This window comes from Macrobrachium rosenbergii, chromosome 16 (assembly GCF_040412425.1).
Source record: "Macrobrachium rosenbergii isolate ZJJX-2024 chromosome 16, ASM4041242v1, whole genome shotgun sequence".
Classification (NCBI taxonomy): domain Eukaryota; kingdom Metazoa; phylum Arthropoda; class Malacostraca; order Decapoda; family Palaemonidae; genus Macrobrachium; species Macrobrachium rosenbergii.
This window is the reverse complement of record NC_089756.1, coordinates 22247000-22370637: the sequence shown is the minus strand read 5'-3', so window position 1 is coordinate 22370637 and position 123638 is coordinate 22247000. Positions and strand designations below refer to the sequence as shown.

The 123638-nt window shown below is 37.0% G+C and overlaps 5 protein-coding genes and 1 long non-coding RNA gene across 8 annotated transcripts; 3 read left to right on the top strand and 3 right to left on the bottom strand.

Moving 5' to 3' along the window:
• Nucleotides 1-8335: 8335 nt before the first annotated feature.
• LOC136847177 (putative inorganic phosphate cotransporter) lies at nucleotides 8336-17356 on the bottom strand. The gene is made up of 8 exons (XM_067118602.1): nucleotides 17240-17356; nucleotides 14664-14897; nucleotides 12636-12723; nucleotides 11872-12098; nucleotides 11144-11293; nucleotides 10763-10895; nucleotides 9209-9450; nucleotides 8336-8536 (listed from the first exon to the last, which is right to left on the bottom strand). Exons 1-8 carry the CDS (start codon nucleotides 17255-17257, stop codon nucleotides 8411-8413), a joined length of 1218 nt encoding a protein of 405 aa, XP_066974703.1. The 5' UTR covers nucleotides 17258-17356; the 3' UTR covers nucleotides 8336-8410.
• Nucleotides 17357-29344: 11988 nt separating this feature from the next.
• Nucleotides 29345-46402, top strand: LOC136846904 (sialin-like). The gene is made up of 10 exons (XM_067118157.1): nucleotides 29345-29554; nucleotides 30834-30941; nucleotides 37254-37450; nucleotides 37627-37863; nucleotides 39348-39434; nucleotides 40257-40466; nucleotides 41246-41420; nucleotides 44152-44432; nucleotides 45397-45529; nucleotides 46289-46402. The coding sequence occupies exons 1-10, from the start codon at nucleotides 29509-29511 to the stop codon at nucleotides 46327-46329; spliced, it is 1515 nt and encodes a 504-aa protein (XP_066974258.1). The 5' UTR covers nucleotides 29345-29508; the 3' UTR covers nucleotides 46330-46402.
• Nucleotides 46403-48852: 2450 nt separating this feature from the next.
• On the bottom strand, nucleotides 48853-50775 carry LOC136847181 (uncharacterized). Its single transcript, XR_010855644.1, has 2 exons — nucleotides 49793-50775; nucleotides 48853-49101 (listed from the first exon to the last, which is right to left on the bottom strand). It is a non-coding gene; the product is annotated as an uncharacterized lncRNA (long non-coding RNA).
• A 910-nt stretch (nucleotides 50776-51685) lies between these two features.
• LOC136846903 (putative inorganic phosphate cotransporter) lies at nucleotides 51686-53265 on the bottom strand. The gene is made up of 3 exons (XM_067118156.1): nucleotides 53159-53265; nucleotides 52399-52625; nucleotides 51686-51841 (listed from the first exon to the last, which is right to left on the bottom strand). The coding sequence occupies exons 1-3, from the start codon at nucleotides 53226-53228 to the stop codon at nucleotides 51686-51688; spliced, it is 453 nt and encodes a 150-aa protein (XP_066974257.1). The 5' UTR covers nucleotides 53229-53265.
• Nucleotides 53266-56272: 3007 nt separating this feature from the next.
• On the top strand, nucleotides 56273-83984 carry LOC136847180 (uncharacterized transporter slc-17.2-like). Of its 3 annotated transcripts, none has more exons than XM_067118610.1 (5): nucleotides 56273-56360; nucleotides 65439-65765; nucleotides 81368-81561; nucleotides 82716-82949; nucleotides 83717-83984. In XM_067118610.1, exons 2-5 carry the CDS (start codon nucleotides 65690-65692, stop codon nucleotides 83822-83824), a joined length of 612 nt encoding a protein of 203 aa, XP_066974711.1. In that variant the 5' UTR covers nucleotides 56273-56360; nucleotides 65439-65689; the 3' UTR covers nucleotides 83825-83984. The 3 variants fall into 3 exon arrangements, with proteins under 3 accessions (XP_066974711.1, XP_066974713.1, XP_066974712.1); XM_067118612.1 differs by lacking the exon at nucleotides 56273-56360 and adding an exon at nucleotides 64550-64685; XM_067118611.1 differs by lacking the exon at nucleotides 56273-56360 and having other exon boundaries at nucleotides 64759-65765.
• Nucleotides 83985-84169: 185 nt separating this feature from the next.
• LOC136847179 (putative inorganic phosphate cotransporter) lies at nucleotides 84170-98528 on the top strand. The gene is made up of 5 exons (XM_067118609.1): nucleotides 84170-84530; nucleotides 85517-85666; nucleotides 85945-86077; nucleotides 96222-96463; nucleotides 97185-98528. Exons 1-5 carry the CDS (start codon nucleotides 84330-84332, stop codon nucleotides 97308-97310), a joined length of 852 nt encoding a protein of 283 aa, XP_066974710.1. The 5' UTR covers nucleotides 84170-84329; the 3' UTR covers nucleotides 97311-98528.
• The last annotated feature ends 25110 nt before the right edge of the window (nucleotides 98529-123638 follow it).

Below are 123638 nucleotides of genomic sequence, written 5' to 3'. Positions count from 1 at the left end.
AGACTGGGGAACTATTAATGAGAAAATCGCTTTAGTTGTCATCATTCTTGTGGCAAGTCCACAGACTCCAACACTGAAGCAAAATGATTTCATATACACGTTGCTAAACTTACCACACATACACATCACAATAAGACTGAATGCCTTGAACATGAGAAGTATAGGAAATTAAGTGTCCTAGGAATAATAGATCCCACATTTGTTTCAAGATACATAAAATATATATATATGTATATATATATATATATATATATATATATATATATATATATATATATATATATATATATATATAATATATATATATATATATATATATATATATATATATATATATATATATGTACATATACATATGTATATATTTAGCAGTTATATAAACTATTTTTATCAACTTGATTAATGTCTGTAGATTCCAGTGTCGACATTTACACGCAGTTTAAGTTGCATCTCCCATTTCAGACCGGCAACATGTGTCAGGGTTTGGAAATATCAGACGAATTTAATCAATTCGGTGCAACGCAGGTGTTTATGGCAATCAAGTTTCTAAAACAGAAAATAAACTCTTTCAGGGAAAAGGCGAGATGATGATTGCAAAGTAATCTGTTGACAACAGGTAATGCGTGGGGTCACATAGTTGCCAAATGTACAGTTTTTGGTAACTCCTTCGGGTGACTTGTCCTCCCACTGGGTTACTACGACTCACGTCCCAATTTTAATTGCATGATTGACATTCAGTTCGTCCTTACCAGCTCACCATGGTGGAGTTACTTTCGTAAGATTTATTTCTGGCCCTCTTTTTGCTTCCCATTGGTATCAACGTACTCTTTCAGCTGTATGCATACAAACGAATAGATGTGTCTCACATTTGCCCCTAAGATACCACATTTTTTCTATAATGTTTTAAACAAAACGGCGCACCATTTTTATTGCAACTGGCAAAAAAATTGCCAACAGACGACTGGGAAAATCTGACGTAACAGGAAACTCGCATATGGCTTTTTATATCGAGTGTGAAGTTATATTCAACATATAATTTCAAGATGATTTTGACATTAAAATCCCAATGGTAATTCCCTTAACATATGATGAACAGCATTGAATCCAATGTGTAATCTCTCAAATTTGGTCCTTTTACGAAGATCACTAAATATGCAACGATGAGACCTTACGTAAATGAGAACATTTACCTCCTTAAGGATCCTCAAAAGGTCACGACTCCTTTGTAGGCCTTAATAGAGTTACATTAAGGTTCGGAGGTACGTTACTGTCATTGGAGTATTGATCTACATACGGCGCAACGTAGAGAGAGAACAAAAATAGAGAAAATCTGCAGTTCGAAATTGGCAACCAGTTTTGACATAGGGACTAATTTTGGAGTTAGAACCACGCAGACAGACAGAAGGATGGGGTGGGAATGAGAGACAGAGCGGGAGAAGAGGGGACATAATGGGTTATTTAGCAAAAAGAAAAGAGAAAAATTCCAACCACACTCAGAAAAAAAAAAAAAAAAGAAACACTCAATTTTTGGCCCGATGGACTTTATAGGCTTAGATTCGAACGAGTTTGGCATTTCTGGAAGTGGGTACAATTTTTATTAGAAAAGATGCATGTATGCATGTCATTTAGTATTACAGTTTCTAATAAGTTTCTTACATTTATTTTTCTGGCTTTTGTTTGCATGCAGATGCCAGTTTACTCTAAGCAGTCAGTAGTACTGTAGTGACAAAAGTGAAGATTTCCATGTTTGCCATTTTGCGGCCAAATGTTGGCATCTTTGCACGGGAAGAACAGTTAAGCCTAATACGTACCCAGTGTATGATAATATAAGCATAATTAATTCAACGGATGCATGAGTAATTAGTTCTATTAGACTTATTTTACTGTAAGGAGGGGGATCAAACTCGAGAATGTTTAAGGCAGTAGGATCAAAGGTTTGTAATAATAAATCAGTAATAACTGAAGAGGCCACAGACACCAAGACAGCCAGCAGAGATGAAGTTAAGAAGCACCGTGATTTCTAGCGGACACAAAAGCCACGAGTAACTGCTGCAGGAGAGGAATGGTATGAATAACACCTACCCTCACAAACAAGATTTTGTGGCAATTTTTTATATATAACGAGGGCAATAATCTAATGATAGTAATGCAGGCAGCTATTTTAAATATTTGTCTTTTCTAGAAGACGAAGACATCAAATGGTCTTTAGAAAACTGACGTGAGTTTTCTTTTTAGAATACATTCTCAAATTCTCACAAGTTTTCGTAATTTACTTTTGATTCACCTATCGGGACAGGTTACAATTTCCGCATCCTTAATCAACGACCTATAACATTAGTAAATAAACAGGCAAATCTTATTAAGTTTAAAAGTGAAAACTGCACCTAACACTAATGCTTACTTAGATGCAGTTTCTAGTTATACGTCTGTCAATTAATACAAGATCTGAAAAACATACCAAGAAACAAAAGTATTTACTTCTCCAGTGGGGCTTCCTATGACCAGTTCAGCAATAACTCTGAGAAAAGCATGAACAATATGTGATTTTTTTTCACTTTATTTCATGGGCTTAAAGCTCTTATTAATTTTCTTGTTCTGTATTATTTCTTTTGCGCATGCCATCTTTAGATCATTTTTTTCATCGTACCATGATTATTTTAACGCACTTTGCTACTTGTTACTTCTTGTTGCCCTCTAAGTCATGATAATTGTGGGAAATCGTCTTGGGTGATCAAAGGACCAAGCTGCATGACAGATTCATTGTCACTTCAAAGCATTTTTCCAGTTGAGCCAATTTCCATGCCGACCTTAATCTGGGAAGTCGTGTAAGGGAAAACGACTGCTCTGAACTTCATAGATTCCAGGATGATTATCAGGATAAGGATTAAAGGAATATAATCAGCTAAAAGAGAAGGATTACGTACTAAGGGAGGTATTATGGATAGATGTTATCATTCAGGATAAGCCATACAATCCAGTGTGACATATTCTTCAGCGAGGACCTGTCAGTTAGCTTACTTTAAGCTTTCATCAGAAGCAGTAGATTGGTCGATAGTCTTACTGCTTCTGTGAACAACAAGGCCTTGGCAACAGCAACTGTAAATAATGACGCTGGTAATACTTCTAAGAGGATTTCCAGACTTGTTGAAAATGATTACTGAAGCTTTCCCTCTTTGTAGTCCGTTTCCTAAAGGTCTTCTTGAAGCTAGTGACCTGAAACCTCCTCTGGAGAGTGTTGTCATACGATCATATTGAGATTTGGAGAAAAATCATTTTCCGGCCCCTTACCACTGACAGCGGTAAGGGGCAGGTTTTTTAACGGGGGTTCTTACAATCAATGTCAGGGATAGAGCTATGGTTGCGGCAAAAGCATTTTACCAGTATTTCTTCGTGTAAGTCACTAGCTCTTGTATAATTAGGCCTCATGGTTTCAAATGCTTCCTAATCTGTCTTCACTTGGTGATTATCGAGTTGCCACGGCAGTTTTGGTCATGATGCCTCTATTTCAAGTAGGGCGCAAAAGGTGAAAGACCAACAACTAGCAACCCTTTGGAGGATCCTGCAAAATATGATGTTTCTACATTTTTCCCAGGACATGGACATTGAGGAAATTTTTTCACACGCGCGCCCGCTCACACACACACACATATATATAGTATATGTATATATATATATATATATATATATATATATATATATATATATATATATATATATATATACATACATACATATGTATATATATATATATATATATATATATATATATATATACATATGTCTAGCATATAGGTAAATTATATGCCTGAAAAGATGGCCTCATCCACATTTCTGGCTTTTTTATAAAAAGAAAATATAAATAAAAATATACTTCTTTTGTATAAACTATGTAAGCGAATAAACAAGAGTCTTCTTTAAACTTCCTAACGAATCTGATGTAAGTTTCTTGCAAGGGATATTAGATGATTACGTTTCTGTAATTAACTTCATTTATAATGTTAATACCCTTTTTCTTCATGTACGCAATTCAGGTCAGTCTATTATATGAAAATCCGCCATCAAGACTGACTTTTGTAGCCCTGGGAACCGACGAGAGTACCCTAGGCCAACTCACCATTCGCCCCTCCCCTGACACCATAGGTACCCAGCAATTTGTTCTGCTTTTATCAGGTGAAAAAGGAGTATCTTACGCAAACACAACTTATTCCAGGTTCTCCACAGGGGAAAAAGTGTGCGTACGTCAGAGGAGGAAACTATGAATATAACAAGGGTGATCGCGGGAATTCGTTGCTACCGGATCTGGAATTGGGACCTGAACACGAGAGGCCATGGGTGGCAGGCACCGTGAGGGGTTTCTGGATGCTTGGGTCCAGGGTTAGTGCCCAGTTTTTCATCTGTACAGAATCGTTTGGTTGGTGAGTGTAGTCCAGCTTTTGGAACGGCAGAGGGACTCGAAGTGCTGAAAAATGCTGTTCGGTTGTACCCTAATATTACTCAAGTCCACGTTAAAGCCTGTAGAATTATCTTGAATTATTAACTTATTTTTTTATATCTAGTTTCATAAGAAAATTTTTTCTAGCATATCATGGGTAAACAACATCCATGCTAGTAGAGTAATGAGTACTTTTAAAGGGTTTGCACACTCCCATATAAATGCACGCATTTAGTACCAGCTTTGATATTATAGTGTGATAACCGCTAAGACTAAAGTAGCCAGAAAATTAGGAAAAACTAACCAGTGCCCGTCTAAGAGACAGACAGACATACAGAGAGTGGTCATTTCCCACTGACAAGAAAGGAAACATGGCAATCAAACTTTGGAAAAGACTATACCGAGTCTTAATCCATGAATCGCGAAACAGCGGTCGCTAAGAGCCCTCCAAGTTATTATTAGTTTCTTTATAATGCTATATTTAACTAAAAGAAATAAACGCCTTGGGAACTGCGAAACTAATTCTTGAAAGAATTTGTACTCTCAAATGTCTGAATGACTGAGGACCTATCAGGACTTGTCAGGGTCTAAGATAACTTGACCAATAGGGAACCAGTCGTTTTGATATAAACTGAAGTCTTTTTTTTTTTATACATCTGTATAGTCGAATCGATAAGACCACAAATTCGTTTCCATAATAAAATTGGAAGATTAGAAATGTATTGCTCAATTATTTACGATATTTCTGATAAAACTGTGTAGGCTTATTTCAAATAAATAGGGGTGTATCTTCTCAATAATCCCGTATTTAGGCTATACACATTGACAATGTACTACTTTAACATACTATATTTCCAAAGCCTTCAATGAAGTTTGCGTGTGACCTGAGTAGACTGTCTGTTACAAGTTTGTCATTCGTGAACTTGTATTGTTATACTGTCGACATAAACCGGCATGTTTAAGATCTAAATAGGGAGGTGTAAGGGTTCTTTGTATATATAGGCATTCAGACGTATTACTATGGAAATATTTTGCACATTTCTCACAGTATGCCTACGATATCGGAAACTTTGATTTCTGCCAGTTGAGAGCTAGCTATGCATATTGCCACTTTTACCTAAAACCTCCGTTGGTGAGTGGACAGATGAAATGCAACCGACTAATAGCAGTCTAGTCCTATAGCAGTGAGCGTTTTCGTATCTTGGACAAAAAATCATGAGCGGGGCATCTTGATCTCGTAGGCTATAGTTTTTTACGATTACTTTTATTCCCGACGGTCATAAAGTAGCATTTGGCCTGAATAAACGCCAGATGCCAAGATTTTCTGTTATTCTAAATCCATCACTAGTGTAATCATTCAGCCTTAAAATCGTGAGTTAGCACTTGCACCGTAGCCTAAAATAGCTACATATAGGCCTACAACTTCTTTTGATTGGTATTCATTTAAGCGAGATTATTCAAGCTTCATCAAGCTACTCAAATCACTATTTTGCCCAAAAACATTATCAGTGACCGTGAAATTTATCAAGCCATTGCTAACAAAATTGTAAGTTCCCCCAAAAAAAAAGTTAAGAAACAAAAACATCCGTCCATTATTAGCCAACCAGGTTCTTTGGTCCTCGAACCCACTGTTTTTGGTTAGTTATGCTTTCGTTTACCATCGTTCATTCCAAATCGTCCTAGCCTATTTTCTCTAACTATTCTTAATCAGTTTTTTCCCCTCTCAACTGCTGTTCTTGCACACTTACAAATGAATTCTTGGTACACCTCGATAACGTTACCCAACACACAGTAACCACTAAGGTCCAGAGACGACTGCCGTCGCCGATGCGCCAGTCTGCCAGACTGGCCCCAGACTGCCACGCTCACTCAGAACACCGTACTGAATCTGAACAATTATTGTGTATAGGATACTTTTCTAAATTTTCTTTTGCCTTGATAATTACTGGAGCTTGCTCACTTTAAAGACAAGATATGCTATGTGTTATTTTGACATTTTTATATATCATTATTGTTACCAACTCGTCATAGTTTAAACTTATGATTCTCGAATGGCCGTACAAAGAACTGGTTTCCTGACAATTATTTTCTTATATATATATATATACGATATATATATATATATATATATATATATTATGTATATACTGTATATAATGTATATATACATGTGTAGTTCATATATACTTTATATAATATATATATATATATATATATATATATATATATATATATATATATATATATATATATGCAAATATTTTGGGAAATGAGAGAAAAAGTCAATCTGAGCAGAAATGTCTCAATAAACATTTTAAGGCTTCGTTTATTGGTGAGGAGAGTTTTTAAAATAACCGCTATCGTTAAACGTCAAGTAAGATGGCGCATACGGAATGTCGGAGTGAGTAGTCAGGTATTTTGGGGGAGGGCTGATGAAGCACGCTGAGGCAGCTGGATTGCTAGCCTTTTAATTACGATTTTTTCCTCGCAGGTTATTGAAAATGTACCATTACAGTTCCTTCAACTAGTAATTCACCCGTGAACAGAATTCGTATAATTATTTTAAAGACTAACTTTACGTATCAAGAAAGTAGTGTAAATGTTGCTCGGCAACATTTATTTGTGTCGGCGAATTCTAGCGCAAACTGTCCTGCCGCCTCGCACGGAATTGTTGAATCACGAATCAGGACTAGACCTACGCCTATGCTGAATGAGTGGCAGTGACAGTAATCATGATAAGGGAATGCAGGTAGGGAGGATACTGCACTTTGAATAATGTCAACTTTTTTACCTCCTTCGATTACAGTATAGGCTACCTTTGACAGGAAAGAATGAAGACGATTACTGTATGAACAGGCTACCTTTAACAGGAAAGAATGAAGACGGTTACCGTATGATCAGGCTACCTTTAACAGGAAAGAATGAAGACGATTACTGTATGAACAGGCTACCTTTAACAGGAAAGAATGAAGACGGTTACTGTATGAATAGGCTATCTTTGACAGGAAAGAATGAAGACTATTACTGTATGAACAGGCTACCTTTAACAGGTAAGAATGGGGACGATTACTGTACGAAAAGGCTACCTTTGACAGGAAAGAATGAAGAAACTGAATTTTCCATAATGTTTCCATTCTTTTTCATCTGGCAGAGACGAAAGCGTTTTCATAGGTGAGCTTTTTCCTTTGATTGGTGGGTGATGAATACTTCTGATGGAGAAGGAGATTTTGATAATACATTTGAATTTTGACCGGTGTGTAATGAGTAGTCACCTTTTGATGGAGGGGAGATTCCATTAGTCTTGCTTTTTTTTTTTATCGGAGTCCAGTGAATACCATTGACTGAGAGAGAGAAAGTTTCAAAGATGTGCGTAATTTTTCCTCTTTGTTTTGTATCTAAAGAATACATTTGATTTGGAGTTTTTTTTTTTTTTTACATCGGCCTAATCGCCGATTTCCTTTGTTAATATTAAACAGTGGAGTTCACAACCGTGTAATATAGAAATGGAAATTTTGCAAAACCCATAAATAAACATTATATCTGCATATTCCACATAACTGGAAGGGTAAGGCATTGTCTCCTTTTTTTTACTCTCAAAATGAATCAGGAATTTGACACTGTAATCTGGACACGTTCTCTTATCTTGGCGGAAAATTGAGACCGTTTAGAGTATCAAGCGAACTGATCAACTCCATCCCCCTCCCCACATCCGTGACTACTCCTACCCGTTTAATGATAACGGTTATTTTAAAAATTAACCTCACCGACAAACGAAGCCTTAAAATGCATACGTTCATAGAACATTTTCTGCTAAGAATGACTTTTCCTTTCATTTCCCAAAATATTTGCATAAACTCGTGTTACACACTATATACACATTAGGTGAGGTGTATGAACAACACGTAACTTTAGCATATAATTTATTTAAATATTATCTAAATATGAAAGTATTTTTGTTAACAAAAAATCCAAACATATCTATATCGTTTTGGGCTCATTCCATGGCTGCACTTTGTCCGTTCCAAACATCAAATATGCCGACCCTCCGATGAAGTAGGCCACCGCCGAGATTCCAAAAACAATCCTCCAGGCGCTCAGTGTTTGCTGAGAGAGAAACGCTGGTATTAGATTACATTAAATGCATAGTTCCATGGGATGGTAAAAAAACGATCGACTATAACTGGAATGTTTCGAGAGTAGCTCAGATTTTGAGTTAGCTTGCTTCAAAATATGCTAAAATGCCCAGGTTTCTTGAATGCGTTAACTAAAATTATCAGTAGTAGTTTACTTACGTCAAGTGAGCCATTTACCTTAAGAAACAGGTAAATAAAAGTCTAGCAGATTCATAGTACTTGTTCATTTATGAGTAATGCAAACAACCCTTACTCCAATGTTATGTTATTGAATAAGTTACCTATTCGTACCTGTGTGACAATCCTCTGATTTGCGTATTGTACAATCCATTGTCATTTTGGTATGGAATATACAATTCAGGCCAAAGGCCAAACTCTGGGACCCATGAAGCCATTCAGCGGTGAAAAAGAAATTGCAAGTGAAAAGGTCAAGGTGTAATAGAAGGAAAACCTTGCAGTCGTACTGTGAAACAGCTGTTAAGGGAGGATGGAAAATAAGATAGAAGAGTAAAAGGAACGAAAGGTGTTGCAGCTGGGGGCCTTAAGTAAAGCCTACAGTGAACACCATGAGGTTCACTGACAGCACTACCCCTCTACGGGACAGATGTCACCTGGAAAATCCATTTGCTAACGTTAGACTCACATTGCCAGTAGTAATCACTCCTACAACCAATGGAGCGACAATTCCAGTGATGGAGGCCACAGCGTTTGTTATTCCTGTCAACACCCCGGTGAAGTTAGGGGCGATGTCTTGTTCACTTACATAACCCCCGCTGTACTTGGCTCCGTTGAGACTCACTGCTAGACACAGGAGCACAATTGCTAATGTTGCATTACAGTCCACGAAGCACATGGCTACCAGGCATCCGCAAGATGGGTAAAGACCTGTGGACATACAAGAAAATTAGCTGGGACCTGCATTGAAGGATCTCATCCTTATATGTTAGTTATGATGGTGTCTGAAATTTGAAAAGTGCCTCTGCAGGTTGAGTATACACACATGACAACTTTGGAGTCAGCTGGTAATTGAAATCAGTGTTTCCCCGCAATAGACTGGCATCTCTGCTGATGTCTTCAGTCGAATTATAAGATCACACAGGACTGATCCAGATCTCGAAAACGTACTTTATAACTTATACTTCTGCTCGCTGCTAAAATTGATCTGTGAATTTACATGAAATAAGCTCGAAACTGAAGTTGTGGTTTTCTCACACTTGGGTAAATCCACTCATTTCTAATACTAAAAAAAACGGTTTATGGGATAAGCACAGATCCATAAAAATAAGTTAAAGTAACTGGTAACTGAATTTATGAGTCTTTTACTCTTATTTATTGTTGGCCTGCTGATAACTAATGAAAGGCACACAGAATAACTAATAGACATTGATAACTAGAAGGCATATCAAACGTATATTTATTTTTATAAATGAGACACTATAAAAGTTTTTAGAGAGCTGAATGTATTATAAATAAACACCACCAATGACTGTGCAACGACTGTTGATACTGAAATCCACAAGTTCATGGTGTATTAAGAAATATAAAAGCAAATGTAACTACATTGCAATCTTGGAGTGAATGCCAGTTTTGTGTAAACAGGTTAATAATTTCAAATGTCTAACTGCTGGTGACAGACTTAGCTAATCTATCTCAGCCTAATTCCTTCTGAAAGTTTCAGTGGACGCCTCATGTTAGTAAAAACAATCTTCACGTTCTAAAGACAAAGATTCTTGTGGAAAATAAAGTTTACAATTTTCTTTATCTAAAAACGTAATATAGAAATATATATATATACATATATATATATATAGAAATTATATATATATATATATATATATATATATATATATATATATATACATATATATATATACAAAATATTTTCAGTACCTTCCATTCATAAAATGAAATTAGGGTCACATCTAGAAGTCAAAATGCCAGTGGAACATTCCTTTCATAAAATGAAGCCAAAAGACCACGATACGAATCATTACCGAATGCAGGATGAAATTAATAAAAAAAAATCTTTCTATCATTCACATTAATGTAATGTCTGCAGAGAGAGCAAAAAGAAGGAAAACGACAAGGACATTTTCTGGACCATGTACTGAAAGTACAATGACCAAAGTGTGTTGCTCTGAGCAGGACAGTGGCAAAATAAAATACCTTTTATTTGTAACTGATGCAGGAAACTTACCTACTCCCGTAGCCAATTTCCTTGTCATTTTCATACTGAGCCATTTCTTTTCTGGTATCTTGTCTATGATGGCTCCAAACAAAGGGCTGGCTATAATTACACACACGTAAGGTAAAGCAGAAAGTACGCCGTTCTGAAAGTAATAAAAATAATTAGGTGAGAATAAGCATATTTAACACTAAACTATTATGTACTACGACAGGCAAAATACAGTTTTATGGTTGTCTTTAATAAACATTCTGACATGACCACAGGAGGATGATATAACTAAATTTTGTAGCTCATGCCTTTTAATAGATGAGTTATAGAAAGACTCGCTGGTCAAATAAATCATTACAAACTTGAGAGGTAGCAGAAAACAGTGTTTCCACATCAACTTACACTTGCCAAGTCGAAGTGTTGTATATTATTGAGGTAAGTAGGGATCTCAGTCAGGATGGTGAAGAATCCTATGCAGTCCCCAAAAGCAAAGATAATTAAGCACAAGAAGGGCATCGACGTGGCGATATCCTTCCACGGGACCTTCAGAGCCTGAATCGATTCAGAAGTGTGACAAAACAAATTAATAAATGCATGACCCTAGTTTCAACAGAAAGACAATTGGAACACTGGATCTGTAAAGAATATACTGTATATATTAATTCTTCATGACTCATATTTATATTCTTTTTAATTTTATCATCTACTTCTCTACAGATGAACATTGAATTGAGTGTTCCAAGAATATATCCTTAGGTTTTCTACTGTTTTTCCTTACAATTCGTTCAATCCCATTCAAAAGCACGTTCAACAAGCAAGACAGATCGTCACCAAAGAATTTCTCTCACTCTAAACACATTACTTTCAATGATACCTTTTTGTCATAAAATTTAAATGCTCCGTCATTATAGACATCTCTGTCTCTCTACTATAACACTCCATAGATTAAAAAATCAGAAATTCACAAACTTATCTTGATCATAGTATTTGTACTACACTCACACCAATGTTTCTACTGTCTCACTTTCTTTCATTTTTGCGTATGCTGATTATCTTTTCTACAAGAAGGGTGAGTTTTGTCAGCAAAATTCGATCAAAAAATACATTGTGTGGACCTCAAACACCATTACCTTGGACAACTTAACGGTGGGTGAATTAGACCTGATATAACTTAGTTCCTTGGAGGATATCCAAGGGTGCCTCTCAGGCTGGTCGCGAATAAGGACGAACCAGGCTACGCTCCAGAGTAGACCTACGACTCCGAACACGTAGAAAACGGACGGCCATCCGCCAAGGAAATCGGAGCCTGACATCACGCCCCCCAAGCCCATTGAAATGACCGTGCCCATATGGTTTCCTGCAGAGGATAGTAAGATATGGAAGGAAGGAAAAATCTATTTTGTTTCCTTCATGGGTAAATGGCATTATCTGGAGATTGAAAATAATGCCTTAGACTAATAAATTAGCACAAAATTTAGACATTAGACTGGTTCCTTGAGAGCAAAATGTTCGATCCTTGTACCCGTTTAAATAATGAAAATGAAGGAAATTAACAAAGAAAATGAGGCATTAAACTTCGACAAACAAATAAAAACAAACGAAAATAATGAACTGTTGGAGGACTGCTAACATGATGAAACAATTAGTAGAGTTTCATTGACATCAGTGAATATCACTAGATTAGCGAATCAATATTCACAGCTTTGGAACTTTCTCCTTTCATTTTCCTAACCTCTGTCTTTCAAACGGCAGAACTAGCTCTATCATGTGACTAAACCACACTCTTCTTCATGCACATCCTTTTTCTTTATCTTCTGGCTGGGCTAGGTAAGGTTATAGGGTTCTGCGCCATTGCCTTTTGTATTAGAAAATTCTCATGAGCTTAATGTCTTACCTACGAAAACTATAGAGCTGAAGCTGGCTTTGTCCTTCGGAGGTATCCAAGCTGCCATGAGAGTGAACATGGAAGGGTAGAGGGGTCCCTGCACAAATACGGATAATGTGATCAGTGTTTTATTTATTTAATAAAATAGAATAGGTAAGAAATGACAAAGAAGTCTTGGCATTATTTTGAAAGGTCTCATTCACCCACTCATCATAAACGTACACACACACACACGCATATATATATATATATATATATATATATATATATATAAATTATATATATATTACATAAATATATATATATATATATATTTATATATACAGCATGTATCAGTTGAAGCCACAGGAAATGTTTAAAAAGAAACGGCGGAGTGCCAAATACTTTCGTGTACTTGACACATTTTTGGGGCATGTGTTAATTACACAAAAATACTTAACAATATGTCAATTCCTTTTAAATATTCCTCGTGGCTTCCAGTGACACTCAAACCACGTTCATATTTGTGACTTTTTAACATATATATAATATATATATAGATATATATATATATATATATATATATATATATATATATATATATATATATATATATATATATATATATATATATATATATATATATATATATATTATCCACAGGAAAATGACAGGCAGAAGTTCAGTACCAAGCGCTTTCACGTTTATTAATGCATCGTCTGGGCAATAAAAATGAGTCACAGATACAAAAGAAGGTTACAGCAAACAAAAAAAACAAGAATACTCAGGTGGTCAGTTGTCAAAGGGTAATAAAAAGAAAGATAATCTAGGATAATCGGGGATCGAGCTGTCACAAACTGGAACCATAGACCAAACAACAAAGACATTACACAAGTTTAGGGCTTACAAAATCCAAAAACATGTATAACCTTGAATACCAGATGGTTTAATACACTGCCAGGTAAAAACAAAAGGTTAATCCACGGCAAATCCGGGATCACGCGGTCACAAACTAAATCCATATATATACTTAACCATAAAAGAAATGGAACCTTACCCATTCACATTGCAGAAACATGTATAAAAATGAATATTAATTTTGCATATATTTATCAACAACTTTTTAATTATGAAGGCATCAAGTTTAAACAAACCAAGACTTAAATTTAGAACACTTTCATTATTCGACTTGATAAAACAAGATTCAATGATATTCCTCTTAAGTGTGTCATTGCCCGGGAGTAAAGATCTTGCTTTACTCCAGTTAATAGGATGATCTAAATCTCTCATATGTACGAATAATGCATTCGACATTTGGCCAGTTCTCACAGAATATTGGTTTTGTTTGATTCGTTGTGAAAGTGATTTTCCAGTTTGTCCCTAATATATTTTATCACACTTTTTACAAGGAATTTCATAGATGCAGCCACAAACATCTTTAGGAGAATTTTTTACTACTAAACTCTTAACATTAAAATTGCTGAAAACAATATTTGTGTTGAAAAGCTTTAAAATTCTAGGAATTTGTAAAAACTTTTCATCATATGGTAATTTGAGAATATTATGCTTGCTGAATTCAAGTTTGTTATTAGTTAAATAAAATGTTTTCCTGGCTTTTTTCCATGCTACATGCACAAAGGTCCTTGGGTAATTAAGTTTCAAAGCAATATCATAAATAGTTTTGATCTCAGCATCAATGAACCGCGGGCTATAAACACGTAAAGCCCTTAAGAACATTCCAGAAAAGCCAGAGAATTTAACATTTTTATGGTGATTGGAATAATAATGAACAAACGAGGCAATGTTGGTTGATTTTCGAAAGACTGAAAAGGTGAAATTTCTATCATGTCTATGGACAGTTACAAGAAGAAAATTCAAATTACAATTTCTTTCTTCCTCTACGGTAAATTTTATAGAAGGGACTAAATTATTTAGCTTAACGAGAAATTCCTGGAGATTTTCCTGAACTGTAGAAGTGCGTCCATACGCAAGAGTAAAAACATACCCTAGAATATAGGCAATCATTTTCAGAAACACTAACTGGCAGACAAAACCCACCTGAAAAACCCCGGACACAATCCTGAGACCCACGAAGAGAGCGGTGGAGGTCCTGACACAGACGGGGGATAAGAGGCTTACGATGGACACAGATAAGACGCTGACCCCGAGCGTAACCCTTCCCCCTAGGTACTGGGAGACGATAATTCCCAAAAGGTTGCCCACCGTGTACCCGTAGAAGAAGCAGCCCAGGATCATCCCTTGGGTTGTTTCGTCCCAATCGAATTCTCCCATCTGGCAAAGTGAGAGAGGGTGGCCAGTCTTAGTCGGTTTTGGAAGAGTGTTCGTTCAGCAGGTTTTCGTGCCAAACGGGTATCAGTTAGAAGTCTGGGTAATACAAGATGTTTTGAAAAAGACGCCGCCGTGATCGTTTCCGGAAGAGGTGTCATTCAGTGGGTTTTTAAAGCAGTCAAAAAAAAAAAAAAAAAAAAGTGAAGTTTTAATACATTTAAAGAGAGCCTTTTCAGTATGTTTTAAAACTTACCCAGAAATGAATGAAAGTCAACATGTTAAACATTTTTCTGAAGGGGGCTAATGCTGATCAACTCGGGATAAATTTACTGATAAGTTTTATATGAATATTTGTAAATAGAAGACAGTACTTGATGCTCATTCTTCTTGTTATTGATTAAACATATCATATGCTAATGTTTCCTTCTCTCTAATTGCAGCAACTGTCTTCAAAAATCGAGTAAGAGGTTACAGTAAAATAAAGAGATAATTAATTGTGTTAATCTTCCCAACTTGAAATGTCAGCACTTCCTGAGAATTTTATCAACTACTTGTCAGCCCGGAAAGTAATTATAAGTTGAACATGCCATGAATGGAACACAAATGGTGATGACAATCTCAGCGATGCCTTTCGAAGACCACTATTGCAAATAAATTCAGGGAGGTCACGAAAAACTACGTAATCGTATTTTAAATGAAGACCTTCCTGACGGTATTTTCACCGGGAGTATCGGAACCTTTCATTAGACGAGGAGCGCAGCGAACGCAACGTCCGTTAGATCCGTGACGTCAGAGCTGTTCCAGTTTAATTCTGGCGACTATGGCTATGTTGATGTTGTTCTGTTCGCGTAGCTGACGGTGAGGGCGGAAAAGGACAGCAGGCCGAAGACGTGACGGAGACCCCAGCCTCCGTCCGCTGGAAACACGAGAGACAGAGAGAGAGAGAGAGAGAGAGAGACGGAAATATGCACAGGAAATTTATTCTGTGTATGATTTATTTACATTCGAAGGAAAGTGAAAATGGGCAAATAATAACGTTCATCAATCATATTTTATTTTTTGTTCTTCTATAAATGGGGATCATTGTTGGTTTTACTAATGCACAGCGAATTCATCTTCCATTCAGCAGTCTTATCGGAATGAGTCCACATTATATAATATATATAATATATATATATATATATATATATATATATATATATATGATATATATTCAATCAGTAAGCTACAAACGTCCTTTAATATCCAATTTGCTCTACCTCGGAAATAATATATTTTCATATGTTACCGAAGGGGAATTTTAGTTGATAATAAGTTGTGTGGGTTAAAGCTGTAGTCCGAGTTCTTGTCTTCGCTGGTTCGAGCCCACGAGACAACGAACTTATTATCAACTAAAAATTCCTCGGTAACATATATGAAAATATATTATTTCCGGAGTGTAGAGCGAATTGGATATTAAAGACGTTTTAGCAAATGATTGAATATGAATCACGGTGATGTAATAAAAAAAGTCATATATATATATATATATATATATATATATATATATATATATATATATATTATATATATATATATATATATATATATATATATATATATATATACAAGGTGCGGTAAAAGTAACGCCCTTTTTAATTTTATATCTTATAATGTATATTTTCTTTATTATTTCTTTAATTAATTTGCTAAATCTTCATTTTTTTCAGATATTTTATACAACCATGAGATTTAACAAAGCGAACAGAGAGCAAAGTAATTCAATTGTACTATCAAACAATAAAAAATGGTGCTGAAACCTAAGATTGTTATCATTGAATTTACATCCAATGGTGCAAAGCCAGAATATCAAAAGTTTGGTTAGAAAATTCTGAATCCACAGGAGTGTAAGTGATGCTCAAGAGCGGGTAGGCCAGTTGTTGCAACAAGCTTAGAAAAGTCCAATGAACCACAAGAATCGTTTGCTGCGTTCTCCTCAAAAAATCCAGTAGGCGTCTTCTGCAGAGTTAGCAGTTAGTATTTGTATTGAACATTAAAACTGAGCCAGCATTATATTAATTTTGTTATTATATTATATTAATCTATTAACCTGTGGCAATACATTCATGTTCGAAAAAATAAAGGATAATCAAAAGGCTTTAATTTTGTTCCACTTAAACAAAAGTATGCTACTTATGCTGCACTGTGTGTATATATATATATATATATATATATATATATATATATATATATATATATATATATTCTGCTATATCATATCTATATATATATATATATAATGTATAATATATCTGTATGGGTGTGTGTGTGTGTTATACAAATACAGTACACTAGGATATACTTACTAACGACGTCATCCACATCCAACCCGCCCGCCGATATTGCACCGGAGGAAACTGCCTCTCTGTATGGGCTCTTCTGTTCTTCCAGCACGTCCAGATCCAGTCCTAAAAAATTTCATTTTTTAAGTTAGGTCAAACTGTCAAGTTGTTTACAAAGTTTTTTTTTTTTTTCTGCGCTTGCATTCTGTCTTGTTATGTTTCAGTTTAACCTCGCAATGATACCTTTGTCTGTAACGTTCAAGTCGCGTGTTATCAATCTAATGACATTTTGCCATGGTTTTCGTTACAGTCAGCACGGATCTTTCTTTGTGCGTAATCCGGCAAACGAAGACAAACAAACAGGCAGACGAATTGACAAGCAAAGATAAAAAGATACAGACAAGCCGAAGCAAAAACACTATTCTCCGTAACTGAAGTAAAGATTTTGGTCAACATTCGTCTTAGAAAAACGCAGGTTTTTGTGGTCAGCAATATTATTTACGTGAGCCATACGTGTTTTTTTTTATAGATATTTGTATTTTTGAGAGATTGCTTGTAAATGATCTCAGCTCAAATGACTGTATCCAGTATATTTTCATAGTCAAAAACACTCTTTAATATGACCCTATATTCCAAAACCAAAGCCTCGACAGTAAGAATTGTAGCAACGAGTTCCTCTTCTAAGGCTTGAGTAGTTTACAAGCTAAATACCAGAGGCGAGGATTGGCTGTAGTTAGGGCTTTTAATCTTAAAAACGCTCTTGTCATCTGGGAAATTATGCCTTGTCACTTGATCATTTTTGCATTAAATTTTTCTCGCATTGGGAATTTAACCTAACCCAAATAGTGATGACGGTATATATACTATTGTGTGATATGATGACTCCAAAGCATTATTTGTTATAAATAGTGCCACCGCTAATCATCAGGGCCCTCTTGTCTGGTGATAATGATCTGCATGACAGGTCTCTTGAAAACTTTTTTTTTTTTTTCACAGTTCCAGAAGTCTACTGTTATATTTGGTAATTATTAGACTAGATTTTAGTCCTATCAAATGTTTCCAACATAACTCAGGTCGATGTTTTTATTATTGGTCTCTCTGGTCACTGAAGTGTCTTAATATATTGGTATATTTGCGGTACCAACACTGAAAAACACTTCTGCCTGAGTATCGTACCTCCTTCTATAATTAAGACGGTGATTGTACTGTTATCAAAAGAAAAAATCGCAGAAATTCAGACTCACTGCCGTTCGGTCAACATATTTAATGGGATTAGCAGAAATTTCAGTGTTAAGAGTTTACAAGACAAACACACAGAGGGACCCACCCCATCCCCACACACACACTAAAACAAGTTTGAAGGGTTAGTCAGTTGGTCCCTTTTGGCATAACGACTCTTGCAGGCGGACTCATCAAGACAAACAGATTGCGCAACAGGCGTTATGTTTGCAGAGTTAGTGTCATAATATTTCAAAGTTTCAGAAAGCCACTGAAAGTTTGAAATGAACTAATTTAGGTTTCCTTGTAGAAACCCAAAAAAGTTTGACTTATAAAATAAAACACACCAAAAAGATTCAAATATTTTTGTTGAATGAGCCCCATATTTTTCCTCTTCGGAATGGAGATCCGCCCGTGATGATTCTCAGAGGAGTCCATCTTTGGTAATGATTCTCTCGACTAGTTTCAGTAGAAGCGGTTGTTCATGAGCCTAGTCGTCGTCAGGGAAATCTTTATCGAAATCAGGTTCTTCGTCGTATGCTTGATAACTCTGTTATCCCACACTTATTGTTATCAACCTAATGTTTGTATCGGGAATAAATTTTATTGTTATCGGGTATTAACCTTGCAAATGAAAAAATCTACTGAACAAGATGTCCTTCAGAAGAAATAAATAACAAAAGAAGAACTGAGTAAAGGTGAATATAACAAAAACCGAACGGTTAAAACATCAAATAGCAGTCAAGTAAAAATATGAAGTAAATAACAAAAGCAACAAAATGTTTAAGCATACGTAAGGGAACTCCGAACATGACGTGATAAGGCAACAGCCGAGAGCTATGACCAACCCAAGGGCTGACACCAACAGCAAAAAACTACTATTCTTTTCATGTGTGTAAACTAGATAATTCTACAGATAACTTAGACTCTGTTTTTCTTAGTACATAAATCTTGATACGAAATTGCAGAGAAACATGATGTACTTGACATGCAATTGTTTTTGAGGTTGAGTACTGTAATATCCATAATGAATTATTATTATTATTATTATTATTATTATTATTATTATTTTTATTTGTTAATAAAATACTGCATTTAGCTAATTGATTTTATACTGAGTTTTCTCAATTCTTCTAATAATTCGCTTTCCTGCACATCAATATTAGTCAATAATTGTCCAATGTTCTATTTCTGATGGGATGAAACAGCGTATTTCTTACAGAAGAAATCTTTTATTTTAAAGCATTACGGCAGGTTACTGAACCTGGGATGTAATCTGAAGCCATCAATTTCTTAGTTACTGTCTTCATCTTTTTCTCTGCACCTTTCTCCTCCAAGTGACGTAGAGCATTCTTTGATGTTGTTGGGATGTCCTTGTTTTGGAGGGGTTAATGTTGCTGCTGTTAGCAGAAGAATTGAGTAAAGCCCAGTATAAAAATCAATTAAAGTTAGCTATTTTTATTCAACAAAATAATAATAATAATAATATACACACAATAATAATAATAATAATAATAATAACACAATAACACGTACTATTTAAAAGTAAAAGGCTCGCATCAGCTGCATTCAGTATATATAGCCCTTATCTTTCTGATAATTGTTGTGATCATAATTCTTTGAAGAAAAAAATAGTTGCAAACTTGGATAATTTTATTTAAAAAAGAATACAATGTTACAGTTATTGTAACACTGCATTCTTCTGAATAAATCTGCCCTAGTTCGCAACCATTTTTTCCTGAAGAATTACGTTCATAGGCAGTTGCTGGCAGAATGCAATAGCCCTGGAAAGCAATTAAAAGATAAGAGAAAATTCTATATCAATGGAATGCGGTTGATACAGCTATCACTTCAACACTACGTGCTTAAAAATTGTCTACTATACAAATAATAATAATAAAATAATAATAATAATAATAATAATAATAATAATAATAATAATAATAATAATAATAATAATATTAATAATATTAATTCATTATGGATATTACGAGTACCTGTCCTCAAAAACAGTTGCATGGCAAGTACATCATGTTTCTTTGCAATTTCGTATCAAGATTTATGCACTAAGAAAACAAGGAATTCGTCATCTGTAGAGTATCTGAGTTTTACAAGCACGGAAAAAATGGTTTTATGTGGTGGTGTCAACCAGCAGGTTGAGTCACAGCTGCTCTCAACTGTTGCCTTATCACCTCGTATTCGAGTTCCCTTACTTATGCGTAAACATTTTTGTTTTGGTATTTACTTCATAATTTTACTTTGACTGCTATTTGATGTAAGGTGTACGTTCAGTTTTTCGTTATATTCACTTTTACTCAGTTCCATCTTTGCTATTTGTTTCTTCTGAAGGACATCTTGTTTGCAGATTCTGTCAATTGCAAGGCTAACACCTCCAGTCTCGCTCTCAAAACGATAGCAATAAAATCTATTCCCGGTAAACATTAGGCCGATAGCACTTAGTGTAGGATAACAGAGTTATCAACACGATGAAGAACCTGATTTCGATAAAGTTTCCTGACGGCAACTGGGCCTAAATGACAATGAGCCATGTTCGGAAACCAGTTGAAGAGAATCATTACCAAATTCGACTCTCTGGAGAATCATCACGAGCGATCCATCATTTCCCAGGGAAAATATGGGGCCTATTTCAACAAAGGATTTTAGTCTTCTTGAATTTGTTTTATTTATGTCAACATTTTTTTGTTTTGGTGAACCTAAATTAGTTCAAACACATTTGTTTGTGAATCACTATGAAAATCTATATTTCAAACTTAGTGGTCTTCGGAGACATTAAATATTATGAAACTAATCAGGCAAACATAGCGCTCATTGCGCAATCTGTTTGTCTTGGTGAGTCCGTCTGCAAGAATCGTTATGCTAAAATCGACCAACTGACTAACCTTTCAAACTTGTTTTTGTGTGTGGGGATTGGGTGGGTCCTTCTGTGTGCGTGTGCGTGTGTTGTGTGGGTGGGAACTCTTAACACTGAAATTTCTGCGAATCCCATTAAATATGTTGACTGAAACACAGTGAGTATGACTTTCTGATTTTTTGTTTTGATAACAGCATGTCACCGTCTTAATAGAAGGCGTACTATAATTAGGCAAATAGTGTTTTTCAGTATTGGTACCTCAGTGACCAGAGAGACCAATAATAAGAACATCGACCTCAGTTATGGTAGAAACATTTGCAGGGACTAAAAGCTTGTCTAATAATTACCAAATATAACACAGTAGACTTCTGAACTGTGAAAAAATGGTTTCCGAGAGACCTGTCTTACAGATCATTATCACCAGAGACAAGAGGGTCCTGATGATTAGCAGTGGCACTATTTATAACAAATAATGCTTGAGTCATCATATCACACAGTAGTATATATACTGTCATCACTATTTGGATTAGAAAAATATAATGCAAAAACGATCAAGTTGACAAGACATAATTTCCCAGTTGACAAGAGCTGTGTTTAAGATTAATAAAGCCGCAACTATAGTATATCTTCACCTCTGGTATTTAGCATGTAAACTACTCAAGCCTTGGAAGAGTAACTCGATGCTATAATTATTACTGCCGAGGCTTTGGCGTTGGAATATAAGGTCATATTAGAGAGTATTTTTGCCTATGAAAATGTATTGAATACATTAATTTGAGCGAGATATTTTACAAGCAATCTCAAAAATCTAAACATATCTATAAAAAAGAAACACGTATGCATCACGTAACAATATTGCTGACCACAAAACCTGTGCTTTTCTAAGGCGATTTTTGACTAAAATCTTTACTAAGTTAGGGAGGTTGTGTTTTTGCTTCAGCTTGTCTGTATCTTTTTATCTTTGCTTGTCAATTCGTCTGCCTGTTTGTTTGTCTTCGTTTGCCGGATTACGCACAAAGAAAGATCCGTGATGACTGTAACGAAAACCATGGCTAAATGTCATTAGTTGATAACACGCGACTTGAGCGTTACAGACAAAGCGTACCATTATGAAACTAGTCTGATGGTCTGTGATGTCGATGACGTCACGTGAAAGTGCTCTAGTGTTCAGTTTGTTTCTTTAGTTACTAATGTGTTTGCAGGTTCAAGTATTATGTATTTTGGATTTGAGGTTATTTGCCTTGGTGTCATATCCAAAGTGAGGCTAATTCTATGTTTAAGTTTATTCGTTTGTTGTGAGAGAATTTTTTCATTTGGTTGTGTGTTCGGAGTTCGGATGCAACTTAGGTTTAGCGAATTTGTGATTGTTGTTGTCAAAATTCTTTGTTAACCGTCATTTTATAATTTATAGTATTGGATTAAATTCCTTTTTCCATTTAGAAGTGTCCTCCCTGCTTACCATCTCACAACCAATGATTTATGTCTTGTATATTATTTGTTGCACTAAACGAACATTGTGCTTTCCTATGGATTTCAGAAGGCCAAGCCGGCGAGCATTCGATCATTTTCGTTTTCCAGAGTCGAACATCCTTAAGACTCGCGCCGAGATACGTCGAGGTACAAAGTTGCCAGGTTTAGCGTGTTGAGTAGTGATGTTTAGCAATAATAACAAGGTAGGTGAGTATATTGTTGATTTTATTGATACGATCATCTATTACAAGTTATATTGCATTCATAGGTAGGATAGTTTATTCCATCCTGTTATTGTATTGTATAGACTTGTTAGTCCAGCATCGACATTCTACCAGTAGTCTAGCCTATCGTTGAGTTAGGACTAGCCTAGACTACGTTATAACATATTATTAGCCAAGCCTTGACTCACTTATCAAGTCTGGCCAATCATTTATTAGTTGGTTTATCGATTGGCCAGTAGGCCTAGGTACCGTAACATGCAACACGTTGCCCAGTCTGCCATCAAGTTAAGATAGCCGACAACGTGGCAGTTTATATTTATATGAAGTTCAGGATCTGTTGATCCATAGCATATGTCTCAAAGTAAGCTAGAACTTAGGGCTAGTTTAGTTGTGACTATCATTAGTTTGTTAGTCTTTTCTTGCTAAGACCTGTGCAACTAAAAACTGGTCCCAAATACGGTAAGCTCTTATTATTGTTAGTTATATTTAAGGACCTATTACAGTTCCTAACCCAGGCCTAGGCCTAAATATTCCTTTTCACTCAGGATAAAGTAACCTATGTTTTTATTTTACTCCTAGACTAACCTCCATTTGTTTTATGTTCTAGGTTGGGGCCTATGGTTATTGTCTTGTTTCATTTGTGAACTGTAATGGGGGATATTATTAATATATATATATTGAAATACTGATTATATGGTCACAACCATTTGATAATCATGGTGTCCAACTGTATGTAGCACGATACTTTGTGGTCAATTTCATCATTTCAGGAATGGTTGCTGATCTAGCTCTAGCCTATAGCCAGCCCTGAAGGTTATATAGATGTAAATTCTTGTGATATTTACTGATGCCATTATGCTGTCCAGCACGGTGAGGTATGTGAGAGTAACAATTTGTTGACCTGCTCCAGGTCCTTCACTAGTTAGTTACCTTTGGAAGTGTTACTGACACTTATTTGGGAAATAGTTTATTACTTTATTTTACTGTGGAGTTTTCGAATTTGCCAACTTTCCTCCACACATAACAAGACAGAATGCAAGCTCACAAATAAAAAAAAAAAAAACTTTGTAAACAACTTGACAGTTTGACCTAACTTAAAAAATGAAATTTTTTTACACTTGGATCTGGACGTGCTGGAAGAATAGTGAGCAATAGTGGCGGGCGGGTTGGATCTGCATGACGTCGTCAATAAGTAAATCTTAGTGTACTGTATTTGTATAAAACACATACACACACACACACACACATACACACATATATATATATATATATATATATATATATATATATATATAATTTTTTTAATTTATTTTATTTTTATTTATTTATTTTTTTATTTATTTATTTTTATTTATTTTATTTTCATTGATAAATATATATATATATATATATATATATATATATATATATATATATATATGTATATATATATATATAAATATATATATATAAATATATATATATATATATATATATATATATATATATATATATATATATATATATGTATATATGTATATATATATATATATATATATATATATATATATATATATATATATATATATATATATATATATATATATATATAGTTTCTACCCACGTAGCCAAGCCCAGCCTATCTGAGAAGAAACTAAAATCGTCATAGGCCTATGCTCGCCTGAGCCACCATTATGTGTTAACCTAGGCTTGCAGATTCCTTAATACCAGATACGAAAATGAAATATAAACCACTGGGTTTAAGATGTTCGACAGACTTTCAATTAAAGCTGGCGTACCCAGTCACCTGTCCCTTAAAGGAGGCACTGCACGCGACCAACGTCAAAATCAGGCCTAGTTGTTGCTACTGCCTATGGCTGCCCCTAAATAAATCACTAAATTCCCAATTCAGCCACATCGATTGCAAGAAAAATACTCAAATACGAACCTTTATCGGCACACTTCGACTAAAATCACTTGACAAGTAGCTCCTGCGGTATATCTTTGCCTGAACAGTACCACAGACTGATTACGTCTACAATGTTTTCTTTCTAATACAATGTCAAAGTGCCGTGTGAAGGGCTGCGTTCTGTATAGCATTGGTTTCTAAGATTAGCTATTAATTGCTCACAGTTCATCATTAAATATACTTTCATATAAATTATTGTTTACAACCCTTATAATATATTTCATATTTGTTCAGTGCAACCATATATAATAGGAATTGTTTAAAATTTTAGCTTACAGTCTAAAATTGTAAAGATCGTTAAAAGAAACGCAACTAGCCGCAAAGTTGTGTTGACTGCTCGAATACGGAGGCAGCAATGGAAAAAACGCACGCAAAATGTGCATTTCTTTCCATCTGCATGACCTCAGTGCATGCACGAACTTCCGTGGAATGTGTATGAACGCCAAAACTTCAAACTTCTTCGACCTATTTTAAACAGTACTTACAGAAATTTAATGATGCAATGATTTCTATACAAACTGCGCTTATTTTTTGTTACACGTGACTTAAGCAGGGACTAGGGATCCCAACAACACTGCTATTTATGCTATCACTCACTCCTTGTCTTTCATTGCAGTGTTACAATTTATATTCCCCCATTAGATATTACCTTGTTACTTCCTCATCTGTATTGTGCATACTAATTTAATATCTGTTCCTCTAGAAGCTTTCTAATTTCCTACTATCTGTTCCATAGCAAGTCTCTACTTTTCGGAATCTAAAAAAGACAGGTTTGTTACAACTGACTTGGATGATTTTCGAATTCATCAGATTTGCATGAGAAAAACTATAAAAAATTTTGCTTAAATCTTGGGACATTCGGAATATAGCAATCTTTTGACATTCGGAATATAGCAATCTTTTGACATTCGGAATATAGAAATCTTTTGACATTCGGAATATAGAAATCTTTTGACATTCGGAATATAGAAATCTTTTGACATTCGGAATATAGTAATCTTTTGATCTTCCTTGAGTAACGATAGTAAAAACAACGATCATTTATGTGTCCTAAAGTGTAGTGATGCAAAACGCAATGTTGGGCAGAAGACGTGGAACGCAACTAATAGAGCTAATTCAACATATTAAACTCTCTCCGTTTACATTTTTTTCTTATTTAATCGCAACAGCTTTCCATCTGCCATCACCGTTGTTAATGTGTCCATATCTACTACTGCTTAACGCCTAAGCTTCTGCTTGTAATGACTAATGCCGCTTCCCTTGAAATGTTTTAAAGGTTTCATTTTCAGTCCCTGTCGTTCTTTTGTACATACAAAATTCGTATTGTATACCTAAGATCTTGACTGTATATTCAAAACCATGCTGGATCTATCAGTTCCAAAAGTACTTTTATTCCTTTCTGCGTTTGCTTAATACAATGTCACAGCTGTTTTCGGAATTCCTTTCAAAAGTTGGGCATCAGCATTAGCAATATTTTCTCGATTTCTTTTCACACTTGATCAACTTTCCACGAAATCTACCATTCGGCCATTGTGGTTTCTTTTTCTTATCAGCTCCACACAACAGAAGTGCGCTCAGAGTCTGTTCTTACGTGGATACTTACATAGTCAAGAATGGCGTAACAACTTCGATAATAAAATAGGTTCCAAACCGTCGTTTTTCTGCTTTATTTTTTTTTTTGTATCACATGGATTCAAGTTTCGTTTATATGATTTAATTGTTTTATCAAAGTGCTTTGAAAATACAAGTTGGAAATATTATTTCTTAATTATTTGTGACTGAACACTAGATTCTTCATTATCAATGATAGACGCACGGGAGAAATAAAACCACTTGAAGACTTGGAAAGATGAGGATAATCTTCCAAGGATTTTTAAAAATTATTTTCATATGGATAAGTTAATTATTTTTCTGACATAGATCCTAATAAGAAGAAATCGAAATTCATACTCGCATAGATTTTTTAAAGATAAGATATGTATATCCGTAAACTAAGCGATATTTTAAACATTATTAAAATCTGAATTAGTACAAGCATCCGGTACAGTTTCTATACGTTTATCAAAAAACGGATAAAAACTAGATTTGGTATCCCAGCTATTTAGAGGGTAATAATAATAATAATAATAATAATAATAATAATAATAATAATAATAATAATAATAATAATAATAATAATACTTGAATTCATTTATAATCAACATTTAAGCTGTATAATGTGATGGGTTTAGTTTATTCTTGAAATTCGGTAACCATCTTAAGGGTCTACTTTACAATAGATGGAATCTGGTGTAAACCAACTAATTGTTAACAGCTAAATTCTAGATTTTAGTAAGGGCCCTACAAACATTACACAGAATTCTAGAGGGATCGCATTGTCGAGGTTGATACTACTAAAATTAATGAGTGGATTTTAACAAAGGCCACGTCGATAATTCTGCAGTGTGGCTTTGCGGTTTACCACCTCCCCACCTCACCCTCAGTAGAGAAAGATTTGTATTTTGATAACTCATTAATTTTAGCAGAGATGACGGTGGTATACCTCCCAGGAATCATCTTTTCAGCGACACCTATAGAAGAAATGTAAAAATGATCTTGATGATATGGGTAGGGTCATATGCGAAGTGTTAAGTTTTCTGTAAAGTAAAAATGTTTTTATCGGAAAGATTGCGGAGCAAACGCAACAATCAATCATGCTCTGTATAATCACTAAATTACTTTTTTATACATTGTTAGTTTTCAGGCCTCATTAGAACCCATCACCGGTTTTACGAGGATGTTAAAGTTTGTGAAATTTTAGTGTTTTTTTTTCGGGTTAGGTTTGTGTTTATGGAACAGTTTACATGGCAGTTTTCCTTTAATTTATTTATTCATGTGTCATTTGTTTTTTTTTTTTGTTTTTTTGAGGGAGAGTTATTCTCTGGTTGATCATCCTTCAGGCGTCGTCTACTTATATACTTACTTTGTAAATTAAATGTTTCACGAAACGTTGTTGTCAATACTTTCCAAAACTATTGAGATGGCTCTTTGTCTGTCCGTCCGCCAATTTTCTGTCCGCCCTCAGATCTCAAAAACTACAGTACTGAGGCTAGAGGGCTGCAGATTGGTTTGTTGATCATCCACCCTCCAATCATCAAACATACCAAACTGCAGCCCTCTAGTCTCAGTAGTTTTTGTCTTATTTAAGGTTAAGGTTGGCCATGGATCGTGCGTCTAGCAGCGCTTTCAGGAGGCGTCGCCGACGGACCTTCACTTGACCGCATCTGGGGAGCAACTGAGCGCTGCCTGGTCGTACCTGAGAGTTTCATATAGCATTATACGCTGTACATAAAACTCAGTTGCGCCGAAGAAACTTCGGCGTATTTTTCACTTGTTTGGAGTTGAAATTACTCATAGCTAAAACCATATCTCCAGTATCGAAGACCTTACTTTTTGCAACGCCAGTTTCAAGTCAAAACTCGCGCCTGCTGATGATAAGCAGCGCAGAATGTAAGAACCAATTCCAGTCGGCTTCTCCACAGTCAGTCGTTTCTCTCATAGAAGTAAATTCTTCTCTCAGGGTTACCCGATTCATCTACGAGAGAAAAGTTGAGCCTTAAAGCTTCCTGAACTCACTTACATCATGTCAGTAGTTCTTGTGGAGAGGATGAAACTGCCAGATAAAAGAGTCTTTGTTTACCAGAGAAAGTTCCAGGGCTTGACAATAATATCTCTTTAACTGGCCTTGGGGTATTTTCTCGCCTTAGAACTGCTTGAAGCTCATATTTTCGTTATACATTTTAAACTGAGATTTAACATATTTTCTGACTACTACACATTGTCGTTTTATGGTTTGTGTTTTCAGTGGCTTTATCATTTGCTTTCATTCATCCTTTTCAAATGCCGTGTCAATTCTGTTTGTATCACTATTCCAGTATTACATTTAACACCATTTTAATCACGTTCGTACCGTTCTGATAGCATTTTAGCACTAACAAGTTTTAATACTGATAAAGCTTTTTTTTTGGGTCTTAATCTGTGATTTTTATAGCCAGTTGGTCCTCCTGTCCTGCTTAATCATGCACCTATCTATATTTTTTAATCTATTAATTCATTAATTTATTTTTTGTCAAGGAAGCTTTTAAATAAATGACGTTCTGCATTGCCTTAGCATCGTTGATTGTCATCCAGATAAAGTTTGCACTTGGCCGTCGCACCACTGATATAAATATTGGAATGATATAAACACTGGAATGTATTTCAACTGCATTATTAGAACACGAGGAAAAAAATTTCTGGTAACCTTCGCCACACTCGAACAATCTAAAAAAATCGGAGTAAAATAGATAACAATAATTTTTTTCTCCCGAAATCGAGATACCGATTGCCACCATGCATATCACGGCGTAAGAGCGTTCAACTTCGCTATTATTTATACTGCTGTCGTTACCTGGATTCGAAGTGTGCGCAAGTTCTAGACGCGTGACAGCAAGTGCCACCGTCACCTGATAGACGAAGGCGAGAGGTATAGCCCAGTCAGCAGTTGCAGAACAAGTGCAAAGCAGTTACAGAGCAGTTGTCCATGAAGATGGAGAACTCCGGGGCTCTCGGAGGCCACTGTAATAAAGGTTAGTTGTTTGAATATCTTGATGGTATTGAAGTGAGACAACTCGCAAAGGTACAAAGCTCGGATTTAATAATAATAATAATAATAATGCTAGAAGTAGTGCAGCAACAGTAGTAGTAGTAGTGAAAACTTGGCATTAACATCTTGTGTATAATTTAAAACCATGGTTTGTGTATTTCAGAGAAAAGTCCAATTAATGATATTCAGTGGAGCGAGTAACTGTTAAAAGCTGATGTGGACTATATCCCCTTCGTTATGAGAGAGAGAGAGAGAGAGAGAAATGTCTTTACTGGGAGATTGAGTGAAGTTTCCAAATACATCTATCTGCCCAGACTCTAGAGTAACGGATCCCCATAAGAATGAAAACATAATTTAGTAAGAGAAGGAAGTATATCATTCAGTATCAAAATTACCAGAAGAGTACTTCACTGAAGAGGTGAATTTCCTAAAAGTTATGTTTTTGCATATGTCAGGCAATAAGCAAACACACTGCAAATACCTCCTTCTCTAGTCTATACTATTCGGGCCGTATTTGTTACGGTTGTTGATCGAAATGTGCCAAGATTTTTTGGAAAAGAAGCTGAAAGAACCTTAGAATACAAAGCAAGGTTCGCAGAATAAGGGAACGCCATGGACGGTATAAATGAGAGAGAGAGAGAGACTATCACGGATTTGCACAGAATGATACATACGATTACAAAGCTGATTAGTATGTTGTCGACAATCTGCGGTGAACATATTGCAAGCGGATCACTTGCCATTGTTGTAATAACTATCTTGGTCCTTTATATCATTATAATGAAAAGATGTTTTAAACGACATTATTATTAACTTTCCTCCACATAGTGTATAACATTTTGCTTGTGGTACCCAGTAGTATTTATATAAAGCGAATAAAATATCGTTATTAGCATCTGTTTAACTTAAAAAAAAGTCAATTATGGTTACAGAACTGCGTATCTTTATACAAATATACCTCGCAAATACGCAAGAACGGTTTTGTATTCTGCTAGAGATTGACTACTTCTTGTATGCCATTCTTTTTAGGAATGTAACCGGTAGTAGTAGTAATTGTAGTAGTAGTAGCAACAGTGATTGGGATTTGCCTTTGAAACGGATCCATCGAAGCCCTCAGGTTCAGGTTCATATTCAAGGCTGAGGCTTTGTCTTTATAATGGCACCTCAAAGAAAGCGACGAAGAGGCTTTCTGAACGTTTACATTTCGACTGGTACACTGGTATGGTAGTTATTAAAAATCTTCTTCTTTCCATTACAAAAAGGAGCCCAGTTCGACGACGAGGATGACGTTTCCAGCAGCAAGGATAGGGGTCGAGTCTCCTCAATTTCTACCGAAGTGACGAAACAAGGAGACATTCTCTCGATTCCCCGTAGGTCCACTTTTGAGCTGGCTTTTTGTGGTATTCTCGTCTTCAGATTTCAAACCAGTTAACTGTCGTATTAGTTGGTAAATGTGGTATCTCGCCGCTTTAGTAATGTTATAAGAATTTAATGACGATGATGATTACCTGCTTTTATCTTTAGTTTAGTACTGAGTCTGGCTGTTTGAGTAATTTTATTCACAGTTTGTAATGGAGACATGATGTGTTTCTAAAAATTTGACTAATCTTTATCTAAAGTCCATATAAACAAATGCACACACACACACACAAACACACACACACACACACACACACATATATATATATATATATATATATATATATATATATATATATATATATATATATATATATATATCTATATATTCATGATATTGCCTTGTAAAATGTATATCTTTCCACAGTTTTGATGTATTTACTCTTCTATTTATCATGTGTTATGTGTAATAATAATAATTGTTGAAATATCGTATGTAGTGCGATGTCAAAAGAGTTAATGATTTAGATAACTTAACAGCATAATTTAGAATTAATAATATCCAAGAGTTATCTGAATCCAACCCGACTAAGGCACAGTGGACTGCTTTAGTAGTGGCATGTAGGGTTAATGTGTCTAGTGGTATGATTCAGGCACAAAGCAGATGTATTGCAATCCAAGCATTGATGGACTCTGGTAAAATAGATGAAGAGTTAGGAGAGGCACAAGAATTGTTGAACACAGCTGAGGCAGAGTTTATGAATAAGAGCAAAAGAAAGAGAAAAGTGAAGCAGAGGTAGAGCTTAGACGCATAGAAGCAGAAGAAAGTTCGATTAAGCTGAAGATGCAGGCTGAAAGAGAGAAAATGCAGGAAGAAAGAGAGAGAGAGAAGACAGGGAGAAAAGAGAAAAGATACTAAAGAGAAGAGGAAAAGCAGCAGAAGAAGAAAGAGAAAGAGAAGATTATGAAAGATGAAATTAATAGAAGCTCACTCCAAGGTACCTGTAACACTGTCTAACCCTATCCAAGGTACTCGGGAGCCTGCATTTGGTGTAGTAAGGGTGCAGAAGTTAATTCCAAAGTTTACAGAAGAAGCTCCAGATGGGTTTTTTGATCACTGAAAAAGTGGCTTCAGGTATGGGTTGGCCATTAGATAAATGGTCTGTCTTGTTACAGAGTGTTCTCATTGGTAAAGGAAGAAGTGCCTATTTAGCCTTATCAGCTGATCAGTGTAAAGGGCACAAGGTACTCAAACACAATGTACTACAAGTTTACCAGATGACCCCTGAATATTGCAATGAAAGATTCAGATCTTTGAGAAAGGATGACAAGATGACTTTCTTGGATTATGCCCACAAAGTAAGATGTTTCAAACAATGGTTCGAGCCTGCTAAAGTTAAATCTATGGGCGAACTTGAGGAGTTAGTAGTCCTAGAGCAGTATCTTAGAGGAATTCCTGAACACATACGAGCCTATTTAAGAGAGAGAGAGAGAGAGAGGTTAAGAAGCTTGACAAAGCTGCTGCACTGAGTGAGGACTATATCATTTGTAGCAAAAGGAATTATAATGTCAAGTACCAGAACCAACAACACACAGGTTTTAGGTCTCATCCAAATTTCAGGAACATTACTACTCGTAATCGTTCTAGTGGCAATACCAGTGCAAAGCCAGGTAATACCCCTCAGCAATCTTATCTTAAATCCTCATCATCCAGTTTCTCAAGACAGATACTTCAAGTGTGGAAGAGCAGGACTCTACAGTCGAGATTGTTATCAGAATCAACAGCAGACCAAGACAGTTGGTCAAGTGGTTAAAGGTAACCAGGTGAAACCAACTACAAAGAACAGTGTGGAGAAGACTGAGACTAAACAAGCTGAGTTTTTAGCAACCAGTGGAAATGTAACCTCAAGCAGTGAGTGGCTGAGCAGCTCGGATGCTTTTAAGCCATATATCTATGAAGGTATGTTGACAACTCAAGGAGGGAGTGTGCAGGTACCAGACAAGGTATTACATGACACGGGGAGTAACCATAGTATGGTAGTTTGTGGTGCTCACCCACAGTTGGAGAAGAATCTCACTGGAGATTCAGTTATTTTGAAGGGTATAGGAGGAGAAGAGGTAATTCCTATATGCCGCTTGCATTTGTCCTGTGAATTGATAACAGGGAATGTTGATTTTGCCATAAAGGACTCACTAGCTGTTGAAGGTGTACATGTTTTACTAGGTAATGAAGTTGGTGGTGCACCATTTGTTCCTTGTCCTATAGTGACAGACAAACCGTTGAGGATTAGTCCTATGGTACATTTAGAGAAGGAAAATCCCCACCTGTTTCCAAGCTGTGTAACTACCAGGAGTATGAAGAGAACTACATCTGCAAGTGAAGAAACTGAGGATTCACAGGCACCAGAAGGATCAAGTGGAGGATCTTTGAGCTTAGAAGAGCTGTTCCAGGAAAGTGAAGTTTCCCCTAGTGTTAGCAATGAAGAGATTTCCCAAGAAGAAGAGGATCCTGTTGTTCTTGAAGAGATTCAGAGTAGTCAGCATTCCTGCAGGTAGTAGTGAAACTACAGTAGCAGAGATAGCAGATATTGAGAGTACAGCCCTTGAAGTTGGTCAAGTGACTAGAGAAAAGCTAATGGAACTGCAGAAGAAGGATACAACGTTAGCTGATTTCTTCTTCAGAGTTGTGGATCAAGAAGAGATGCAATAAACTCCTTCCTGTTATTATCTGAAGGAAGGATTACTAATGAGGAAGCATCGACCTGCAGATATACCAGGAAATTGCTGAATGGGGTGAATATCATAAAATTCTGATTCCATATCCATTGAAGAAGCAAGTGGTAGCAGTATCGCATGAGTCTGGACATACGGGAATTAGGAAGACTGTTGAGAAGATTATGAAGTATTTTTTTGTCCTGGACTTCACAAGGATGATAGCAGGTTCTGTCGAGAACGTCACACCTGCCAGATAGCTGGAAAACCGAATGAAACCATTCAGAAAGCTCCCCCTACAACCCATAGAAGTTAGAGGAGAACCCTTTAGGAAGGTGATTATAGTTGTGGTTGGGCCGCTTCCGAAAACAAAGAAAGGTAATGATTGATTGTTAACATTAATGTGTCCAGTGACAAGGTATCCTGAGGCAATTCCTGTAAGAAGTATAAGTGCAAAGGTAATTGCTGAGAACTTGGTGGAGTTTTTCTCCAAGTTTGGAGTACCAGGAATTATGCAAAGTGATAGAGGAAAGAACTTTACTTCAAAATTGTTCCAGGATGTGATGAACTTGTTAGGAGTGAAACAACAGTTATCAATTGCTCATCATCCAGAGACTCAAGGAGCCTTGGAAAGGTTCCACCAGACATTGAAACGTATGTTAACTAAGTATTGTTATGAATCAGGAAGAGAATGGGATGCTGGTTTACCCTTGATGTTTTTTGAAGTTAGGAATGCTTATCAACAAAAGTATGGGATGTTCACCAAATGAAATGATTTTTTGGTCGAGACATGAGAGGTCCATTGAAGATTCTTGCAGAGAACTGGGAAGAAAATCAAGAGGAAATCCAAGGAGAATAAGTGAAGAATTTGAGGAAAAGGTTAAGAGAAATTAGAAAATTCTCTTTAGAAAATCTAAAAATAATTCAAGAGAAAATGAAAAGAAGATATGATGCTAAAACTAAGCTAAGAAGTTTTAGTGTAGGACAGCAAGTTCAAGTGTTCTTACCAGTGAAAAGATTTCCCCTTACAAATAATTTTCCCGGGTCTGGTCACCAAAAATCCTATTGTCACGATGTGTACCAAGTGCCTGGTTATTACACAACTAATCACAAAACTCAAAATTTTACCTCACTTCAGTCAGATATCTGAACTCTCATAACAATAAAATTACAACTGAATACTCTAAAGGTAACAGTGATCCCTTAACAAACTTATTAATCACATGAAAAATCAAAATAAGTTTATCAAAACAAGTGTGAGGTATCAGCAATTAAACAAGAAATATACTAGAGTGAAAGGGCATCACTCCATCAAACAAGTTTAACTGTTTCCCTGGTCTTAATTGACTTCACTAAAGCTAAAGGAACAAAACATGTTTATAACTGTGCCTTGTGCACACAATTAATCCTGTTCACTGGCAGTCAATAAATGAAACACTTGTTTTTAAAATTGTAATGCGAAAATTTATTTTTGAATTCAAAATTATAACTATAATTCACATTCTAAAAAATTTACTATTACTTGTCAACAGCACAAAATTTAATTAATTCTCCAACGATTCAAACCTGGGATAACTAATCTTCTGGGGGGGAGGAATTTCATGATATTGCCTTGTAAAATGTATATCTTTCCATAGTTTTGATATTACGCTTCTATTTATCATGTGTTATGTGTAATAATAATAATTGTTGAAATATCGTATGTAGTGTGATGTGAGATCTCAAAAAAGTTAATGATTTAAATAACTTAACAGAGCAATTTAGAATTAATATCTTTTTTGATAATAGTGTAGTAGCGGGAAAGAGAGATACGAGTTTTAGACCAGATGTGCCATCTGTCATCAGTTAAGATAAGCGAGCGCTTTGTGTTGGGTTATGTGTTGACAGGTCGAGATAACAATAGCCGCTCCATTCTGGAAACCAACTCAGGTTTTTTGTTTTGTTTTTAAAACATGCCAATCATAATTAGCCAGTTGCAGTCTGTTTTGGTCGTGTTAAGATTTCTGTAAAAGTTTTGTCCCATATGAGAAGAAGAGTAATGGTTTTGCAACATTACATGTGTTCTATATGATTTTCTGGTAAAAACATGTACCTTTTGAAAAATATGAAAAAGTGTTGCACTGAAGTACATGGCAATTGCATCGTGTTTAAGATTGCGTTGCTCTAATCACGTATTGTTCTAATGCATTAGTTTTGGCCCCAAAACGTTTTGCTGGAAGTGATGTCATATTCCTTTTTCTAGAACTTTCTCTCATACCTCGTTCCCAAAATGCCTCAATAATGACGTCATTTGATTGTTTCAGTTCTTGCTGGAATCCTAAAGTTTGTTCACTCTACTTTCAGAGATCATTCTTATTGGCTCTCTCTATCTCTTTCTTCAAAAGAGAGAAATGATTAACGCAGTGTTAGTGTGGTCACTGGTATTAATCTTAGCTTTTGAGATCTGAATATAGGAAAAGTTGTAACAGTGCATGACAAAAAAAGTTTTGTGAATCTCGAGCAGCTGTATTTCAAGTGATTTTGCAAAGGTTTTCACATGCTTGTGTAAGTTAAAGTGAATTTTACTTATTATTACTATGGTATAATAAGGTATATTAGGGAAATTTTGCCTTAGTGAAATTATTATTGGTAAATCTTTTGTGTATTTTTGCGTGTTATTGTGTTTGCAATCTCTATTTTTTCACATTTTATATATTGGTGATTTAACATTTATTTACTTAGCATTTTAAATATTTCTTGATAATTTAACACTGCATACTTGATTTAATTTTCATTTACTAAGATTTTCTTTTCAAATTTTGAGTAATTCTTGATAGTTTGAATTTTGCTTGATTAATTTAATTTCCGGATAAGTTGAAGTTTTGTGATTTAGTTTTGTTTAATAATTTAACTCAGGAGTTAATTAAATTTTTGTGTTCTTTCAAGTAATGGTAAAATTTTTCAGATTGTGAATTCTATTTATAAATTCTGAATTTAAAGATAAATTTTTGTATTTAAAGTTAAAAAAAAAGTTTCATTTGTTGACCACCAGTGAATAGAATTAATTGTGTGCATACGGCAAAGTGATAAACATGTTTTGTTCCTTTAGTTTTGCTGAACTGAATTAAGACCAGGGAAACAGTTAAAGTTGTTTGATGGAGTAATGCCCCTTTGCTCTAGTATATTTCTTGTTTAATTGTTGGTACCTCACACTTAGTTTGATAAACTTAGTTTGATTTTTCACATGATTAATAAGCTTTTTAAGGGATCACTGTTACCCTTAGAGTACTCAGTCTTAATTTTTATTGTTATGAGAGTTCAGGTATCTGGCTGAAATGAGGTAAATTTTTGAATTTTGTGATTAGTTGTGTATTAACCAGGTACTGTGTACAAATCGTGAATATATATATATATATATTATATATATATATATATATATATATATATATATATATATATATATATATATATATATATATATATATATATATACTGTATATATAAATATAATGTGTATATAGGTGTGTATATATATATATATATATATATATATATATATATATATATATATATATATATATATATATATATATACATACACATGAATTTACGTACATTCTTTTGCCTTACAGAGCCGAAAGGATGGGGTTGCAGACACACACTGGTGGTCCTCGGCTTCACAGGCTTATGCGTCACGTACCTAAACCGGACCAACTTGAGCATAGCGATTGTGGGGATGGTTGCTGTTAATTCCTCCTCTTCTGCAGGAAACAACTCCGAGATCTGCCCGTTCCCTCCGGACTGGAACGCCACGTCTAGAGACGCTACGGTTAGTTGAAAAGTGTAATTGATATTTTATTCATTATATAACGGAAATTTAATCTCTTTTAACTACTGGAACAGACAAAATGAAAGCTAATTTCACTGCCGCCATATTGGTAAAGAAACCACCTTGAAAAGATTACTTTTGACAGAAAGAAAAAAAAAATGCGTCCTCACCAACAGAACGAAGGCGAATTCCACTGGGATGAGGCGACCCAGGGCATCCTCCTGGGCTGTTTCTTCTACGGCTACGCCGTCTCCAACTTCTTCGGCGGTCTCGCCGTCGAACGTTATGGCTCTCGCCTCGTGATGACTTTCAGCGTCTTCTTATCTTCCCTCGTGAGCATCATATCTCCCATCTGCGCCAGGACTTCCATCGGTCTCTTTATCGGGGCAAGAGTCCTTTCAGGTCTGGCTCAGGTAGGGACTTTTCCATTATTCGTCACTTGCCTTGTCTATAACTAAGAAACGTCTTGGCCATGACGTCATAACAAGTAAACCACTTGATTCGCTTTGCAAGAATTGGTTCGATTTAGTCTTTCATTCTTCCCGCTTATCTTCTTAACTGATGTGACTATATTTATGAGACCAAAGAAGAATTGGTTCTCGCTGAATATTACTGCGCATTTATAGTACACTTTACGGGCAGGGTAGGTAAGAGGCACTATTCCCGTGTTGCTGGTTTATAACAGAGCGTGTTTATCGTATGGTGGGTTCAGGGCAACTGGCGTTCGCACCAATAGCTTGGGCCTGCTTGGCGCGGACAGAGCTAGGTAATGCATGGCTAATCATAGATATAATAATAACACTCGATTGGGTAGTATTATTAATATCAGTGACATGATACATTTTTATCTTACAGTATTCCTTTTATAACCATTCTTACCTGAGAGCATAATATGTTTACAGCAAAAGAATGATTAAAGAGGGATAAAATTATCTTTGTTGAAAATCAGTTCGTTTCTTAGAGCTTTATGTATCTGTTCTTACTTGGAAACATTTCTTGATATTCGAGGCAGATTGCAAGCCTCTCTTCTTCCTTACTATTATAACAACTCAGCCAAAAGCAGATGTACAAGACAGCGTGGGTCTTTTTTGAGTTGGTTATGTAAATATACGTAGCAAAATAAATTTACAACTCCATACACAGTTTCAAAAAAGGCATGGCAGTGAAAACTAACAGTTTGTAATTAAATGGGAATCATTTCATCATCAATTACGTGAAACGGTTTTAGATATAACTGAAAGAAAAGCTGAGTACTGCACGCAAAGACATCTTTTTATCTCAACTATAAATAACTATAACGTTTATGTAAATGAAGCACATGATATATTTACCATCACGCCATCTATTAGAATAAGAGTAGTTTTAATCTTTCAATGATATTTTCAACTGCAAATTTAGTTGAGCCAGATCTAAAATTGTAGCCTCTTTCGTTTTTGCAAGTTTAAAGAAAAACTCTCTCTCTCTCTCTCTCTCTCTCTCTCTCTCATGTAAGTGGTAGTCATTTCTAAACATACAGTAGTAACGAAAGTCAGCAGCGTTGGTAACAGTGTTATTCGGCACGTAAACAAGAGGAATGTGTGATGATAAATCGTCTTAACACAATTTTAAAAAAGGGATGCTAGAGAATTCAAATGAACTGATATTCTATTGGTCTGTAGGTCGTCTTTACAGTGAAATGTTAATTTTCAACTAGCATGATCTTAAATCAGTGCACAAGCCATATAAAAGGACTAGCAAAGCATTAATACCAGCGGAATGAAGTGAACGCCAATCATTGTAGGCCTTTATGACATTTAGCAATTTGAAAGTTCCCATTCTGAGTAATCTATAACATCAAGTTGGGTGCATCTTTCAAACATACTTCCTTTACCCCTGCTGATTCACTTTCATTGCCCAGGGCCCTGCGTTTCCGTGCATGCACAACTTACTAGTAACCTGGAACCCACCCCAGGATAGAGCCTGCTTTGCGTCAGTGCTCTTCCAGGTAAGGGTGATTCACGATTTGTCAGGGGATTAGGCCTCCCAGTTGCAAAACTTGCCAGTGAGTCTTTAGTTAAAATGTAACTATTTTGTGTGTGTGTGTGTTTTTTTTTATTGTAAGTTTCCCTATTGTTTCTTATATTTTGTTTCATCAGGCGCTAGAAGTCGTCTGGGGGAAATTGTGGAGGGTATTATAGAGACATGCTAAGGTGGTTTACGCATGAACAAACTGATTTTCCGCCTCATTTTCGTGGTTTTCGGCTGATTATTCGCATTCATACCCATTACCATGCATCTAACTTATTAAAGTGTGTGTTTTCGTTAACAGAAGAAGAAATTAAAGTAAATGAAACATAAGTAAAGTATGGAAAACCAAGATCCGCAAGTCAAGTTTCTATGTCACTTAGAATTGAAAACTTTATACTGTGTTTCCAGTATCTGACCATAGCCTGTATCTTTAAATATATCCAGTTCATAAATTTGTCATAGTCCTCATCATGGATAACCTATTAATCAGTGAATCGACGTATTATTATTATTATTATTATTATTATTATTATTATTATTATTATTATTATTATTATTATTATTATTATTATCCAGAAAGTGCAAACTTCAACACAGAATAAGCCTAGATCATCATGAGCTTTCGAAGCAAGCCTGAGCAGAACATAACGCCAGGATATCATAATGGCAAATAGAGCGATAAATAAAATAAATGTTTAAAATAAGTAGACATATAAATAAATATCTGTGAATAAACAAATGAATGAATAAATAAAAATTATGTAATCTACCTTCCTTCTCCTCCAAGGAGTCGGCATAGGCACGATCCTTGCTCTGTCTCGGTGGCTTGATGAACGAATCGACTTCTCGAGGATGGCCGTCGATCTTCTACGTCTTCGGCATCCTTGGAATCCTGTGGTGTATTCCATGGCTCATTTTCATGCGGGACTCACCCCAGAAGCACCCCAGGATATCTAAAGAGGAACTCCGTTACATCGAGGCAAATGGGTCTACTGTCAGGACTACCATGGTAAAAAGGGGAACTCTTTATAGTCGGTTAATTTCTGGTCCCATCTCATGCTGAAACTATTGTCGTAATAGCAAGTTACCAGGTCCTTGTAATTAGATATTTCAGACTTGTTTAGCGTTAGAACAACTGTGGTTGAGATACGGAATATTATTGCCACGAAATCGGGAGTTTCAGACTCACCTCATGTCAGTACTACTACAGTATATTTAAAAGGGAAAATACCAATGCATTTCAGTTATGGACTGAGTTCATCATTTGTCAGCACCATTATAATAAACAAAAAACTGTACCTAGTCATTTCAGTTAGTAATTTAAGACTCGCCCATTGTCAGCTAATTGGGAAATATGAAATAAATAATTTCAGTCAGGAATTTCAGACTCGTCAATTCTGGAATTGCTACTGAAGAGAAAATAGAATTTCAGCCTCACATATTGTCAGAAGCAAAAGAGAATATTAAGGTCTTGTAGCCAAGGATTTCATGTGAGCTTTTTATTTTTCTAACCACCAGAGGCTTAAACTTTGAAATGCCCTTTGCCACTTCATTTTGGTGAATTATCGACCAAGAGTTTAGTCTGAACTGATGAAGAGGACAATATATAATAAGTCATGCCAAAATCACACAAACGTCTTGTTTAAAAAAATTGTCAAGTTAAGATACAGGAAAACGTAAATTCCATAGGGTCAAGGGTGTTTTTAAAGAATGTTAAGAAAGTGAAGTCTTCAGTGACTCCCTACATACTCTCTTCAATCACTTTTTTTTTTTTTTTTTTTTTTTCAGAGAATGAAAGTCCCATGGCGTGAGATCTTCACCTCCGTCCCTTACTGGACACTGATTGTTATCGCCTGGGGAGGCAGTTTCGGATTCTACACTTTCCTGACAGAAATTCCCACTTATTTGAAAAACATACAACACTTCGGGTCAGCAGACGTAAGAGAATTAGGTTTACCCAATGGTTAGCATACCTACAGTACGCTTAAGATCACTTTATAGGTTTCAGCTACTTTACAGGTTTGTCTTTCACTATAGTTTTTCCTGTGAGTGAAATAAGGTACTGTTGGGTCGAATAGTGGTCGAATGGGTGGACACTGACCACCAAAGGATGTTGGACACCTCTAATCTCTCGATTACTGAAGCACCTAGACCAGGTGAGTCTGCAGATGGGTGACCTGTATCAGGTGCCAAAAAGCGTTAGTTCTAGTTGCCAAAGCCATAATGCTTGGAAACTTAAACAGACTGCAGGAGTCTGGTGCAAGTGGCACTGGGTTACGGTAAGACCAAAGAAGCCATTTAATTAATTCATTTAGTTCACTCTCGTCAAAATAATGGCTTTATTGCAGCGATAGCCCCTTACTTGTGCTAAGGAACAAAGGAAAATATAAACTAAAAAGAACTGAAATTGAACACTCGACGTTTTGAAAAGAGATTACCAGTACAAAGGAAAACCAAAGCAGGGTTAGAATACCAGATTTCATGGCGAAACCTGTTACTGTCTTAGATTTTCTTCTGTTCTATATTGAACTTCCTGGGTAGTATTTATCCAGACCTTTCTGTGTAGGAGTTCAAAGCTTTTCAGCACATTTATTATCAGGGTGCTTTAAATTTTACAAACGAAGCATTTTAGTAACTTATCTTTATTTTCCTCTCCTATAAACCTTAGGTTTTTTAACACCAGTTTAAGCTGGTAGTGTCTCCTGATTTACGGTGGGGTTTTTCAATGAGGTAGGTAAGACCACTGACAGAATATCAGGTCTTAGAAATCCATATTCTATTTGTCTGGATTTTGTTTTCCCTTCTAACGCTGTAAATCTTGATTATTCATCCCTATCGCCTCTAATTCCGTGCTTCCTTTCAGCCAGATTATTCTTCTTTTTTATCAACTCCATTTATTCTCCTTGAAATTTATTTATAATGTCTTTTTCCTTTTTTCTTTTTTTCTGTGTGTACCCCGTCATTCGTGAATCCAATCAGGCCATAACACTGAAAACGTCATTCCAGTTTTCTTTATTTTCTTGGTTAGTTTAAAGAAACCCAGCCTTCCGTCCACACTATTACTCATACCACCAGGGAATTTAAGATGTGTAGGGAAGTAGAGGACCTGATGTGGGCCTACTGACTTGACCGCCAACAGAGACGTTTATTTCGTGACGTTTTTTCCTCTTTGCAGACGGGACTGACCTCTGCTCTTCCGACCTCATTGGCATTCTCGTGTCGCTTGTCTGGGGTGCGACCGTCGACATTTTAATCACCAAACGAGATTGTCTGTCACGTCTGCGAGGAAGCTGTTCACTGCAATTGGTGAGATAGCAAATGATATCCAAGCTCTCTCTCTCTCTCTCTTCTGCATATGCATATATATATATATATATATATATATATATATATATATATACATACATATATATATATATATATATATATATATATATATATATATATACTGTATATATGTATTATATGGCAATTTAAAGAAAATGTATTTGTGAACATTTACTTGTTATTTACTCTAGAAGCACCTCAAATAGTGAAACTTTTATATATATATATATATATATATATATATATATATATATATATATATATATATATATATATATATATATATATATAATTTATATATAAAGTTCTCACTACTATGGGGTGATTATAGAGAGAAAATAACATGCGAATGTTCACTTAACTCACAGATTTCTAATTAACAACCTATGAACACTTTCTCCAGTCTGATCTTTCATTAATCTTTTTTTTTTTTTTAAATCGAAGGCCGTTTCTTTCTCGTAGTTCTGATGCAGTGTGTAGTCTGTCTCCTTTCGTTACATCTCGAGTTCGTATAATTATTCATTTTCATGTATTTATTTTTACCTGAAATTTTTTATATCACACCGTGATTTATATACAATCATGAAGCTACAAATGTCGCTTAATATCAAATTCACATGCCCGAGGTAGCGTGAATTTGATATTAAGCGACATTTGTAGCTTCATGATTATTTTTACCTGTTCTCTCTGTATGAGAACACCCAAACACCCCGCCACACACACACACACACACACACACACACACACACACACACACACACACACACACACACACACACACACACACTTGCCCATCTTTTATCGTCATTTCCTTGTGCCTCTCCCCCCTCTCCTGTTCATGGGACCCACAACGATGCCCCCCTCCCCCACCCCTCTCTCTTCACCCTCTTTTACTGTATAAGTGCTTCGTACATAATTCCTTTTAAAAGATAAATCTCTCCTTTCATACACAGACTAGAATCACACGCCGTTTACTTTTTAAATCTTTTAAAAGATAAATCTTTCTCCTTTCATACACAGACTAGAAACACACTCCGTTTACTTTTTAAATCTTTTAAAAGTTAAAACTTTTTCCTTTCATACACAGACTAGAAACACACTCCGTTTACTTTTTAAATCTTTTAAAAGATAAAACTTTTTCCTTTCATACACAGACTAGAATCACACGCCGTTTACTGTTTAAATCTTTCAAAAGATAAGACTTTTTCCTTTCATACACAGACTAGAATCACACGCCGTTTACTTTTTAAATCTATCTCAATAATCCTGTAACGTTTTGCTTCCATGTTCGAACCTATCTCAATAATTCTATTATGATTTGCTTCTCTAGACACTAAAAATTTTGATGATCTTCGTCTTCATTCCAGAATATAGAGGTTCCAATATTTTTGTGTCTCTCTGCAAAGGTATGTACGTGCCTTCTCTCAGCTTGGTAGCAATGTGTTTCGTCAACTGCAATTCGACGCTGGCCATAATTGTCTTGTGCCTTTCGGTGGGAATCAGTGCTTGCAGTGATCTCGGAGGGGCCCTCTCTGAGCAGGACATGGCACCTAACCTGACGGCGGCGCTGAAGGGCATCACGAACGCTGTAGGAGCCGTGTCAGGAATAGTGGCGCCTCTCATCACGGGACTCGTCACTTCGAATAATGTGAGTCAAGGCCTTGAGCGCCCGCACGTATGAGCAAGGGGGCGGCACTGCCCCCACCCCTGAAATCCTGAAATATATATATATATATATATATATATATATATATATATATATATATATATATATATATATATATATATATATATATATATATATATATATATATATAATTGTTTTATTCATTAAAGAAAATGCAGGCGCTGATACTGTTTCCGGAATCAGCCTGCTAATTCAAAGGGTCAAAAGTGTTTATCTGCTTGATACCAGCAACTGTCCATGCATGTGTTAAGATTTGCCTCCCCCGCCCCCACCCTTGAAAATATGCTGATGGCGGTCATGGTCAAGGCAGCCATCTTCATTTTTTTATTTTTGTGATTATAAATCATAATGTTACGAAATAGCGTTGCTTATCTCGAGTGTTTGATTCGTTTATTATCACTTCGTCATAACACGGTCATCTGAATAGCTTTTGATGTGATGTAATGTCACACCTGTCTTGGAAGTTCCACGTACGTAAGCGGGGATGTTTTAATGAGACATCACTTGCCTTAGGAGTTTTTTTTTTTTTTTCACCTATAGTTCAAAATGGTGTAGCAGCAGCTAGACTTCTCCAATGACTTTTTTTTACTGAAATAATTCAATTCCCTTTGAAGTATTGTCACACACTATTCGGGTTTTCTTGATCATAAATAAAAATGCCCTATAGCATAATATTACTTGAGATTTTTTGTTATTCCCAATGCTAACGCATTATGGCAAAAACTTCAGAATACATCTTTCTTCATTCTCCAGAATTTACAAACCTTCGCAGTTCATTTTTCCTTCTGAACTTGTAGATAATAATTGCGGACAACATGTCTGATGGTTTCAGTATCGTGCCCTAGCAACCTACCGTCAAGAAATCGAATTTTTTGTTAGTTTGCTAGCATTTTTTTTTCTTACGTCCTCTGCTTTCATTTCTTAGCAAACAATAGGGGCCTGGCGTACCGTGTTCCTGACAACCTCTGTGACCTACTTCGTCAGCTGCACAGTTTTCTTGCTCTTTGGAACAAGCAAAGTCCAACCCTGGAATTTCCCAAAAGAGGAAAAAGAAAAAGGTCTGTTTTACATTTTTTTCTTTCATCGTTGCATATTTCTGTGGATGATGATGATATTTCTTTTTATAGATTTCCCCGTGATATATACAACGGAATTAAGATTTTGGTACGTGTGTGTGTGTGTGTGTGCTTGTGCGAGAGCGCATACATGTGTTTGTGAGTGTGGTTGCTGTTTGTGTCCCATAAGTGGCAATACTTTCATTACCTTCAGCATGTCTGTAGCAATGCATTCCTGCATGAGCTTGTCAAATCGCTGAAAAGGACTTTCTGATACTCTTAATAGTCTAACGCAGCTGTGTTTTTTGTGATACGAAGAGAACAGTGAAAATGGAGAAAAATATTCATGGATTTCCGCAACTGGAGTTTCAAAGTTAAATTTCTGGGGTTGGAATGGTCTCGCTTTTAATAACCATCCTATTTTTTCCGAGTTACCCTAATAAGTTGTTTAGTATAGTCAATAATCAGTTGCTTAAAATATACCACTTTTCAAAAAGAATTACGGAAGTATTTTAGTACGTTTCTAAAGAACAAGAGGAAACTTATCCAAAGCATTGATAGAAGGCCGGTGTGATGGACGAGGAACCGTCTACAAACCTTAACAATAGATTCCAGTTAATTATATGTCAGCATGACAATTAGTATCATAATCAGATATTACTTAAATTAAATGTTTGCACCTGTCACGTGAAAGTCACCTACGAAAAAAAAAACTGTTCCTTGAAAGCACTCTCAGACTGATGTTGTACTTTTTGATTTCAGAAAAAAAACAAGCCCTAAACCCCAGAGTGATCTACACGTGAATTTCATTGAACCTCTGGCGCGGAGATGAAGAAGGTTCTGCACCTCATTCCCTGCTTTTCGAGGATTCCGAACTGTATTTCAGTGGGTTCAAATACTTTGAGTTTTCTTCGCAGGGATTTGGAACAACTTCAGATCTCGCTTCCCAATAAAACAGATGATTTTGAACCTCACTTTCTAAGAATTCAGCATGCATCCCCTTTCTTCATTCACGGTGGGTTCAATTTATTCCGAACGGTCAGCAATAAAATGGCACATGTTCGCAGTTATTTTTGTTTACTCCGAGATGAAATCTTTCTTTAAGTATAACAAAAGGTCCATAAATATTTAAAAGTCTCTTGATAACATTCCGTAAAATAATTGCATCTATACGTGGGCCATGTCGATGCTTGTAAATATAGAGTTTAGCAATGTCTTAAGGTAAATAATAATGATAGTAAATTTTAAACGTTATAATTTGTAACAAAAATAATGAATATTATTGCGACTTATTATTATCATTATTTTTGTTATCATAATTATTTGTATGTGTACGAATAGTCCCTTTGTGATTATGATAATAATTTTTTTAATATGTTTAGTTTCTACATGAAATTTTTCATCGAACATTTTCCGAAAATAAAGTTTAATGCATAATCATTATTATCATCATTATATACAACATAAATGTCATTCAGTCTTATTGTTTTCCAATGCGTATTATCTTTCGTAAGAGAACAACCACAGAAATCAATAAAATAATTTTAATTATATGATGCTGAACAACGGGCAAAGAATAATGATTTCATTATATTCATTATATATTCTAAATAAGTTCCTAAGAAACTGAATGTGGCTTTCTTGGTGACAGGATGATGTTTCTCGTATGAAAATCAGTTGAATATGAATGATAAAAATAGAGAGATGACTATTACTCTTTACCGGGGCCAAATTCAACCTGTCAAGCTAACTTTTGATCTGGAAAAATAACCTTTAAATTTAATCTGGAATAAATGTGACCTTAAAATCATGATAATTACATTTTCGTGTCTTTTAATAGCCTCACTAGAAGATGGCAAATAGCTTCCACATCCCCATTTGATTCTGAACACAACCAAAATGGCGGAATTAACATAAGAAAATCAAAATGCGGAATCAACATAAAATCAAAATGGCGGAATCAACAGAAGAAAATCAAAATGGCAGAATCAACATAACGAAATCAAAATGGCGGAATCAACATCACAAAATCAACATGGCAGAATCAAAATGGCAGTATCAAATGGGAATAACAAAGAAGTATTCTGAGAGGGTTGTTAGATCGAGCGTTATTGTGACTTGCACTATGCCCTATAATATAGGCGTCTAGTGCAAGATTATCGCATTTCCTCTTTATTAACTCTACGTATCATTTCTCGTGTTCCTCCTCCGTTTATTGAACTGATCTACCTACTGCCTCATCCGAAAACAGAAGGATAACTGAAAACCTTCAGTCAGACTTGTTGAATTGGAATGGACACTGAATGAACATCTGCAATTGGTCGATTTTCCACAGCTATAAAGTTCTGAAACTTATCAACCTCAGTTTGAATGAAGCCATAAATAAAGTCTTGGTTCGTAAAGTCAAATAAAGTCATCTGAAAACTGGACGAGAATTATGCAAGTTTTCATTTTGATCCTTCATATGCAGTTACATAGAAGGACTAGATTATTGCCAGACACGGAAAATTCATATTCATTCCGAGTATCTCGTACTTGAATCGATGGCTATGATGAGGGTGCCAGTGTCAAACATTCATCACACACACGCACACACACACACACACACACACACATACATATATATATATATATATATATATATATATATATATATATATATATATATATATATATATATATATGTATAATTCTCCTCCAATTTTTAGATGACTTTATTTGACTACGAACCAAGACTTTATTTGTGGCTTCATTTAAACTGAGGCTGATAAGTTACAGACCTTTATGGCTGTGGAAAAACTCGCCCAATTGCAAATGTTCATTCGGATTCCATTCCAGTTCACCAAAGTCTGATGGAAGGCTTTCGTTGGCTCTTCTAATTTTATAAAAAGAAAGGGAACATTACGATTGAACTGAATTGAATATAGAATTTAGGCCAAAGACCAAACACTGGGACCTATGAGGTCATTCACCGCTGGAACAGAAATTGACAGCAAACGGTTCAAAAGGTGTAACAGGAGGAAAATCTCGCAGTTGCACCATGAATCAATCGTTAGGAGAGGGTGGAAAGTAAGATGGAAGAAAGAGAATATGAAAGGAGGTATTCATTCATTTGAACCCTGTGAGAAGAGGGGTTCAAAATCGTCTGAACTTATTGGGAAGAGATGTCTGAAGTTATTCCAAGTCCATGCGAAGAAAGGTTCAAAAGTATTTGAACCCACTGAAATAAAACGGTTCAGAATCCTCGAAAATTAGGGAATAGAGGTACTGAAAGAGAGAGAGATATTGATATATACATATTAGGTGAGGTGTATGAACAACACATGTAACTTTAGCATATAATTTATTTAAATATGAGAGTGTATAATTTATTAAAGCATGTAAGTCTATAATTTATTTAAATATAAAAGTATTTTGTTTCCAGCCAGTAAAAAAAAATCCTATCATATCTATTTCCTTTTGGGCTCATTCCATGGCTGCATTTTGTCCGTCCCAAACATCAAATATGCCGACCCTCCGATGAAGTAGGCCACCGCCGAGATTCCAAAAACAATCCTCCAGGCGCTCAGTGTTTCCTGAGAGAGAAACGCTGGTATTAGATTACATTAAACGCAATAGTTCCATGGGATGGTTAAAAAACGATCGACTATAACTGGAATGTTTCGAGAGTAGCTCAGATTTTGAGTTAGCTTGCTTCAAAATGTGTTAAAATGCCCATGTTTCTTGAATGCATTAACTAAAATTATCTATATAGTTTACTTACATCAAGTGAGCCATTTACCTTAAGAAACAGGTAAATAAAAGTCTAGCAGATTCATAGTACTTGTTCATTTATGAGTAATGCAAACAACCCTTACTCCAGTGTTATGTTATTGAATAAGTTACCTATTTGTACCTGTGTGACTAGCCTTAGATTTGCGTATCGTACAATCAGTTGTCATTTTGGAATAGAATATACAATTCAGGCCAAAGGCCAAGCGCTGGGACATAAGAGGTCATTCAACGGTGAAAAAGAAACTGAATAAAAAGGTCAAGGTGTCATACAAGGAAAACATTGCAGTTGTACTATGAAACAGCTGTTATGGGAGGATGGAAATTAAGATGGAAGAGTAAAAGGAACGGAAGGAGTTGCAGCTGGGGGCCGTAGAGACACGGCAAAGAACATTAAGTAATGTCTACAGTGCACACCATGAGGTTCACTGACAGCACTACCTCTCTACGGGGCAGTTGTCACCTTGAAAATCCATTTGCTAACGTTAGACTCACATTGCCAGTAGTAATCACTCCTACAACCAATGGAGTGATAATTCCAACGATGGAGGCCATAGAGTTTACCATTCCTTTCAACACTCCGGCGAAGTTAGGGGAGATGTCTTGTTCACCTACACAAGCCCCGCTGTACTTGGCTCCGTTGAGACCCACTGCTAGACACAGGAACACAATTGCTAACGTTGCGTTACAGTCCACGAAACACATGGCTATTAGGCATACGCAAGATGAGTAAAGACCTGTGGACATACACGAAATTAGTTGGGACCTGCATTGAAGGATCTCATCCTTAGCTGTTAGTTATGATGGTGTCTGAAATTTGAAAAGTACCTCTGCGGGTGGAGTACACACACATGACAACTTTGGAGTTAGCTGGTAATTGAAATCAGTGGTTTCTCGCAACAGACTGGCATCTCTGGTGATGTCTTCAGTCGAATTGTAAGACTGATCCAATCTCTCAAACGTAGTTTATAATTTACACTTCTGCTGGCCGCCAAAATTGACCTGTTAACTCACAAGAAATGAACTCGAAACTAAAGTTATGGTTTTCTCACACTTATGTGAATCTAATCATTTCTAATACTGAAAAAATAACGGTTTTATAGGATAAGCAGAGATCCATGAAAATAAGTTAAAGTAGTTGGTAACTGAATTTATGAGTCTTTTACCCTTATTCATTGTTGGCCAGCTGATAACCAATGAAAGGCACACACAGAATAACTAATAGACATTGATAACTAAAAGGCATATCAAACGTATATTTTTTTTTTTATAAATGAGACACTATAAAAGTTTTTAAAGAGCTGAATGTATTATAAATAAAACACCACCAATGACTGTGCAACGACTGTCGAAACTGAAATGCACAGGTTCATGGTTTATTAATTAAGAAATATAAAAGGAAATGTAACTATATTGCAATCTTGGAGTGAATGCCAGTTTCATGAAAACAAGATAATCATTCCAAATATCTAACTGATGGTGACAGACTTAGCTAATCTATCTCAGCCTAATTCCTTCTGAAAGTTTCAGTGGACGCCTCATGTTAGTAAAAATAGTCTTTACGTTCTTATATCAAAGAACAATAAAATACAAAGATTCTTGTCAAAAATAAAGCTAACAGTTTTCTTGATCTAAAACGTAATATATATATATATATATATATATATATATATATATATATATATATATATATATATATATATATATATATATTATTCAATATCTTCATTCATAAGATGAAATTAGGGTCAGGTCTAGAAGTCAAAATGCCAGTGGAACACTCATAAAATGAAGTCAAAGAAGAAGATACGAATCATTACCGAATGCAGGATGAAATTAATAATAAAAAAATCCTTCTATCACTCACATTAATGTCATGTCTGCAGAGAGAGTAAAAAGAAGGAAAACGACAAGGACATTTTCTGGACTATGTACTGGAAGTACAATGACCAAAGTGTGTTGCTCTGAGCAGGACAGTCGCAAAATAAAATACCTTTATTTGTAACTGTGCAGGAAACTTACCTTACCCGTAGCCAATTTTCTTGTCATTTTCATACTGAGCCATTTTTCGGATATCTTATCTGCAATGGCTCCAAACAAACGGCTGGTTGCGGTACACACACGTAAGGTAAAGCAGAAAGTACGCTGTTCTGAAAGTAATAAAAATAATTAGGTACGAATAAGCATAGTTAACACTAAACTATTATGTATTACGATAAACAAAATACAGTTTTATGGTTGTCTTTAATGAACATTTTGACATGACCACAGGAGGATGATATAATTAAAAATATAGTTCATGCCTTTTAATAAATGAGTTACAGAATGACTCGCTGGTCAATTAAATCATAACAAACTTGAGAGGTAACAGAAAACAGTGTTTCCACATCAACTTACACTTGCCAAGTCGAAGTGTTGTATATTATTGAGGTAAGTAGGGATCTCAGTCAGATGGTGAAGAATCATGCCATCCAAAAGGCAAAGACAATTAGACACAAGAAGGGGGACCGATGTGGCTATATCCTTCCACGGGACCTTCAGAGCCTGAAACGATTCAAAAGCATAAAATAAAAGGAATAAATGCTTGATCCTAGTTTCAACAGAAAGGCAACTGGAACACGGGAGCTGTTAAGAATACACTGAATATATTAATTCTTCATGGCTCATATTTATATTAATATTAATTTTAATTTTATTATCTACTTCTCTAACCATTCATCCACCTCTATATCTTTCTTCTTGATAATGTTGACGATATATTCTACGAAAATTTCTCCAACCTTTCACCAGTCTTTACAAGTTTTCCTTTCCGTTCATTGTCAGCATTGCGCTACAGACGAACACTGAATTGAAAGTTCCAAGAATATATCCTTAGGTTTCCTACGGTTTTTCCATACAGTTCATTCACTCCAATCCAAAAGCACGTTCAACAAGCAAGATACATCGTCACCAAAGGATTTCTCTCACTCTAAACATGTCACTTTTAATGGTACCTTTTTGACACAAAATTTAAATGCTCCATCATTAGACATGTGTCTCTCTACTTTTTGTCCGTAAAATTCGATCGAAAAATAGATATAGGGGACCTCGAACACCATTACCTTTGATGACTTCACGGTGGGTGAATTAGACCTTATGTAACTTAGTTCCTTGGATGATATCCAAGGGTGCCTCTCAGGCTGGTCGCGAATAAGGATGAACCAGGCTACGCTCCAGAGTACACCTACGGCTCCGAACACGTAGAAAACGGACGGCCATCCGCCAAGGAAATCGGAGCCTGACATCACGCCCCCCAAGCCCATTGAAATGACCGTGCCCAGGTGTTCTCCTGAAGAGAATAGTAGGATAGGGAATATAGAAAATATCCTTTTTTTTCCTTCGAGGAAAAATGTCATTATCTGGAATTGAAATAATGCCTTAGGATAATAAATTAGCATAAAACTTAGACATTAGACTGGTTCCTTGAGAGCAAAATGTTCGATCCTTGTACCCGTTTAAATAATGACACAAGAAAGGAAATTAACAAAGAAAATGAGTCATCAAACTTCGACAAACAAATAAAAAAAAATAATGAACTGCTGGAGGACCACTAACATTGTCAAACAATTAGCAGTTTCATTGATATCAGTGAATAGCACTAGATTAGCCCATCAATATTCACAGCTTTGGAACTTTCTATCTGCTTTCATTTTCCTAACCTCTGTCTTACAAACGGCGGAACTAGCTCTATCATGTGACTAAACCACACTCTTCTTCATTCACATCCTTTTTCTTTATTTTCTGGCTGGGCTAGGTAAGATTATAGGGTCTCTGCGTCATTGTCTTTTGTATTAGAAAATTCTCATGAGTTTAATGTCTTACCTACGAAAATTATAGAGCCGAAGCTGACTTTGTCCTTCGGAGGTATCCAAGCTGCCATGAGAATGAACATGGAAGGAAAGAGGGGTCCTGGCACGAATACGGATAATGTGGTCAGTGTTTTATTTATTTAATAGGATAGGTAAGAAATAACAGAGAAATCTTGGCATTATTTCAAAAGGTCTCGCTCACCATACACATACACACACACACACATACATACATACATACATATATATATATATATATATATATATATATATATATATATATATATATACACATTAATATATATGAGTTGAAGCCACAGGAAACGTTTAAAAAGAAACGGCCGAGCGCCAAGTACTTTCGTGTGCTTGACACATTTTCGGGGCATGTGTTAACTACACAAAAATACTTAACAATATGCCATTTCCTTTTACACATTCCTCGTGGCCTCAAGTGACACTCTGATCACGTTTACATTTATGACAAATATATATATATATATATATATATATATATATATATATATATATATATATATATTTGTATATATATATATATATATATACATACATATATATATATACATATACATATATATATATATATATATATATATATATATATACATACATATATATATATACATACATATATATATATATATATATATATATATATATATATATATATATATATATATATATATTTGTGTGTGGCAAAAAGTAGAGCACGAAGTGCATGATTGCAAAAGTGCATCCATACCCAATGGCACAAACACACCCCAAAATATAAGCAATCATTTTCAGGAACACTAACTGGTAGACAAGACCCACCTGGCCTACTTCATTGGAGGGTCGGCATATTTGATGTTTGGAACGGACAAAGTGCAGCCATGGAATGAGCCCAAAACGATATAGATATGTTTGGATTTTTTGTTACTGTCTCTGTAAACAAAAATACTTTCATATTTAGATAAATTATAGACTTTCATATTTTAATAAATTATATGCATTCATATTTAAATAAATTATATGCTAAAGTTACATGTGTTGTTCATACACCTCACCTAATATGTATACAGGGTGTAACACGAGTTTATGCAAATATTTTGGGAAATGAAAGGAAAAGTCATTCTTAGCAGAAAATGTTCTATGAACGTATGCATTTTAAGGCTTCGTTTGTCGGTGAGGTTAATTTTTAAAATAACCGTTATCATTAAACGGGTAGGAGTAGTCACGGATGTGGGGAGAGGGATGGAGTTGATCAGTTCGCTTGTTACTCTAAACGGTCTCAATTTTCCGCCAAGATAAGAGAACGTGTCCAGGTTACAGTGTCAAATTCCTGATTCATTTTGAGAGTAAAAAAAAGGAGACAATGCCTTACCCTTTCAGTTATGTGGAATATGCAGATATAATGTTTATTTATGGGTTTTGCAAAATTTCCATTTCTATATTACACGGTTGTGAACTCCACTGTTATCAACAAAGGAAATCGGCGATTAGGCCGATGTAAAAAAAAAAAAACCTCCAAATCAAATGTATTCTTTAGATACAAAACAAAGAGGAAAAATTGCATACATCTTTGAAACTTTCTCTCTCTCTGTCAATGGTATTCACTGGACTCCGATAAAAAAAAAGAAAAGCAAGACTAATGGAATCTCCCCTCCATCAAAGGTAGGCCTACTCATTACACACCGGTCAAAGATTCAAATTGTATTATCAAAATCTCCTTCTCCATCAGAAGTATTCATCACCCACCAATCAAAGGAAAAAGCTCACCTATGAAAACGCTTTCGTCTCTGCCAGATGAAAAAGAATGGAAACATTATGGAAAATTCAGTTTCTTCATTCTTTCCTCTCAAAGGTAGCCTTTTCGTATAGTAATCGTCCCCATTCTTACCTGTTAAAGGTAGCCTGTTCATACAGTAATAGTCTTCATTCTTTCCTGTCAAAGGTAGCCTATTCATACAGTAACCGTCTTCATTCTTTCCTGTTAAAGGTAGCCTGTTCATACAGTAATCGTCTTCATTCTTTCCTGTTAAAGGTAGCCTGTCCATACGGGTAAAACTGGTCTTCATTCTTTCCTGTTAAAGGTAGCCTGTTCATACAGTAACGTCTTCATTCTTCCCGTCAAAGGTATCCTATACTGCAATCGAAGGAGGTAAAAAGATGACATTATTCAAAGTGCAGCATCCCCCTACCTGCATTCCCCTTATCATGATTATTGTCACTGCCAGCATTCAGCATAGGCGCAGGCCTAGTCCTGATTCGTGATTCAACAATTCCGTGCGAGGCGGCAGGACAGTTTGCGCTAGAATTGCCGATACAAATAAATGTTGCCGAGCAACATTTACACTACTTTCTTGATACGTAAAGTTAGTCTTTAAAATAATTATACGAATTCTGTTCACAGGTGAATTACTAGTTGAAGGAACTGTAATGGTACATTTTTCAATAACCTGCGAGAGAAAAATCGTAATTAAAAGGCTAGCAATCCAGCTGCCTCAGCGTGCTTCATCAGCCCTCCCCCAAAATACCTGACTACTCACTCCGACATTCCGTATGCGCCATCTTACTTGACGTTTAACGATAGCGGTTATTTTAAAAACTCTCCTCACCGACAAACGAAGCCTTAAAATGTTTATTGAACATTTTCTGCTCAGATAGACTTTTTCTCTCATTTCCCAAAATATTTGCATATATATATATATATATATATATATATATATATATATATATATATATATATATATATTTGAAAATACACACGCAGACACACATGTATATACATTATATACAGTATATATATATATATATATATATATATATATATATATATATATATATATATATATATATATATATATATATATATATATAAAGAAAACAATTGTCCGGAAGCAGTTCTTTGACACGGCCATTCGAGAATCATAAGTTTAAACTATGACGAGTTGGTAACAATAATGATATATAAAAATGTCAAAATAACACATAGCATATCTTGTCATTAAAGTGAGCAAGCTCCAGTAATTATCAAGGCAAAATAAAATTTAGAAAGTATCCTATACACAATAATTGTTCAGATTCAGTACGGTGTCTCTGAGGTGCAGTCTGGGGCCAGTCTGGCAGATGGCGCATCGGCGACGGGCAGTTGTCTCTGGACCTTAGTGGTTACTGTGTGTTGGGTAACGTTATCGAGGTGTACCAAGAATTCATTTGTAAGTGTGCAAGAACAGCAGTTGAGAGGGGGGAAAACTGATTAAGAATAGTTAGAGAAAATAGGCTAGACGATTTGAATGAACGATGGTTAACGAAAGCATAACTAACTAAAAACTGTTCGATAACCAAAGAAACCTGGTTGGCTAATAATGGACGGATGTTTTTGTTTCTTAACTTTTTTTTGGGGAACTTTACAATTTTGTTAGTAATGGCTTGATAAATTTCACGGTCACTGATAATGTTTTTGGGCAAAATAGTGATTTGAGAGCTTGATGAAGCTTAAAGAATCTCGCTTAAATGAATACCAATCAAAAGAAGTTGTAGGCCTATATGTAGCTATTTTAGTTACGGTGCAAGTGCTAACTCACGATTTTAAGGCTGAATGATTACACTAGTGATGGATTTAGAATAACAGAAAATCTTGGCACCTGGCTTTATTCAGGCCAAATGCTACTTTATGACCGTCGGGAATAAAGTAATCGTAAAAACTATAGCCTACGAGATCAAGATGCCCTGCTCATGATTTTTTGTCCAAGATACGAAAACGCTACTGCTATAGGACTAGACTGCTATTAGTCGGTTGCATTTCATCTGTCCACTCACCAACGGAGGTTTTAGGTAAAAGTGGCAATATGCATAGCTAGCTCTCAACTGGCAGAAATCAAAGCCGATATCGTAGGCATACTGTGAGAAATGTGCAAAATATTTCCATAGTAATACGTCTGAATGCCTATATATACAAAGAACCCTTACACCTCCCTATTTAGATCTTAAACATGCCGGTTTATGTCGACAGTATAACAATACAAGTTCACGAATGACAAACTTGTAACAGACAGTCTACTTCAGGTCACACGCAAACTTCATTGAAGGCTTTGGAAATATAGTATGTTAAAGTAGTACATTGTCAATGTGTATAGCCTAAATACGGGATTATTGAGAAGATACACTTCTATTTATTTGAAATAAGTTTTACACAGCTTTATCAGAAATATCGTAAATAATTGAGCAATACATTCATCTTCCAATTTTATTATGAAACGAGTTTGTGGTCTTATCGATCTGACTATACAGATGTATAAAAAAAAAGACTTCAGTTTATATCAAACGACTGGTTCCTATTGGTCAAGTTATCTTAGACCCTGACAAGTCCTGATAGGTCCTCAGTCATTCAGACATTTGAGAGTACAAATTTTTTCAAGAATTAGTTTCGCAGTTCCCAAGGTGTTTATTTTTAGTTAAATATAGCATTATAAAGAAACTAATAATAACTTGAGGGCTCTTAGCGACCGCTGTTCATGATTCATGATTAAGACTCGGTATAGTCTTTTCCAAAGTTTGATTGCCATGTTTCTTTCTTGTCAGTGGGAAATGACCACTCTGTATGTCTGTCTGTCTGTTTTAGACGGGCACTGTTAGTTTTTCCTAATTTTCTGGCTACTTTAGTCTTAGCGGTTATCACACTATAATATCAAATCTGTACTAAATGCGTGCATTTATATGGGAGTGTGCAAAACCCTTTAAAAGTACTCATTACCTACTAGCATGGATGTTGTTTACCCATGATATGCTAGAAAAAATTTTCATGAAACTAGATATAAAAAAATAAGTTAATAATTCAAGATAATTCTACAGGCTTTAACGTGGACTTGAGTAATATTAGGTACAAACCGAACAGCATTTTTCAGCACTTCGAGTCCCTCTGCCGTTCCAAAGCTGGACTACACTCACCAACCAAACGATTCTGTACAGATGAAAACTGGGGCACCAACCCTGGACCCAAGCATCCAGAAACCCTCACGGTGCCTGCCACCATGGCCTCTCGTGTTCAGGGTCCCAATTCCAGATCCGGTAGCAACGAATTCCGGCGACTTGTTATATCCATAGCCTCCTCTGACGTACGCACACTTTTTCCCTGTGGAGAACCTGGAATAAGTTGTGTTTGCGTAAGATACCCTTTTTCACCTGGATAAAAGCAGAACAAATTGCTGGGTACCTATGGTGTCAGGAGGGGCGAATGGTGAGTTGGCCTAGGTACTCTCGTCGGTTCCCTTTAGGGGCTACAAAAGTCAGTCTTGATGGCGGATTTTCATATAATAGACTGACCTTGAATTGTGTACATGAAGAAAAAAGGGTATTAACATTATAAATGAAGTTAATTACAGAAACGTAATCATCTAATATCCTTTGCAATAAACTTTCTACATCAGATTCGTTAGGAAGTTTAAAGAAGACTCTGTTTATTCGCTTACATAGTTTATACAAAAGAAGTATATTTTTATTTATATTTTCTTTTTATAAAACAAAGCCAGAAATGTGATGAGGCCATCTTTCAGGCATATATTTACCTATATGCTAGACATATGTATATATATATATATATATATATATATATATATATTATATATATATATATATATATATATATACTGTATGTGTGTGTGTGTGTGTGAGCGGGCGGTGTGTGAAAAATTCTCTCAATGTCCATGTCCCTGGGAAAAAATGTAGGAACATCATATTTTGCAGGATCCTCCAAAGGGTTGCTAGTTGTTGGTCTTTTCACCTTATGCCCTACTTGAAATAGAGGCACCATGACCAAAACTGCCGTGGCAACTCGATAATCACCAAGCAAAGACAGATTAGAAGCATTTGAAACTATGAGGCCTAATTATACAAGAGCTAGTGACTTGGCATGAAGAAATACTGGTAAATGCTTTTTGCCGCAACCATAGCCTCTAATCCCTGACATTGATTGTAAGAACCTGTTAAAAACCTGCCCCTTACCGCTGTCAGTGGTAAGGGCCGGAAAATGATTTTCCCAAATCTCACATATGATCGTATGACAACACTCTCCAGAGGAGGTTTCAGGTCACCAGCTTCAAGAAGACCTTAGAAACGGACTACAAAGAGGGAAAAGCTTCAGTAATCATTTTCAACAAGTCTGAAATCCTTAGAAGTATTACCAGCGTCATTATTTACAGTTGCTGCTGTTAAGGTTTGTTTCACAGAAGCAGTAAGATTCATCGACCAATCTACTGCTTCTGATGAAAGCTAAAGTAAGCTAACTGACAGGTCCTCGAAGAATATGTCACATTGAATGTATGGCTTTATCCTGAATGATAACATCTATCCATAATACCTCCCCTTAGTACGTAATCCTTCTCTTTAGCTGATTATATTCCTTTAACCTTATCCTGATAATCATCCTAGAATCTATGAAGTTCAGAGCAGTCGTTTTCCTTACACGACTTCCCAGATTAAGGTCGCATGGAAATTCGGGCTCCCAACCGAAAATGTTTTGAAGTGACAATGAATCTGTCATGCAGCTTGGTCCTTGATCACCTAAGACGATTTCACGCCATTATCATGACTTAGAGGGCAACAAGAAGTAACAAGTAGCAAAGGCGTTAAAAATAATCATGGTACGATGGAAAAAATTATCTAAAGATGGCATGCGCATAAGAAATAATACAGAACAAGAAAATTAATAAGAGCTTTAAGCCCATGAAATAAAGTGAAAAAATCACATATTGTTCATGCTTTTCTCAGAGTTATTGCTGAACTGGTCATAGGAAGCCCCACTGGAGAAGTAAATATTTTTGTTTCTGGTATGTTTTTCAGATCTTGTATTAATTGACAGACGTATAACTAGAAACTGCATCTAAGTAAGCATTAGTGTTAGGTGCAGTTTTTCACTTTTAAACTTAATAAGATTTGCCTGTTTATTTACTAATGTTATAGGTCGTTGATTAAGGATGCGGAAATTGTAACTCGTCCTGATAGGTGAATCAAAAGTAATTACGAAAACTTCAGAGAATTTGAATATATTCTAAAAAGAAAACTCACCTCAGTTTTCTAAAGACCATTTGATGTCTTCGTCTTCTAGAAAAGACAAATATTTAAAATAGCTGCCTGCATTACTATCATTAGATTATTGTCCTCTTTATATAAAAAATTGCACAAAATCTTGTTTGTGAGGGTAGGTGTTATTCATACCATTCCTCTCCTGCAGCAGTTACTCAGGTGGCTTTGTGTCCGCAGAAATCACGGTGCTTCTAACTTCATCTCTGCTGGTCTGTCTGGTGTCTGTGGCCCTTCAGTTATTAATGATTTTATTATTACAAACCTTTTGATCCTACTGTCTTAAACATCTCGAGTTTGATCCTCCTTACAGTAACATAAGTCTAATAGAACTAATTACTCATGCTTCCAGTTGAATTAATTATGCTTATATTATCATACACTGGTACGTATTAGGCTTAACTGTTCTTCCTGCAAAGATGCCAACATTTGGCCGCAAATGGCAAACATGGAAATCTTCACTTTTGTCACTACAGTACTACTGACTGCTTAGAGTAAACTGGCATCTGCATGCAAACAAAAGCCAGAAAAAATAAATGTAAGAAACTTATTAGAAACTGTAATACTAAATGACATGCATACATGCATCTTTCTAATAAAATTGTACCCACTTCCAGAAATGCCAAAGTCGTTCGAATCAGTTTCATAAAGTCCATCGGGCCAAAATTGAGTGTTTTTTTTTTTTTTTTTTTTTATTTCTGGAGTGTGGTTGGAATTTTTCTTTCTTTTACAATAACCCATTATGTCCCCTCTTCTCCCGCTCTGTCTCTCATTCCCACCCCATCCTTCTGTCTGTCTGCGTGGTTCTAACTCCGAAATTAGTCCCTATGTCAAAACTGGTTGCCAATTTGAACTGCAGATTTTCTCTTTTTGTTGTTCTCTACGTTGCGCCGTATGTAGATCAGTACTCCAATGACAGTAACGTACCCTCCGAACTAATGTAACTCTCATTAAGGCCTACAAAGGAGTCGTGACCTTTGAGGATCCTTAAGGAGGTAAATGTTCTATTTACGTAAGGTCTCATCGTTGCATATTTCGTGATCTTCAAAGGACCAAATTTGAGAGATTACACATTGATTCAATGCTGTTCATCATATGTTAGGGAATTACCATTGGATTTTAATGTCAAAATCATCTTGAAATTATATGTTGAATATAACTTCACACTCTGATATAAAAAGCCATATGCGAGTTTTCTGTTACGTCAGATTTTCCCAGTCGTCTGTTGGCAATTTTTTTTTGCCAGTTGCAATAAAAATGGTGCGCCGTTTTGTTTAAAACATTATAGAAAAAATGTGGTATCTTAGGGCAAATGTGAGACACATCTATCTGTTTGTATGCATACAGCTGAAAGAGTACGTTGATACCAATGGGAAGCAAAAAGAGGGCCAGAAATAAATCTACGAAAGTAACTCCACCATGGCGAGCTGGTAGACGAAACTGAATGTCAATCATGCAATTAAAATTGGGACGTGAGTCGCAGTAACCAGTGGAGGACAAGTCACCCGAAGGAGTTACCCGAAACTGTACATTTGGCAACTATATGACCCCACGCATTACCTGTTGTCAACAGATTACTTTGCAATCATCATCTCGCCTTTTCCCCTGAAAGAGTTTATTTTCTGTTTTAGAAACTTGATTTATAAACATCTGCGTTGCACCGAATTGGTTAAATTCGTCTGATATTTCCAAACCCTGACACATGTTGCCGGTGTGAAATGGGAGATGCAATTTACACTGCGTGTAAATGTCGTCACTGGAATCTACAGACATTAATCGTTGATAAAAATAGTTTATATAATCACAATATATACATATGTATATGTACATATATATATATATATATATATATATATATATATATATATATATATATATATATATATATATATATAAATATATACATATATATATTATATATATATATATATATATATATATATATATATATATATATATATATATTATATATATATATATATATATATATATATATATATATATATATATATATATATATATATATATACATACATATATATATATATATATATATATATATACATACATATATATATATATATATATATATATATATATATATATATATATATATATATATATATATATATTATATGATTAGCAAGAATTGCAAAGATTGCCTCCCTTTTTGTTGTTGTTGGTTGTTCTGTTGTTTTTGGTATTGCCAGTTGTCTGAATGGGATAGACCATCTGTTCCATTGACTTAGCACGGTCAAGAATACAAGGGTTTAAAAGATTAAGGCCACTCCTTTTTTAAAACAGAACTTTCCTTCGGGCAAAAGTGATCTGTCTTGGGTGTTTTTCTACAGGCAAAAGCCTCCCCTGCGGGCAGCAGGTGCGTATGAGTCAAAACCCCTGTGTTGGGCGCACCACCCTGCCCCATAGGAGGGGATAAAAGCAGAAACCCACGAGGTCTCGACACACACATGCGGGCTGGAAGATGGCGAAGACGCCCAACACCTGGCCCCATCGATGCCCTTGCAGCCTACCCACGTGGCCCTTTCTAAAGCAGATACCTTTCCGTGCCCTTGACCGTATTCCAAGTGTTTGCTCCAATTGTCATTTCGCCTCGAGCCCACACGCCATTGCTTGAGTTTCGAGGAGTCCCCATCGCCTTGGGCCCTCTACGAAGCCCTTGCATCTCACCACGGAAGAAACTCGCCTCGAAATCGCAGTCATCCACGGACCGCCTTCTACGCGCCCTCGAAATCTGTTACAGTAAAGCGCCCCTGGAAGAGCCCCATTTCAGTCACGCTTTTTGTCTTGTAACATTTTGCTTAAATAGAAAGCCGTGAAAGAATCCTTTGTCTAATCGTCCATGCGCTTCTTGCATCGGCAGTATTAATTCTTTATTACCTCCTTTGGCACCCTCAGTGCAGCTTTTCATTATTCTTTTGTCTATTTTCATTACTGGCGTATAATGTGCATATCTCTATTTCAGAGGGACCCTATTTCGTGGAAGCTTTCGACTGTGTCTGAATCCCCAGTTTCATTCAACCGAGGAATCCCCCTTCAGGATCAGAAATCACTTTGTCTTTCTTCCTGTACTGATGTCATTTATGTAAATACACTCTTTAAATTTGCCTTAATGTTTTATGTAATATTTCAGTAACAAGAGCCCTATGCTCATATGAAATTCTCCCCTTTGTTTTCCTCTTTTTTTACGTTTTCCTAAAAACCCACGAAATCAGAATCACAAGGCCAAATTACCTTAAATCGTTGCATACCTGTCTCACAGAGAATATCTCAAACTAAAACCACGGAAAAACGTAAATATATATATATATATATATATATATATATATATATATATATATATATATATATATATATATATATATATATATATATATATATATATATTACATGTATCTTGAAGCAAATGTGGGATCTATTATTCTAGGACACACTTAATTTCCTATACTTCTCATGTTCAAGGCATTCAGTCTTATTGTGATGTGTATGTGTGATAAGTTTGTAACGTGTATATGAAATGTTTTGCTTCAGTGTGGAGTCACTGTGGACGCACCCTAAGAATGACAACTTAGAAGCAATTTCTCATTAATAGTTCCCCAGTCTTGCACATGTGAGCGTTGGAAGATTAAGGAATTTTAAATAAGGAGATCAATCCCAAAATTATGTAAGCGATTATAGTTTATTGGTGTCCCGACCCTTGTATATCCCAGTTCGTGAGACGTATTCATGGATATTAGCCATATTTTTTTACTATGTATTTCAGGAAGTTTGAGTCATCGTTTTTTGCCAATATCTTTCAAACCAATCGATTGATTGGTATGGTACTTTGAAACAGCTTCTCACACCCTCCCTTAATTTCTGATAAAAAAAAAAATTTCATGTCGAGAAACAGATTTCAGCTTCACTTTACTTTGAATTTTGGGACATAGCCAAACCTAACCAGTCAAGATTTACGAATCTATCTGATAAGTAATTCTGGTGCTTGTTCTTCCCAACACCGACTCTTCCTCATTCTCTAAAACCTCACTTCCCGTCTGTTTTCATTCACTTCTGTGTTTTCATTCATTCCCCACCCTCTCTCTCTCTCTCTCTCTCTCTCTCTCTCCTCGCAATATTGGTTATGCAAAGAATGTTTTCAGGCACATATTAGCATTGCAATTTTTCAGCTGAGCAATGTAGGATGAAATGAGCTAACAGCCTACATGGTTATACAGAATTTAGGAGTTTCCGAAATCTTTGTAGTTGATGAATGAAATGTCGGGTTAAATGACGGGTTTATCACTTGTGAATCCAGTAACTATAGAGAAGGTTGTCTCGTCGCTTTTCAGACTTATGGCTTACTTGTTGAAATGTCCCCGTGGATGCAGAAATGCATTTGCTATACGTCTTCTTGAAGTTTACAGCCGGGAGAAAGCTGCTCAGAAATTAAGAATAAATCTGAATAGGTAAGATATTGCTTATGGTGATATTTCACGGTCATATGTATAAGGGAATAAGGGAAAGGTAAAATTGATTCATTGACATACATCTATGATATCGTGAACATTGTCTCAAATGGTTATAAACTGTTCTGTGATTTTCATCCCTTATTTTTTATAAAATATGTAGAACAGTGAATTTAGAATAAACATGGAATAACTTTTCATCACAGAATTATGTAAACAAAATAAAAACAATCACATTCATGAAGAATGTAACATACGCCACGGGGTGTAATGACGCCAAGGAAGAGTAGGGAAAAGAATGGTGAGTCGAGGAGGAAAGTTGGGGGTAGTGAGGAATTTACACTAAGGAAAAGTTCAGTAGTTTCCAAGCCTGTGTGTCCGAAAGCGTTAATCAGTTTGCTGGCTACCCCATCAAATTCAGAAAGTAACACACCGATCCATCAATTAATTTGAAAGATATTGGCAAAAAACGATGACTCAGACTTTCTGAAATACATAGTAGTCAATTCAAAATGTCGTGAAACATAGAGATGATTTCAGACATTGCCACCTGTCCTTGCTGCCATTTATTAAATCTCACTTACAGCTAGAAAACAGCGTAGATGTGGCAGCCATGGTTCCTGTTTATTTTTGTTGCTTCTGTTATTTACTTCATAGTTTTACTTTGATTGCTATTTGATGTAAGTTATGTACATTCAGATTTTTTTTATATTTACTTTTTTCTTTGTTACTGATTTTTTTTTTTTTTTGCAGGGCATTTTGTTCGGTAGTTTCTTTCCTTGGCAAGGTTAAGACGACCCCCAGGCTCGCTCCATAGTGATAAAAATCGAATTGACTCCTGATAAAGATTCTATTAAAATCATTGGGTCGATAACACTTAGTTCAGGATAACAGTTATATCAAGCATACGACGAAGAACCTGATTTCGATAAAGTTTCCTGACGACGACTGGGCTCATAACAACGGCCATACTGAAACGAGTCGAGAGAAAATCATTACCAAAGATGGACTCCTCTGAGAATCATCACGGGCGGGTCTCCATCATTTCCGACGGAGAATATGGGGCTCATTTCAACAAAGGTATTTGAATTATTATTAATTTTATATGTCAGCCTTTTTGGTTTTGTTTTCATTTTCAAGTTGAAAGTCTCTATATAAGTCAATAAAAGTACATAATCGTTGAATAACTTTTTTTTTCGTAGAAGGACGAGAAAATAACAATTGTACGGAAGTGTGCATGTAGGAATTTATATAGAATATAAATAAAGCATGTTTCATTTAGAAAATATCATAAAAACTGAAATTTGGACTTCGATGGTTCTTCCGCCTTTTCTTGTACCGAATGAGATTCTTTTTATGTCTATGTTATAACGACCAACTAATATGCTCAGTCGTATCTCATACATTTATCGCATCGTTTTATTTTTATTTGTCTAGGACCGATTATAGCCTGTAAGCCGTACAAATAACTTGGCTTTATCCTTCGGATTATAATCAGTGGTCTTCCCCCGGTTGCCCCCCTTCGATGTGGGACCACCTTGACGTGGTGAGGGGGTTCTTGAACTCAGGAATTTGTTCCTGGGTTTAAGTCCAAGAGTCTTGCATATTATTATTTTTATTTCTTTGACTAATTTTTGTGGAATTTCTTCTAACTTTTTGCAAAAATTTATTGACCTGATAAATAGGAAAAGATATCATAGCTGGGATTTTTTATATCCGAAGTTAAATAGTGGGAACTGTGGTTAAAGTTAAGTATACCTTAGTTTTTATTTTCAGACCACTGAGCTGATTAACAGCTTTCCCAGGGCTGGCCCGAAGGATCAGACTTATTTTACGGCTAAGAACCATTGGTTACTTAGCAACGGGGACCTACAGCTTATTGGGGAATCCGAACCACATTATAGCGAGAAATGAATTTCTATCACCAGAAATAAATTCCTCTAACTCTTCATCAGCCGGCCGGGGAATCGAACTCGGGCCTAGCGAGTGCCAGTCCATAGCTCTACCGACTCACCCAACGAAGAGCTTGGGAACTGTGGTAGTACCAACAACTGCCTGATAATGTTCGGAGCTGAGAGTTATCAGATTGATAGCTCAAAGGCGGAACTATTCTTTAGGGTGGAACCCCGGGGGGGGTGTTGGGTTTTGGTTCTGGGGATAAGACTCTCGGCATTCTATCCGGTTTGCCCATAATATGATTAGGGTGGGGATGATTGTATTCTTGTAATACTCTCAGTCCTAGCAAGCGGGTTTGGCTTACACTTGGGCCACTTTAATTATGTTGTGACAGCCCCTGTGGGGTAGGGCAGGCGCTGGACATTTGGGAGTTGGTTCTCACTTGTGCCATTGTGAAGAAACAACCCATGAAAGGCTCCATGATATATTTTGAAGTTTTTGTATTTACATTTTTTTCCTCCAATCTTATGACACGAATTATAAGATCTGAGTACCCCTGCCTCTTTTGATGGTACCATCCCACAGCTTTCGATTTAATCGCCCAGGACAGAGCAAATCTGGCATGGAAATGGACAATTCTCTGAATAATGCAAATAATCAAATTCGGGATGGTATTAAAACTTTAACACCGCATAAAACACCCAAAATGACTAAATATTGACGTGACCCAACCTTGAGTCACTACGACCCCCTCTTTGGGAGTGGAAGTTCGTCAAGGTTTCTAACCATGGAAACATAACAACAAATTTCAGCCTTAAAGTTGGAAAACTACATATTAAGAAGGCATCCAACAACAGAAATGTCATTCAGACAAATAAAAGAAAGGACATGGCTTATAGAAGCCACAACAAAAAACCAATCGGAAGACTATTTGTCCATGAAAAGTATCGGTAATGTAAATGTCATTATAAAATACATGACACTGTGAACAGCAGTCAGGGTACTGTTATACTTCCTGAAAATAATAACGAACCGGTCGAGAAGAATATATTATTGGACTCTCTTAAAATGAGATATCCCAAGTCCAAGATAGTGAGATATATATAATACCAAGTAAACGGAATAATAAAATATTAAGAATTGCAAAAATAAAAATTGAAAGTCAAGACCTGTCTCAAAAAACAAAAATTTGGGGCCAAAATAGAGAACCCAAGACCTTACGTCCCAAAACCACTACAATGACAAAATTGTGGTAAATATGGGCACACGAAGAAAAACTGTCGAATTGAACGTATATGTGCTTATTGTGGTTGAAATAAACGTACTATATGTGCTTATTGAGGTACTGACAAACATGCCACACAATGGAAATGTGGCAGACCGAAGTGTGTAAACTGTGGGCAAGATCATCGCTCGAGGTCCAAAGAATGCATGTTTTATATGTACAATACAGAATTGAAAATCTTACAAGAAAGGACTGGGATGCCTATAAAGGAAGCTAAACTGAACTGAAAGTGAGAGGAATTCAAGATCTGTCTAAGAAACATACATATTCTTCAGTAACAAACCGGTAACAAACAGTAGCGCTTTTACAGATAAAGTAACGGAGCAGAAAAAATCCCAAGAAGAAAAATGCCTTACAAACAAAATCTAATTTGGTAATAAATAAAGGAATAGGTACAAATGATATGGATAGCATTTTATCAAATTTATTTGAAGTATTAATGCAAATAGCGCAGGAAGATGCCACTACAGAAGTAGTAGAGGAAAATTGTGATGGACCAGAAATTAAAGATAAAAAGAGACCTTTGCAGAGAAAAAGAGGCCATTGGCGAGAACACCACCCGAAACGAAGAAACCAACTATTAATGGAAAAACTTCGGTTACACCAAAGACAAAGGATATGAAGAAAGAACAAAAACAAGCTAAGAATATATCCTTATCTCCTAAAATAGTAGAAAAACCCATGGAACCAGATGTCCAAACCATCGAAAAAGTTGAAGAGGACCATGCCATAGATAACAGTTATAATGTCAAGGGAGAAGAGATTACTCCATCTCCAGTAATTGGTACAAGAACAAATGAAACAAGAAATATGCATGATAACACATATTGGTATAACGATTGTTTCGTTGAATTGTGCAATAATAACAAAAACATAAAAGATGGTTCAACAAACATTATAAGAAATTTTATGAAATATAGAAAATAAGAAACAGCTGATTTGAGCACCCATGAAAAAGGTTGCTTGTGCATTGCACATTTAATATATTTTAAAGAAAGACAAATAAATTTCGTGAGTAAATTATTAGAAAAAATCCAAATTGATAATACAAAAAAAAAAAGAAAGTAAAACTTGACCGCTATAACATAATATTTTCAATGGCTATATTATATAATGGAACATAAATGGTCTGCAGACCAGATTACACCTAGGAGAAGTACAACGATTACTAAAAGAATATGAACCAATGATATTATGCTTACAACATGTCAACAAAACTGTCAACAATAAGTAAATACACCTTAGCATCTACATCAGCAGGGGAGGAAGGGAATTTAGGTACTGCCATATATATACTTAACAAAGTATTTTACGACAAAGTACCTGTAAATATTACTGACTTGCAAATAATAGGTATTAAAATCCGTATAAAAACGATAATTATGTAATTTATAATTTATACAACCAACTTAATAAAAATTACAACATTGACAAACGGATAGAATTACTTAACAATGCCAAGGATCCTACATTAACAGTAGGTGATTTTAATGCTCACAACTCAATATGGGACTGTAACTGTTCAAACTCAAATAGAGTAGGGAGTAAAGTAGAAGCATTTATGGACTCAAATGACATGTGCTGCATAAATGATGACGAAGTCAGCACATATTCAAGAACACATGGAGCATTTTCCTCAGTAGACTTAACTCTATGTACCTCAAGTATTGCAGACAGATTAGATTGGAATACAGTTGATGACTTGCACACCAGTGATCATTTCCCAGTATTAATTTCATTATTACAAAATGGTACTGCAAAACATGTCACTCACTATAACATTTAGAAAGCAGATAGGGAGCGATATGAAACGCACACTAAGAATATCCCAACATTTGAATATTTAAATGACGATGATGAAACTAATAAATTTCTTGTTGATTTCATTAAAAAAAAAACTTTGTCAACAGCTTTATAGTTTACCTGACTAAAATAATAATAATAATAATAATAATAATAATAATAATAATAATAATAATAATAATAATAATAATAATAATAATAATAATAATAATACCTTTATTCCACAAATTTACAGGGGGTATTCTTACAACGTGCATTGGTTAAAATATACATAAAATGTTTGTTTAAAATTTAGTCTCATACTGATGAAAGTAATATATATGTAATCCCCCCTGGAAACAGACTCAATATTCCATGTAGGAATACTAAGTAACGTACCAACTTGCGGTCTACTCCAGAAGGCAATGGAATTTCGACCCTGTCTCTCTCCCTGAACACTCTTAGGTCCCCACACACTTTTTTCTTTTTCTCACGATCCCGAGTTTCACGCATCCCCTCTCTCTCTCTCTCTCTCTCTCTGATGTCACAAAGATCTCTGTTCTCGCATTCCACATTAAAGAAATGAAATGGGTCATCTAAGGAAACGCAATCTTCCTACAAAAATAGATTTATTATTTAAAGCAACCCAACAAGTAATGAATAAAACAAAGCAAAGATTAAAATGCATCATAAATGAAATTATCAAGTAAGAATAATCTAATCCTGACTAAAAGTCTCATCACGCAAGCACGGCCTGTAACCAAAATTTCATTATTATTCCATTATAGACTTTGTAAGTCTAGTCTAGTCTCAAAGTCTACCACATAAAATTATAGACATTGCAAAGGTTTTGCAAATGTATTTCTATGATCACACCAACATGATAACATCATGTCCTCTCACTATGTTCTCACCACACCACCACAGACATCTGTCGAAAGAATAAGCACATAATAATCTCCCAAAAAATATGCAAGTGCAAAACATAATAATGAAAGTCTAAAATGCATGAGTAAATAGCATACTGGTAAACAGAACACATAAAATAGAATATTGAAATGGTAAAAGGCTACGTCCACTTCCCACACAAGTTCAAAAATGTCTTGAACATGGTAAAAACATAAGTCCACAATTCACAGAAAAACGAAGAGTCTGAACTGTACCTATTCCTGCCAATTCTAAGAGATTGCAACACTCAAAGATAATGTCTTGACGATAATGCTTTCCAAATTCGCTAATGAACGATCGGACTAATTTTTGGGCAGAATCTAGATTTTCTAACGCAAACGACAACTTCATACCACATAGCGACTTTTGGTCATATGACAGAGCCAATATTGTGTGTCATCAAGTTAACTGCAGATGTAACGAAGCGTATTGCTGAGTGCAACGATTCTGCAACTGACGGCTTTGACCCACTACCATTTCACAGCTCTTTCTCTTCATCACATCTCAAACTACAGTAATGTTAAAGCGGCCGTATTTTTCTGAAATATATACATAGAATTATATATGTTATCTATTAACAATATTTTACAAAAAAAAAACATCTGATCCAAAACACAATGCCAACAATGGCTCATCCAACAACGTCAAGAAAATAGCCTTTCAATTTTCTTTAAAAAAGAATTTATTGTTTTGCTTTCTTTACATCTGAAGGAAGTGTATTCCACAAAAACAGGCCCCCTCACTGATAAGGCCTGCTCAGCTAGTTTAGTCCTAGTATGTTTAACCACCAAGTTATCTGTTTACCTTGTTATTCTTACAGTGTTTTCTCCTACTGTCTCTATCTCTATAACTCTTTCTGATGGTTGTAAATTGCGCTGCTTAAACATGAATAAAGCAAGGTCATATTCTATTTGCTCTTTAATTTTAACTATTCGAGCTTTATGAATGGAATAGCATGGTCAGACTTTTTCCCACCTCCACAGCAATTTTAGCAGCAAATTATGAATTGTACCTTCTGTATTAAGAGTTTTATGCCCTCCCATAACATAGCACACAATATGAAAATAAGCTCAGCACTAGCGATTCAACGACCATTTTTCTTGAGTCAAAGTCAAAGATTCCTTGTGTCTGTTCAAAAACACTAAATGCCATTTGCTTTCTTTACATATAGATTCTATATGACCATTAAATGTCAGATTGCTATCTATTTATAAACCTAGATTTTTTACACACTCACATTCAGAAGAGATGTACCAGCTCTGGATAACCAGATCTGATGGTATTCTATCTATATATTGGTGAGAGCCTACAAATATAAACTGAGTTTTATTTGTGTTTATTTTTCAAACCGTTTTGGCAGAAGTAGGAATTGACTGATCCATCGTTCCTTCCATATTACGAGAGTGTCTAGGTTTTCATATTTATTGGAAAGAATGAATTGTGCATCATCAGCAAATTGAACAAGTTCACAATCATGCGCAATACTTTGCAAGTCATTGATAAAAATATGAAATAAAATCGACCAAAGACCGATCCTGAGGCACAATTCCATAATTAACGTTTTTCTTAGTTGAAATATAAGAATCCATTTTCACAGACTGAAAGCGATTGGATAAGTAGTCTTCAAACCAAAATTTATCAATGCGAAGGTAACGCCATCTTATTCAGAGAATTGATGAGATACGCTATCGAAAGCTTTCGACAAATCACAAAGAGCCAACAAAGAAATTTCGCCTTTATCTACATTTTTATATAAGACTTCCGTAATCTTGTTAACGCAGTCTGAGTTGACATTCGGCTCCTAAACCATGCTGTGTATCTGACAGAAGGTGATTAACAGATAGGTATCTCCACACAGCTGGTCACTGACTACTCTTTCTAAAAACCTTAGACAAAACTGGTAGAAGCGAAATGACGATATTGTCCAGGGTCTTCACTATCGCCTCCTTGAATGCAGGGATAAACAAGAGCATATTTCAGTCACAAGGAAAATGCCAGTCACGATTGATGTATTAATAATAACGGTTATGTAAAATGCTAAAGCAGGAGGGAATCTTTAAGAATTTACTATTCATTTCGTCTATTCCACAACTAGTCTTGTTTTTTAGATTTTTTACGATTATTATTAAGTTTCCACACTGACAGGTTGGGTCGAAAATACGTCAATGATTGTTTCGCAGTTGGGAGAGGGGCAACATCGGAGTTACTAATGGCTGAATTTTGTCTCTGTATTTCTTCAAAACGGTTTTACCGACGTTTGCAAAAATCATTAAACTCTCTGCTGATTCAACAGGATCACCAACATTGACAAACCTTGAACCTTTACCTTTACTAGGTATAATTCATTTATGACTTTCCAAGTCTTACCTTTATTCCTTTTACATTCGTAGAATTTTTTGGTTATTGATATTTATTCTAGCTGACCCGAATTAAGCTGATGCTACCTTTTCTTTGACTTATACTCATCAAAATGATCGACTCTATTCGAATGATTAAAATTGTTTTGAATCGATCTTTTTTCCATTTCAGTTTTAATTCCTCAGTAATCCATGGAGCTGGTGGTCTGTAATTTCCTGCAACAATAGAGCGCAAGAGTCAGACATGACTTAAAATGTTTTGATAATATATTAACTTGTTTATTAACGTCGTCTGTATTTAAGATACTACTAAGCACTGGGATTGCATCAATCAATTTATTACAAAAAGCCAGGGGTATAATTCTTCAAGCTTCGAAATGTTTTGACCTCACGTTTCCGTTTTTTAACATCAATTTCAGCTATCATTTCATGATCAGAGAGAGGACAAGAGGCTACTTCTATCTTTTTTATTACATCCTTTTTATTTGTAACTAGAACGTCTATGAGGGATCTTGAATAAGGGGTGATACGGGTAGGCTTATCAATGACCTGAGCACAATTTAATAAATTTACAATATTGCTTAATTTTGACCGATTTTTCAGCTGGATCATCGTTCAGGGCACCCAATAAAAAAAGAAATTTGTTTTCCGTTAACATTGCCTGCAATTTATCATGTATGTAATCAAATGTATTTACTGGAGCATTTGGGGTGACGGCAGCGACCCTAACATTATGGTTGGCAATTTGCGCAATTGTATTTTCACCCAGGCATCTTCGATTCCTTCACAGGACGGAATTATATTTCTTATTTGAACACATTTCAGGTCATTTTTAACATAGATGCAGACACTCTCCAATTTCGTCCACCATCGCATCTAAACAAATTATAGCTTCTAATTGCCACATATTGATCAAGAATATTCGGTTCTAAACTTGGCTTCGGAGACGCAAAGAACATCGGTTTTCTTGTTGACTATCAACAACTTTAATTCATCAAGACATCTTAATAGGACCTTGCGTTAACATGAGCTATATGAAGATAGTCTTTTTCTCAGTGTACTCGGCGACGTCTCATTGCCCAACCCCTTTAAACTCTTATGAAAGCACTCTCGACAAAGCTTACCTTATGACCTAGCATTTTCTACAGTTCCCGCACCTTAACTGATGATGGCGGCAGTTACGGGCATGGTGATTGAACTCACCGACAGTTATAAACAACCATTTAGCTTTTTCTTATGGAATTGAGAATTGTAATTGGTTGATTTTCCCTATTTCCCCGGACGCATATCTCGGTATCTGACGATTTACGCCATGATTATCATTCTGATAAAAGTAATTTGTTCTCGACATTCCACCATTAGCAGTGATCCCAGACTGATTGCCTGTTTGTTGATGAAACATATCTCTACTTCCGTTTCTCTCGAAATTTATCATGTTATCACGATTTCCGTGGCATTTTTAGGGGTGGATCTGGACGTGTTGGAAAAACAGATGAATACATACGGAGAAGCAGTTTCTCCTGCTGCAAGAGGGGTGGGTTAGGTAGATCAGATGAAGTCGTTTGTAGGTAATCCCATTACGATGTTTGTATGACATGCATATATATATATATATATATATATATATATATATACATACACACATTATATACATACATAGATGTATGTGTGTATATAAATATATATATATATATATATATATACATATACATATACATATGCATATATACATATACACACATATAACATATCCAACTTACGCGAGGTAAGGTTCCAGACCCCCTTGCACAAGGCGAATTTCTGTGTAAGTTTGGCACGGTCTCAAAAAATGCTAATAAATGCTTATTTTTAGAATTTAAACACTAAATATGACCTAATCATACTCCCAAAGTATTAAGATAACTTTTAAGTTAAAGTTACTGTTATTTCATTTAAAAGTTAGCTTAATACATTACCCTTAAAAAAAAATAAATGGTTGACGTAAAAATATAGGAGAGTATGAAGATTCGTATACTATTTCTCTCTCTCACTCTCCCCATTCCACTGATCTGTTTTTAGAAGTCTCCTCAACCTCGTTTTTAAAAACTTCTTTATTCTGCCTCCTTCTCTTTGTTCTGAAATGCCTTATGTTTAGAACATTTCATTTACAGTTTGTACATGGTACAGGTAAAATTAGATGATCAATTTAAAATGATCTACTGTACAGGTAAAGACATGCAGAGAAACAGTAATACGTAGGTTGCGCTAACTACGAATGAGAGAGAGAGAGAGAGAGATATTAGTTGTCCCTACTTAAGAGTGAAATTTTTTATAAATTATTACGGACACATATAGAGAGAGAGAGAGAATTATGTAAGAAACCTTTGACCCGCTAATCAGCAACACTCCCCTTTCTTGTCATGTTAAATTGACATGTCTAACAGTTTTGCCTTCGAGCTTCTACACAAAAGATGAGGGAAAGATATTTGTTCATTTAAAATACGTATCACATACAGATTTTGCAATTATTACAGTTATATTATTATTGGTTTTGAAAGAAGATGATGGTAGATCGGTGTGGAATTGATTTTATATGGTCTTCAATTTTTCTTATTATTTTTTCTGTGTGGGCTGATATTTGCTAGTAACTGGCCGATGCTCATAGTCTGATAAGGAATTGGTTTCTTGAATGATTAATTTTTATTGCATAAAAGAAATGGAAGTTAAAAGGGGCGTTTGATCACCGTAGAGTTTTGGAAAACAGGATTTGTTATATTATCGTTGTTCCAAGGGCGGAATTCCAACGTTTCCAACTGTATCTTTGGTTCATTCTCAAGGAAGGGTGGGCTTGTTCTGATTGGAATGGGGTCGTCAGGTGGTATTTATAGTGTCCCGGGTGTCCCGTGTTGAGAGGGCTGAACTTTCATTGGCTGCTTCAGAGGATTATCCCTTGGCCAAACCGCTGGAATTCCGCTACGCCTTTAGAACAACGATGAAGATTTTGCACGAGAATACAACAAATTCCAATTTCCATAAACTCTATAGTGATCAAACGCCCCTTTTAACTTCCATTTCTTTTATTATAAAATAAAAATTAATAGTTCAAGAAACCAATTCCTTATCCAGACTATGAACATTGGCCAGTTATTAGCAAATGTCAGCCCTGAGGAGAAGAAAGTAAGAAGAATTGAGGAGACCATATATAAAATCAATTCCAATTGATGCTGCCATCTCTTTAACAAAAACATGCTTGAAAGAGGGTCTCTACCTTCATATTATTATTATTAGTTATTATTATTATTATTATTATTATTATTATTATTATTATTATTATTATTATTTTTGAAAATTAGTACTATTATTAGGTAAAAAATTTATTTATCATGCAAAACAAATAAACATATACATGTACCATAAAAATTCTCTCATCTCAGTAATTGAATGAGAGAGAGAGAGGGAGAGAAATTATTACTTTTATTATTTAATGTTATTTAGTTTACACATAAAAGCTTGAAAACTTATAAATGACATAAAAAATTAAACACAACACTTTTGCAGGGTTTCTCAGCATTCGCAGTTGTTCGAGTGTCTGTGAAAAACTCGTGTATGACAATTAGTTAGGTTCCAATAAAAAGTTCACTTGTTCAGAATTCCCCACAACTCAAATCACACAAGTTGGGTATTATTGTTATATATATATACTGTTTATATATATATATATATATATATATATATATATGTATTTATATATATTTATATGTCCCCTCAATTATCTGACTACTTATTATCTTGAACCCTGCATTATCTTGGACACACCAGGCCAGGATCATGCCCAAAAGATATATGATATATTTATAAATTTAAAAATATTAAAAAACTTCCCTGATGGTTGGCAACGCTGCACAGCCTTAAGAAAATATTGGCAGTGCTGCTAAATGCAGACTGACTGGGAAAGGGTTTTAGGGGTGGGGAGACCTTGAGAAGTTTCCATGGCAGGGGGGTATATGTTGGCCTATGCCACTGTGCGGGAAGGGTAATAAGGCTGGGTAGAGTAAGGCTCACAGAAGGGGGTGTTTTGGAAGGTGGATGGAGCTGGGGAGCAGTTTCTGTGGCTGGGAGGGGGAGGGGGGAGGCAGTGTTGGACGGGTGAAGTGGGCTAGGTAGACTTGACTTGATAGAGCTTATTTGGTTTCATATTTTTGTTTATGTTATAGTAGTTCATATTTTGTTGAAGGATATGTATACAGTACTGATAGAGAGAGAGAGAGAGAGAGAGAGAGAGAGAGAGAGAGAGAGAGAGAGAGAGAGAAACAGTAACTGAGGTATGTTTACATCGAAGTCTGAGTACATTAACACACACTCCTTCACTTTTTATTTATATTTTATGTTACATTATTCTCATTTATATATTTACTGTATTTTCTCATTTTTTATTTTTTTAAACCAAATGATAAGCGCAATCATATGCACAGAGAGAGAGAGAGAGAGAGAGAGAGAGAGCACTGAGATGAAATATCAACAGTTATATTCTCTTGTGTACTGTTATGATATTTGTGATAATCTTGCTTAATATCAACTAAACTTGTAATGAAATATGGTACATTAAATCGAGTAAAGCAAAAAAATAAAAAAAAGCAACATGTATGCATGCACCTATTCCTTGGTGTGGATAAGCTGACTATAGCCTGTCTGATGTTCTGTTGATGAAATATCAACAGTGATAAAAATATCCTCATGTGTACTGTTATGATATGTTTGATGATCATACAACTAAACTTGTAATAAAAACTGTACAGCAAATCAAGCAAAGCAAAAAAAAAAAAAAAAATGGTAAACATACGTATGTATGCACACGCTCATTCGATGACGTCATGAACTTCCTGGAGTTTTAGTTTCATATTTTTATGGTAATGATACAGTAACTCATATTTCATTAAAGGATCTGCAGAGTACTGAGAGAGAGAGAGAGAGGGAGAGTTTGGGGGTGGGGGGGGAACAATCAAATCAGGAAACAGCAGTCTTGCAATTTAGAGGAATTTTGCTTCAACATAACTTATTTTAGTTAACCTTTGTATACCAGTTTTACATTTATGTTCAAAAATAAAGATAATTCCATTAATGCATTCTTTTTTTAGCAAGTAAAAAAATATTTTCCCAATTCTTTCAGTTTTAGGCTCAATCAGCTGATTCTGAGAACGTAGATATTACAAATGGCAGGACGATCGTATTTTTTATATATATTACAATGAGAATGTATCAGTATAATAATACAGTTTACGTGGATTCTGTAAGTAAAATAAGTTTGATTACCTTTATCTTAAATACAGCTGTAATAGGCCGTTTTACTTTTGCAAATAGATACTATGAGTGTAACACCTGGGTTAGCCTAGGTCTATAGTTCACACATAGCCTACACATTTTTATCTTGTGTATGGTAATACAGTATGGTAAAAACTCATGGCATCCATTTGCAAAAGTCAGATAGGCTATCACAGCTGTATTTAAGATAAAGGTAATGGTAATGAAAGTGCTATTTAATTGACAAAATCCATTTACACTGTATTATTATATTAATATATTAACATAGTAATATTATAATAAATACTGATCATCCCACCATTTGTAATGTTTACATAATAATATTATAATAAATACTGATCGTCCCACCATTTGTAATATTTACATTCTAAGAATCAGCTGATTGAGCCTACTACCAAAAGAATTAGGAAAATAATTTTTAATTGCTAAAAGAAACGAATGTATTAATGGAATTATTATTTTTATTTCTATACACAGATATAAAACATTTATACAAAGGTAAACTAGCATACTTTATGCTAAAGTAAATTCCCTCAAAATTGCATAACAGCTGTTTCCTGATTTGTTTGTTTACCTGTGTAAACATACATCTATTCTCCCACTCTCTCTCTCTCTCTCAGTACTGTACATATCCTTTAATGAAATATAAATTACTGTATCATAAACATAAAAGCATAAAACTTAAGCTCCAGGAAGTCCACAACTCCATCAAATGAGTGCGTACATACTTATGTACCTGTTACTGTTTTTTTGTTTGCTTTGATTGATTTACCGTACCGTTTTTATTAGGAGTTTAGCTGACTATACATATGACCATCACACATATCAAAACAGTACACAAGAGAATATTTTATCAACGTTAATATTTCATCTCTAATCACTGTGAAAATATTTAAAATGTGAATTTCACAGGTAGGCAAGATAAACCAAGCAGGCTATACCAAGTTCACTAACGACATGGAATGAGTGTGTGCATACGTACATACCTTGTGCTCAAGATTGTGTTTATCTATTCATTTGTAAAACCTAAAAAAATGAGAAAATACAGTAAAAATATAAATGAGAATACTGTAGCATATAACACAAACAAAATAGTGTAAGAGTGTGTGTGTTTGTTATTATATTAGGCTTTAATGTAAACATACCCTGTTTTCCTCTCTCTCTCTCGACCACATATCACTACTTTACATACCCTTTAATGAAATATGAATTACTGTACCATAAAAATAAAAACACAAAACTAAATAAACTCCAAGAAGTTTGCAATGCTATCGAATGAGTGGGCGCATACGTAGGTACGTGTTGTCATTTTTTTTCTATGCCTAATTTACTGTACCGTGTTTCATTACAAGTTTAGTTGACTCTAAGTATGACTATCACACATATTATAACAGTACCCGAGAGAATATTTGATCACAGTCTCTAATCACCGTAAAAATATTCAAAAGCTGAATTTCATATGTTGTCAACACAACACTAATCAGGCTGTAGCAAGTTACCCACGCCACGGAAATAATGTGTAGGTACATGTTGCCATTAGTTTTTGCTTTGCTCGATTTAACGTACCATATTTTATTACAAGTTTAGCGGGCGCTAAGTATGATTATCACACTTATGAACTTATAACAGTACACAAGAGAATATTTTATCACTGTTGATATTTCATCTATCTCTCTCGCTCTCTGTACTGTTCATACTCTTTAATAAAATGTGAATTACTATATCATAAACATAAAAATATGAAACCAAACAAGCTCTATCAAATCGGGTCTACCTAGCCTCTTCACCCATCCAACACCGTATCTTCACCCCCTCCAAGCCATGGAAAGTGTTTCCACCTTCCAAAACAACCCTTCTCTGAGCCTTCCTCCACTCAGCCTCACTGGCCCTCCTCTCTGATGGCACCAAGCCATCTGGCCATCCCCCCCAGCCATGGAAACTTCTTGAGGCTTCCCCAACCCCCAAGACCCTTTCTCAGTCAGTCTGAGTGTAGGCAGTGTTACCAACATTTTCTTAAGGCTATGCAGCATTACCAACAATTGGAGGGTGGTTTTTAAAATTTTTTTTAAAATTCATATATATTGTGTATCTTTGTGCCTTCATCTCTGGTCCAGGTGCGATGGATAAAGTTGAGTTTCAAATAATGGCAATCTGGATAATTGAAGGATTACTGTGCATATATATATATATATATATATATATATATATATATATATAATATATATATAATATATATATATATATATATATATATATATGTATATATATACTGTCATCAAGGTTCAAGTTAATCCACAAAATTAACAATAGGTTATATGGAAAAACAATAAAACAATTACATTTAATTAACAAAACTTCACATATCAAAATATTACCAGTTAATTAATATAAATCCAACATAATAAAAAAAATATTCCTGCCCAATACCAAATCCAAAATATCATATGGTATAATAACCGTACTCACAATGATCAGAGAAGTTCTTAACAAGCGCTTACGAGGCAGGAGCTGGGACGAGACACACAAGTGGCAAATAAGCCAGAGCGAAGGAAAACGTGAGGTGGGGAGAGAGGGGGAGAGAGGGGGAGTAAAGAGAACGGGACAGGAGGGGGAATCAGAAGGTACGTTTCACAAGGATACTGGAGAGCTACATTTTAACTTAATTTCAGGATTTCGTACTTATTACGAAAGAAGGTTACTGAATGTTATTTATTTAGGTATATACAATATGTACACGGATCTGTTTAATTAATGAGGAGGGAAGCTTGGTACTTGACAATACATATACATATATGCGTGTATATATATTGTATATATATATATATATATATATATATATGTATATATGTATATATATATATATATATATAATGTGTGTGTAAAATGCAACATAATTTTTAAATGCAAAGAGTGTTGAATGGAAAGTGAATCCATTGAGTACAGGTAATATAAATAAATGACCCCATTTGTATAAGAGCAAAAAAAATTGTGAAATATAATTTGATTAACCTTGTTATTTGCCCATTTTTACTTTCCTTTGAATGTAACGTTTGTTCATAAATCACACACGCAGTATATTTTATATGCATATTTCCATCTCTCTTTCATGTTTCCAGCGGACGGAGGCTGGGGTGTCCGTCACGTCTTCGGCCTGCTGTCCTTTTCCGCCCTTGCTGTCAGCTACATGACCAGGAACAGCATCAACATAGCCATAGTTGCCATGGTCGCTTTGAATGCCTCTTATGTCTCGGGTCAGACGGACGTTTGTCCACTGCGTTCCTTGTCTAATGAAACCAGTGACAATACCCCGGTAGGCCTATAACTAAGCGACGAGTAAGAGGCAGAGTCAAAGTGTATTCTAATTTATTGATACAAAATCTCTGACAGGTCAACAACTCTTGTGAGCTGAAAAGTAGAATTTGACATTGGAAGAAAACGGAGGGATGTCTATATACAGTCAGGTGTATTTTCTCACACCTGAAGAATGGTTAACAATTCTGTATACAAATTAAGAAGAAGTTTCATATGGTTAGAAAACTTGCAATGCCTTAAATACATTAGTAATTACGGTTCTGACAGGGACATAAAGTATCTTCTGAAAAATGCATAAAAGATCGCTTGAATCATGAGCGCTGGATCACTGTCTCCTGAGAGTCTCGGAGCGTCATATAGATTTTTGTTTTGAGGCAAGGATGCCCTGAGGGTCCGGGCGCCGGCTCTGGACCTCACAGGCCATCAGGAAAGTCTTCATTTTCAACAAGTTTACTTAGGTATCGTGACCTACTGACCTTATTTTGCACTGGTGGTCTTCGAGCATCGCTGTAGATAGTCATTATAGCATATTTGTGTTTCATTAATGGCATGTTCAGCATTATAATTATTTTCAGGACTGATAAGTAATTGATAAGATTCTCAGGAAATGCAAGCGTTTCAAGATAGTAAGATTTACACAATTAACTAACTCTTTATTTTACTGTAACATATTACTTAGTTTTTGAAGGCAGCTGCTGTAAGTAGAGAGAAGGAAACTTAAGCATATGATACACATAATTAATAATAAAATAATGAGCAAGGAGTCTTTTGTATATAAATATTTATATAACTTATGAATAACTTCATCCAGAGTTGATAAACATTAGCCTCCTTCAGAAAAATCTCTAATACACTGGCTTTCATTCATGTCTGGGCAAGTTTTAAAACTTACTGAACAAGTTCTGTCATAAAATCAATCAAAACAAATTTTTTTTTTTTTTTAAATATTGCTGATCATACAAACTTTAACTTTTTTTATACTAATTCTAAAACTCCCTGAGCGACACCCTCTACCAGAAACGATCACAGTGGTGTCTCTTTCAAAAAATTTTTCGTTACTCAGACTTCTAACCGACTTATGGTTGGTATAAAAACCTACTAAATGAACTGTCTGCCAAAATTGACTATGACCGGCCCCACTCTCCTCATCAGACAGGAGAATTCGACTGGGACGAAGAAACTCGAGGCATGATCCTGGGCTGCTTCTTCTACGGGTACTTGGTGGGCAACCTGCTAGGAGGTTTCGCCTCTGCGTACCTGGGCGGGAGGGTTACGCTCGGGGTCAGCGTCTTATTTGTGTCCATCATAAGCCTCTTATCCCCAGTCTGCATCAGGACCTCCAGCACGCTCTACATGGGTCTCAGGATTGTGTGCGGGATTTTTCAGGTGGGTCTTGTCTGCCAGTTAGTTTTCCTGAAAATGATTGTTTATATTTTGGGGTGTGTTTGTACTCTTGCGTATGGACGCACTACTGCAGTCATAAACGATTGCACGAGGGCTCTCTCTCTCTCTCTCTCTCTCTCTCTCTATCTCACACACACACTCACACACACACATATATGTGGTTAAAAGCCACAAATATGAACGTGATTTGAGAGTCACTTGAAGCCACAGCAATTTTTAAAGAGAACTGACAGTGTTAGGTATTTTTGCGCATTTAACAAATTTTCCGAAGATATGTTAAGTACACGAAAGTACTGGGGACTTCATGGTTTCTTTTTAAACATTTCTTATGGCTTCTGACTGATATGTATATACAGTATATATGTTATTATATATATACACACACACACACACACACATATATATATATATATATATATATATACATACAGTATATATATATATATATATATATGATTATAATAACTTTTGTACTTGATTCATTTATCATAACATTACCACAGGTGAAAAATATGAGATGGGGTGTAGGTCTTGACCTGTTTTGACTTTATTTCCAAGCCATTGACGAAAAACTGATGCATAGTATTAGAAGTCACAAATATATATAGTATGTATATATGTCTGTATGTGTGTGTAAGTGTGGGCGTGTGAGACCTTTTGAAATAATGCCAAGGCTTCTTTGTTATTTCTTGCCTATTTTATTTTATTAAACAAAAGAAACACTGATCATATTATCCATATTCCTGCAGGGATCCCTCTCCCCTTCAATTTTCACTCTCATGGTAACTTGGATACCTCCTAAGGACAAAGCCAGCTTCGGCTCTCGAGTTCTCATAGATAAGACATTAAAATCTTGAGAACCTTCTGACACAGAATTCAGTGATGCGGCAACCCAATATGCTTATCTAGCCCATGCCAGGAGAATATAAAGGAAAATGAGAGGCTTGGAGAAGAGTGAGGTTTAGCCACAAGATAAGAGCTTGATCTGCCGTTTGAAGGACAGGTTAGGAAAATGAAAGCAGACAGAAAGTTCCAAAGCAATGAATATTGATTAAGATTGTCTAGTGATATTCAGTGATGTCAGTGAAACTCGACTGTTGGTTTAATAATGTGTATGAACGTTCGCTAATGCAAATAAAAATCTATTCATTATAACGTTACGCACTGTGCATAAATAAGCCTGAGTTCATTGTAATTCGTTATTTTCGTTTTTTTTTTTTTATTTGTCGAAGTTTAATGCCTCATTTTCTTTGTTAATTCTGCAGATAATGACATTTACCCTCGAAAGAAAAAAAAAGGTTTTTTTCTTTATTCTCTATCATACCATCCTCTGCAGGACACCACTTGGGCACGGTCATTTCAATGGCCTTAGGGGGCGTGATGTCAGGCTCCGATTTCCTTGGCGGATGGCCGTCCGTTTTCTACGTGTTCGGAGCCGTAGGTCTATTCTGGAGCGTAGCCTGGTTCATCCTTATTCGCGACCAGCCTGAGAAGCACCCTTGGATATCCTCCAAGGAACTAAATTATATCAGGTCTAATTCACCCATCGTGAAGCCATCAAAGGTAATGGCGTTCGAGGTCCCCTCGATGCATTTTTGATCGAATTTTAACCTACAAACAACTCACCCCTTTTATAAAAAAAAAGATTATTAGCATATGTAAAAATGAAAGCATGTGCGACAGTTGAAACATTTGTTTGAGTGTAACTTAGATGATGTGAACAAGATTAGTATGTAATTTTTTCCTACTCGCTAGAAGGATGCATTAGCAGAGAGAGAGAGAGAGAATTGTCTAATGATGGGTTCCTCGCTGGGTGAGCCGGTTCCGTTCTCAGCTACCACTCTGTTGGTCGTGAGTTGAATCTCCGACCGGCCAGTGAAGAACAAGAGAATTTGTTTCTGGTGATGGAAATTCATTTCGCTATAATGTGGTTCGGATTCCACAATAAGCTGTAGGTCCCGTTGCTAGGTAACCACTGGTTCTTAGCCACGTAAAATAAATCTAACTCCTTCGGGCCAGCCCTAGGAGAGCTGTTAATCAGCTCAGTGGTCTGGTTAAACTAAGATATGCTTAACTTTTAACTTTGTCTAATGATGGACCATTTAGATTTTATGTGATAAAAAAATATGAGTGGAAGTGAGGTGTTTGGATCCATCACTCACTCGTGCGTTTTTGACGTGCTTTTGGATAGGACTGAATGAATTGTAAGGAAAACCCGTAGGAAACCTAAGGATATATTCTTGGAACTTTAGGTTCAGTGTTCGCCTGTAGCAAATGCTGACAATGAAAGGAAAGGCAAACTTGCAAAGACTGGTGAAAGAGGCTGGAAAAATTTGCGGAGAAAATTGATCGTCAACATTATCATCAATTTAGATACAGAGGTGAATGAATGGTTAACTGCAACAGATAATAAAACAAAAAGAACATAAATATGAGTCTTGAAGAAGTAATACATATATTCTTTACAGCTCCCGTGTTCCAATTGTCTTTCTGCTGAAACGAGGATCTTGTATTTATTCATTTTTTGTTACACTTCTGAATCGTTTCAGGCTCTGAAGGTCCCGTGGAAGGATATCGCCACGTCGATGCCCTTCTTGTCTCAAATTGTCTATGTCTTTGGGGATGCCATCGGATTCTACACCATCCTGACTGAGATCCCCACTTACCTCAATAACATACAACACTTCGACTTGGCAAGTGTAAGTTGATGTGGAAACACTGTTTTCTGTTACCTCTCTCGCTACATGTTTCAAGTAAAGACTGTAGACTGGTTTGTTATGAGTTTTACTGACCAGCGAGTCATTCTATAACTGTTCTATTAAAAGGCTTGAACTACAAATTCACTTATATTATTTTCCTCTGGTCATGTCAAAATGTTTATTAAAGGCAACCATAATACTGTAATTTGTCTATTGCAATATTGTAATTTAGTGTTGAATATGCTTATTCTTACCTGATTATTTTTCATTACTTTCAGAACGGTATACTTTCTGGTTTACCTTACGTGTGTGTATTAATGACCAGTCCTTTGTTTGGATCCATCGCAAATAAAATATGCGAAAAGAAATGGCTCAGTATGAAAATGACAAGAAAATTGGCTACGGGAGTAGGTAAGCTTCCTGCATCGTTTGCCAGTAAAAGGTATTTTATTTTGTTACTGTCCGTCTCTGAGCTGCACGCATTGATCATTGTACATTCAGTGCTTTGTCCAGAAATTGTCCTCATTTTCTTGTTTTCTCTCTCTCTCTCTCTCTCTTGCATTTATTGCGTGTTAATGGGATGATAATTTTTTTATTAAATTCATCCTGCATTCAGGTAATGAATGATTCGTATCTTGGTTTTTTACTCTTGAGTTTGACCCTATTTCATTTTATGAAACGAATGTTCCCTGGCATTCTGACTTCTAGATCGACCCTGATTTCATTTATGAATGAAACATTTTGAATATATATATATATATATATATATATACATATATATAATATATATATATATATATATATATATATATATAAAGATATATATACACACACACACACACACATATATATATATATATATATATATATATATATATGTATGTATGTATGTGTGTGTGTGTGTGTGTATTTCCTTGATTTCTAGGATTCGTAGAATGGTTTACAGGTCGGCAACGGATCTCTGTGTAATTTGGCCTTATAGATCTGACTTTATGTTAAGGGAAATCAAAAAGAAAAGAATGGGGATGATTCAGTGAGCTTAGGGTCACCAGGGGGAATGTTACAAACACTTTGGTTAAATTAAGTAATTATGTTTACAAAAGGAATCAAAAAGGGAAAATAGTAAATGAATTATTAGAGGTTTGCAACTCCTGAAGATCTTTCTACTGAAGTCTTGAATGATGGCAAGGCACAGTCCAAGATGAGTCCACAGCAAAGGCCCTCCGTGGCCAGAGAGGTAAACATTACGCCAGTCAAATGAAAATATAATACACTTACAATGACTCGAGGAATGATTGAACACTTTACACTGGAACACAGAACATTGGCAATGGCACTGGATAAAATGGCACAAGGACAAGCTGAATGCTGGCACTCAATAAACACTTCAAAAGGGCAAACTGTCGTGACTGAAAAGTCTTTACTCATACTTTACCTTAGGGGAAGCGGGTCTCTGGCGAAGAATGACAAGGGACAATCACAAGTATGGCGATGCACACTATCACTTAAATGTAGAGATGGTAATGAGTCTGGAGTCGGGTGGACGGGAGGCTTCTCAGCACCTTTGACACGCGTACGATTTCTCTGGGTAACTGCCGGTTAAACTGCTAGCTGCCCAACTGCCTATATCTAACTCACTGCTTTCTCTCCTTCCCTGTCTCCTTTTAAGGCCTCGGCTGAGTGTAGTGACCATGTGCAGAGATCTGTGTAATATGGTGACCATGTGCAAAAGATGTGTCATTTTCCAGGTGTTCCAGCCATCTGCTTGCATCTTCCCAGGTATCCTGCGGAAAGACAATTCAGCCAGCTTAATCTGCCTTTAGAAAGGTTGTTTTAAGCAGCTTAGTTGGGCTAAGCTGCTTAAGGGAGTGGCACCCAGCCTATTATCTTTGCGCTTTTCGACCGTGTCATTTAAATATCTGTTTCAGGTAACGTAACGGGAGGGGACAGATTGAAATGTTGATAAATCTTGTGTGTTTTGATATCTAGGTCAACTGGGATCGGCTATGCAGCGACGATTCTATTTCAATAAACTAAGGGCAATTACAAGCGGCTGTGCAGCGACTTCTTTATAACTTCTAACGTGTATATATATATATATATATATATATTGCTAAGAGAGTTAATGCTCCTAAGGCAATCCCATTTTCAAGAATAAAGTAAAATTTCTCAACAAACAATCTTAATAACCATCTGGTAATTAGCTTTGCTTTCTGCAACACTATGATGGTCGGTTGTGGAAAAATTGCCCTTCAATCTCATTCTATTAGCCCCATGCTGCCTATAATCCTCTCTTGAGCTCACTGACTGCAATAAACTTCTTATTCCAGGTACTGACCTGACCTCGGAGGAGATGCCTGGCCACCTGAATGACCCGAGGCATTGATTAAGATGTCTGTGCCTCTTGTATGACTTGAGGCACAGATTATCCACCAAGCATTTGCTGAAAGAGAAAGTTTTATGTCCCCAGAATGCATGTGGATGCCTTCCGGGCTCAAAAGCTGACATTTCTAGGATCTGATAAATAGCTCCCCATCCCAGAACATCGAGAGAGACCAGAACACCGTCAAGCAAGTCACATCTCTGACTGCCCGCTCCTTCAGAGCCAACACCCATCTGTGGCTGAATGACTCAATTCCAGTGTCTTAAACCCAATGCCAACAACCCACGCCATTCCATTGGTGCCACAACAGGAGCCATCTCTTCAGAATTAAGGTACAGTAAGGAATTAAGGTTGTCTAGTCCAAAACGTTTCAGTTTCCAAGTGTAACTATTACACAGACCTAACCTGTCAGTTAAAGTCGTGTCACAGGTTTATTCAGTAATGCTTTATGTAAAGAGGATTTCTGTCACCCTCAGCACTAGCCTCTTATCCTCACTATTACCTTTAATTTATCAAGTGATCATATGCCTTTCTCTATTGCAGAAAGGAGTGCTTGCCGCTGTGGACCCTTCTGCTATAACTGTATGCTTGCTGGTTACACGGAAGAATTTCCAATTGCAACCTTATGAACAGTGCCATTGAAGTTTAATCTCTGGCACCCAGTTAACAGCTATTATTCATTTAATGTGCTGCTGCAGGACACCCAGTGGCCTGCCTTATCCCTTCATGTCTTCTGATTTTGTATTGTAAATACATGTAATGTAGTTATCCTGAGAGTTTCTCTCCACAGTCCCTCTATAGTAAGGCCTTAAGCCCCAGTTCCTTCTCATCGTATTTTACCCATGTAGGCGATACAGTCAGATCAGCAATAACCCTGTGGTAAGCTTTCTAGAACCACACGCCTTCAAGCATAAGATTGGCGAATTGTCCAACATTTTCTTGCATCTTTGCTTCTGTAACACTTCAACAAACTAGCATCCCTACCCTTGCAATTACTAGCTGAAGTTGCAAGACGGAAGCAAACCCTTTTAGCATAAAATCCGCTACCTGCGCATACACGGTTGAACAGAGGTTACGCAGTGTAAGTATTCTGTTAATATAATATTACTGTAATCGTAATTTGTGACTGGAATTTCTTTAAATCTTAACCTTAATGTTGCATGCATACCGAATGTATCATTTCCTCACAGTGAGAGAGTGTTACCATTTGAAACAAAAGAATTTGCTGCTAGTGCATGTTAGTAAATTTGCATGTCTTAATTTGTTAGGACTTAGCCAGGAATGAAGTATTAAAAGTTTTACAATCAGGGAAAAGTGCGATTATTTCCCATACATGTGTCTTGGACAATTTGCAGTCCATTAGCTAGGAACACCGTATCTGGCAACCCCAGCACTGTCATCTCGTTAAGCTCTTTCCTGCATACTCAGTAACTAATTCATTATTTCAAATATACTCGCTTTGCCCCAGAATTCATAGTCCGTTCATTTGAGCATTTGCATTTACGATTTCAACTCACTTTTGCAGACGTTATGAGTCATTATGCATAGTAAGAGTTGTGTTTCCTTCAGTCTTCATAATTCAGTGTGAGAGTGTGTGTTTGCTCGCATGCTCAAATCAGCTGACTGCTATTTTGGGTTGTATCGTTAGCTGTGCGGCATGAAGAACTTTTCAAAATTGTCTGCTACTATTCCAGAAAATTCCACACGAGACTTGCGTTATTTCAAAGCGTTATATCGTGCATGTCTGAATAATTTTAAACTATTACCACATGATCTCCTAATGTAAATCATTCAAGCACTATTACAATCACTTGTCATACCTATCACAAAGGCATTCTAGCTTTCGTCAGGTCAACTTTACTTAACAAACAATCTTTCACATAGTTGATTACTGTGGCCAGTTTGTCCCATTGCATGATGACTTTTAATAAATGTACTTGTCATATTTACCACATTTTTTACTTGCTGTGAAATAAGCATAACCATTTGTACATGTAACCATTGTGTATACATACAAGCTATCACTTCATACTTGCTTAGTGCAACGAAACCCAGTTACTTTGTATAAGCCTCCCACGCTCTGAATGTCTGTTCTACGTGTCTCTCATTTACACAAGCCCATCAAGGCTTACCCTGCCATATTTTAATGCGCTTTGCAAAAAAAAAAAAAAAGAAACAAAGCCATCACTTCTGTGTTACCATACATGGCCGAGCTACTCAAACATAGCTCGGCCATGTATGGTAACACATCGTCGCTGTGTCTTATTTTATGTTCTTTGGAACCATATAACCTTAACTCCGTTTCTTGGAACCCATAACTTCTGCACTATAGCTGGTAATGTCTGTATGCATGTTATCCATTGTTCTTCTAAACAAAAAACCATTCTTCAGAACAAACCAACCATTCGTTGGAACAAACAAACCGTTCTTTGAAACAAACAAACCATTCTTTGAACAAACCAACCATTCTTTAAGCAATCAACCATTCTTCAGAACTAACCAACTGTTCTTTGAAACCTTGCTTCTGCACTCGGAAAACTAGCGACTGTCGTGTGTATGTAACTTACCTCTCACTTAGTGATGTCGTCTCACCGCACATTGAGTGCCACTCCAAGTCTGCATCATTTGCGGTTTGGGCCATGTTATCACCCATCCACACCTTGTGTGCAACTCACCAGTGTGTACATATTGCATCACTAGCCCAGTGGTTCCACCGCAATTTTGAGTGTTCGCAAATTTTGCACTCATAGCCCAGGTGCATCATGTTTCTGTGCCCCATCTACATCGTGAGTGTCAACATGTGTGGCCCTTTGGATCCCTGGCACCCAAGTGCCAAAACAACCACCACCACTACTGTGTATAAGAACACAACTAGCACTGCGTCCTTTGTCATCGAGTGCTACCAATGTATCCTTCACCTTACTTTCACTTCAGGTAACCCTTTCTGGGCCCTGGAATGCCACCCACTCGCTCCAAGGAATGCTCTTAGTGCCACCATCTCCATAGGGAGGACTCTCACAGTATTTGTAGGCACTCACCCGAATTACCGCCCTTTATAGCAGGGCCAGTGCCGTCCATCTCCGCCTTGTGGAACCAACCCATTACTTACTAGTTCTCTAGAACACCCTCGCACTTAGTGTAAGTGCCACCTTACCAAAAGGGACACTCTTATTATAGCCAGAGCCCTATAAGCCCACCATTCACCCAACATTATACTCTACCCATTCAGTGTCATTTCCATTCTATGCCATTTCTGACATGGCCACTCATTTCTTATTCATATATGCTTATACTGCACAGCCTAGAGGCAATGCCTTTCCATGCAGTGTCACTTTGGCACTGCTAACCCATCCACACCAAATAATCCAATGAGCATATGTAAAAAAGTGGATGAATGACTTCCTTCAAAGATGCCCTTGGCACCCATCCGAAGGGGGAGCCCTTCTCTTAGGGTCACCAGTTGAGGGGCCTATCTTTGTGGCACCTCCCAGATACAGCCCTCACTGTCATCATGTCTCCGCTCTCGAGGACACCCATAGCCAAATCTCCCTCATACTGAAAGACGAGGTACCGGCCCAGATAGTCATCAACCCTGCGAAAATGATAACCTACGAAAGTGTAGACGAATGTAGGACAAAACTCCCAACTGTCCGATTAAGGGTGATCACAACCCAACAAAGTAGGATCAGTACCTTTGGAGTAGTTGATTTCCTTCCTGGAGACTATGATCTCCTTCTAGGAAAGAGTCTCCTGACTTGGCTCTTTCTTGAACCTGAAATGGGGCCTGATCCTTCTCATAGCCCATCAGATGTTTTGGTTCAGACCAGCCCTGACGTCAAGCCTCAGCCAGATCTGGTCTACACCTGCTCCAGAGCCACAGCCCAAGGCCTGGTCTCCCTTTAAGAGGTGGAAGCGACAGTTCTGTGCTTTGTGCAGCATGTGCGGGCACTCCCAGAATTCCACCAAGTGTCCCACTAGGTCCACTACATCTCCTAAAAAATCCATAAACGAGTGTTTCTGGGACACCTCAGAATTTATGGGTGTGATTCATGTCCCCGACAGCAGCTCCGTTACAGAACCTGTCAGCTTTCTCATATCCTCTCCAATCTCATGCCTTGGTGGACCCCCCGTCCCGCAAACTGAGGATCCGTCTTGGCCCTACTTTCTTACTTCCTGCCTTGGTGACTCCACAGACTTACAACCTGCAGCTCCATCTTGGCCTCATTTTCCAGTGCCAGTCCTGAACCACTCAAGTGCCCTGAGCTGTGCAAGTCTCTGTCCACCATGGACGTTGAGAAATTTCTCATTCCTGAAGGTTCTGGACTTCGCCTAGGACAGGACTCTATGTCCTCACCTAACTCAGCAACTACAAACCCAGCACTTCCCAGAAGAAGTAACTGGAAGGCTACCCGCATCAAGGGGCTAAGCCTCCAGTGCTACAGCTGGAAGATCAAGCGCTTTAAACATGAACACTAACCAAGCAGGGTTTCTCTCTCGGTACTGGTGCCCAAGATCAGTACCATGTATATATTCCTCATAGCCTTAGTCAGTAAGTTAGCCTAGGTCTTGGTGGTTCCCAGCCTTGCAACCTGAGGACACATCATGCCCCATTCATTCATTCATGTTACGTAGTATGAACCATTTACCTGGTCTTACTTGAGCCACTGAGCTCTCCTTGCACTTGTGCCCATATGGAGCAGTGCCTTACCTTTTCCTTATGAAGAACTTTGACCCCCAAACCAGAGTAGGATGCCAGGTTGCATCCCTAATTGTTGTACATTTGTAATTTTGTAATGTTTCTTCTAATTTTAAAGTTAGTCATTGTTAATCTCACTTTATGCCTTACAATGGTATATGTTACTACCTCCCTGCCAGCGGGATATAGGGTCTTACCTGAAGTCCAGCTGGCATCCCATAGATCAGCAGTTGCGAAATTTCTCTCTCTCTCTCTCTCTCTCTCTCTCTCTCTCTCTCTCTCTCTCTCTCTCTCTATTACCTAAAACATCATCCAACAAAATGGCTTTATATATATCTTTTTCCCCTCACCATTAGGCTCAATGTCCTTCCGTGATTGATTATCTCCCACAGTTTCCTTATTATCCTCACTCATAGAAACATTCCCCTCCATTTTATCAACATCCACATACGGGACAAAAACTCCAGGTTCCCCAGTTGATATGCCCTCTTCACCAGGATATATAGATATCCTATTCTTTCTGCATGCAGGATGACCCAGCAGATTCCAGCATCTTTCTTTTGTACGGACAGCTACTTTTGAAAACCAGCTCCACCCCGCTCCAATTTATGGAATGGCCTTTATCCCTGATATGTAGGAAAATCACCGAACTCTCTGAAGCATAGCCTACCGTACTGATCTTTTATGCTCTATTGATCTTTGTGAGAGGGAACTACCCGTCTCCTCCATTTAAATCTCATTATAATTGCTGCACGGAATCTCGTAAACTCCGGCTTCTTCCCCTCTTTTATTTAAGTATACTTAATGAGCGAGCTCCTGATGGATTTGGGATAACGGAAAATAAAAGGATTGTTAGACCTGAATTGTTCTGTGGCTTTTTGGATGTTTTTGTCGTATGGAAGCTTTATTTTGTTGTTAAAATCTATTTGTCTGTTGTGAGTGGGACCTCTGCAGTATATTTTAATCGCTTGGTAATAGCCCTCTCGATAATGTGTGGTGGATAGAGCAATTGCGTTAGGTGTTGGCGGATCGTGTTGAATTCTTTATCTAGGTACCCATTTGAACATATTCTAAGCCTCCTGAGGAATAAGTTGCACCCTATCATGATCTTTACGGAGACGTTGTGGCAGCTTAAGAAATGAATATAGGAAACAGCGAAAGTGGGTTTCCTGTATACTGTGAAAGCATATCTGTTCTGTTCTCTTATGATCAGTACACCTAGGAATGGCAACTTTCCGTCCTTTTCCTATTATGTTTTGAATTTTATGTTCAGAACTAGCGAATTTTATCTATTTAAAAATTCATTACAGTCTCCCCAGCTATTGTCCCAGAAAGTAAAATTTTCATCTACGAATCTAAGCCAGATCATGTTACGGGGTTTGAAAGACGACAAAATTTCTGTTTCGAAATATTCCATGTACAAGTTTGCTAGAAGCAGTGATAGGGGACTGCCCATGCTACAGCCGAATTTTTGTTTGTAAAAATTACCAGTGAAAGAAAACAAGTTGTTAGTTACACAGAGGTTAATTAGTTTTCAAGTTTTATCTATGCCATTTTCCTCTAGGCATAGATAAAACTCTAAAACTAAACAACCTCTGTGTTACTAACAACGTGTTTTCTTTCAATAGTAATTTTTACAAAACAAATAAAGAATTCAACACGGTCCGCTGACACCTAACGCAACTGCTCTATCCACCAAACATTATTGAGAGGGCTATTACCAAGCAAATAAAATATACTACAGAGGTCCCACTCACAACAGACAAATAGATTTTAACAAAATAAAGCTTCCATACAACGAAAACATCCAAAAAGCCACAGAACAACTCAGGTCTAACAATCCTTTTATTTCCCATTATCCCAAATCAATCGGGAGCTCGCTCATTAACGTATACTTAAATAAAAATGGGGAAGAAGTTGGAGTTTACAAGATTCCGTGCAGCAATTGTAATGAGATTTACATGGGGGAGACGGGTAGATCCCTCTCACAAAGATCAATAGAGCACAAAATATCAGTACGGTATGCTTTGGAGAGTTCAGGGATTTTCCTACATAACAGGGATAAAGGCCATTCCATAAATTGGAGCGGGGTGGAGCTGGTTTTCAAAAGTAGCTGTCCATACAAAAGAAAGATGCTGGAATCTGCTATGATCAATCGAACCAACAATATGAACTTATCAGGAGGACATTGGAAATCGGATGACATGGACAGGTTAATCCGAAGGCCTCTTCTTAAGCAGGTGTTCCAGGAAATACGACCACCAGACGCATCGCCAGACGGGAGTTAATGATGCCAAAAACCACTGGGGAATTGTTTATTTTCCCTCCTTTTTGGGAAACGGTCACCTGCATACCATCGGAGACTTAATGCCACACCTACATATGCTTTGTATATATACTCTTGTAACATTTCATCTGTCCATGTTTTACCAGTGAACAGGGGCACAGAAGGAAGTGCTCGAAATATATGGTTGCAAATGTCCAAATAGAGTTTTATGGGGCTTTTTATCTTCATATATATATATATACATATATATATATATATATATATATATATATATATATATATATATATATATATATATATATATAATACTTTGTTATTTAAAAACAATTAACTTTGTTTTTCAACAAAAATTTTTGTCTTTTACTCTTCTTGTTTTCTTTCAGAAGAAATTAGGCTGAGATAGATTAGCTAAGTCTGTCTTCAGCAGTTAGATATTTGAAATCATTAACCTACTTACATTGCATTGACATTCACTCTAAGTTGCAAGGTAGTTACATTTCCTTATATTTCTTATTGCACCATGAACTTGGGGATTACATTATCGACTATTCGTGAACGTTCATTTGTGGCGTCTTATTTATAGTATAGTATATTCAGCTCTTTAAAAACCTTTAATAGATTTTCATTCTATAAAAATATATATGATATGTCTTGTAACTGTCAATGTCTGTTCATTATTCTGTGTGTGTGTGCCTTCCATTACGTATCAACAGGCCAACAATAAATAAGAGTAAAAGACTCACAAAATCAGTTACCAAATACTGTCACTTATTTTTCTGGATCTGTGCTCATCCTATAGAAGAGTTTTTTTTTTCAATATCAGATAAGTAGATGTACACAAGTGTGAGAAAATCTTTACTTCAGTTTCGGGTTTATTTCATGTTGGTTCAAAGATCTGTAGCAATTCTGTATAAGCTCTTATCAATTTTAGAGGGCAGCAGAAGTATAAGTTATAAACTACGTTTTAGAGGTCAGGATCAGTCCTGCATAATGGTACTATTCGATTCCAGACATCAGCAGAGACGCCAGTCTCTTGTGGGAAACACTAATTTCAGTTATCGATTGACACCAAACTTGTTATGGCCGTGTACTCAACCTACATAGGCACTTTTCAATTTTCAGTCATAACTAATAACTTAGGATGAGATCCTTCAATGCAGGTACCAATTGATTTCGTGTATGTCCACAGGTCTTTACTCATCTTGCATATGCCTAATAGCCATGTGCTTCGTGGACTGTAACACAACGTTAGTTGTTGTGTTCCTGTGTCTAGCAGTGAGTGTCAATGGAGCCAAGTACAGTGGGGCCAGTGTAGCTGAACAAGACATCGCCCCTAACTTCGCCGGTGTGTTGAAAGGAATAACAAGCTCTGTGAACTCCACCGCTGGATTCATTGTTCCAATGGTTGTAGGGGTGATTACTTCTGGCAATGTGAGTCTAACGTTAGCAAATGGATTTTCAAACTGACAACTGCCTCGTAAGCGGATAGTGCTATTAGTGCGCTTCATGCTGTGCACTTTAGGCATTACTAAGGTTCTTTGCAGCGTCCCTTCGACCCCTAGCTGCAACCCGTTTCATTCCTTTTACTGTACCAACATTCGTATTTTCTTTCTTCCATCTTGATTTCTATCCTCTCCTAACATCTGTTTCATAGTGCAACTGCGAGGTTTTCCTTCTATTACACCTTTAAAAACTTCTTACTCTTTCTTTTTCATTGCTGAATGACCTCAAAGGTTCCAGCTCTTGGCCTTTGGCCTAAATTTTATATTCCATTCCGAACCGACAGTTGATTGTACTACCATACACAAATCTAAGGCTGGTCACACAGGTACAAATAGGTAACTTATTCAATAACATAACATTGGAGTGAGGGTTCTTTACATTATTTTGTAAATGACAGCAGTTGATTTTAGTACTAAGTTTTCTGTTAGACTTTTGTTTATTTGGTTTTTTAAAAGTACATTGCTCACTTGATGTAAGTAAACTATTACAGATCATTTTAGTTAATGCATTCAAGAAGCACGGGCATTTTATCAAGCTAACTCTCAGTCTGAGCTACTCTCGCAACTTCCCTGTTATAGTCGATCACTTTTTAACCATCCCATGCAACTAATACATTTAATGTAATCTAATACCTGCGTATCTTCCTCAGCAAACACTGAGCGCCTGGAGGATTGTTTTTGGAATCTCGGCGGTGACCTACTTCATCGGAGGGTCGGCATATTTGATGTTTGGAACGGACAAAGCTCAGCCATGGAATGAACCCAAAAGGAAATAGATATGATAGGATTTTTTTCTTACAGACTCTAGAAACAAAAATGCTTTCATATTTAGATAAATTATATACTTTCATATTCGAATGAATTATTTGCTTTCACATTTATTATATGCTAAGGTTACAAGTGTTGTTCATACACCTCATCTAATATCTATCTGTCTATCTGTCAATCTATCTATGTATCTATCTATCTATCTGAAGAAAGAAATTGGAAGCTTAAAGGAAAGCCGTAATTTTCAAGAGGCGAACAATCAAGACAGACTTATCATCAAAGAGGATTTATTGATTATAAAAGTTGAATTAAGAAAAATTAATCATAAGTTTATCGAAGAAGTTAGGAGGAATAGTCGAATTCTAGATTCCTTAAGCAACGGTTTGCAGATGGTCAATAAACCTCCCAGTAGTAAGAGAGGAGTTTCTTCATCCCGCAGAAGAACGAGTACTTCTTCAGCTGTTCTGCGTGAGGATTCTTCCCTTGAAGCAACCAATGGACATGAGGACCCTAGTGCACCTCCAGCTTCACAGGAGGACTGGTTTGTTTTAAATCGTCTAACGAATGATGAAGGTGGTCCTCCCTCAGCCCGACGTGAATGGCACAAGAGAGGATACTAGAAATGATGGAGCTGTCTGTGAGAGCGGTTCTAGCGACCCTCCCTTTTTCGGGAGTAACGAAAGAACGACGCTGAGAAGTTCAATGGACACTCCAACAAGAAAGAGAAATGATTTACATGCCTTGGTTAAAGATGTCGAAGAGGATAACGCTGGGTTTATACTTGTTCAGAGTCGAAAACGACGAATCTATATAGTTGGATTTTGGAAGACTGTCAACTCTCTAAAAAGTGCAGAAAAAAAATGGGTGACTTGTATGTTGGAAATTGTGACACATCTGTTTCTGTTGAGCTGCTTTCAGCCTACATTAAGGAAGAGATTAATATAGATATTCATAATTGTGAGCAACTTCGCACTCAAAATGTTCATAATAAGGCTTTCAAAGTAACTTTAAATATGAATGACAGGCTAAAATTACTGTCTCCTGATGTTTGGCCTGAGGGTATAGTTTGTCGAAAATTTTTTAGACCTAGGAAGTACAATAATCAACAGTGATGCTTCGAGATGTCACTTATAATTAATTGTAACTCTACTGTATACGAAACAATTCGGAGGTGGTTAAATATTAACTGTCGCTTCTAGTTTTCTGTAAAAAAAAAAAAACTTTTGTGCTGGCTTTGTCTGTCCATCTGCACTTTACTCGGTCTGCAATTTTTCTGTCCGCCCTGAGATCTTGAAAATTACTGAGGATAGAAGGCTGCAAATTATTATGTTGATCATCCAACCTCCAATCATCAAACATACCAAATTGCAGCCATTTAGCCTCTGTAGTTTTTATTTAAGGTTAAAGTTAGCCATAATTGCACTTCTGGCACTGCTGTAGGTACCAATAACACAAACCACCACTGGACAGTGGCTGAGTTTCATGGGTCGTGGCTAAGATTTTCTTGGGCCATGGCTGAGGCCAGTGGTTTCATGTACCCCAGCTGAAAGTTTCATCCAGCATTATACGCTGTACAGAAAACTCATTTGCGCCGAAAGAAACTTCGGCACGTTTTTCACTTGTTTGATATTGTGTTACTTCAAGAAACTATGCTGAATAAATCAGATTTGCCTCTACTCAATGACTTTCATGAAAGTTACAGGCATATAATAGCTTCTGTAAAAGAGGGAGAGTGAAGGTATTAGTGAAGGTCGTCCTTCGAAGGGTGTTGCCATATTTTTTAGAAAGAATCGTGCTTTCAGCATTTCTCCCGCATTTATTGGTGACTCAATGACTAGCAAAATTTTAACAAATTTTGGCACAGAATTCTTAATATTAAATGTTTATTCGCCATGTGACTTACGGACAATTGATTCGATAGAACATTACCAAAATGCTGTTGTGAGAATGGAAGTAATTATTATAGAACAAAATGTTAATAATATTATTGTTGGTGATTTTACAGCTGATCCTCGTAAGGGTGGTTTTTGGTCTGAGCTCACATATTTTTGTCATTTGTTCTCTCTCAGTCATGTAGATTCTAAACTACCCAAAGGCTGTTGTACATACATTTGCCCAGCTAAGAATTCCAGTAGCTGGTTGGAACATATTTCCTGCTCAAAACCACTTCCTCACTCTTTTCGAATATATATGCTGACTATGGTATGCTAATTATGATCACTTCCCATTGGCTTTTGATTTGAATCTGCCAGTTACATCGCAGATCGTAATTAGTGATGCTATCTTTAAGGAAAATCATGTTAACTGGAATGGAACTACTGAAACATAGGCAGAGCTTAAGATCAGATATGGAGAAAAATATAATTCAAAAAGGAATAGTGCATTATGAAGTTTTTTTGTTGCTTTGATGCTAATTGTGTAAACGAAAGGCATAGAAAAGCACTGGATCTTCTTTATGACTTTAAAGATATTTATACTGACTCAACAAAAGACTTTTGCTTTAGTGAGAAGCCTTTCAAAGTTATACCAGGAAGGAATGATGAGGTAAAACAGATTTATGCCACCACTCGAGAGAAGCTTCTTATTTGGAAAGAAATGGGTAGTCCTCGAAGTGGTTCTGTCTTTGAGGCCTTCAAATCTTCTAGGTCTTTGTTTAGATGTTGTAAAATATGTTTGGATAATGTGATGCTGACAGAAAAAGGGCTGCAACCTTCATTGCAAACCCAACATGGTGCAGTGAGTTTTCGTGCCCAGTCATGCCCATGATACGTCGGCCATGACGAGGCATGCCTCTCCGCAACGTCAAGGGCCTCGTCATGGGCCGTGATGCAGGCACAGACGTTAATTGCGGACCAGCAACGCACCATCTGTTCCCTTCAGGATGCCCTTCCCAGTTCTGAATCACCATTACCCCCTTGTTGCATCAGCTGACATCGCTAGTGAGGTAGTCTCACAGCCCCAACCCCCTCAGACAACGAAGCGAGCCACCATACCGATCCCACACGTAGAGAACATCCCAAGACTTGAAGAATGGCTGTTGCGTCACTTTTCATCTATGACCTTCAACACAACCACATATAATTATTGCCTGATGCCGTACCTTATGCCTGTCATACACTGGCAGCAATTCCTAAGCATTGGGAAGACGAAGTCAAGGCCCAGCTTGGCGAAGATGTTCAGAAGGGAGTTATAGAACCAGTCCAGGCGGGGGATACAAGGATGGTTATGGTGGCCAAGAAGACGGGCCAGCCTTGCCACACAGTGGACTTCCAATGCCTCAGTGCCCATTGTCTTTGTGAGACTCATCATACACCGGCACCCTTTGACATGGTTGCAAGCATTCCTATATACATGCATAAGACTACAGCTGATGGCCATTGGGGTTTCCACCAAGTGGAGTTGGACGAGGATAGCCTCCCACTCATGACCTTTATCATCCCATGGGGATGGTATCGTTACTGTAGAACAACCATGGGTCATTGTTCAGCTTCGGACGCCTACACAAAGAGGTTCGACGACGCCCTGCAAGACATCACCAGAAAGCATAAATGCATTGACAACACTTTGCTATATGATCACAGCATCGAAGAGGCGTTTTGGCATGTATATGAATTACTGTCAACTTGTGCCTCCGCAGAGATGACACTTAAACACCTGAGAAGTTCAAATTCTGCAAGAGAGAGGTTACCTTTGTCAGATTCTCTTGGGATGGGAGGCTTACAAGCCCGCAGATGAACGTCTAGACGCCATTTGTAACTTCTATATGCCAGAGAAGCCTTTCATCACTGATATTATGTCGTGGTACAGATTCTTGAATCAGTTAGCCCAATTCTTTGTAACGGCACCCATTATGGAACCCTTCAGGGAACCTGTTGGGAAAAATGTATATTGGTATAATCAACTACGCAGCAAACTCCAGCAGGCACAGGAGGTCATCTGTCAACTAGCCAAGGAAGGCTTGGCATATTATGACAAGACATGCCCTACGATTATCATGAGGGTTTGGAGCAAGGAGGGCATTGTTTTCATCGTCCTGCAGTATTGTGCTTGTCAGTCAGGTGACAGCCCCTTTTGTTGCAAGGGCAGCTAGCATCTCGCCCCATGCAGCAGTCAACATCTCATCCCCCCTGAAGCAGGGTATCCCCCGTAGAAGGAGAAGCCCTTGCAGTCACCTGGTGTTTACTGAAAGCCAGACTATTCCTACTTGGGTGCCCTAATCTCACCATCATCACACACTCCTCCCCACTCGTCAAACTGCTGGGTCATAGGGCCCTTAAGGATGTTATCAACCAAAGGTTGTTCAACCTGAAGGAGAAGACACTCCAATTCAAGTTCCACATCAAATACCTGCCCCGATAAAGGAGCACCGCAATGGATTTTCTCTCAAGGTATCCGACTATGAGATTGTCCCACGAAGCTTCTGACATGGACTTAGAGGACGACATTCAAGTGGCAGTAGCATGTGCAGCCGTGGCTGCCTTGAGACGATGCCATCATATTGGATGAAGACTGTGTCAGGAGCACCACATCTAATGACCCAGTGTATCAGCTGTTACTAGCCAGAGCCACAGCAGGCAATTGGCCCCAACAGAAGTTACAAGAAGTTGCCTGCCTTTGTCCCTTCTTCAGCATTCGGGATCGGATAGCCATCAACCAGGATCCTGTAACATATTCTGTGGATCAATGAAACATATGTTTGGTTATCCCTAAAGATTTATGTTGTCAGGTAGCTGCCAGCCTACAAGCAGGACACCAGGGCCTCGACTCAATGCTAAGAAGGACCAGACAGTCAGTATACTGGCCAGGAATAGAAGACCTTCAGCATTGCCAAGCCCAGTGCATCTCATGTGATGAACACACCCCTTCAGTGCTTCCTGAAGCAATGGTACTCACGCCCCCAGCAGAATACCCGTTCCAGCAGGTCGTTGCAGATATATTTCAGATAGAAAACAACTTATACATGGCATACGCAGACAGACTAACTAGTTGGTCAGAAGTAGCTCACTTCCCCAACAGTGCCATGTCTTACAAAATAAGCAATCACCTTTGATAATACTTTTCACGTTGGGGAGCCCTAGAACAAATATCGACTGATGGAGGTACAAACTTAGCCAGCAAAGAGATGGAGGCCTTCTTTAGGAGATGGGCCGTCAAGGTCCGTCTGTCATCAGCCCAGTACCTCTAGTCCAACAGCAGGGCAGAAGCAGCTGTCAAATCGGCAAAGAAACTCCTCCAACAAAACACGTCAAAAGGTGGCGGCCTCGAGTCCCACAAGACGACCCTGGCGATACTCCAGTATATCAACATGCCTCTCAGGGAGATCAACAAGTCTCCATTTCAGCTTGGAGTGGGTCGCCAACTGCGTGACTGGGTACCTACAGCTAAAAGACACCTGTTAGTTGACAGGTACTGGAGATGGACGGTATGTCAAAGGGAACTGGAAGTGGCAAAATCGCAGGAGGTTATGTGCACCCTTGACATCACCTGGAGGCTGCTGCCATCAAACCAGGTACCCATGTACGTATGCAGAACCAAGCTACTAAACTGTGGGACAGAACGGGTGTAATATCAGAAACCAGGCCTCACCGCCAGTACGCAGTTAAGCCATGGCCACCGAGAGAGAAGGCCTAGCGGATTAAACGTCATCAGGGTTTTCCCAAGCAAAGGTAGTCCGACTGACCTAGACCTACGGTCAGTCAGACTACCTGCTTTAGTACTCATCTAAGTTCAGAAGGGTCACACCGCTGATTTTTTCAGTGAATTACCATCTTTTTGCGTTATTTGTAGAACTAAAGGGATATTGATAGTAAACATAAGTTTGCGAGTGTTTCTGCGACGATGCCTTATCATTGTGTTGTCCCAAATTGCAAGGGGAATTACGAGACAGGGCCCAAAGTCAACATATTTTCTTTCCCCAAGAACGAAAGAACTCGCAGCAAAATGGATACGAGCCATAAAACGGAGAAAGCTACACCCCAACGAAATATAGCAAAGTGAGTATAAAAATACACTTGACATTTACCTCATTACTATTGAAATTATAATATAGTGTTTGGAATATTGGTGTAGTGTGTTTGCTATTAAAATCAATATGCGTGAGTTAGGAGGATCATGAACACAACTACATTTGCATTAATCACCATGATGTATTTATTTGTGATATTCGGACACTTCAATATTTGTTAATGGGCAATAGTTTTATATACTGCAAATCTGTTTTCAGGTTTGCAGTTTACATTTTGTGCCAGAGGATATTATATGGAAAAATCTGTTATGACAAAAATACTGGCACAACTTCTTCTACAAAACTGAAAATGCCACAACTTCGTGAAGGTGCCATTCCATCTCAGTTACCTAACTGCCCCTCGTATCTGTCGGGCCATCGCATCGAAGAGAATCTCCAGATTCGAAGAGAGCAAGGAAGGAGCAATCAGCGATGCAGGCTGCAATAGCAGAGAGTGTTGCAACAGACATTCTGTATACAAATTCTAGGCTATTCAATTCTGTTGATGAACTTGTTGGGAAGCTACAGTTTTTAGATACTCAGTATTGGACTTTGATAAAAATAATGAGGACTTTCAATTTTGTCGTGTTGCGCAATTCCCGTACCAAAAATAATTCTATCCCTAATGATAAAGAATAACTGCGCAGTGCAAGCTTTCGTTCAAGACACTGAAGTAAATCGATTAGGGGACTTCAAGATTCCCGTAGAAGTTCATGATACTAATACGCGATGAAAGATATTGGATAACTTAAGTAGAGCGGATAGCTATAAAAGAAGTTCAAAACTTGCAACACCATTAGTGTTATTCAGTTGGCGATTTCATTTTATCCATTCTTTTATATGAACCATCATTCAAACATTCTACCGTACTGAAATTTGTTTGTGAACAACTGCATTTAATGACTCTTAATAAGATGGATTATTCATCTGAGTTAGTGATATTTTCCTCTGTCTTCTATAATTGTTCTCCCCAGGGATACAGGCTCTTTAGAGATAAGAAATTTCTTATATTACCTAGCTACTCCACTATAAAAGGGTGTTTGTTTCAAAAAAATTCAGTCCGCCACGGAACAAGATGATACAAATTTCTTGATGTACATCAAAAATAAATATAAATCATTATTGCCCAGTGACAAAGTAGTGATCCTGATGGTTGATGAAATTCATCTTAAACCATATTTTGATTATAAAGGGGAAATATTGTTGCTCAGCCTTTGATAGCAGTATGAGGCTGCAACAAGCGCATTGTTTTTATGTTGAATAGCGTAAGGTCTAAATTCAAGGACGTTGTGCATATTATTCCTACTAAGTGTATGAAAGCCCAAACTTTGCATAATATATTGAAGAAAATAATCATTGGATTGGAAAAAATAGGCTTTACAGTATTCTGTGTTGTGACCGATAACAATGCCATTAATGGAAAAGCTATGTCATTTTTGCCCCCCACCAAAACTATCAATTGTGCATCATCATCCTAGTCAGAGTGGTAGGCCTCTCTTCTTTATGTATGATTCCGTGCATTTGTTGAAATGTATCAGAAATAACTGGGTAGCTCAAAAAGATACGAACCAAACAATGAAGTTTCCTCCCTTCTCCGTTGAACATAATACCATACAAACAAAACTTTATTATGCACCTTTTAGTACTTTGAAGAAACTCTCAAAAGTAGAGGATGGCTCACTTTTGAAACATTCATATAAGCTCTCGTTAAAGCATTGTCTCCCTCAAGTTTTGAAAAACAAAATGTTAATTTAGTATTACAGATATTTAATGAATATGTGATTCAGGCATTGCTAACTGTGGGTAAAAATCACTGCTTACCTTATTTTGCACACGTCTCTGAATATATAAAGATTTTTATACTTGGTGGACAATAATGAATGTAAAAATCCATTTAAAGGAAAAGACTGAATCATGAATATGCCACTCCCATGACTAATAATAGCGACGACGCAAAGTTTCAGTATCTGAAAGATTTTATGCTTGGCTGGAAATTTGGGATGAAACTAAAGAATTCGGTGGGACATTAACAAAGAGACGTTCACAGCATTGAAACATACAACCAATGCGATGTTAGGTAACAAAAGTACTGCCTGACTGAATTACATATGGGTATGTGTTGTGGGGGAAATTTCAAACTGACAATCTCGAATCTAGGTTTGGGCAATATCGACAGCTTGCAGGTGGCCACTACAATATTTCTGTACGGCAGGTGTTTGAATGTGAAAAGAAGCTGAGGATGATGTCTATTCTTAAACAAAATTACATTCCATGACAGAGCAGTACATGTAGCCATTAATGACAGAAATTAATTGGAATGATTTAGAAACCACTCATACTGTAAAAGGTACTCTGCGTGACATATCTTTGCAAGTAACACAGAATGATATTGACAATTGCAAAGGGGTATTTCCAATAATCACATATTTAGCAGGCTACTGTTGTTATTCTGTTTACAAAAAGGAAATGTAATTCTTGCAAAGAAATGATCACTGGAGCGCATGATGAGGAGATCTTTCCAGAAAATCACAGATATCTTTCGGGAATTAGGGGGCTCTTTATTATATCCTCATGATACGGCAGCAAATATTGTTATGTATTGTTATATAATAATCAATAAATTAACACAAATGCACCTCAATTCAAATTTGTAATGATCAGAGAATTTTGCCTCAGCACTCATATATAATATTCTTGTGGACGATGAGGCTCTGTTTCCAAATGAATTTTGCGACTCAGGACACAGCACTGAACAGATAGAGAAAATGATGATATGGGCTTCTACAAATGTATTAATGAATAATTATTGTTGTCAGGAAAATAACTCGATTGTAGCAAAAGCAAAAAACTTAACAAAAAAGAAAGTTGGAGACTGTTACGAAAAAATAAGATTGTTCCCAAAATACTTCCAGCACTTCAAATAATAATTTAGAGAGTAAATTATCATTATTTTTTAAATTTTTGTTTATTCCATATTTATAGCACCAATTTATGATTATGATTATGCTTTGTAAAGTCACTGCTTCTTTTTGTTAACTTACATGTATATAACTTATCTTAATGTACTATTTTTTTTACTAGCATTATAATTCTATCATCCTTTAAACTACTTCTTTTATTTATCATCCATAAATTAATTCTTTTATATATCAACCTCAAGTAATTTCTTTTATTTCCTATGAATGATTATCAATTATACCATAGCAAGTCAAGAGGGCTTCACAAATGTTTAAGAAAGTTCATCCGAATGCGGATTAAAGCACAACCATCGGACTACCTTCCCTGCTTCGCGCCCCCATCGAGCCGGCCTTCTCTCTCGGTGGCCATGGTTAAGCTCGATGGGAGCGGTAGGCTCTCAAAAAGATACAGACGGCACTTGAGAGCCATTGCTCCGCTCCCGAGCACACCTACGTCCCAGCCCGGCACCTCCACGAGCCTTATGCCCTTAAACCCAGTCACACACTCCCGTCAGGAGCCCAATGTCGCTAGTGGGCCTAGAAGGGCTGCCAGTGAACCCAAGTGGCTCAAAGACTTCATGTGATGCTAATATTAATGATTGTTTACACGCATTATATACAATTGTGTCAGTAAAGACTTATTATTTTCTGTTAATTGTACCCAAGAAAATAACTGTACCCAATGTGTCAAGAGTGAAGCTTATTTTTTTTTTGTATATATTTACGTGTATTTGACTTTAATGCCATTGAACATTACACTCAGTTATGTAACTGTATGCTATGATATTGAGAAGTTAATTAATTTTTCTTTCTTTTTTCTATAATTATAGTGTGACATTTGCCTCTTTAATTTTTACCATGTATAATCTTGGGAGGTTCTCTGAGCTCTTACAATAAACTTCATTGCAGATATCGTTTCATTGCCAACCCAACAGGTGTCTTTAAAAAGTGCAAAGAGAATGAAAGTGATCATAGGGGGAAGATGTTGCAGAATTTAACTGAAGATAGGTATAAAGAATTCTGGAATGAGGTTAAACAAGCTACAAATCAGAATAATATATATCCGCAAAGAATAGATAACAGTGAAAACTCAGATGAAGTTTGTGAATTTTCCCTCTAAATATAGATCAATATTAGCCAAAGAACAAAACAGAATTCATACGAAATTTCAAAGAGTATATATCAATGGGAAGGATAGGTTCAAATAATATTGAGATTCAGTATGCATGACATGTAAAGAAAGCTATTAATAACCTTCGTCCAGGTGTACGATCGATAACTTCTTTCAAACCGCCTAAAATTGGGTGCTGATGTTTGCAATGAGTGTCTCTCTTTGCTATTTTTTAGCTTTGTCATTCATTGTTACATTCCTTTGAGTATGTTGAGATGTGTAATCAATCACTCCTATTGTTAAAGACAAGTCTGGAGACATATCGAGCTGAGATGTCTTCTTCGGTATTATAAAATTACTCGAGTATTATATTTTTAGATAGAATAAAACCGTTAATATCTCTGAGCGACACACAGCATGGTTTTAGAGTTGACCATTCCACTAGTTCTACCTGTTTACTGTTAAAAGAAACAATCCTGCACTACAACAATGGTAATTCGGGTGTTTATGCTTGATTTATTGATATTAGTACAGCACTTGAGTCAGTTAATCATGATATTCTTAGGAGAAAATTAATAGATTATGTGGTTCTGGCTGTTTATGTCAGTTTAGTTCATTTTTGGTACAGTAATCAAGTGGTTAATGTGAAATATAGGTCTATAGGTCTAGTGTCTCAAATGAATGGGAAATAAAAAATGAAGTGCGCCAGGGAGGAACTTTATCAAGTCTCTTTTTTTGGAGTATATATTGACACGTTCTAAGGAATATTTCTGAAATGAAGATTGGTTGCCAATTGGGTATTTTAAGTTCAAATATCATTGCATATGCTGATGCTGATGTGTTGCTGGTCCCCGTCAGAAATTGGTCTGCAAAAATTGATAGATGCCGCTTATGAGGAAGCTTTTAATATAGAAATAAATTTTAGTTCAGTGAAGAAAAAGTGCATGGTTTATAACGTTAACCTGAAAGAAATTGATGATATTGAATATGTAAAATAATTTAAGTACTTGGGGTATGTAATAAAGTGCAATTTGAATTATAGTGACGACATAATTTGGACAAGAAGTAAATTTTATGCTGAGTTCAACGTGATGTTGAGGAAATTTTAGTTTGCCGATAAAGAGGTGAAGATTTCCTAATTAAACGAATGTCTGCAGATGTGTGGGTGCGAAATGTGGTTTGGTGGTTCTTACTCTACAATAGGAACTTGTACAAAAGTTTTGGTGTTGGCTGCCATAAGACAGTCAGAAAGATCTTAAACCTCTCATATCATGAGAGCAACCATTATGCTTGCCAAGAGGCGCAGATTTCAACTTTCTAACATTTTATAAATAAGTCTAAGATATTGTCAGCCTTGCGGCTGCTAAGCAACCCATGTGAGTTCATTCAAAAGATTTTGTGCCTTTTTCGCATATCCTCAGTTTTCTTAAAAGAAGTCTACGAAACTGAAAAACATTTCATGATATACATTGGTTATTATATAATGATGAAGATGCTATTGTAGCAAGAGTTTGTTTTGTTCTAAATAATGAGAAGCAGATGAGGGAATTTTGTCATGTATGTACTTGTTTGTTTATAGTTATGTTTGTTGTTATTTCATAGTTTATGTTTCCGTCAGACTTTGTATTTAATATGGTGGACGTAAATTTTAGAAAGGTAATACGACTGGAGAGTTTTGGAAATTTTTGTGATATCCTGTATGTTTATTTGTTATGCGTTGTGAAGATGTGTGTGTCAGGATAATTAATCATGAGTGTTTTATATAAATATTCCGACTGGAGTGTATTTCGCTGAATTTTTTCCTACCTGTGTATCTGAGATATGAAATAAAAATGAACCGAACTGAATTATCTATCTATCTATCTATCTATCTATCTGTCTGTCTATATATATATATATATATATATATATATATATATATATATATATATATATATATATATATATATATATATATAAGAAAAACAATTGTTCGGAAGCAGTTCTTTGACACGGCCGTTCGAAAATCATTAGTTCAAACTATCACGAGTTGGGAAGGACAATTATATATTTGTAAACGATAGAAATGTCAAAACAATACAAAGCATATAGTGTCTTTAAAGCGAGCGTGCTCCAGCATTTATCAAGCAGATAATAAATCCTGAACATCGTCTTCCTCACAATAATTGTTCAGATTCTGTCGTACTGGCAGTTCGTTGTTCATCATCATCAGAATGGGCGTAGCAGACGATCGCTCGTCAGTTGTCTCTAGACCTCAGTGGTTATCGGTTGTGTGTGGTTGGTGACTTTAGCGACGTATACCAAGAGTTTGTTTGTGGGTGCAAGAAGAGCAGTTGAGAAGAAGGAAAAAATAAGTAAGAGTAGGTAGAGAAATAGGCTGCGACGATTTGGAATAAACGAAAGCGTAACTTGAATATGAACAGGGGGTTATAGGACTAAAGAACCAGGTCTTCTAACATAGTCTGTTTCATTCCATCTGTCCACTACCAACGAGTGACAGAGATGCAAAATGTTTCTTCAGTAATACATCTGAATGCCTGTATATACAGACAACCCCCACGGCTTATTTAGATCTTAAGCATGCCGATTTACTTCGATAATATAACAAGCACACAAATGACGAACCTGTAACAAACGGTCTACTCAGGTCACACGCAAACGAACGCTGGACTTTTAAACAATTTTTTTTATCATGGTAGTACACACATAAAATGACATCTGGCTGTCCTAGTGCGAATGAGATATTTTAATAATTTGTTGCAAGTAAATTACACGAGTAGGTTAATCGAAATAAGTAAAACATATTGTTGCCTATTAGGTTGTCTAGGGCATGGGGGAGGTGAACACAACAAGCATACAAATAATTATAATAGTGTTTGGGCACTTTCGGGACTATTTAGCTCAATAACTTATCCAGCACAATTATAGAAATCCATTTAGTTTTCGTCATCCTATTGTTAGTGACATACGTACGCCATAAACGGCTAGCCTAGGCATACCATTTTTTTTGTCATTGTTGGGCGTTGGAACAATAATTAGATAGTGAATAAATAAAGGTAGCAATAAAAAGGTAATTTTGGCAAATGGAATAAATGTGCGCTTAAAAGAAGGCCATTAAAATAAAATACCTAGCGAATCAGTAGCGTATGCCTAGCTTCATTGGACCATACTTCATGTTTTAGCGGTAAACAATATTAAAGGTCATTTTTCAGGTTGAATGACAAGAAAATCTTGTAATTTTAACAGCTTTGAACATAGGTCTATGTGTGGTCTTTCTTGTGCATGTGTTGGTACATTATGAATACAAATTGACGAGTCTATGATTTATATCAGGAGGGGTGAGGTGTCTTTGTCTACATAAACATTCAAATGCGATATTGGAAAAAATAGATTGATATTTATCACTTGAGCCAACAATATCGGCAACGTTGGTTGCAAGCCAATCACGTGCTACTCACGCGCAGTGCCACATCTTCATGCGTGAGTGGACAAATGAAATGAAACCGACTATAATGGACGGCTATTTTAACTTCTTTTGGTGAACTTCAAATTCTGTTAGTAATAGTTTGTTAAATTCCTTGGTCAATGATTCTGTACTGGGGCAAAATGGTGATTTGAGTAGTTTGATGAGGCTAGAGGAATCTCACTAAAATCGATGCAAATCAAAAGGAGGTTATAGGCCTATATATAGCCATTTAGGCTACGGTGCAAGTATAAGCTCACGGTTCTAAAAAGACTGGATAATTACAATAACGTTAGACTTAGAATAACTGAAAATCTTGTGATTTGGCGCAAATTCAAGCCAAATGCTACTTTATGACCTTCAGGAATGAAAGTAATCATAGAAAAAAACTATAGCTTACGTGATCAAGATTCCCCGTTATTAATAATTTGTGGCCGAAGTACAAAAATGCTCACTGCTATAGAGCTAGACTGCTAGAACATGATGAGTGAATAAGCCTAGTTGGCTATGTTGATGATGTGGTTAGCTTCTGAAGCCAAAGGGTAATTTTCTGTAAGAGTTTGACAATTACATGCACCCGCTGAATATCAGGAGGGAAATTATGCTTAACAGCCGTTCGAGTATAGTCTGACTCTAAACAAAATCTGCTACTTTACATTCAACTAGACCTATAGCTAATCGAATCACGTTAGATAGCATCAACTGTACAGTATATAAACTTGGTGGTTACCTTCCAACTATTAAAATGAGACAAAAAGATTTAAGTAAAATTTGCCTTCCTGGCAAACATAGGATACTTAAGCAAGCCAGATAGGGGTTGCCAGTTCAGCTGGCCACTTGGCGGACATACAAAGCGTGTGTACGGTGTGGTGCATAGTGTGCAGTACGTCATGCTCGCGTTGCAACGCTTTTGCACGGTGAACTTCGCTCATTTCAAGTGCTTTACGATCGGAAAACATAAAGCATATGACTATGATGCAACAAAAGGTTGTGGTCCAGTTTCCATTTAACGCTATCTGACGAGCCAGGAAATCATAGACATCTTGCCGAGAGGAGTCGGGTGGCTCGATTATGAACATCTTTGTCCAACAAAGAACCTACGAAGAGCTAATGGAGGATTCGTCGTCAGGTCTGTCATGAGCTTACACCTTTCTTTTGGAAAATGATAATACTATGTCCGTAACTTCGAGCCGTTATACAATGACATTATTTGGATGGTGTCTTATACTGCGGTGGACAGCCGTCGCTTTCTCCGGCTGATGGTGAGTGTTCAGATCATGATTGTATTTTTTTTATTAATAGCTTTGATGTTCCGCAATGTTTTGAAATTTCTAGTTGAAAGTCGCAAGAAAACCGAAGGCGGCAAATGTAATGGGCGAAATCGAGTGAGAGAGAAAATTTGTGTTAGTGGATGAATGTGGAGATAGAGACAAAGGTTTGAATAGATAAATAAGAGAGAAAGGGCGGGAAATTGAGGGACAGCGATAGTTAAGTAGTAAATAAGACAGTTGGTTGTTTCATGAGAGGTTGAAAAATGGGGAATATTATGGTAGTAAATGAGAGCGTGAGGAATGGGAAATGTTGGGGAGAGAGAGAGGTTGGTTTACGAAATAATTAGGACTGAGATAAATGTGAGTCATTTGGTGTATATGCATACAGGTATACTGAGACAGAGTTCGGTGGTTTGGTAAATGAGACTGTAAAGTCCCCGCTCAACGCGTTCTCTGTAATGAACATACCACATACCATTTTCTGCGGTGCCTTCACATTCGATCTGGGGTCGACCGAGCACATATTATTACCATTAATGTGAATTGTATATTTTGCTATCTGTTCAAATGACCATGCATTATGTACATGTAATGGAGTATTTTTATAACACATCAGACATTATTAATCGTTATGTTTTCTGTATGTACCTGTCCTGTTATAGAGGGATGAATAAATTTGTTTTTATTTAGCATTTCCCAACGTTTTGTGAGAGAGAGAGAGAGAGAGAGAGAGAGAGAGAGAGAGAGAGAGAGAGAGAGAGAGTAATTGTCGTAAGTGAGTGCTTCGGTTGTTGGAAGAGGGATGAGGTCGTTAGTTTGTTTGGCGCTGTCTGTCTGTGGAATGTGAAGGATTTTTCGGTTTTAGAGGGAGTCTTTAGTCAGAGCTAGTGCCGGTCAGTGGTTCTTGTGTGGGACAGTTTTTTGTCGTATGCTTTTCTGGGAGTTGTTGGTCTTCTTGTTGGTGTGCTGTTTATTTGTGTGTGTTCCGTTTTTTTTTGTATTGTTGTGTTTGTGTTGTTTGCGGTTGTTGTTACGGCGGCCTTTATCCATCTCCAGCAACCGAAGATCAGGGATGAGTGTTGTTTGTTGTTTTGTTTTGTGGGTTTGAATTCCGCCACATAAATTTGGCGCCCAACGTGGGCTGTTGTAAAATAGCCGTTAAGATTGTTTGTGGTGGGTCGAGTGAGAGTAAGAGGTCAGGATGAGGTGATAGAGAAACTGGAGAGAGGAACTCCGAGTGGCTAGGGAACTCCAGGGCAGGCTGGAGGGAGGAGAATGGGAGGCTGAGGGTGAGAATGAGGGGAGTTGAGAGTCAGTTGGAGGAGATGGGAGGAATGCTAAGAAGTGCAAAAGAAGAAATGAAAGGAGATGAAAGAGTCAGAGAGAGAATGGAAGAGAGGATGGATAAAAGTTGGAGGAATGATGAAAAGTGTGGAAGAAATGATGAAAGGTATGTTCAAGGGTGTTTTTGGAGAAGGGGCTGTTGGAGGCAGGTTCTGGAACGTGTGAAGGGCAAGAGAGAAAGAAAAGGAGGAAGAAGTGAATGGAAGCGTAAGTGATGAAAGTGATATGGGGAATAGGAAGTAAGAAACGAGGGAATGAAAGGCAGGCAAGGAAAGGGGAATGAAAAGCAAGGGAAGGAACAGAGGAAAGTAAGGATAAGTCAGGGGAAGAAAAATGGAAAAAGGAAAGGAAAGAGAAACTGGTAAGAAGGGTAAGGAAGTAGGAAAGGCCGGAAAGAAGGAGAGGGTGAAGGCAGTAGTGATAGTGAGGTGGATGGAGGCGAGTGGATAAAGTGGATAAAAGAGGGGGAAGAAGAGTGTACGAGTAAGATGAATGTAAGTGGAAGTGGACTCTTTGTATTCGGAAGAGGGTATGAAAGGACAGAGTGAAAGTTGCGAAAGTGAGAGTGAAAGTGAGAAAGAAGTGAGAAAGGCTATGTATGTGAGGGAGGTACCCCGGTGTGAAAAGTATAATGAGTATGGAAGTAAGGATGTGCATGATTTTCTTTAGAGTATGAAAGGTTTTGTCAGGACAAGTATGGGAAAGTAAGAGAGTGTGGGCACGAGAATTAGGAGAGTATTTGACTGGGTTTTTACTTTGATATGTATAGGGTTATTATGAGCGTGGGGGGGATGTTGAGTATGACAAGGTGAAAGCTAGACTAGTTGAGCAAGCAGGGCGTATGAAAGCGAGTGTTAAGTATAAGAGGAAGAATGAATTTGATGAGGCAAGAATGAAAGCTGGGGAACCTTGTCACTGTATGCTTGTAGGTTGGAAACGTTGGCAAAGGAAGAAGTTTGGGGATGATGGGATAGATGAATGTAAGGAGTTAGTACGGAAGTTGTTAGGGACAGTGCCAGATGGAGTTAGAGAATTTGTGAACTTGACGGAAGGAGAAGAAAAGATGGACGAATGAAAGGTTGACTTAGGAGAAATTTTGGAAATTGTAGAAGATTATAGGCTTGACAGGGTTATAAAGAGAGCAAGTGTAAGTGTAAGGGGCTGGGGTAGATGAGAGAGTACCAGAGTTCCGGAAGCTTTAGGGATGCAGTGTTGAGGGGCCCAGAATGGCCGATAGTGTAATAGATAGGAGTGTAAGAGCAAGTAATGTAGAGGTGCCAGTGAGGATGAATGATGGGTTTGTAAAGGAACAACGGGTTGGACGGGTTAGGGATAGTAGTGTACAAAAGGGGAAGGTCGGTGAGTGGAAGTCGAGCTGAAGTGTTTTAGATGTGGAAAGGAAGGACATACAAAGAATGGGTGTAGGTGGGCTTTAGGAGCGTGTTTCGGGTGTGGGCAATCAGGACATTTGGTAAGGAGTGTACGAAAGATAGGGGTTAAATGCTACAGGTGCGGACAGGTGGGTCATATTGCTAATGGTTGTAGGGGTACCGGAGTGAATGTAATATGTGGCAACTGTGGTAAGAATGTACATTTATGCGAGAATGTGTTCAGAACCGAGAGCGAAGTGTGACGAATGTGGAATGGAAGGGCATGTATCAAGTGTATGTAGAAGAAAGAGGGTGACTGTGACAGCGAATTCGGGAACTGAGTGTGAAAGGGGTTCAAATGGGTGGATCCTCCAGGATGCAAGCGGTGCGTGTGATGCATGTACGTGAGGGGTTGTTGCATGAGGAGGTTTTGCTGGAAAGACCGACGAGTGCATGGTGTGCGAGTGTGTTGTAAGGGAGTAAGATTGATTGCCTTAGTAGATACCGGGTGTAGTATGAATGTCATATTTAAGAATGGATGTGAGAAATTGAGGAATACGTGAGATTAGGAACTGTCAGGGGAAGTAAGAGGGATTGGAAATTTAGGGTAGCAGTGGTTGGAAGAGTGTGTGAACGGTTAGAAATTGGTCGTGTAGTGATGGATGAAAGTGATTTTTGTGTGATTGAGAGTACGAATGATAAATATGATATTTTATTGGGATGAGTTTTGAAAAATGCGGGATGGTGGTCCGTCCTAGTATGAATGTAATTGAATTTACGTATGAAAGGGGATGTGGTTGGGAATTGTATTTGGGGAAGGATGGTAGGGTTGGAGCAAAAATTGTAGGAAAGAGTACCTGTAATTGCGACAGAGAGGGTAAAAGGTGCCCATGAGATTGGAGAAGTTGTGAGTGTGAAAGTGGCATGGCCGGATAGCCCTGGGATAGCCAACAATGATAGGGTGTGAGTATGTGGTTGAGGGAATAGATATAAATAAAATTAGTCAGGGCAAATGTGTGTATGATGGGGTTTGAACATGGGAGATCCGAGGGTATATATAACGTCATTGCCGAGTGTCAGGAAGAAGGAGTCCGAGGAATATGTGAGGGAGATTGCGTGGGAATATTACGTACGTTGGTGAATGTGGATGATGAGAGGTACGTGAAGGTACGGCAGGTGATGACAGGTGATTTGAAGGAGCTAAAAGATTGGACGTATGAGGAGTTGAAAGAAAGAGTAAAGGTAGATGAAAAATGTAAGTGATAATGCAAGAGAACGATTGAGAGAATGTTGTGGGATAGGTAGGGCATTGAGTCGTGGTGACGAGGATTTTTGGGGATCGGGAAGCTTTCCGGAATTTAAAATAGTTCTACAAGACGACACTTTATATGTCGCGTCCCGACATTTTTCTCCGTCTATCAATCGTGAGATAGAGACAGTGTGAGGAGCTTGAGAGGGTGGGAGTGATTGAAAGGAGTACGAGCGCCTGAATAGCCCCATTGTACCAGTACGTAAGCCAGATGGAAGTTTATAATGTGTGTGGATTATCGGAAGGTGAATGAAGTAACTGTGAAAGAGCTGATTCCCGATGAATGTGGTGTCTGGATTGCGTGTACAAGATGAATGGAATGAAAGTGTTTACAAAATTAGATTTGGTAGGGGCTATTACCAGATGCCTCTGGAGGGAAGGGCAGGCATATTACGGCCTTTTCTAGTAGTTCCTGCCTACCAGTTCCGAGATTAAGTTCGGACTGGCTAATGCGCCTGCTGCCTTCAAAGGGCAATGAATGTGGTTCTGGCTGGGTTTGATCAAGAAGGTAACTGTTTTTATAGATGATATTTTGATTGCGAGTGAGACTGTAGAAGAGAATATGGAACTGCTTGAACGAGTGTTAGAAAGGTTAAAGAAGTAGGAATAAAGTAAGAAAACTTGAAAGAGTGTGCTTGTTGGCTGGGAGGTGGAATTCCTAGGGCATATGGTGAGTGGAAGAGGTGTAATGAAGAGTGATAAAGTTCGTGAATGTTGCAGGAATTTCCACGTCCCCGGACCGTGCGTGAGTTGAAAGGATTTTTGGGTTTAATTGAGTTTGGAAGAAGTTTATAAAAGATTGTTCAGGGATCAAACCACTTACTGAATGGACGGGGAAGAGAAATTGTGTAAGATTGAAATGGGATGAGCGAATGATCAAGCGTTCGAGAGATTGAAAAGAGGAGGCTGCAAGAGACGTGACGTTATTTTCCCGGACTATAGTGAGAATGCTAATAAACTGGGAGAACTGTATGCGGATGCAAGTAAATATAGTATGGGAGGATGCTTGGTACAAATGCAGAAGGCGAATGGGGAGAACAATTGAGAGTAATTGCACGTATGTGAGCAAGGGTTTTGAAAACGAGAGTTGAACTATTCGGTGATTGAAAAGGAATTGGCTGCAATAAGGTTTTGTGTAGAAAGCGTTGAAAGTATTTTTATATGGGGTAGATTTTGTGATACGGACGGACCATCGACCGCTAGTATATATGGTTAAAAGGAGAGGTGAATGCTAGAATTGCGAGAACGATAGAGATTTGAATCGAGTTTAGTTTTAAGGTAGAGTATGTACAAGGTAGACAGAATATTGTTGCGGATGCTATGTCGCGTATGTGGACGAACGAGATGATAGGGTTAGGAGCGACAGGACCCGGACCAAGTACCTGTAGGATTTGGTAAAGCAAATGTATGTATGGGAGAATCGTGGGAATGTCTGTTTTGGGGTTGAGTAATTTGGAAAACAGATGGGTTGATTGACGGAGTACTGCAGCATGAACGAGTTACGTGAAAGGTGATGAATGAGATGCCGGAAGGAGGAGGAAGGAAGGGAATTAGATGAGAGAGGAAAAGTTAGTGAAAGTCTTGTTGGTAGTGGCTGAAATGTTTAAAATTACAGTACGATTGTTCTTTGGATGGAATAGGCCGGTGGAGTATAAAGGAAGGGTGGATGAAAATGGTATGAATGTGTTTTAAATGTTCACTGTGGAAAGGATACTTGTAGCTGGCTGGTTAAGAAAGGTGATTGTGGGGAAAATGAGGAATATTGGGAGTTGAGGATATCGTTGAAGAGAATGCGATGAGGATGGTTGTGAGGAAGCTAACAGGTGAATGTAGCCGTGAGAGCGTGTATACATGAAGCGAAAGATAAATTAGTAACAAATGTAGTGAGTGGATCAGAATAAATATTGTAGTTTGGTAGACACGGGAGCACAAGTGTCGTTAGTGATGAGTACAGTAGTTAGTGAATTGGAAAGGTGCGATTGGGATATAAAGAAAATCAACGAGTGTAAAGGATACATGGTTTGGGACAAGGGATTGTGTTAGTATGGGAGGAGGTACAACTAAAAGTTCAAGTTAGGGGATTTGAAATAATACAGCAATTTTGTAGTCATGGATGAGAATTGATATGCCAACATGTTTTTATTAGGAATTGATTTTTATGAGAATGCATGATATAAGTGTGGATGTCGGGAGGGGAATTTTAGGAAAGGGCGGCAGGAAATAACGAAGGTTAAAGGAGGATGTGTCCTAAAACTAGTTTTGTAGGTATGGTGATGTTGCAAGGAGTGAAAATGATTTGTTGAGTGAAGAGGAAATTAAGCAGATGCAAAATCAGTGCATGAAAATAAATATGTTAAGAGTGTGTGTGTTAGGGGTGTAAGAGTAGGAAGTTGGCCGTCTGAGTTAGAAGTGTAAGGAAGTGGTGCTAAGAGATTTGTTGTATGTAAAGGGTATAGTTTATTTTTGCATCAGGAAGGAATATGGGATGGGAAGTGCATGTGCCAGTATTTTCGGAAGACGCAGCCGTGGGTATGTGTTTATTGGTGCATAATAGGTTTGGGCATCTGGGAAAATAAATTATGGAATGTATGAGAGAGAGATTGTATGTGCCTGGTTTGAGTAAAATTTGTGCGGATGTAGCGATTTACGTGTGCGGACTGTCAGAAGGGTGAAACATCAAAGTGTTATGCGAATCCACCTGTGTTGCGATTGCAGATGAAAGAGTTATTTGAGATGGTTGTGATTGATTGTGTGTCGTTGCCTGTGACTGCTAGAGGACATGTAGGAATGGTTGTAATGGTAGATCATTTGAGTAAGTTTGCATATGCGGTAGCGATTCGGAACAAAAAGGTAGAGACTGGCCCGAGAATGGTGGGTCAAGTGATGCTGCCAATGTGTGTATTACCAAGCCGATGCGATGTTGGTGAAACAATGGGCCTGAATTTGTTGGATGGGATTTGAGCAAATGTTGCGTGATTAGATATAGAACATGTGTACTCTACACCGTATATGCCCAGTGCGAATGGATTGGCGGAACGAACGGTGAGAACGTTGACGGAGATATTACGTATGATGAGGAATGTGATAATGATTAGGATGTAAACGTTGGGCGAGCGTTGTGGGTATACAACGCCACTGTGCGCGGGAGTATTGGTATGTCTCCGTGTAAATATGTGCTAAATTTTGAAAGATAGTGAGACCGAGATTGGGTCTATCGAGAATAGGAGGTATGGAAGAAGGCGCATGAAAGGTTTGAAAGTTACAAGGTGGGCGAGAAGTGTTGAAAGAAGTAATCGAGAAGGGCGGTTGAATATAAATAAAGTGCGTGAAAAATTTGAGGGTCCGTATGAAGTGTTGGAAGTTGGTCCCAGTGGGCTTAGTTATGTTAGGGGAAGTATGTGTAGATGGTAGTGTGAGAGAAATGCGAGCGCATCACAACCAGTTGCGTAGATGGAAGGATGTACCGGAATATGAGAGAGAATGGGGTGTATAAATGGTTGAAATCGAATGTGGGTGAAACCAAGTATGCATGAGAGCTTGTGTATGGAGGATCAGCAATTTGTTTTGCAGATGGTAAAAAACGTATTAAGAAAGGGAAGAACGTAAGTAAAACTGAATGGTCGTAAGTTGTGTGATAGGTGTAAGGTGCCAAAGTGGAAATGAGTGATAAAGCGTGTAATACGGATGAATGGGATGATGGATAGAACGTATAGCATATGCGGGTTTGATATAACTGAGTTGACTGAACGTGTAGGGGGTTGGTGGGCGGTTGGAGGTGAGCGAAAGTGTAAGAGTAAGAGAGCGTAGCAGTGATAGACGAGTGATTGAAAGCATGAATGAATCGTTGCAAGAATTGGAAAGGTCAATGAGCGATGGGATGGGAGTTGAAGGGTGGGAAGGAAGTTGGGAATAATCGTGAGTTAGAGGGTATAGATGAGATTGTGGATGAATTGAGAGTGGTAATAGTGAAGAAGATAGCGAATCTGAGAGAGAATGGAGGGAGATGATGTGAGTTTGAATGTTAAGTAGAAGAGAGAGTGATTCTGAGAGAATGATTGCGTGCCCGAACGCATGATCTAGAGGACCTGCTAGTGACATCCGTGAGTGTTGTGTAAGGCGATTTGAAAGAGGTGTGAAAGGTGTTGGTTTGGAAATGCTAAAAGGGGGAAAAGAATATAGAGGATGAATAAATTTGTTTTTATTTAGCATTTCCCAACGTTTTGTAGAGAGAGAGAGAGAGAGAGAGAGAGAGAGAGAGAGAGAGAGAGAGAGAGAGGAGTGTCGTAAGTGAGTGCTTCTGGTTGTTGGAAGAGGATGAGGTCGTTAGGTTGTTTACGGCGCTGTCTGTCTGTGGAATATGTGAAGGATTTTCGGTTTTAGAGGGAGTCTTGTCAGAGCTAGTGCCGGTCAGTGGTTCTTGTGTGGGACAGTTTTGTCGTATTCTTTTCTGGAGTTGTTGGTCTTCTTGTTGGTGTGCTGTTTATTTTGTGTGTGTTCCGTTTTTTTGTATTTCCTTGTTGTGTTTGTGGTTGTTTGCGGTTGTGTTACGGCGGCCTTATCCATCAAACCGAAGATCAGGGTCAGTGTTGTTTGTTTGTTTTTTGTTTGTGGGTTCCGAATTCCGCCACACTGTTTTGGTAGAGAAACAGTTTGACCCAGGTCACCTGTGGGGTTTTTGTACCCGCGGTCTCATGGCGCACGTCCGCCCGCGGCTTTATAATACGGGCTGCTTGAGGAGCAAGAGCCCGTGCTGGCACAAGGCCAGTTAAATCTAAAACAACAACAAACAACCGCTTTGTAAGCGGATCGCTTCATCAATAAACTACTACGGGCTGCTCTAGGTGCAAGAGCCCGTGCTGGCACAAGGTCAGCTAAATCTGAAACAACAACAACATCAATAAACTAGCAGTACTTGTCTTCCTGCTCTTTATTTCGCACCTCTCTCACAAGAGCTTGTCAGGGTTGGTAATGTGTTAAAAAAAGCAACGATGGTAAATGAGAGAGAGAGAGAGGGTGAGTTTGGAGGCCGGTTGAAAACCTGAAATGAAATGGAAGGAGAGGTTGGGGGTCGGGGTGGTGGCCGGTAGACGGAGAACGAGAAATGTGGGCTTTCTCAGTTTACGCATCACTGACTATAATGCAGCAGATAAAATAACTTTTTTCACTAAAATACTTCAGTTAATGATACAAGCATGAAATTTGGTGCATGTCTTCTCTATAGGTCACTTTCTGAAAATTACCAGGTGTCCACTGAAAATTCCAAAATGGTTGCCATTTTTCAAGATGGCCTCTAGTCAAGGTTTTAACATGGGACGCATGTGCCTCTGGTCATGTTTTTATGCATTTGTTTTGGTTATACATATTTAAGGCAGAGTCACCAAGCAAAATTAAAATGCATTTCTGTTAAAGATTTCATATAGCATATATAAAGAAAGATGGCATCCAATATGACAACCTAAAACCTTAAATAATTGTGTCTCAGATTTTTGTAGGCATGAAAAAATGTCCTCCTGTTCAATATAATAGTTTACAAGTCTATAGATAATTTAGGTGGTGGTTTTATCTTTAGTTTTAGTTTAAAAGAGTGAATGTCAGCACACAACCAGGGCACAATGGTGACTTCACTGCTGTGTAACTCAGCATGGGGTTCAGTGTTAACTAATCTTGCTTTACTTACACTGTACCTAGCTTTGCTTTAGTGTAGTTTAGTAGTTTAGTGTCCTAAATGCTGTCAAATAGCCCCATATCAGTTAGCTGGTAGAAAGTATATATACTGTATAGTTGGTAGATCTAGTTAGACAGCTGTGCCTGAATTGACAGGAGGTGCCAGTGTGGGAGAGCCGAGCCTGTAAGAGGTGCAATGTGAAACAGGACAGATAAATACAAATAACATGTAAAGATAAAAGTACAAGAACTGACACAATAATGTTCTGACACATGTACAATATACACAGGCACAAATGAATCAATAACAGATACGTATCTACATAGATAAAATGTGGCTATTTAGTGTGACCTAAGCTTGTGGGAAAGGCACCGTAGAAAACGGGAGGTTCACTACAGAAAACCCGTTGAGCGGGGACTTTACAAGCCAAGGGTAAGTGGGGCTCTAAATGGCTTGTTCATGTACTTACCTGGATGGTGTACAGACCACACAGGACTTAAATGGCATTGGCTAGGCGTAGCGTAACCCAACTAGTTGTATCTCATACATCAATGTGCTTATCAGATTAAAGTGGTAAAAGGATAGCCCCTCAGCCTTAGTCAAGAGCTCATACTGGCAAGTGTAAGTTCAATCACAGGCAAAAGGACGACTGACTGGAGCAAATGTTGTCTTTGCCAAGAAGACAAGAAAAATGAAGGTCTAACTTCACCCTTGGCCTCTGTACATCATAATCCTGAACATGATGGATACGTAATGATTTCAAACAATGTGCCATTGTTCCCAGGAGATTGGTGAAATGCCGCTTAACTTTGACCTAGCAAGGCTGGATGAAGGCAGTGACATAGAGGCAACACTGTGACAAAACATGGCAAAATACCATAAGAGCTGTAGGATCATGTTTAATAATGCAAAACTTGATCATGCAAGAAAGCAAAGGTCTACAGTTGAAGGTTGTGAACCACAGGAAAAGCATGCTAAACAGCATCGAATGAGCCATGACAAAGAAGCATCCATTTTCTGTGAAAATGTGGCACCTGTATCAGATCTTTGACAAGCAATGACCATGAATCTCAACAGGAGACTACATGAATGCACTCACACACACAGTGATGGTGAATTATTGGCAAAACTAGGTGCAGGTGATGCAATTGCACACAAGAGTGGAAATACCATCTTATGTATCTCACTGGCCTTGGACCGGAGTTCAATTCCGCGGCGGCTGATGAAGAGTTAGAGGAATTTATTTTCTGGTGATAGAAATTCATTTTCTATAATGTGGTTCGGATTCCACAATAAGCTGTAGGTCCCGTTGCTAAGTAACCAGGTGGTTCTTAGCGGCGTAAAATAAATCCTTCTCGGCCAGCCCTAGGAGAGTTGTTAATCAGCTCAGTGGTCTGGTAAAACTAAGGTATACTTACAGTATTTTTTTTACAATAGGGAAAGGTCCCATCTTAGAAATCTTGAGAAAGAACAATGTCACAGTGAAGAACCAGATATATATCCATTGGATCTATCAGAGCTGGTTAATTATATCATTGAAACCAGCATGAGTTCGGATGGTCCTGCCATATTTCCTCTTGTAGACATATCCCAATTATACCAGCAGCACCTGGAACAATTGGGCGTTGTCTCACCCACTGTAAATACAACAAGATTAAGGTACAAATTGTTAGTAGAAATCCATTAATTAGAAGCATGCAAGAAAGGAAGAAGTGTGCTACTTGCCTCGCAGAAAGATGTAGCTTTAGCCCTATCTCAGGCATCTGACTACTCAGATACACTTGTGATTGCTGAAGCAGCAAAGACACTGAGGAAGCATATTCTGTATCATCAGTTCAGGTT

Excerpts from the sequence above, each read along its gene's own strand:
- LOC136847180 (XM_067118610.1), top strand. The coding sequence starts at position 65,690 with ATGGACTCCTCTGAGAATCATCACGGGCGGGTCTCCATCATTTCCGAC. Across the intron at positions 65,766-81,367 it reads TGGGGCTCATTTCAACAAAG|CGGACGGAGGCTGGGGTGTC; the intron begins GTATTTGAATTA and ends TCATGTTTCCAG. Across the intron at positions 81,562-82,715 it reads AAACCAGTGACAATACCCCG|ACAGGAGAATTCGACTGGGA; the intron begins GTAGGCCTATAA and ends TCTCCTCATCAG.
- LOC136847179 (XM_067118609.1), top strand. The coding sequence starts at position 84,330 with ATGGCCTTAGGGGGCGTGATGTCAGGCTCCGATTTCCTTGGCGGATGG. Across the intron at positions 85,667-85,944 it reads AACACTTCGACTTGGCAAGT|AACGGTATACTTTCTGGTTT; the intron begins GTAAGTTGATGT and ends CATTACTTTCAG. Across the intron at positions 86,078-96,221 it reads AAAATTGGCTACGGGAGTAG|GTCTTTACTCATCTTGCATA; the intron begins GTAAGCTTCCTG and ends GTATGTCCACAG.
- LOC136846903 (XM_067118156.1), bottom strand. The coding sequence starts at position 53,228 with ATGTTCATTCTCATGGCAGCTTGGATACCTCCGAAGGACAAAGTCAGC. Across the intron at positions 52,626-53,158 it reads CGGCTCTATAATTTTCGTAG|GAGAACACCTGGGCACGGTC; the intron begins GTAAGACATTAA and ends TATTCTCTTCAG. Across the intron at positions 51,842-52,398 it reads CCACCGTGAAGTCATCAAAG|GCTCTGAAGGTCCCGTGGAA; the intron begins GTAATGGTGTTC and ends GAATCGTTTCAG.
- LOC136846904 (XM_067118157.1), top strand. The coding sequence starts at position 29,509 with ATGAAGATGGAGAACTCCGGGGCTCTCGGAGGCCACTGTAATAAAG. Across the intron at positions 37,864-39,347 it reads TCCTTTCAGGTCTGGCTCAG|GGCCCTGCGTTTCCGTGCAT; the intron begins GTAGGGACTTTT and ends TTCATTGCCCAG. Across the intron at positions 45,530-46,288 it reads AAAAGAGGAAAAAGAAAAAG|AAAAAAAACAAGCCCTAAAC; the intron begins GTCTGTTTTACA and ends TTTTGATTTCAG.
- LOC136847177 (XM_067118602.1), bottom strand. Across the intron at positions 12,724-14,663 it reads TTGTGTCCGGGGTTTTTCAG|GGACCCCTCTACCCTTCCAT; the intron begins GTGGGTTTTGTC and ends GTATTTGTGCAG. Across the intron at positions 9,451-10,762 it reads GAAATTGGCTACGGGAGTAG|GTCTTTACCCATCTTGCGGA; the intron begins GTAAGTTTCCTG and ends GTATGTCCACAG.